The sequence below is a fragment of the Mixophyes fleayi genome, chromosome 2 (assembly GCF_038048845.1).
Source record: "Mixophyes fleayi isolate aMixFle1 chromosome 2, aMixFle1.hap1, whole genome shotgun sequence".
NCBI lineage: Eukaryota > Metazoa > Chordata > Amphibia > Anura > Limnodynastidae > Mixophyes > Mixophyes fleayi.
The window spans coordinates 263,423,324-263,545,219 of NC_134403.1; the positions used below are offsets into that span (position 1 = coordinate 263,423,324).

At 39.5% G+C, this 121,896-nt stretch overlaps 1 protein-coding gene across 9 annotated transcripts; it reads left to right on the forward strand.

The window, feature by feature from the left end:
• The first annotated feature begins 34,068 nt into the window (after positions 1-34,068).
• NFASC (neurofascin) lies at positions 34,069-121,691 on the forward strand. 9 transcript variants are annotated; one of them, XM_075196096.1, is made up of 31 exons: positions 34,071-34,650; positions 67,354-67,479; positions 69,204-69,221; positions 70,653-70,758; positions 71,676-71,872; positions 72,822-72,944; positions 73,679-73,849; positions 77,804-77,915; positions 80,557-80,741; positions 81,187-81,318; positions 86,456-86,596; positions 87,039-87,150; positions 87,390-87,556; positions 91,462-91,609; positions 93,152-93,276; positions 95,421-95,465; positions 95,841-95,942; positions 96,272-96,469; positions 96,701-96,771; positions 97,749-97,971; positions 99,933-100,048; positions 100,298-100,502; positions 100,864-100,986; positions 101,918-102,091; positions 102,537-102,551; positions 107,299-107,487; positions 109,093-109,209; positions 113,165-113,317; positions 115,507-115,638; positions 116,184-116,253; positions 119,254-121,691. In XM_075196096.1, exons 1-31 carry the CDS (start codon positions 34,644-34,646, stop codon positions 119,483-119,485), a joined length of 4,035 nt encoding a protein of 1,344 aa, XP_075052197.1. In that variant the 5' UTR covers positions 34,071-34,643; the 3' UTR covers positions 119,486-121,691. The 9 variants fall into 9 exon arrangements, with proteins under 9 accessions (XP_075052194.1, XP_075052197.1, XP_075052190.1 ...); XM_075196093.1 differs by lacking the exons at positions 102,537-102,551; positions 107,299-107,487; positions 109,093-109,209; positions 113,165-113,317; positions 119,254-121,691 and adding an exon at positions 117,121-117,813 and having other exon boundaries at positions 34,069-34,650; XM_075196089.1 differs by lacking the exons at positions 102,537-102,551; positions 107,299-107,487; positions 109,093-109,209; positions 113,165-113,317 and having other exon boundaries at positions 34,072-34,650.
• Positions 121,692-121,896: the final 205 nt, after the last annotated feature.

Genomic DNA, 121,896 nt, shown 5'->3' on the forward strand with positions numbered 1-121,896 from the left:
CATCGTGACAAGTTAGCTGATTCCTATCCGCTGCCCCTGTGCACTGCAGTCTCTTCTCAGCTCTCCTGTGTTTCCTTGAGACTGCTGCTCTCATTGCCATCCGCTACTCTCCGTGATCAACAGCTCCTGGTCTACTCTGCTCTCCCGTGTTCCATCGCTACTGACACCTATTGGTTGCTACTGGTTACCTCCGTGTACCGCAGAGCCCTGCTGCTGCTGACCGCGCTATCACCCATCTACTGCTGATCCGCTCTCCACGCCTTCACGTGTCCCGCTGGTCTCTACCCTCCTGTCAGCATTGGATTTATATCTCATCAACTACTCCTCTGCTGGATCATCTCCATTCTCCTGGGTCCTCCTTGAGTCCAGTTCCACGTGTTACTGATTCCTGTGGATTCGTGTCCCTGTTGGTCTCTTATCTGTGCGCTGCACCTACTAGACCGCTGCCTCATCTATCCTGGGACTTTTCATCCAGCCGGCCTCCCGCCGCTCAGGTATCGCTGCACTCCTATCTGACTGCCTGCTTCTGAACCACGGTATGCATACTTCTCATTGACTGTGCTGGTGTATTGCATATCTTGCTGGACTGTGTTGGTTCTCCTCTGGAGTCTGCTATCCGCTGAGTCTATTGCCATCATTGACTGTGTTAACTTGTGCTGGACTACTTCAAGAGACTTTCTATATTTGCAGACCTGTTCAGTCATTTATATATATTGTGCATGTTACTGTGGATCGTGTATAAGGTGCCTGTGTATATCCTGTGTTGCAGTCTCTCCCCGTGCACCTCCTCACATATATATTCAGTGGTACAACTTGCTAGTAGCAGACCACTGATCCCTGTTTCCAGTATCACCTGTTCCAGTATCCTCTCACATAGCAGTGGTACAACTTGCTATCGCAGACCACTGACTCCCCGGATACCTCCACTTGGATTCCATTCCTTCACTCAGACAGCGGTACCACTTGCTATCCGCAGACCGCTGACTCTCATCACCTCCTCGTTTCTGTTGGACATTCCTCCTCACTATAGCAGTGGTACAACTTGCTATCGCAGACCACTGACTACCTTCACGTGTCCTTGTCCTACAGTTCCTCGTGTACTATTACCTCCATATTACCAGTGCTGCTAGTCATAGACTTTCCTGAGCATCTCATCATCTGCTGTTTCCTGTTCCGCGATCACCCAGCTACCAGAGTACCCTATTACCATCTACATTGCTCTGGTAAGCCTACCACCTGGTGATCCCTGGGTAAAGACTCCTAGTGCCCGTGACAGTAAGATCAGGCCATGACAGACCCAGATACGGAACCTACAGCCAAAGAGATGCTGCAGCATCTGGTCAGCCGTGTGGAGCAACAGGATGCCCGCCAACAGCTGTTACTTCAGTGTTATCAATCGTTAACCTCCCAAGGAACATCTGGACAGACTGTGACAGCTACTACTGAGGCTCCTGTGCTTTCCTCCGTTTCCCCAGTGCCATCCCAGGTGTCTACAGCTTCTACGCTTCACCTGCCTACTCCGTCAAAGTACGATGGGGACCCCAAAACTTGTAGGGGTTTCCTTAACCAATGTTCAGTCCATTTTGAGCTCCAACCTCAAAATTTTTCTACCCATCGTTCCAGAGTGGCCTATCTTATCTCTTTGTTTTCTGGACAAGCCCTGGCTTGGGCCTCCCCTCTGTGGGAAAGAAACGACCCAATATTGCAAGATAGTGCCAAATTCATTTCTACATTCCGAAGTGTGTTCGATGAACCAGGTCGTGTGACCTCCGCTGCTTCCAGCATCCTCCGTCTGCGACAAGGATCTCATACAGTAGGACAGTACGTCATTCAATTTAGGATCTTAGCCTCTGAACTTCAGTGGAACACTGAAGCCCTAGTTGCCGCCTTCTGGCAGGGGCTCTCCGATAAAATTAAAGATGCACTGACTACCCAGGAGCTTCCTTCGTCACTTGAAGATCTGATCTCTCTTTGCCATCGTGTTGATATGAGATTTCGTGAAAGAGAGGCTGAGAAAACAACTTCTGCTAAAGCACCTCTTCGTTCTAACCCTCAATTTCGTCCAGTTTCACCCTCTGTGATTCCCATGGAGATAGGACGTTCCAAATTATCTTCAGAGGAGAGGAAACGAAGAGTAAAGAATAGACTCTGTATCTATTGTGCTGATTCCACTCATATGCTCAGCTCTTGCCCTAAGAGATCGGGAAATGCCAGGCCCTAACTAGTTCTGGAGAGGTGAAGTTAGGGTCCCTGGAGTCCTCTCCATCTTCCATGAAATCTAAAGTCTGCGCCTTTGATGTTACAATTTCCTGTGCTACCAAAACCTTTGAGTCACAGGCATTGATTGATTCCGGAGCAGCAGGAAATTTTATTTCCAAATCATTAGTAAATCAATGGTCCCTACCAGTGATTACCTTAAAAACACCCATTACTGTGACGGCTATAGATGGATCACGTCTCATCAACGGTCTCATCACCCAGAGTACGTCTCCAGTAACCCTTCTGATGGGTGCCCTGCATCATGAAGAAATATCGTTTTTTAATCCTCCCTGTTACGACTAGTCCAATTGTCTTAGGCCTTCCATGGCTTCAGTGTCACTCTCCCCAGATTGACTGGTGCACCCCTCAAGTCACGTCTTGGGGGTCTGAATGTCACCATCGTTGCCTTTCCCAAGTCATTCCTCTCAAAGTACAGCAATCTTCCATCTCATCTACCTCACCGGGACTCCCTCCTCAATATGCTTCATTTACTGATGTTTTTGATAAAGCTCAGTCTGAACGTCTTCCTCCTCATCGTTCTTGGGATTGTCCGATCGATCTTCTACCTGGCAAGACTCCCCCCAGGGGCCGGGTCTATCCACTCTCGTTACCTGAAACTCAAGCTACATCTGAGTATATACAGGAGAACCTCCAGCGTGGGTTTATTCGACCTTCCACCTCTCCCGCTGGAGCTGGGTTCTTCTTCGTTAAAAAGAAGGATGGATCTTTACGCCCTTGCATAGATTTTCGTGGACTCAATGCCATTACTATCAAGAATCGGTATCCCATTCCGCTGATCACTGAGCTATTCGATCGCATCAAGGGAGCCCGTATCTTTACTAAGTTGGATCTTCGTGGTGCCTACAATTTAATCAGAATCCGTTCCGGTGACGAATGGAAGACAGCGTTTAACACCAGAGACGGGCATTACGAATATCTGGTAATGCCTTTCGGGCTGTGTAATGCCCCCGCTGTTTTTCAAGGTTTCATCAATGAGATCTTCCGGGACTTATTATATGTATGTGTCGTCGTCTACCTGGACGACATATTGATCTTTTCACAGGACCTGCCTTCTCACCACCAACATGTGGCAGAAGTCCTTTCCAGGCTACGGAAAAATTCATTGTTTTGTAAATTAGAAAAATGTTCATTCGAATTACCCCAGATTCCATTCCTGGGGTATATAGTTTCCGGAGTTGGCCTGAAGATGGATCCAGACAAGGTGAATGCTGTACTACATTGGCCCCAGCCAACTACTCTTCGTGCTATCCAGCGTTTTTTAGGTTTTGCCAATTACTATAGACGCTTCATTCAAGACTTTTCTTCCATTGCATCTCCTATTGTGGCCCTGACTAGGAAGGGGGCTAATCCTAAGCAATGGTCACCTGAGGCTCTTCAAGCCTTTCAAACACTAAAAGAGTCCTTCTCTTCGGCTCCAATCCTTCGACAGCCTGATGTGACACTCCCCTTCTTCCTGGAAGTAGATGCCTCTAATGTGGGCTTAGGAGCTATTCTCTCTCAACGCTCGGAACAGCAAAAATTCCATCCTTGTGCCTTCTATTCTCGGGGCCTCCTGCCCGCGGAGAAGAATTATACTATCGGGGACAAGGAGTTACTAGCTATCAAAGCTGCATTAGAGGAATGGAGATACTTATTGGAGGGAGCTCGCCATCCGGTGACGATCTTCACGGATCATAAGAACTTGTCATATCTCCAGTCTGCCCAATGCTTGAACCCTCGTCAAGCAAGATGGTCTCTTTTCTTTTCCCGTTTTGAATTAATAATAACCTTCAAATCAGCTGCCAAGAACAAAAAAGCTGACGCTTTATCTAGAGCTTTTGTTACGTCCTCTGATATAGAAGAGGTTTCCAACCATACCATTCTAGACCCCAAATGTATCTCACTGGCTGCTTCATCCACCAAAACGCTACCATTTGGGAAGACCCTCGTGCCTTCTACTCTAAGGAGGAAAATCCTTTCGTGGTTCCATGCCTCTCGTTTTTCTGGACACGCCGGTGAACACAAGACCTTTGAGATCCTCTCTCGAAGTTACTGGTGGCCCTCAATGAGGAGAGACGTCAAAGAGTTCATTGCTTCCTGTGAGCTATGTTCCCAGTTCAAATCCTCCCGCAGAACTCCAGCAGGGTTGCTGCGACCACTACCCGTTCCGTCCAAACCGTGGACCCATATTAGTATGGATTTTGTTACTGACTTACCACCTAGTAAGAATCATAACACTATTTGGGTGGTGGTGGACAGATTTTCGAAGATGGCTCATTTCATTCCTCTATCTGGTTTACCTTCCTCGTCTACTCTGGCTGAACATTTCATTAAAGAGATCTTCCGTATCCATGGATGTCCTTCTGAGATTGTGTCGGATAGAGGAGTACAATTCGTTTCCAGATTCTGGCGAGCCCTTTGTAAAACCTTGGGCATACGATTAGCACTCTCATCTTCTTACCATCCGCAATCTAACGGACAAACTGAACGTGTCAATCAAGATCTTGAGACTTTTATAAGGATGTTCTCTTCAGCCAATCAAGACAACTGGGTAGAGTTGCTTCCTTGGGCTGAATTCGCCCATAACAACATGTACCATGAGTCATCATCCAAAACTCCATTTTTTGTGGTCTACGGTCACCATCCGTCTTTTCCGGAATTTCCTGCCCTCCCGCCCACCCAAGTTCCTGCGGTGGAGACTGCTTGTCAGACCTTTAAAAATATCTGGTCTCAGGTCAAAACCTGTTTAAAGAAGACATCTATTAAATATATATCTTTCGCAGATAAGAAGAGGCGGGCTATTCCACCACTAAAAATTGGAGATCGTGTCTGGTTATCTACTAAAAACATTCGTTTGAAGGTTCCATCTATGAAATTCGCGCCTCGTTTTATTGGTCCATATAGGATCATTCAAGTAATCAATCCAGTATGTGTGAAACTTCTTCTTCCTAAGAATCTTCGGATTTCTAATGCCTTCCATGTGTCTTTACTCAAACCTCTTATTATCAACCGTTTCTCAAATCCTCCCTCAGCTCCGCAGCCAGTTCAAGTTCATCAGGAGGAGGATTTTGAGATTACTGAGGTACTAGACGCAAAAATTTCGCGAGGAGTCCTCCGTTTCCTCGTTCATTGGAAGGGCTTTGGTCCTGAGGAGCGCTCTTGGATCAAAGCTGAAGATCTTAATGCTCCTGCCCTTTTGAAGAAGTTCTACTCCAAAAATCCGGACAAGCCCGGTTCCAGGCGTTCTGTGCCCACCTTTAAAAGGGGGGGTACTGTCACTCACCGGACCGTGAGTGCCTCTTCCCGGACATTTAGGAACCGTGGCCGTCCTCCATCCTGAGGGTCTGCGCATGCGCAGCCCTTTCCTATACTTCAGTGTATGTCCCTTTAACTCAATTGGCAGATCAGGCAACACTCCCTATATTAAGCACCTGTGGTCAATACCACGTTGCCTGATCTTGGAGTCTCATTCCCTATGAGTCTCTGAAGGTGTTCCTGTATTCCTCGTGTTTTCAGCGCTGCTGATTCCTGTGGTTTCCAAACCACTTCTACCTCTGTGGTTTCCAAACCACTTCTACTACTGTGGTTCCCATACCACTTCTACCATCAACTGTATCATCGTGACTGTTTGCTGATTCCTATCCGCTGCCTCCGTACACTACAGTCTTCCAAACCACTTCAACGCTATTATATTTCATTGTGACTGTTTGCTGGTTCCTACCCGCTGCCTCCGTGCACTCCAGCCTTTACTTCACATCCACTCACCTGTTCCTCATCAAGTCTGTGAGCTGATTCCTATCCGCTGCCTCCGTGCACTACAGCCTCCAGCCTGCAACTCGCCTGTGTTCATCATCGTGACTGTTAGCTGATTTCTATCCGCTGCCTCCGTGCACTACAGCCTCCAGCTTGCAACTCGCCTGTGTTCATCATCGTGACTGTTAGCTGATTCCTATCCGCTGTCTCTGTGCACTACAGCCTCCAGCTTGCAACTCGCCTGTGTTCATCATCGTGACAAGTTAGCTGATTCCTATCCGCTGCCCCTGTGCACTGCAGTCTCTTCTCAGCTCTCCTGTGTTTCCTTGAGACTGCTGCTCTCATTGCCATCCGCTACTCTCCGTGATCAACAGCTCCTGGTCTACTCTGCTCTCCCGTGTTCCATCGCTACTGACACCTATTGGTTGCTACTGGTTACCTCCGTGTACCGCAGAGCCCTGCTGCTGCTGACCGCGCTATCACCCATCTACTGCTGATCCGCTCTCCACGCCTTCACGTGTCCCGCTGGTCTCTACCCTCCTGTCAGCATTGGATTTATATCTCATCAACTACTCCTCTGCTGGATCATCTCCATTCTCCTGGGTCCTCCTTGAGTCCAGTTCCACGTGTTACTGATTCCTGTGGATTCGTGTCCCTGTTGGTCTCTTATCTGTGCGCTGCACCTACTAGACCGCTGCCTCATCTATCCTGGGACTTTTCATCCAGCCGGCCTCCCGCCGCTCAGGTATCGCTGCACTCCTATCTGACTGCCTGCTTCTGAACCACGGTATGCATACTTCTCATTGACTGTGCTGGTGTATTGCATATCTTGCTGGACTGTGTTGGTTCTCCTCTGGAGTCTGCTATCCGCTGAGTCTATTGCCATCATTGACTGTGTTAACTTGTGCTGGACTACTTCAAGAGACTTTCTATATTTGCAGACCTGTTCAGTCATTTATATATATTGTGCATGTTACTGTGGATCGTGTATAAGGTGCCTGTGTATATCCTGTGTTGCAGTCTCTCCCCGTGCACCTCCTCACATATATATTCAGTGGTACAACTTGCTAGTAGCAGACCACTGATCCCTGTTTCCAGTATCACCTGTTCCAGTATCCTCTCACATAGCAGTGGTACAACTTGCTATCGCAGACCACTGACTCCCCGGATACCTCCACTTGGATTCCATTCCTTCACTCAGACAGCGGTACCACTTGCTATCCGCAGACCGCTGACTCTCATCACCTCCTCGTTTCTGTTGGACATTCCTCCTCACTATAGCAGTGGTACAACTTGCTATCGCAGACCACTGACTACCTTCACGTGTCCTTGTCCTACAGTTCCTCATGTACTATTACCTCCATATTACCAGTGCTGCTAGTCATAGACTTTCCTGAGCATCTCATCATCTGCTGTTTCCTGTTCCGCGATCACCCAGCTACCAGAGTACCCTATTACCATCTACATTGCTCTGGTAAGCCTACCACCTGGTGATCCCTGGGTAAAGACTCCTAGTGCCCGTGACAGATACCATATAATGTGAATTAGATCCCTCCATTATATACATGGAACACGAATCTTGGCAGCATTCCTAGTTCAGGTATAAGACCATAAGTAGTAGATCCATATTTGGCTATAAGATCAGAATATATATGTTATAGAGGATTTGCTGCTTTCCTTATTTACTTCTTTCCGTTCCTAGTGTGGCTCACTTTATACACATTTATTACAACAATTGTAACGAATGACAGTTGATAAGTGGCAATACGCAACACACAGTACACGGACCTGCATGCTAGGGATTTATATCTAGCTTCGTACAGCTGTACTATACAACGCATTATTAGGCTGCAACTACACATTACAGAGGGGTGTATATATTAGCGGTGAGACATATATTCAGTCACCATACATATGAAGTGACACTCACTTAAATGATCATTGCTGCCCCCAATAATTTGTGACAAAGAGACTTATGAGGTGTAATCAGCTTTTCTACATAATTTTTAAATTTTTATTCTGTTGGTTATATTTCGCTGTTATTTTTAGATATTTTAGAATTTACAATACCGGTTAAGTTTTATTTATTCTTAAGATTCCCCAACATTCTTGGATAATATGTTTATGTGGAGTGATTACTGCATCCTACCAAAACCACTTTTCTTTCTCTTTGTTTCATTCTAGGGTATATGCAAATTGTCATTGTAAAAACTGAGGCAGCAGACTTTGTGAAAAATAATATTTGTGTCATTCTCAAAACTTTTGGCCATGACGGTAATATTCCGCTGCCCTTCTACTCACCTTAGGGTAGGAATGGTGTGGGCTTGCTTGTCCAAACAGCAGGTACTCAGGTACTACTTATTGTGTTCATCTGTGCTTTTTTTCCACTCCACTGAGAGTGCCTCCATCTCGCTATCCAAATATATGCTTAAAAAGTCACATTAGTAAAGAACCACCCTGCTGAGGCTATACATGGAACTGCAAGTATTATTTGTAAAGTTTTCATTTAATTTCCTACAATAAAACTAGTTTCAATTATACACAAAAGATTTATGCTGTAATATATCTGAGAATAAACCTTTGTATGATGCTGGCTATGAAAGGAGCAGACCCCCTGGAGAGACGACCCCATCCTTTGGATTCCTTAGATTGAATCAGCCTATGATCTGTTTACCCTGAACCCACCCAACGTCTGGACCTATAGAAGCAAGCTACGTCATCTCTATTGTTCACAATGAAACACTGACTGTATATATAATAGCTGCATCCCCCACCAGCCTCAGTCAACTCTGACACAGTATTCTAACAGATATACTGTCCACCGGGTCCCGGGGGTGCGCAGCGAGCGCATGCGATAGCATTGGTATGTACTTATCTTTTGGTATTGGCTGTACTGTACTTTATTACAATATAATAATGTATTGAATTATTGACTATTTACATCTGCTAAAATAAATAACTTTGTGCTTTGGAAACACATACAATTGATTGGGCAATGCTTATTTGAAAACGATAAAATTACTTTAATAATTTGGGGGCTCGTGAGTTTAGGAGTTACGTTATCGGCAGGTATGCAACGCTCACGGTATTCGGTTCCTCAACAAAGGGTGGATTGACAGACGCGTCGCATAACAGGAAAGAACGCAATGTGTTTAAGACCTGTGGTTCACTGTGTGTTGCGAAACCAAATGTCCGTTGTTGCATAGACTGAAGGAACGCTAGTAAGAATCTAGGGACAAGAAAGAAAATGTTTTCTTTTTATTGTCATTTTACGTTTTAACTGTATTGCATTGCATAGCGTATGTGTATTTCCGGCTGTGCGTACGCGAACTTCCGGTAGATTTGCCACGTGGTTAAACAATCGCTTTGATAGTTATACATGCATAGTATAAATCACTTGTGAAAACCTCTGGGACATTATTACTATTGTTGGGAATTCTTTTATTTTCTGCGCAGAAAAGGTGTATGTCGTGTGATTTGTTGACTTTAAATACACTTAGGTTTTATCTATTGTAAAATAGTGTCAGTTGCTGTTTGACGAGGCAGGTGCCCAACTGGTGTACGGTATACAAGGCAGGTATACCGGGGGGCGGAAACTGAAGAAGTTTTTCGTGACGTGCACCCAAGGGTAATCGCATCGTTTACTGATAATTAGTATCTGTAAGCGTTGCGATTGCACCGCACGGCACGGATATTTCTGGGACCCTATATTGTGGCAGGATATTGTTATATTCCTGGGACCCTATATGGTGGCAGAATCCGTAATTGTGACTTGGGAGCAACGGGGAGGAATTACGTGGTAAGGCTGGTAATTGATTTTACTGGATGCTGCAGAGCGTAATAAACTCAACAGATTTTGTTGGAGAGTCAGGGGTAATCGAGGAGCTGATAACCCCTTAGCCCACATTGATATTTCTGTATTAGGGGTCTTTTTCTAAGACAAGAGGAAGCGAGTGGATGCGGCTTGTAGCAAATACGTCCACAGGCCAGTAAAATATCTCTAGCGATAGATTGCGGGTGACAAAGTGTTGAGAGTAGTGGCAGGATATTGTGATATTTCTGGAACCCTATTTTGTGGCAGGATATTGTGATATTTCTGGGACCCTATTGTTCAACATGGGTGCTAAGCATACGCTAGAGATGGCCAATATACTGCCTAAAGAAGGCCTTATTGATTCAGCGAGATTTCTCATGTGTAAGAAATATGGTGCATACGCAACTGTGTATTTTGACACGTGGGTCAAGATGACCAAAGATTCTGATAGGCCTTTCCCAACAATAGGGAGTTTTAATGCAGAGGTACTAAATAACGTAAAAGATAAAGTACGGTTGATTAAGTCAACGAAAGTGAGAAATGCACATAATGATTGTTTAAAGTCGTGGCAAATGGAAGGTAACATGTGGCAGAGCAGCGAATGCACAGCGGAAGTAAGTGTGGTGAAAAGCACGCGCACAGCGGAAATGAGCGTACTGGAAGTGTGCATTTTGGAAGTGTGGGTTGCGAAGCGTGGCGAACTCAGCACAAACACGCCCCCGATAAATTCGGTCGGGGCGGATAGTACAGCCAATACCAAAAATGTGAAAACTGTAACTAGTAACTTGTATGTTGTTTTAAGTAATGTTAAAAGTAATGTTTCAGGACAAAGAAAAGGAACGATCCCACCAGCAGGGGCAGCGGCTGGAAGTGGTGAGAATAATGTAAAGGTTAACAAAGGGGGAGACATCCATTGTACTGCAGCAGCAATTTCAGCAACTAGTTATAGTGAGTTGGTAGGCTTACATCCTGTCTGCACTACAACAGTTCCCAATGGGAAAGCGGACAGACATAGTGATGTTCCCTTAAAACATGTAGCAAAGCATGAACCATGCACTAGGTCTGAAACATTTTCAATTTTGTCTGATTTCCCTGATCCTAGGAAAGATTTGACCAAATGTCAGCAGTTTATTAGATATTATGGTAATGTGTATGAGCCAACTAATAACGATTGGCGAGTATTATTGAAGACCTGTCTTCCTCTCAATACTGATATACAAAAGTTCATTAAGGATTGTATGTTGGAGGAGGATGAATCCTTAACCGAGGATGATAATCAGGACAATATTAGACAAATAATCACACGGTTGGCCATATATTTTCCAGTGATAGTGGACTGGAGTAAAGTTTTTACTATCAGGCAAGAGGATAGTGAAAATGCAACAGACTATTTTTGCAGGGCTCTGATAGAGATGGTCAAATATACTGGGGTATCAGACATAAAAGATAATGTATATTACAGAGAGGTTGCTGTTAAAGTTCTAATGGATGGCCTCAGGGAAAACTTGAAAAGAAGGGTCCAAACTTCATTACCAAACTGGAGAGGAATCACTGTAAGTGCTCTCAGGGAGTCAGTTATAGGACATGATAAAAGTATAAATGAACAGAAAGAGACACTAAGTGATAGGGTAATGATGGTAAGTATCCCAGCACTAGAGGGACTGCACACCCGACCACCAGCATACAACCCACATAATAAGAAACATAGAATAATCAGGTGTTTCAAGTGTAACGAAGAAGGCCATTTCACAAGAGAATGTAAAAAGGAAAAAACACAGAGTGATAGGTTAATGATGGTGAGTATTCCAGCATTAGAGGGACTGCACACACGACCACAGTGTAATAACACCTGGGTTAAAGAAAAGAAACAACATGAGTTGAGGAAGTGTTTTAGATGCACTAAAATGGGACACCAAGCAAAGGACTGTACAATGACAAGAGCGGAAGCAAAGAGACTTGGCCCATCTAAGGGGGAATCACACAGACACTCACAGAGACGGCGCACACAAGTCTCAGAGACTTCTCAACAGTTTCCTGTGCACCTCATAGCAGCCAATGCCTTGGGGGAGAACCATAGCCAACCCTAGAGGTTAGGTCAGACTTGTAGTCCTACAACCAGGTGGGGTTTAAACTGTGGTAAGTATTCATGTGCAGGGAACAGATTTAAAAGGTAATCTGTGTTGATTTTGTTTGTTTGTTTTATGTTGTCACATGTTTGCTTTCCTAAATCGCTGGCCGATGGAAAAGAATGGAAATGTTTGTTTTGTTTGCTGTTTTAAGATAACTATCTTGTTTTTTCTTCTCACAGATAAGGGTACACAGAAGATATATAAACTTAGTGTTTAAAAGGGGTGAGATAGAGAAATAGAAGAATTACTCTTGAAAGACTAATTAACAATAGACAAATGGAACACTCTTTGTTTTAGGCTGCAGTGTCTCATGATAATTTGTTTGGCTGAGAATCATTATCCAGCAATGAAGTATATACATACTTTGCTCCAAAATATCGATTATGTATCTCAGATGATTCATCAACAGTTAATTTTTACATTTCTCTATTATAAGTTAGGAAAGTCCGTTGAAAAGGTATGTAGTCAATGAGATACCGAGTTCTTAATGAACAAATGACGGACGACACTGGATTGCACTGTTAAGACCCCCTAGTCATTCTTGGGAGGGATCATAGTTAAATGAATACAGCCATTTCCCCATAGAGTCAGAATCCAATCCAGCTGTCATTTTGTTGTAAAAATCTCCCTTTCTGCATGTATGTTTGTATTCAAATCTTTGTATTCCCATCATTCATTGCTTTCTTATTTCTCATTCTTTACACAAACGCTAGTACCTCTCTCTCTTTCTCTCTCTCTCCCTCTCTCTCTCTCTCTCTCTCTCTCTCTCTCCCTCTCTCTCTCTCTGCTCTGGTGGAGATAAAATCAGACACAGTCTCAACAATGGGGCAAAGACATATTTTTATTTTTTTACATAAGACAAGTTCAGAGATACACACACTAGATTAACATGAGTTACAGAAACAGTCAGGGGATTTGTTTTCATGGGTATAGAAACTGCTGATGTTAAGCAGAAAGGTTCTGTTGTGGAAATACGATTCATGTTTTATAGATTGCATATCTGTGTTGTTTTTTTGTTTTATGATTCGTGCCTCCTGTTCAAAAATGTGCCTTTATATGGATGCACAAAGGGTGGATAGGAGATTGCTGGAAGTTAGGCATCCAGATATGCATCTCTGTATAGAACATTGGAGTAGGATTTTTACCACAAGATACGACATAATGTGAAACCCTAGAAAATGTAGAATTTTCATGTTTTATATTTTGAAGAAAGTGTTATAGAAATAGACCCCTTTGCCTTTCCCACTTAGTCAAGTAGCTGAATGTGAGGTACTGAGAATGACATGTGAGTTGGCAGAGGGAAAATCGATTGATATACATTGGTCTTCAGTATTTTTCTAGTCTAGGGGGCGATGTTGAGGTGACTGAAAAATCGTTTTATAGCAATACCAGCACATGACACTACATAGAGGACTTTATACAGTGACACAGTTACCAACTGAAGTAGCTGCTAGTAAGGTCCACACTTACACACACGACCATACATGGCTGTCACACCAGGGTGAACATAGCTGTCAAATAGACAGCAGGGTTTTATGTGACAGCTAACAAATCTATGTTTTGTTTTGTTTTTCGTTGTATTGTTTTAGTTTTAAAAGGTGAACACACACACACAAACATACACACATACACATATTGGTTAATATATGAAAATTTGTGTTACCTGAGGAATAAACTGTCTGGAAGGTGAAGAGGTGTGGTGAGGAGTCTGGCGGACTCTGGAAAGATGGACAAGGTAGACCAATAGAGCCATCCCATATCCCTCCTGCTGATGGGTTTTCCTCCAGGTAAAACAAATACACGTCATCCAATTACCACCATGCAGGATCCTCAAGTATACACAGGTGTACCAATGAAAAATATCTGGGTAAAGGTGTATTGAAATGTGTCTAATGTAATACTGTGTCATACTCAAAGCTTTTGTTATTCAATGTGATAGTCCTAGAGTTATAATAGATGATAGGGGTATTCATGTTATTGATAATAGGGGTATAATGTATGAGTAGTGGCAACAAATCACATACTTTCAATTAGCCATAAACCAGTGTGAACATAGAGTAGTGGTACTCGGTAGAACGAATTGAATAGAATAAGAGTTGGAACTTGATTGAAGTGACTGATAGCTTCGGCCACTAGTCCTTTCCCGCTACCAAAAGATCACTCCTGAGCAGACTCCTAACCTGTTCTTGACCCCTCGTGAGATGAGATTGTAACTGGGAGGCTAGGTTAGACCTTGAGAGAAGGTAAATAGTGAGACAGCTACCAAGAACGTCCAAAACACTGTTTCCTGAAAAGTCACACTAACTGTCAGGATGTTGGATCGGGAGAGTAAGTTGTGGAGCAGAAATTTCTTAGGCTCAGGTTATTTGACAGACAGGTACCAGGTGTAGGCTACCAGCATCACGGCTTCAAGGGTAGCAGAGACACACTGGTGCCCATCCCACCCACTGCAGAGGGGCCAACACTCAGAGAAGGGTCCAAGGGCACTCATGAGTCTGTTCTGGAAGGCCTCGAATGCAGTTAGTAGCACCTGAGCCAAAGGCTAAGATTGTTGTCCAGCATGAAGTTGTAGTTTTTCCTGTTTTGTGTTCTCTCATCTCATTCTCTTCTCAGGACGGTTAATTCTTTTGATTATTAGCAGGTGACAGAGGCTGGTTCAGGTAATGATAAGGAGGTATTGGGGATGAAGGAGAAGTTAGTAGCATAGTCGGTCCAGCCAATTACTCTATTCAATTCAGGGGTAAAGGAAAATTTGGAAACCTCGGAGCTTGGAGAAAGTGCGAGGGGCTATTGTCTGAGTAGTATTACGTCCGTAAGTACGGCGACCCCATGGTTAAAAAAGAGGTACACTCAGCGATGCCAGTCCAGTAATATTCGGACTTGAGCAGGCATCCTTGAGAATGCTTATCATTCTTGGGAGGGTAAGGTTTTAGACCAAACAAAGTGCTGGGCGTGCTAACACGTGCCTCAGTGATTATATCAAGTAGGATTAGTTCTCTTTCCACTAAAAATTCTTGAGGTACCCGAACTATAGTTGGGAGGTCACTATGGGAAAAAGTAGGACACCTAGGTCCCTTAGTCTGAAGTCTCCCAATGCTTTGCAAACCGATCACTGTTAAATCCGAGTATTGGGAGACTGGGAAGAATGAACAGACAATAGCCCGCCCACAAGTGTTGATGAAAAGAACTGATGACATTATTAGAATTGTGTATATTAACACAAGCTGAAGGAGATTGTATATGACATTATTGATAGACATAGGATGATGCTATTGATGAACATGAAGTGTTTAAATGTATTCTGAGCTTAAAGACATGCGTTGGACAGAAGAACCTGTTAAACTTGAAGAACTGTAGTAGAGAATTCTGTAAAGCTGATACATGTTCTATTGTACCTTTCCAAATAATGTATTAAGTGTTTTATTGCACCCTTGAAGGGCATACAAATGGTTATCTCCAAGCTCCAGAAATGTACGGTCTATAGTAAAAGAAGAAGTCGTTTAGAGGATTAAGACTTTCTCTTATGATAACTTGTTTAGATCTACAAAAAGCGTGGTCATACACCAAGGGGGATTTGTATTACATAACAATGAAACATGGTACTGAGATCCTGCATATAACATCTTTAAGGTGAGGTTAGGTCAGGTTTATTGCACTATCAAAAGGGTGGACTGTCGAAGTCGTATAATTGGATGAACGAAAGTATATTGGTTTAATATTGTTTTGCCGTGTAATTGCGATCCGTACGCCAAGTAACACGTGGTGTGGTGCGATCGCACGGTAAAATACGCACGCACACACTCGCATTACAACATTTAGTTATTTATATAATTCGTATTCATATTGATTTCGTCACACTGTAATTTATGAGCAGATAATATTTGGTTTATTAATAGTATATATATATATATATAAATATATATATAATGATTATATGTACATTTTAGTGTTATTAAAGGTTTAGGTTATAGGAAAGGTGTCATGCCTGATATCATATTGATCCCCTAATCATCAGCAGCTGTCCGGTGCAGTTGGCGAAGAGATCGCACATTGCATACTTTAGTTATTAATATTAGAGAATAAACCTTTGTATGATGCTGGCTATGAAAGGAGCAGACCCCCTGGAGAGACGACCCCCTCCTTTGGATTCCTTAGATTGAATCAGCCTATGATCTGTTTACCCTGAACCCACCCAACGTCTGGACCTATAGAAGCAAGCTACGTCATCTCTATTGTTCACAATGAAACACTGACTGTATATATAATAGCTGCATCCCCCACCAGCCTCAGTCAACTCTGACACAGTATTCTAACAGATATACTGTCCACCGGGTCCCAGGGGTGCGCAGCGAGCGCATGCGATAGCATTGGTATGTACTTATCTTTTGTTATTGGCTGTACTGTACTTTATTACAATATAATAATGTATTGAATTATTGACTATTTACATCTGCTAAAATAAATAACTTTGTGATTTGGAAACACATACAATTGATTGGGCAATGCTTATTTGAAAACGATAAAATTACTTTAATAATAGTAATTGGGAACAACCAAATAAATAGTGGTTCTGAAATACTTTCAACCGTCTTCAGGGAGTTGTACTAGAAAAAGTATATGAAATGATTTGATTACTTGCCATAAATGTGTTCAAGGACAATATAACTATTTGCTTCCAGGGTTCTACAAAGGACATGAGGACATCTTTAGACCTTGGAAAAAAACACTTTTGTCTTAAGGTACGCTACATGGCCAAAGGTATGTGGAAATCCAAACATCACATCCGTTTGTGCTTGTTGAACATCTTAATCCAAAACCATGGACATTAAAATGGAATTGGTCCACAATTTCCTGAAATAACACACTCCATTCTAATGGGGAGGTTTTCCATAAGATTTTAGACCATGGTCTGAGGGGATTTGCATCCATTCACCCACAAGAGCATTAGTGAGGTCTGCACTGATGTTGGGCGATAAGACCTTGCTCGCAGTCAATTCATCACAAAGATGATGGGTTGAGGTCAGAGCTCTTTCCATGCCAGTCAAGTTCTTCAATACCAAATTTGGGTATGCGTAACGTTTTCTATAAAAGAATGCGCTAACTAAAGATACATTGTCAGTTGGCATCAAGACCCTAAGCATGCTGCTTTGCTTAGAATTTGGGCTGTATCATTTCTTTTAAATAAAGAAAAGATAAATTTTATTGTAAATCTGCTCATCTCAATTATTATTTATGAGAAGATTAGAGAAATCTTATTTACCCCTCTGTATTATTTGAATCCTGAAAAACTAGTAGCACAGTATATAATCATGCCATTATCAGGTTACAATGTAGTAAAGCCTCGCTCCGATGGCACCCCTTTGGATCTGCCCCTGGGCCCGGGCCCTGGTACTTTATACTTGCTTTTTGTCTTGTGTGTTATTAACCTGTTTTTTTTACTGTTTAGAGTGATTTTTACTTGTAAGTCCAATCAGTGTTATTTGTGTGTAATGTGAGTAATTATTTGGGTGGCTTTTTTTGTCTGTGTTGGGGCGGGTTATGAAGAGGTAAAGGAGAGGGTGCTAGCAGTCAGAGTGGATAGAAGGAAAATAGGGATGTAAGCCAGAAAGAGGCAAAGGATTCACAGGAGGGTTCAGAGGAAGCAGGGATTGAAGAGGATAACCAGGCGACCAAAACGAAGTCTGGCTGCAATATTAGATATTATCTTGAGGAGAACTGTGCTCTCATTCATAGCATAGTACCATTTTCTTTTGCAGGTTACACTATTTTCATTCTGTCAATAGGTACACCCTTCTCAACCTATGAGGCTTAATCCACTAGACCCATCTATCTAGATAGTCTTTGATGTCTTTATCTAGCTAAGGACTTGGTGAAAATATCCATACTTATGTTCGCTATTGTAGGATCATATTCATCTACAAAATGGTTCTGCATAAATTGTATTGCTAAAGTACTGTTTCTGACACTTCCAGGTCCCATCACCACCAGTCTGTATTGCATCATTTCTGTAAAGTGGTTTCCCTCCCAGTAGCAGAAGTACCATTGGCGCAGCAGTGCGGTGCTTCGGGGCCCATTCCTGGTGCTTGTAACTGTAATACCCTACTGTATACTATCATTCAGAAAACCTGTTTTTTACCTGTTTGATTACCTTCCTTGCATATAAGGTTAAAATTGTTTTGAAAAGACTTTTATAGACTTTTGTGATTCTCATCCAGCGTAAGGACACACTTTGTTCCAGCGGGGGAGAATGTAATACCCTGCAGATCACAGGTATATTACTTTATGCAATCATTCTGAAAACTACAGTTCCACAGAGTGCCTCTGGGAATGCAAATTGAATCTGCTATTTTGAAATGGGCAAACTGCAGTGAATGAACTAGAAGATTTCAGAACATTCTTGGGGAAAAGGGGAGGAACCAAAAACGGACTGGCTAGTGTGAGAAGTGTTGTGTGTGACTGCTGGCTGAGCAAATGATGGATCTTCCCACCAATAGCCACTGAATGCTATGGCTGAATTGTCCTGAGGGATGTTTGCAGCCAGCCGAGAAAAAAGCACCTTTACAGTATAGGAAAAGACCTAACTTGCCACTGCCCAGGAGATGTCAGCAGGACTCGTATGAAGACAGATAAGTTTATTTTGCTTTGCTATGTTCAAGTTATTTAGGTGAGACATCAAACTGTGTTATTAAAACCTCTGACCGGGACTGTAATATTGATATTGAGAGGTGTTAAAGAGGTGTTACTGGCTTAAGATAGAGTTTGTTCCAGACACATCTACCATCTAGTATTTAAAGTTAACTGCAAACTGACTGAACCTACCTAAAATGGATGCTGATGAGATAATTGCAGGTTGTTTAACCCTACAGTTGCTGGGAGAGAATTGCTTAGTCCATTAGATGAATTGCTAATTGGACACTGTTCTTTACACTGGAAATCCTTTATTGTGCAGAATTACTGTTGTTTACGAATCTCAGAAGTCACGCATGCATCAAGGTGACTACTGATTTCAACTTGTACTAGTAAATAATCTTCATGTGTCGGCTGACACTTCACTTAAACCTGTGGTTTATAATTTACTGCCTTGAGTTCTGTATATTATAAAGTAAACTACAAAGCATCTAACCTAAACAATTTGGATTAATCCTAGAAAGCATATAACCTGAACAAATTGGATTAATCCTTGTTGATTTGAAAAAATCCAGATGACGGTTTCAAATCATGAGATTTTATGTACTGTTTGGCCTTAAGTAAATCTGATTGTTTCCAAACTGCACATTAAATCATCAAAAAATGTTCTGTATTGCAAAATCACACTTTATTAAACTTACCATCTGAATTTTAATTCCGAGTCCTTTTAATAGCAGCTCAGCTAGTCTTACAGGGAAAAGAAGAGAGGATAGCTTCTGTTATGCTGAGGGAGATATTTCTAACGGACTGAGCAAAACAAGTTTTAAAACAGTGGAGTGTTATTGGCAAGGGACAGATTGGGTCCTGAAAGCCACTTGGAATTTTAAAGTGCTTTGTTTAGTAAGGTCCAGAAATGGCAAGGCCCTTTTTTTGTTTTGTTTTTCCACAAAACAGTGTCTGTCAATAACCCAGTGTTAAATGGCTGATGCTGTCAGAGTAGTTTCTGTAGTTGGACGTTTTCCAGGACGAAGGAAAGATATGAATAAATGGGGGCAACCAAAGTGACAATACCCCAAAAAGTGACATTACTTTTAAAGCTAAGCACATCTGGCAGAAAATACAAACATCACTTTGAAGCATACTTGCCAACTCTCACAGAATGTCCGGGAGACTCGGGAATTCCAGGTAGGTTTCCTGGACTCCTGGGGGAGTATGGCAGCCTCCCACATCTGCCCACTTCCTAGTGAAGTGGGCAGAATTAGAGCCACAATGCCAAGATTCTTAGGGAATTGCAGCATTTGGCCCCGCCCCGTTGTAAAATGACGCTTTGCATCATTATGTCACAGGTGAATGGCAAAATGGCATGATTTTCGTAGTCCTGCCCCTGAAATGCCCACCTCCCCCAGGCAACTACCGGACGCCAACTTGATAAAGTAGGCAAGTCCTTCTTGCTATCACTTTAGGATCACACCTTTATTAATTACAAACTAACTTTGAGGGCATAGTCTGATTGTCTTTATTATATGTCTCATTAACATACATGCTCTGCTGACTGAGCTATTCTGGCAGCTGGACAGTGCCTTGCCTTTATTCGGTGTTCTAGATCAGTTCCAGTGATCTTCTGATCCTCCAGCATGCCTTAGCTCCACCCCTTGACCTCCTATAAAAGCCTGGCCAGTTCCTGTCTCCAGTGCCTGATTATTGTGCTCTGTGCCTGTGATCTAGCTCCTGCTCCTGTTGCTGTTCCTGTCTACCCGCAACTACTACACATGTACCGACCTCGGCTTGCCCTCCACTATGCTTCTGCCTCAACCTTTGGACCTCTATGCCTCTCTGTGTACTGAACCCGGCTTGTTTGACATTTCTTCCATCTCATCTCCTGTTAGCCAGCCTTCCTTCCTGCCACTGGGCTCCTATTCAGTCTCCGGACCGTGACAGAATAATAAGGCCCAAAAATGGATCCCGGCGGGAGTAGCTGCGCTAAATACTCTGAAAAACCAAGTAGAGGAGTTGCAAGATTTTGCCTGCATTTCTCAGAACAAGATCAGAGAACTAGAAGTTCTGCAGGAACAAATAGCTCAATTTCAGAAAGTATTAAAAGATTATGTCGCCACTGCTGCACAAGTTTCCCATCCACCATTGCCTACAAAATTCAGTGGCGATCGTCATTTATACAGAGGCTTCTTAAACCAGTGCAACATTTATTTTCACATGCTACCTACACACTTCAAAGATGATATGATGAAGATCTTCTTCATAATCAATCTCCTGATAGGGGAAGCCCTAGCCTGGGTTTCTCCTTACATTGAGCAAGACAGTGCTATTCTGAAAGATCTGGAATCTTTTACGTCCGCTATGGGGCAAGTCTTTAATGATCCTAACTGATGTGCCACCGCTGAAGCTAAACTCCATAGACTGCGACAAGGAAGATGCTCGGTGGCTGAGTATACCACTGAATTCCAATGCTTGGTTGCAGACACTACATGGAATGATTCTGCAAAACAAAGTAAGTTCAGTCGCGGCCTTTCTGAGCAAGTAAAGGATGAACTGGCCAGAGTAGACACCCCTGATGATCTGGATGATTTTATCCAGCTGTGCATTTGTATTTATCAAAGGTTAAGTGAGAGGAAAAATGAAAGATTAAGAGCCTTCGGTATGAGCAGTAATTTGCATCAGTTTAATAGATCTACAGTGTTCAAAGCTGCACTATCAGACAATCCAAGCGTCTCTCCCGAACCAACGAAAATTGATGTAATTAGGAAACCACTCAGTTTTAATGAGAAACAGAGACGTCGGGAGGAGAATCTTTGTTTATATTGTGGTGATCAAGGACATTATGCCTTCACTTGCCCAAATAAGATTCGCCAGACCATCGCTATGACTGACTTTAAGCAAATGGACTCTAAAGAGTCTAGTCAATCCAGTTCCATCTCGCAATCACTTAATCCCTTGGCTCATGAAAATGGAGATCCTCTGCCGCAACAATCACATTTTGTTCTCCCAATAACGCTTTCATCCGGGTCTCTTGTAATTTGCAGTCTGGCTATGCTTGACTCGGTTGCTGGTGGCAATTTCATGGATATCACCTTTACACAGGAAAACTGGATTGAATCAAAGAGTACACAAGCTCCTGTAAATCTGGAGACTGTAGATGGATCCCCTTTGTCTTCTGGGCCAGTAACTCACGAAACAATCCAGCTACAAATGACTATTGAACCAGGGCATCAGGAGGCTATAAGCTTTCATTTGATTGCTTCACCTAAATTTCCCATAATAATGGGAATCCCCTGGTTGTCTACCCATAATCCTTCTGTCAACAGGGATACTCGCACTTTATCCTTTCCTTCTGAGCACTGCAAACTAAACTGCCCATCTAGAACTGTGGTATCTGTAGACCAGCAGGTCACCGAAGTTCCTTCTAAAGATTTGAAATTGCCTCCGCAATACAGTGAATTCTCAGATGTCTGTGATAAAAAGAATGCAGATATATTACCTCCTCATCGCCCTTATGACTGTCCCATTGAGCTGTTAACAGGATCATCCATAGCTTTTGGGCGACTTTATTCTCTATCTGAACCGGAGTTAAAATTCCTTCGGGAACTTCTGGATGAAAACCTAAACAAAGGCTTCATTCGCCATTCTACCTCTCCTGCTGGTGCTGCCTTATTCTTCGTTGAAAAGAAAGATTCTACCTAACGTCCCTGTATTGATTATAGGGAACTCAATAATATTACAGTCACGAATCGTAATCCACTCCCCTTAATTCCTGAATTGTTGGAGAGGCTACAGAAGGCAAAGATCTTTACAAAGCTTGATTTGCGTGGGGCATACAATCTTGATCGTATTCGATCCGGGGATGGGTGGAAAACCTCCTTCCGGACAAGATATGGACATTTTGAATCTTTGTTCATGCCTTTTGGTCTATGTAATGCCCCTGAAACTTTTCAGCATTTCATCAATGATGTCTTAAGAGACTTATTAGATCAATTTGTTGTTGCCTATCTGGATGACATTCTTATATTCTCTGATAATCTGGAGGAACATGTCTGTACTGTATTCGAAAGACTTCGGAGGAACCAATTGTATATCAAATTGGAAAAGTGTGAATTTGAACAAGCCAAGATTCAATTCTTAGGATACATAATTTCCCCTGATGGTCTGAGCATGGATCCCAGTAAGATCGATGCAGTCATTAACTGGCCTGTACCTAACAACGAAAAACAAGTACAACAGTTTATTGGTTTTGCCAATTTTTACCGAAAATTCATAAGAAACTTTTCTGGAATCGTTTCTCCTATTACACAACTTACAAAGAAGGGCGTTCCTTTTGAATGGTCACCTGAAGCTTATTAAAGTAATTCTATCGTTTTCAAATAAGCATTGCATAGGCGATTGTATTGTGTTTCTAACGCACAAAGTGATTTATATTAGCAGATGTAAAAAGTTAACAGTTCAATATTTAATTATAATAAAATCAACAGTACAACAGTACAGTACAGCCAATACCAAAAGATACATACATATCGCTGTGCTTGCATGCACTTCGCTGCGCTCCCACGGGTACCGGTGGACAGTAGTTCACCCTTGAATACTGTGGTCATACTAGTCTAGAGCTAGTGGGAGCGCAGCTATGATATATACATTCAGTGTTACAGAGAGAACAATGCAGATGACGTGTCTTGCTTCTATAGGTCCAGACTTCAGGTGGGTCCAGGGTAAACAGGTCATAGGCTAGTTCAAACAACCCCCTCAAAGGCTGAGGTCAACATTCCAGATGATTCTCCCGCCCAGAAACCAGTTACAACTAGTCCATTAGCATTTTACAGTTTGATATCAATCTGACCATTTATTGCCTAACATCATATGCAACATGTGATCTCTTCGGCGATGGAACCGGACAGCTGCTGATGAATAGGGGAATAAAATAATATTAGACATGACACATTTCCTATAACCTGAACCTTAAATAACACTGAAGTGTACATATAATCATAATATATAAACTAATAATAAACTAATACTATCTGCTCATTAATCACTGTATAACGGAACCAATATGAATATGGATTATATAAATAGCTAAATGTTGTAATGCGAGTGTGTACGTGCGTATTTTACCGTGCGATCGCAGTATGCCATGTGTAGCGTGGCATACTGAGTGCAATTGACCAATAAAACAATATTAACCAATATACTTTCGTTCATCCAATTATACGACTTCGACAAGCTCAAGAAGCCTTTACCCAACTTAAGACTCTTTTCACATCAGCACCAATCCTGATACATCCATATCCTGAACTACCCTTTATTGTCGAAGTTGATGCCTCTGATACTGCAGTGGGACCAATTCTTTCTCAACGTGTCGGCGAGAAGATGTTGTTGTGTCCTTGTTCTTATTTTTCTCACCAGATGACATCAACTGAGAAAAACTATGATATTGGGAGCAAGGAATTACTGGCCATTAAGTGTGCTTTCTCAAAATGGAGACACCTTCTTGAGGGTTCTATCCACCCGGTGACAGTCCTTACTGATCACAGAAATCTCAAATTTTTACGCACTGCTAAACAATTGTCTCCTAGACAGGCCAGATGGACTTTATTCTTCTCTCGCTTTAACTTCATAATTTCTTACCGACCCGGATCCAGAAATGGCAAAGCAGATGCACTCTCAAGAATGTTCTCCGAGCCGTATCTAGAAGAAGATTCTGGAAAGACTATTCTACCTAAGCACAACTTCTTAGTGGCAACTGTTCCTACGGATTTACTCTCTCTTTTGAAGAAAGGTTATGACACTGATCCTTTCTTCAGAAGTCCTTTTTCAGATGTGAATTTAACTTTTAATAATGGCTACTGGACTCAGCTTCATCGCCTTTATGTGCCCGAATCAGTACGGATTGAAGTATTAAAATTAGTCCATGATTCAAACCTGCTGGACATTTAGGAGTATACAGGACTCAGGAATTATTGACACGTTCCTTTTGGTGGCCAAAGTGTAAAAGCGATGTTAAAAAATATGTTTCATCGTGTCTGACATGCGCCCGAAATACGACTCCTGGCTCCTCACCACTAGGTTTGCTACAAACTCTTCCCATTCCATCTCGTCCCTGAAGCTCTATCTAAAGAGATTTCATAGTTGATCTACCTCCTTCGAAAGGGATGACAACAATTCTGGTGGTAGTGGACCGTCTAACTAAGATGGCTCATTTTATTCCTGCTAGAGGAGTACCCACTGCTGAACAGACTGCAGAGCTTCTAATTCAGGAAATATTTAGGCTTCATGGCATCCCTGATTACATAGTCTCTGATCGAGGTGTTCAGTTCACTTCTAAGCTCTGGAAAAGTTTTTGCACCGCTTTGGGAATAAAAATTAATCTGTCCTCGGCTTTCCACCCACAGTCTAATGGACAGACTGAAAGGACTAATCAGACACTTGAACAATATTTGAGATGTTTTATTAGTTACCTTCAAGATGATTGGATGAATTTTCTACCCACTGCTGAATTTTCTTACAATAACTCTGAACACAGTTCAATTTCCCAGACACCTTTCTTTGCCAACTTTGGACTCCATCCAACGTTTATTCCAAATCTCCCAGTTTCCACATCAATTCCAACGGTGACTGATAGACAAGACAAGAAGTTCAAAAAAGAAGTTCAAAAAAGGCTTATTGAAAATTTGAGAGAAGCCCATGAACATTAGAGACAAGCTGCCAACAGACACCGTAGAGCTGTACCCAATTTTCATGTTGGAGACAAGCTCTGGCTATCCACTAAAAACCTTAAACAGCGAATACCCTCACCAAAATTGGGTCAAAAGTTTATTGGGCCATTCAAAATTCTATCCCAAATTGGTCAAGTTGCCTTCCACTTAGATCTTCCTGCCTCTATGAAAATACATCCGTATTCAATACTTCCCTGCTCAAACCCTTTTGAGACAACCCTTTCCCTGGCCGGATTTCAGCCCCACCACCACCAGTCATGGTGGAAGGAGAAGAAGAATTTATTGTTGAAGAGATCCTGGACTCCAGAATGCACAGAAATAGATTACAATATTTGGTAAAATGGAGGGGATATGGTCCAGAACAAAATTCGTGGGAGCCTGCAGAAAATTTCCATGCGCCCAGATTCACCGGACTGTTTCACCAGAGACATCCTGGTAAGCCAGCTCATGAGATGTCCAGAGGGCGTACTGGAAGGAGGGGAGTACTGTCAGGATCCAAACCCAGGGCTTCTGCCTCCGTGGACTGCTGTTTTGCTGACTGAGCTATTCTGGCTGCTGGACAGTTTCTTGCCTTTATTCGGTGTTCTAGATCAGTTCCAGTGATCTCCTGATCTTCCAGCATGCCTTAGCTCCACCCCTTGACTTCCTATAAAAGCCTGGCCAGTTCCTGTCTCCAGTGCCTGATTATTGTGCTCTGTGCCTGTGATCTAGCTCCTGCTCCTGTTGCTGTTCCTGTCTACCCGCATCTACTACACGTGTACTGACCTCGGCTTGCCCTCCACTACACTTCTGCCTCAACTTTTGGACCTCTACGCCTCTCTATGTACAGAACCTGGCTTGCTTGACATTTCTTCCATCTAATATCCTGTTAGCCAGCCTTCCTCCCTTCCACTGGGCTCCTATCCAGTCTCCAGACCGTGACAATTTGATTGCCTTTATTATCTAACTCGTCACTGTGTGTGGTCCTGGAGTTGCAAGCATATGTAATGCACCTCCTCACATGCACTCTTCCCTGCTCTGGCTAGTTCTGGGGGTGTGGGCTTCAGTGAACAGAGGATCTCCGCATATGCAGGTTTTAAAGTAATGTCTGTCTGCCCCACCTTTCCCTATAATATTACTTATTTGTGGTCCAACCCTGGGACTTCTCCATTTGTTGAATTTAGCAGAATGCTGGCATTCCCATAGAAGGTGCAATTTTGCACCTGTGCAAAACCATGTTGTGCTGCAGGGGGTGGGCAACTGGCATTTAAAATGTGCAGATAGAGTTATAGTTGGGAAGGGGGTTCATCCTAGCTCAACTCTAAATCACATTCTATAAATTAAGCTCCCCAGAATTCATGTATTGCAAGCAATATTTTCCCTCTAGGCAAAAAACATTTGGTTTTGCACCCCTTGCATTGTAACAAGGTTTGCTTTGGCGCAAATTTTGCACCCTTTACTTGAATTTCCTCCTAACTCTATGTGAGCTCCATAGCCTCTTACCTCTGCGGCTCACCTTCGTCACTGCTCAACTCACAACATAATAGAAGAGAGCCGGTGCATCGCTACTATTGAATGCTGGCTGCCAACTGAAATAGCATCTAGCATGTACCCAACAAATTATAAGCAATGATGATGATTTATTTATTATTGTGGGAAAACCCTTTAAATTAACAACATTTTATTATGCTTCCAAACAAGATGTGAATTTAGGAGATTAGTGAAATTTGTTAGTTTCATGGGTAGGTTGAATAGACAAATTTAAAATAAACTGTGAAAAAATATTATGTTTAGGAAGCTGATTACTATTCCATTGATTTTTTTTCTAAAGCTTAAAAGAACTAAAATAATTATCGCACAAAAACATATATTTTTAATAAATGAAGTAAAGGAGTTCCAAGCATATTGTAATGCCATGTTTATCTCTAAAATTAAGTAATAGATGAACGATTCTATACAGCCCTTTTGGGTGTTATTTAGACATGATCACATTTGTGCTCTAAACATATGTAGAAAAACACCCACATCTAAAAAGTCTACTTATGTATAAGTATACTTACCTCCCATGATAGTGTAGTGATGTGGTTTGACAGAGTTGGTAGTAACTGCTAAAGTTGCATCACACTACCTGTACACAACACAACAAAGTATTTAAATGTTATATACACAAGAGAATAGTGTCTAATCAGTCATTGATAAAGTCGTTGGGCCTGAGTAATTAAGGAAATTAAGGGAAAAAAAGGAGTAAATGTTCTCTGGGACAAACCATGTTACAATGCAAGGGGTGCAAATTAGTTATTATTTTGCACAAAAAACTTAAATACTCACTGTTTTTTCATCTAGCACACAAACACTTGATAGCTTTATTATTACACTGAAATTTATAGTTGATATAGGACATGCCCTATCCCAATGATAAATCTGTCTCCACATTTTAAATTTACCTCCCCCTCCAGTGCGACATGGTTTTGCTCAGTTGCAAAGTTACTCCTTTTTTATGCTTTGCTATCCTCAAAGACTCACGCTCATTATCTCCATATAAAATGTAATTAAAAACAAACACCTTCACATCTTTCATTTTTCCCATTTAAAATCAAGTTGGAATCTTCCTGCCGTAGTCCAAAAGAAAGGAGGCTGTGACGCAACATAATATAGCCACAACGCTACTGATTTCAGTACTAACAGCTGGAGGGGTCAATACACAATCAGAAGTGGCTAGACAGTACTATTGATAGTCATCACCATCATTACATATTGTTGTACGAGCCCTGCCATACATGCAAGAGATACGCCTGATGCATCCATGTCTTATCGTGTTGCAATTCTGTGAACACGTTCTTACTGTTGTCGAAGTCAGCAAATTAGATAAAGTCATTTCAATTAATATCGAGCAAACTTGATTGTCTTTGTCTGAAATTATGCGTAGAGCACGCTACGGCGTGGAAGGGCGTATCCAGCCGCAACACGTGGCAATAACAGTTTTTACACTTTTGTATACATTCACACAAACACACACAATTGTAAATAGTACACATTAATCGTAGTTGCAACACATAGTTGTTTATGTCGAAATATAGTAGTGTTTATGTGTAATATTATAAGTTATATGCATATTAGTGATACATATGGTTCAGGTTAAAGGAAATGTGTCATGTCTGATATCATATTAATCCCCTTTACATCAGCAGCTGTCCGGTGCATTTCGGCAAAGAGATCGCACATTGCATACTCTAGTTATTGATGTTAGGGAATAAACCTTTAATATGATGCTGACTATAAAATGCTAATAGACTAGTTGTAACTGGAGTCTTGGCGGGAAGAAAGGAGCACATCCCCTGGAGAGATGACCCCCACCTTTGGATTCTTTAGTTTGAACTAGCCTATGATCTGCAACCCCCTGGAACTTCCTGAAGCCTTGACCAATAGAAGAAAGCCATACAATCTGCATTGTTTTACTGTATTTCTGTTTGCATATAAGCAGTAGCTTTCATCTAGTGTTCAGTCACATTGACCACAGACTTCAGACCTGAATGACTGTTCACTGGATCCAGAGCGCCTGCGATAAGTAACGGCTGTACTTCTTATTATTTTGCCTGAATTATTCTGCTACTTTTTGAGAATAAATATTTGTGCGTTGGAAACACAAATCGAGACTCGACAATCGTTATTGGATAGCGACAAAACGAGCATAACACTGTACTCAGTCGATGTTTGCCTGCTTGTGCCCGCTCCCGTTCCACTTATTCGGGTATATGGAAGTCAATGATTGTGAAACAAATATGATAAACATGCTATTGGAAATGCTAGGCAGCTTTATTCCATATCTTTATATTAATAACTGGATAAAGGGACTAAGCGGTTAAAAGATCTTTACAGAAATTGCAAATAAATATGTTTTGACTGGGGATCAGTTTAAAATTGCAAAACCGTATTTCTTAAATATGTGCAAATGACACAATATGGGAGGAATTCAATTGGCCACGAGGTGCCACAATGTGTCTCCGGAACATTCCGCAGAGACACATTAGGTCGGAGTTTTTAATAAAATCTCTGCTCATTTTTCCTTGTGTCCCATAGAGATGTGAGGAGAGAATGAGCTGAAATTTGTAACTGTATTGGCCGGCAATGTGTGCCTCCAAACATCGGCACCTCGCCATCAAATGAATTTCATCTCCTATATCTGGTCATTTAAGAATAACTCTCCCATTCTACTACACTGATAAATATTTCTTTACTGTAAACAGCTTCTCAAAAGTATTTGTGACATGTGTATAGTTTATGAGGCGTAGTCATCACTCTGATACAACTACGCATTAAACCTATATATGAACAGACAACATATAACTAAACACACAATATATTTACTGTGTATCATTGTCAGGGCCACCAAGAAGAACCCTTATGTCCTGATGCGACCACCTCTTGCGGCTAATGCTAACTTATGAATACCACAAATTAGCCTGGAAAGCTGATATAGGAATGCCTCTTGAAGAAAAGCATGGGATATCATACACACAAGAGGAGCAATAAGCTCATTCGGTATAGTAATAAAAGAAAACTCATGTAAAATACTTGGTGTTACCTAATACCTGAACGACTTTATCAAATGTACCCGTAAACTTCAAATCAATGCTGGAGACAATGTGGCCAATTAGGCAGTTTACAGGACTATCCTCTAACCTGACTCTCCTAAATGTACTACTATGCGCACCTTAAGACCAAATCAACAAACACATAGTTAAAATTACGATGGACATATGGGGCCTGGTTCATAATGGAACGTAAGTCTATTTACATGGCATATTTTGCATATTTTCCCTCTGCGCATGCATGAAACTGAGTCATATCCCAAGACCGCAATTAATGCTCACATGTAAATAACCCTTCTGACTACCTGCAATTTCAAGGGCGGAACGTGAAGGGGAAAGGGCGCATGCACGTAGGCAACGTACTGTAAGGGCGTGCCAAGGTCGTCGAGCACACGCACCAGCATCTGATTCAAGCTTTGGGCATCTCTAAGGTACATGTTTTTCAGTCGTATCCTATGCACTAGTTACAGGGCAGGTGTTAGTGCTGATTGATAATGATAATGGACATATATGCCTGTCACAACATATGTTTGCAATTAAGAGCAACTGTAAAAAGACATTTTATATATAGTACGCATTGAGAACATCTCAATAAATTTGGTGGGAATTTTTTCCTATTTTTTTTCCCATGTCTTTTTCTTAATGATTTCTTAAGGATGATATTAATAGGTGACAATATATATTTTTTTTAATTTCTGTGCGTTCTGCTGTGACTTTATATTGCACATATGTATTGTTCGTATCCTGCAGTGTGTTGCGTCTGACTCAATACGGCAAGTGCCGTATATGCAGAGCGTACTTACACCTGTTGTCATGGGCACTAGGAGTCTTGCCCAGGAATTCACCAGATGACTGGGCTTACCAGAGCGGTGAAGTTAACACAACGTTCCTTATGGTAGCAGGGTGACTAGCGGAACATATATCACAGCAGATGGAGAGAGGATGCCAATAGAGAATAGGAAAGTCAGTGACTTGCAACTATCTTGGTCAATGAGTCAGCAACTAGCTGCTGTTGTAGAAAGGCAGATTTGAACACGGAGATCAGGATGGACGTGAGCAGATGCAGGAAGGTAGCAGGGAAGTCAGTGGTCTGCGTACAGCAAGTTGTACCACTGCTTATGGTGAGAAGACTTGTCCAGGTGCAGGTAGGTAGCGGGGAAGTCAGTGGTTTGCGTACAGCAAGTTGTACCACTGCTTACTAGGTGAGGATGTGTACAGGTGCCGATGAGTGGAGGCATACAAAGGGTAATAGAATGAAGACACTGAGAGCACAGAGGAACTTGATCCCAACAGATATGCAGTGTATCCAGCAAAGTCTATAACGGTATGTGTGGCGCTGCTGGGTAGAGAGACTTGCTCAGCACAGATATGCAGCGTAACAATAACAGTCTATAGCGGGTAAGGATTCTGCTGCCGAGAGGAGAAGCTAGTCCTAGCGGATATGCATAGTAAACGTGGAAAGTCAATAACAAATAGGCATACCGCTATTCAGTAGAACAGTCTGTCCACAGGAAGATGCAGGGACTGCAGAGACGTTGAACGGCAGCAACGGGTATAGGAACCACAGGTGAGTAAAAGCGTTAATCATAGACCAGCTGAGGACACAGGAAGGAAGCAGGAGACTGTGGCAGGTATGGAAGCCAGCGATGAGTAGCACAGGGAATCCACAGGAGACTGAAGACACTAGTAGAACTCAGGAGACTGTAGCGGGTATGGAAACCAGCGATGAGTAGCACAGGGAATCCACAGGAAACTGAAGACACTAGTAGAACACAGGAGACTGTAGCAGGTATGGAAACCAGCGATGAGTAGCACAGGGAATCCACAGGAAACTGAAGACACTAGTAGAGCACAGGAGACTGTAGCGGGTATGGAAACCAGCGATGAGTAACACCGGGAATCAGCAGGAAACTGAAGACACTAGTAGAACACAGGAGACACCTTCAGAGACTCACAGGGAATGAGACTCAAGATCAGGCAATGAGGTAATGAGCACAGGTGCCTTAAATAGGGAGAGTTGCCTGATCAACCAATTAGATTAAAAGCAAAGGTCACAAGAGTTCTTGGGTGCTGCGCATGCGCAGTCCTTCAGGATGGCGGACGGCCGCGGTTCAGGACAGGTGCCGGCAGGAAGGCTAGGGAGCCATGCACCAGCGTAGAGGCACTCACGGTCCGGTGAGTGACACCTGTATTCAACAAGAAATGTATCTTCAGATCTGCTTCTTGATGAAAATGGACGTTGATATGCTATAATTACATGCGTTTTAAAAAAATGCACATTACTTTGCGTGCCTTAATGAATCAGACCCCATCCTGTGCAGCTAAACACAAGAGGTCTGATTCATTAAGGAAAGTAAGGCAAAAAGTTAGTAAGCTTCTCATGGACAAACCATGTTACAATGCAAGGGGTACAAATGAGTTTATTATTTTGCATATAAGAAAAATACTGGCTGCTTTTTCATGTAGCACACAAAAATTCGATAGCTTTATTTTTACACTGAAATTTAAAGTTGATCTAGGACATGCCCTACCCCAACTATAACTTTGCTATTACATTTTAACATTTTCTCCCCTCCAATGCCACATGGTTTTGCCAAGGTGCAAAGTTACTCCTTTTTTGCTTTCCTTTCCGTAATCAGGCCCCAGGTCGCACACAACTGGAATAAAATAGACCCACCCTCCAGCGGAGGGCTGCCAAATTTTAGCCCAGGGGCAAGACTTGACTCAGCAGTCTATTAGGAATATCTTAAAGGGAAGGCCCAGCCTGCCCCTGCCACCCTCATGCCAAGAGGTATTAAACTCTATCTGGTTCATAACCAACATGGAATACATAACCAGCTTTTAAAATAAGAAAACTGCATAAAAAAGTCACTCACATTCATATACTCATATTCAATTATACACAACTTGGGTTCCCAGGTACATTTACCACTCCACTCTGATACCAGCCAGCATATATTAAAAAATTAAGGATAATAATTACAAAAAAAGTAAAAAAATAGATAAAATCCTCTACCAACATTCGGATTAGCCCCCGATTCACTCTCTAATTCCTCTCACTTTTTCCGGCTCCTATCATCCCCTATCCCCTAATGTTGCTTCCCAACTCTCATCTCTCAAGCCACCCATCATATCCCCACTAACTCCCTTCTCACCATCACCTATTCAAAATTATATAATATATTCAATAACCTCTTTCCATTGGAAAATAACCTGCTAATCTTAAATGCCACATAAACAGCAACTCAGCTGCATTAAATTAGGCATTTATTGTGGTGTTAATAAACATGACACATTTCCTCATGTACATTAACCAAAACTCTGCCATGTTTTACCTATTAGACATATGTACAAAGGTTTTCTCCTATCATCATACACAATATATCCATGTGTACATGTAATGTTACCTGTTGTTAATACATTAAAAAAAGATTTAAAAAGTAGGAGCAAACACCTGATAGATGCTCTAAGAACTTTGACTTTCTGAGGATCAGATGAACCCTAGAAAAATGATGGTTTAAGAAAGTATGTGCACACAGATTTATGGAATTTATCATAAAGCTTCATAGCTTTTGAACTGTGCTGCACTATTACTGCAATGTACATTTATGCTCATTCAAGAAAATTGAAGGCTGAAGCAAAAATTGTACAAATGAAATAACAGATAACTCTAGGGCACATTTTGAGCAATGCTTTTTAATTGAATGTATTTAGTGTACTCAAGATAGTTTTGCATACTATTACATTACTTGTAATGTTTGCTGTATGAATGTAACTATCTACGCTGCTATCTTTGAAACATAATAGTGCAAGACAAAAAATGCAATATGAGGCTAATGAAAAAATCCTGTGACAAAAAGTAACACAATTAAGAATAATAACAAATATGCTATTTGATACAAAAACATTTTTTACGCTTAAGCAAAGAGCTTTAAAAGGGCAAAATGTAGATTATTTCATAACTACATGATTGGTAATTTGCACCCATTTGGGATTTTGCCTCCTCTAGCCAATGTGATAAAAAATCCATTCACCATGTGGCCTAATTTTCTTTAGGTTATTCTCTTTATTGTTCTGCTTCCATCTATTCACACTCAGCAAATGCACATACATTTACACACATTAGCCAAGCGCGGGCACAGTGACAGGCTATAGGTGGAGAACGCGGGGGCGCGCGTTATTCCACGAGAACGCGCTCTGCTCTGTGCTAGGGACGTGCACGCAGGTCTCTGCCCTAATGCGGTGCACGGAGAGAGACACAGCTCACTGACAGCCTGTCACACAGACATACAAGACATCCTATTCAGCACACTGCTAAGGAAATACTGAGCAAATCTTCAGCATCTAGCCTGGCAGAGGGCGTGAAGGAAGCTTGAACACATACTCCATGCATCACCCGGGCTTGCAGGCACCAGCCTACTCCGGCATCACCCGAACATCTTACATTTTCATGCGCTTTTGACAGCTGTCTCTATACTTACTGTTTGTATATAGTACTTCTTTATATCACATATAAGCCATTCTGCAAAAGCATCTATCTTCCAGGATTTATCCGGCACACAGCTCTTGCCCTCTGCACCACCTATCAGCCCCCATCCTGCAAGCGGAAGCTACTTCATACATCCCTACATCATCTGAGCATCATCTGGTGTAGGGTGAACCGGGAGAGCTGGTACTGCGCAGAGGACAACTGCGGTCAAGTACCTATTTCCCTGGGCCTGCACATCAGCATCGTATCGAAAGAGGAAAAGAGGAGCAGCAGCCAGCCCGGGATATGACAGGTCAGCACTGCGGCTCTAGGGTGCAGAGTGGGAGGGGGCGCCTTATAATACATTGGCCATGTCTATGAGTCTGAAGGTTCCTACTACACATTCTGCGTCCTGTGTGCATCAAATGATATACACACATATTACCTACAGAGCATTGTTTCTAATTCACCTTTTTAACCACAGCAAAATGTACAAAAATATATTCAAATGGGTATCTCGAATAGCTTCATTAATCTCCAGAGCCAGAGCAGCTTTTCTCTGTACCTGCAAATCTCATTGTCACTGTTTTCCTTTCTTTGTGTCAATGCTACCCCTCACCCATGTCTTTCTCTGTCACAGTGTGTCTTTGTGTGTTGCTGACTGAAAACTATTTATTTGTCAGAGACTCACTCATTGTGCTGTCCCTCTTCTTGCAATGACAATGTACATCTCTTATGTGTATTTCGTGCCTGTGTCTATTCTCTATCACCTAACGGGATAGGTTCATAGTCTGATATTATTGTGTCAGACAGCAAAAACCTACCACCACTGTTCTGGCAACTAATGTGTTAAATGCTATTTTTATGTGCCATTTGACATTGAAGAGTTGAAAGCTAAACAGCACTGCCAAGTAACCATGCTAAAGTAATTTATAGTATTTGTATTACTAATTGTTCTATAAGGAAAGTGAAAAAGAGTTCTGGGCTTCTTATATTAAATTGCAGTGTACCCCAACTTTAACCTCCCTGAGTGTACATTAGAGGGATTCATGGATGGTGCTACAGTATTGGGCACAGCTGATTGCTGTTTTATTAGTGTGTTTTATCAGTAAATGTGGATAGCACTGTACAAGTTTTTCATGAAATTATGCATATTTGTTATAAATGTTATGCTATCAATATATGCTCATGGGCCTTACCACATTAAATATTAACCTTAACCTATTGAGATTCTCTGAGAAGCTTGTGGCCATAAACCTTGGAGGGTCAGATTCAGCCTGCAGGTTACAAAATGGACAGTCCTCAACTTGGAAATGGCAGAGTTATGGTTTGCAGTGCTGTTTTCTATCCATACTTGGCTACATAAGTTGTCATGATATCTAGAAATTACTGTTGACTTCAACGTATATTATTAGCTATGGGCCTAAAATTTTAGACTTTGCAAAACATAATCTTGGTAATTGAATCAAACCTTATAACTATGTATTTTGGAATAGATAATGTCACTTACTATTTTTTGTATACAACGCTGCAGGGATATGCCCAGTATTAGCTGCAGGGCCAAAGATAAATCCTGTTATATGGGCCTACCGTAAAGTCGAAAATAACCATATTTTACAATAATTATCATGATGGACTGATTTTGAAAATAATTGTGCAATATTGGAGGGCAATGAAGTCATTTTCTCATGCATCCCTTATTTCAGAAGTGTTATATGTGCCCAGTAAGACTTAGGGCCACTAGAAGATCCTGTGGCACCTTTAATGGCCAGTATTAGATTGTCTACTACACATGTAAGACTGATACAGGGGGGCAGAGAGAAGGTCAGCAATTTAATGTGGAGAATCTAATTCACCATAGCTATCCTAAATATGTAGCCCAAAGACAGAAAATGGATTTCTAGGAATTACTGTATATAGAAGGTTACCTAAAATATGTATGCTAAGTAACATTATTTACATTCTCCAAAATACATCTTGTCATTAAAGGTTACAAATTGAGCAGGAAGTGTGCCCCAGCTGCACCATGGGTATATTACCTCTTGTTTCATTCATGAGGTAGTTCTGAAAGAACATTAATGTCTCTTATCCTGTACCCATATTAACTAATTGTTCTGGGGTCACATGAGCAACACGCAGAAAGCAGGACTGGACCTAGAAGAACAGCCACACAGTTCTGTATATAGGCATGTTCCATGGGCAACAGGCTGCCTCTCATTTCATTCTTTTACCAATTTTCTTTGTATCTTCTACTGCCAGCATAATAATTATAATTTTAAAATTACTGGAAGAATACATTTATGCCTTACACTAGGAATGATGTAGGAGGAAGCAGTCCTGGGGCTTTGTGATTATGAGGAGGATAAGCCTGGGGGTTCATATATATACATACATACTAGGCGCTCAGAAAGTTGGGCATAGGACATGCTTGCTTAGTATTGCCTACAAAGAAAGGGTACGCCTACATCCGGATGCAGATGTTGTACTTGCGCCTCTACACTTGGAGATTCAGACCAGTGGAGGGAAGTGGAGTGCAGATGCAGACCAAGTATAGTGTAAGGGGATGTTTGCATTATTACTGAGGCAGACCCACATGAAGACTTATATATAGGCCTGTCAGTAGCCATGTCATTTGCAGATGCCTGAGGGTTGGTGCAAATAAAGTCTAATGAGATGGCGGTCACCAGCACTAACTAGCAGCTTCTGATTGGCTGTTTGCAAATTCACCTCTAAAGCTGATAGGAGAATTTATCCTTTGATTGTGCATATATGATATGATTTTGTGAGCATAGTTTTCAGATAAGTTTTTGCTACTTTCATTTGCACATAAAAATTAAGATTATACTCACTGTATTATAGAGATTTTTTTATTTAAATCAAACACAATAGAGAGCACATTTTTCGATTGGTTTGTAGTTTATCTGTGTGTAAGTACGCCTGATGTAAACTTGGAGCAGGTGTGACTGGCGCAGAGTATCTTGATATGCTTCCGACTCAGTATATTGACGTAACTGCACTATTTTTATATGCAGATTTTAGAGGTTATATTTTATGCATAGGCATCCATCTCCGCGTGAGCCTGTCAGTGCAAACTCATGCTGGATAAATTTGATATTTGATCACTTAGGGCCTGATCCTGAGTTGGATGCATGTTGGGTGTAGTGTAAGCTAGAAAGCTGCCTGTAAATATAGCATTTTTACCCCCATATACTGAGCAGTAGGCATCTCAAGGTGCATCCAGCACTGCAGCTGCAGCATATATGCCAGGTTTACACCAGGCAAACATACACCCACGTACGCAACCAGGCCATAAGCATAACAAAAGTTTGTTAACATTTGATTTGATAAAAAAAACAACACATTTGCTATTAGGCTTGATATAATACAGCAGATATAATACTCCTTACATGCAAATTAAAGTAGCAAAAAAAATATTTATACACTCACAAAATCCTATTGTATATGCACGAAAACATCTGTCAGTTTCAGATGTGAATTTGCAAACACAAGTGGATAGTTAGTCTGGTGACATTTATCATGATCAACATGTATTTGCATCTGCCCTCTAGCAGGTGCGTCAGATATAGCTCCTGACAGGTGTATGTGTCGCCATGCTGGTCTGACACAGCCACATTTGCGTCAACACGCCACTACTGTACTTGGCCGCCTTCCTCTTTAGGAGGAGATGAATGTTTCACATGGGCGCAAGTCTTGCACCCATATGTGTGTACTCTCTTTGTGGGCATGCTCAGTACACATTTTTGCAATGTATGCTATGCTAATGGGGGTTGGTTCAGTTGAGTAAGAATACTTACTCCATTTCTTGCTTAACTTTCCTTAATGAATCAGGCCCATAATCTTTATCCAGACCTCAAGTTGTTTAGTTTGATTCAATGAGTAGCAATGTGACATTTTCCTACATTCCTTGAGTATTGTATCAGCTGAAATCCAAATAATTGTCAACCTAACAAAGTCATTGAGCTAATTTCTGTTATTCTTTTAATTCTGTAACGTCTGCTATACTGTATCTTTAGAAAAATGTTCTTGTGCTCTTTGGCTTTTTTCACTACATAGAACAAATGTAACCTTTGCCAATACTTTTTCAGAGAATTGGCATTTACTAACATGTAATGTGTACATTGTGCTGTGATCATATCAATTAATATTACTCTAACTGTAAAATTTACATGGAATCAGATAACATACAGCCAGCCCCCGTGGGAGAGTTTATTAGTGCCTTGTGCAGATTTGCTTCCAAAATAATCTCCCTGTATAAACTAAGTCGGATGAAAATGTTTTGTTATTGGCTGAGATCTCACCAACAACAGATAGTAATGGTTATTGGAGACTTGATTTGACATCTTGTTGTTATTGTGTCAAGCAGTACTCTGAGTGGAGGGAAATTTACCTGTAAGGTAAACTCCTTGCCTGTACCGCTCATAAATGTTTCCTTATAGAAAGTTTACATTTGCCTCCTTTTGTTTGTTGACAGTAGTTTGTTGAGTAACAGTGTGTGCCATAGTCTCTTCTGAACATGGCGTGAGTGATGGTCTTGCTGATAATATTTGTTTTCCATTTTACATGTTTTAGACCGATTGTATTTTTTATACTCCTGTTTACATAGAGTATGAAGTTGTTTGTACTCCCAAAAATTGTATTGAATTGTGGAGTACTATATTGTAAAATTGTATCTTATCAATTGGAATCTTTGGGAATCTTCTACTTACTCTTTCATTCTAGTCTTTTGCAGTTACTTATTAACCATTTACAGGTGATACTAAGGCCATTTTTGTGGTTATTTGAATTGAAATCTACCTCCATAGCCTCTCTTGTATTAAATTATTTAACTCTCTGGTTGTTTGGTATGTATGTTGGGCAGCGTGGTGGTTGTATTGCTGTCTCGCCAAGCTGGGAATATTATAGATATGACAGCTGCACGTTTATCATATATGGGTAAAGTATATGCAGGGCGCTACAAATAGTAACTATAGTTGGAACATATATAAAATATATAAACTCAAACTGGTGTTAACCCCCCTTAACTGATGTCAATTGAAATAATGAAATTCCAATATCACACCATTGTCTCACACTTACTGAATCTTCTGGCTTTTCTTTCTTCAATCCTTTCACTAGCAAAGAAATTTCTCACGTCTGAAACATCTTTTACGTTCAAATGTTTCACACACACACACAAGACTCCAATCTTTTATCAATTTAGAGAGCAGCTAAAGTCACTATTTGACAATAATATATATTAAAGTCTGTGTATTACTAAGCTGAATAATATACATGAGATAACTGGTGTTTTGCACTGTGTGGGTAGGTAGATTTGTACACAGGGCATGGTAGTGAGCTCACATTAACTCAGTTTCAGCATTTTGATCCCTATCAGATCCCATTAGGACACTGTCCTAAAGATACTGGATAAGCTTTAGCTGTTTGTGGTGGTGTTGGGGAGATAATACTGTTTAACAGAGCTGTAGTTAAATATCAGGTTAACGCTGGACAATGTATTTTACTTTCATGATTCATATCTGAAAAATTCAATTTTGGGGTTTAGTGTACCTTTTTCTAGCCCGTATAACAAGTATCATTTTACACTCATTTGTTTTAAATTGCTGATATGTGGGGGAGGATGCAGCCATGAAGCTCGTTGGCGATGGGGAGGATAGGCCTAGGAGGGCAAACAAGTACAGTTTGGGATTGTTATGAAGTCACTGCCTTATGTATATACCAAGTTTAAACCCACTGGGAGTTTATTGATATTTTGACCTCATAGGGCCTGATGCAGAGTTGGTGGCAAGTTCGGCGTAATTTACACTCAGATGAAAAAATTGCGGATTTACACCCATATGCTGAGCCGTACGCATCTTAGGATCATTGCACCAGTACAGATTTATGCCAGGCACACATCACAGGCACTTACATCCCATTGGCACCCATGTTTTTATCTATTTGTCTTATGTGCAACAAACTCATTCACTATTAGGCATCAATAAAGCATAAAAGCTTCTCTAATACTGTAGGAACAATTCCCTAACTCCTGTGCAGAAATCAAAGTTTTGTTCAAACAAGAACACAGAAGCATAATATATGCCTGAGCAACGAAGGAAGCACCTGTCCGCGTGCACCAGTTCATGTTAGCGGTGCAGTTGCCAACAGCCAATTACAAGCGGTTTGTTAGTGCCTGGAGGCCATCATCATCCGCTATCTGCACCTGCCCCTGACCATCCACAAATAATATTTTCAGTCGAATATTCCTAGTCTGCATCCATTCACAATTGCCTAAACACACCCTTTATGTACTGGGACTGTCTCAGACTCCCCCATCCCACCTCTCCAAGTTCAGACTGACATAAGTGGCAGAATCACACAAATCTTCATGAGTGGTCACAGAGTGATTTCACACAAGATGAGCTCTACAAACTGGCATAGTACTCACTCTGGCTGTGCCCCACAATCCTGACCTATAGATGTTTTACTTATTTAAAGATTTAACCATTTGACATTTTCCTGCATTCCAGTTGGTTATTGGATTTTTCAGAAATCCAATGAATTCTGAACTTAAAATTTTTTGCTGATCTCTGTGTTTATTTTTTAACTTCTGTTATACATTATCTTTTGAAAATTGTTCTTGTCTTTTTAATAATGGTTTCTGTACTCTTTGGCATTGAAAAGCTTTTCTCTACTGTAAGAATTGCTCTTTAATCTTACACATGGCCTGTTGCTTGTATCACTATTTCCCATGTCTTGCTTCCACTACAGCTGACCCAGTCTTCAGATATAATAAACACAATACATTTAACTTTGTTCAACCCATTTTTTGGTATTATTATAACTTGATAGTGAAACGGCAAACAGGCACAGTAAGTCCAGTTATGATAAATGTGTTGCACAAGCATATAGTGCACTATGGGGTGGATGAGATTATTTTTACAGTGAATTAAATAATCACGGTATGCAAATGTCATTTTTTGTATGTGTTCCTTAAAACTAGGGATATACTGAGAAGCAGAAATAATGTAAGATGATTAGAATAACATGAATCAGATCAGAACATTAAAACGTTAACAGCTGCACAGCGTATTTCAGCTCAGCAAACTCCACTGTATGCAGGTGTAGGTAAGTCTGATGTAGGAGGGGCTAGGTGAACATGTAGCCAATCCGTGCACCTAAATGTTAACAACAGCAGAATGCGTCTCAGTGGTCATTCCTCTCGACCAATCTGCTTATAGTCACTACTGGTTGGGAAAACATTGCTGATAAAATCAGGAAGAAGTGTTTAGAATCCCACAGTATGTCTGCACCTTTTAATTCAGAAGTCAATAGACCTTTAATAATGTGACAACATTGTCAGTACTCTGGTATTTTCATTTCAGACAGGCTTTCATATATGATATTCAGTGTTAAACTATAAGACTTTTCTCTTTTTGCTACCAGCTACTCATTCCATTCTCATCTAAACTTCACATTGAACCCTCTTTCCTTCATCCCATTATTTCCTGTGACATTCCATGTACTCTTATCCTCATTTCTTCTACATCTCCTACATCTTTCCACTCCCACCACCCATTTCTCAAAGCCCTTTTGTCACTTTTTAGGAATCATTATTTCCTGTTGTCAGTTTAGAGACTATGCATAAATCTCTCTTACTAATTTAGATTGCTGAGTACAATTCCATCCCCATTGCGAAAGAAGCTATAAGAAAACATGGTCAGAACTGCTAAATAAGATAACCTTAGGGTGATCTGGGCCAGAGAAATATAACCATGGGTTGCAAAATAGAACCGGGGAGATGATTTAAAAGTAACAGTTTGCCTATTCTTTTAAAAATTTGAACAACACAAACTGCAGATAGCAAGGTAAAATACCAAAATAGTCATACATTTGTATTATTTATATACAAAATAACTTTGATGTTGCCAATTAGGCCAGGGAATAATCTAAAATAAGCTCATCTATTGTCTGGCTAGAGGGATTGCTGCCAGAGGCATGTACCATTTTTTGATGGGATTATAATAAGATATTTACTGAACTGTAGATCACTAGGGAGTATGAAAGTATTGCAATCTGAGGATTAGGAGAATTAGTTTTGCCCATCACACACCATCCTTCTATACCAAGCGGCCAGTGTTGGATTGTATTTCAGAACTGTATAGTAATGATATAATAGCTATAATAACAGTTGACCTAGAAGCAGTGTATATATTTACAGTGGTTGAGTGAATCCAATCTGATTAATTCAGTTTTTAATGAGTGCTAATTGTGCATGTCTTTATACTATATAAATATACTGTATATATGTATACCCAATTATATTTATTTATACCATTTCACAAGATGCATGCAGCTCCATTCTGAGGGAAAAAAGTGAAAAAGAAAATTATAATTCCTTGCGAAAGATCTCACACACATGTGACAACCAATCACCATAAAGGGAGTTCATGACATCATAAGTCACGTGTATCCCCATGAATACACACTGTACATGTTTGTTATCACTACCATCTGACTAGCAACTTTTCATCTCTGCATGCATTTGCAGTCTTGTCTCTCACATCTCCGTTTAATATGCCTTGCAAGCAAAAACAAAACAAAAATATTTTCAAAAGTATTAAAGTGATAGTTAATAGTGTACAATATCACCCCACGTCACTGATATAGGACTGATTAGAACACAGATGAAATGTAAGCAGCCAATGTACCTGTGCCTTAAACTTAGTCAATACTAGACTGTGGCCACAGGAACTCTGGTCTGTTAAATGTGTGTTTCAAATGAGCAAATAAGGCCTGTACTTTAAAGCAGATGAGACAGATATTAGTACAAGTAATTGTTATAAACTGATGTAATCTGTTTCTATGGGACAGTTCAGAGAGGTTACAACAGTGTCCTCCTTGTGCATGTGATACATAGACTTGAATGTGGAACAGTATAACATCATACATCTGGAGGCGTAATAAGGTGGGATAGGACTGTAACTCTGAATATGGTAGATGACTGTGTGGGAGGCTCAGCTAGAATGCTTGTGGATAGTTTTTCAATGCAAAGAAGTGTGAACTATTAAATATGTATGTGCAGGGGGAGTGTAATTTGTGTATCTCTGTTTTATGATGACAGCTGCGGTTTCTGTGCAAGGCCTAAGTAAAAATCACTGTGTTGTCATTACTGAAAAGCTGTAGGCAGATTGAAAAATATGAATCAAACACAGAGTGTTGTGTGCTATTTGAGCCTGGTAGGTTTCCCTATCAGTGAGATACTTAACTGGCAGGACAGGATTAATCTCTGTAACTTTCACACTCACTTGCTCTCCATTCAATATGGCTCCATATTCTTGGTCATCTGTACATCCAGCTCCTCCTCTACATCTGCTCCGTCCCTCTCACTGTATCCTTTACCCCTCTATTCCATAGATTTCTTCCCATTAGTTTCCTTGTCCTCCAAGTACCCCCTGCTGTCTCTCCTTCTGTCACACTGTCAGCTTCCTCCACAACATCACATATTGATACCCTTCTGGCACACATTTCTTTCAATATGGTGGTATGTACGTCTAATCTTCCATTATAGGATGTCCTGACAGCTACAGTACACAAACTCTAGCAGCTAGATGTGATTGGTTTGCAGCGTAGATCAACATTATAGCCATAAATCCCTGAAAATAATAACATTAGTTTCTAAAAATGCCAAGTGAGAAAATGAGTTTGAATGGGATGGATCTATGGAATAGTCTAACAGCAGATGTGGAGAGTGAATTAGATTTTAAATGTAAAAATAAAACAGATACCTCTGGTGACTGAGTCGATTTGGATCTCTACTCCCTCAAAAGAAGGATATTCTGAATATGAAGAAGGATCAGGGCTCAAGACACTTTACAAGCATGTAAGATGATATGACCTACCCACAAGCAATGTTGCAGAGAATGTTTTTATTTTATAAATAAAAATATATTAATTTAAAGTCCATATTTTGTAAAATAATAATGATAACTTATTTTCCTCACAAAATAATGAATAACTTGAACTTGATAACCAATCTACAAACCATTTTATGTGTAAACAATTAATGTACTTAAAAAAAAAAATATGGGTGAATAGTAATAAGTAAGGGTCACTGACCACATTGCACAAACTTAGTTGCTCAGTATTATGGGTAGTTAAAGGACAGATGTCCAGCAGGGGACAGCTGGAGCCTCATTGTCTAGTGACATTACATGGTCCAGACAAAGGAGCTTCCAGCCCCTGGACAACAGCTGACTATAATCTTTGTGCAGAGGCATAAACCTGCTGTTTTTATCTTCAGCTGTGACATCTGTGAATAAGGAAGCAAGTTAGGAGTTACATGATAAAAATCACACCTGTCAGAGGAAGATGGACAGGTGCGACTATTTTGCATCTTAAAAAAGTTTGAGGGACAGCACATAACTATTTCGGTTGCAGGATTTAGGAAATGTCAGATATCGATAAGAGAGTAATCTAAAGGTATATATGTCACTGTCTGCATAAACACATGCCTCTAATAATGATACATCTAGGGCCTGATTCATTAAGGATCTTAACTTAAGAAACTTCTCTTTTAAGTCTCCTGGACAAAACCATGTTACAATGCAAGGGGTGCAAATTAGTATTCTGTTTTGCACATAAGTTAAATACTGACTGTTTTTTCATGTAGCGCACAAATACTTGATAGGTTATTTGTACACTGAAATTTAAAGTTGATATTTGTGTGCTACATGAAAAAACAGTCAGTATTTAACTTATGTGCAAAACAGAATACTAATTTGCACCCCTTGCATTGTAACATGGTTTTGTCCAGGAGACTTAAAAGAGAAGTTTCTTAAGTTAAGATCCTTAATGAATCAGGCCCCTAGACATAATAAAGTTACTAAAATATCCAGATCACTGGGATCAGTCTGGAAGTAGAGTAACTAAACAAGTAATATATTCAGGACAAATGGTAGTTTTAGTGTCTCCTGGATAATTAACAAACTGAAATGTTGTGCTAAAAAAAAACACATACCACTGTTATGTTGTACCATGGTATTATGTAAACGTCATAGTAATATGAACATATACTTAAGAGCCAAATTATGTTGAAAAAAACATGTCAAACAGTAAAGTCTCATGAGTTCAATTCCCACCCATGGCCTTATCTGTGTGGAGTTTATATGTTTTCCCTGTGTTTGCGTGGGTTTCCTCCGGGTGCTCCGGTTTCCTCCCACACTCCCAAAAAATACTGGTAGGTTAATTGGCTGCTATCAAAATTGACCCTAATCTGTGTGTGTGTCTGTCTGTCTGAGTCTGAGTGTGTGTCAATATTAGGGAATTTAGACTGTAAGCTCCAATGGGGCAGGGACTGATGTGAATGGGTTCTCTGTACAGCGCTGCGGAATTAGTGGCGCTATATAAATAAATGATGATGATGTACGTCTTTGACCTATCGCATGTGGTATCCATTTAACTTTGTATTTGTTGCAGTGATACGGCATAAATATGCTTTGCTACAGATACAATTCTTTCTTGTTTCGTTGTATTTTACAATCAGCCAATATTGGTGCACATAATGGCAGTAAATTATTTTTGTTGGTAAAACAGCTTTAAAATGCCATATTTTAATATTTTCTGCCCATGTGACTATCACCATCAGCACCTGTATAGATACATTGCCACTACCCAGATGTCCCAGCCATATGTAATGGTAGAAAAGACTAGTGTTTTCTGTCTTTGGCAGATGCTGGGTTATGATAAAAGAACAGTAATGGGAGGCAGGGGTGAGAGATGAGCAGCAGAAGGAATAGTCACCAGGCTGGTACCCAGCACCTTCTGACACTGTCTGCATTAAGAATTCCTCCACTTATTGAGAAATGCTGAGGAGATTGATGTTGGTATGGAGCAGCAATACATAATTTGCCACAAACAGTGCACCAGTTATCGTACTGTAACATGTAGAGCTCATTGACTGGACAATCATATAAGTGCAGCAATTAACGAGACTGTTACAATGCAGGACATAAAAGCAGGTGTGTTATGATGAATTAACACTTTGCAAGTCAATGATACATTGCAAATTACCTCAGTATCTTGACAGCTTGTTCCAGAAAAGCATAATCTGTAATATTATTGCTATTCATATTTTAACTGTGTCCTCTTCCACTGCCATAGCATGCAAATGTGTGTGAGGAGACATATTCAACAGGCATTCTAGCGGCTAAAAAATAATGATGGCTGCTGTCACTGTAGATTCAAGGGATCGAGTAGGAAAATCCTTAGTTGATATTAGTTGAATATTTTTTAGATCAGTGGTAGGCAACCTGATACACTTCAAGGGCTGCATGTTGTGGCCTTTTAACCTTTAAAATGTCATCCTTAATCTCAGGTATAAATAAAAAAAAATATGTTTAATAAAGAGGGGCACCTGTCTGTAATAACATATCAGCAGGCATCAAGCTATCATAAATAAATATGACATCAAAGCAGAAAGGTTCTAGGGACCGCAGGTGAAGGCCACATGTCACTGTTCTAGATAGTAGTGTGTTTTTTATGTGGCAAGGAATGGTGCTCTTTAATGATTATATTGTATACTATCTAAAATTCACATTTTTATCCTCATCAGCGCCTCACTAACATTATAAATCTACTTGTCATATGTAGTAAGTACTTTTCTCCCTCCAGCTGCAACAAATGCCTCATTAAATATCTCAATTACTATTTGACCCAGAAAGCCATTATACATAGCACAAAACTAGATTTGTTGAGCTTTTCAGCCAGAGGTAATAAATTGGATAAACAGTTGATACACTGATTAATACAAAGTGACACATTATTTGCATTATACATTTCACAACAGTTTTAGGATATAAGACACATCTGCGAAGCTTGATAAACAACTCTCACATCTGCTATAAAGAATAAATAACATTTGCAAAATAATTAGCTCTGTAACATGTTAGATTTCTGTATACGATGTTCCACAATGATGAAAAACTTGTTTTTATAAAACCACATAAAGCCCTTCTTTGTGTGCACTATATTCTTGGTAGGGACGTTCTTTCTACATGAAGCACATTTATAGTACTGAACAAATAGTTTCTCAAGTCATCTGTATCCCATCAGACGCTACCAATGTAAAAGGGATACAAGGAGATTGTTGTGCAATATATTTAATAAATGCTGTGTTTTTTTCAGGACTTTCAGTGCAGTTTTCTATGTGAATAGTTCAAAACATTGCACTGTACATTTATTTTTGGTACTTCATTTTTCAAGGTGCAATTTCATTTATTCAATGTAAGTGATTAGCTGAATTAATTTGTTGTTATTATTAATTTGTTTTGAACTTTCAAATGTTTTCACCTTGTTTTGACAAATGAAGAGGGTCAAATTGACCTTCCCACTTTCAACATATCATGATACCAGGACACCCACAGGCTCTATACTCCAGTAATGCTGACAGCTGTTTGACTCAGAAGAGAGCGGACCGGGGGAATGGAATGAACGGAAAGTGCTGCTGATAACAAATTTCTCATTTACCCAAGACTTCAACAGCTGTGCATTTGGTGGGGTTTCATTTCAAGCTGAATTTAAGTTTGGGGGGGGGGGGGGGGGTGGTAATTGGGGAATGAGGACATGTGACTCACGTGATTAGAGTAAAAAGTGGGGCGTGTGGATGGTTTTCCCTCAAACCATCCACTGTTTGTGGCACAGTAGTTTTAAAGCAGGGAGGTGTAGTAGGGTTGTATGGAGGGCTGGAGTTTGAAGTATTGAGGGTGAGGATAATGGATTACAGCATATGGCTGCCCACTTGGATTATTTTACAAATTCTAATTTTTGTTGTGAAAATTTGTAAAATAATTACATTATTTTGGCGTTCACATCAGATCATCATCAGTGCACATTCTTAAAGCCACTAATGTGTACAGGACGTGGGTCAGCGGCATCTATGTCCAGCCACAAGTTGCTGTTATATTGGAACTGCTACAATGTTTCTCATTTTGTTACATTACATTTCAAAGCTATTCATAATTAGGATATTATTGCTTTGTATTAGGCCCAACACGCAGCCTACAATAATGAGACATGTATCTATGTTCCTAAGACCTCCGGCTCATGTTGAAAAAAAAACGTTAAAGCGTAGACAAAAACTTGTCTTCACTTTTGACAGAGCATCCAAACTTGCTTGCAGGAGAGTGTATTATGTAGGTAATGAGCGGTTCCATCGAATAAAATCTATATTTTACAGAGTGTTATAGATTGTGAGGTAATGGTGAAATTGACACAACACAACATGAAGCAAGATGAACAATTGCCAGAGATCGTGTGTGTACGGGTCTATTCACTTACAGGCATAATTTACTAAGCCTTGTTGATGTGCATTAAACGCACATTGAGAGCTTAATGTTAATGCTGCATGTGTCAGGCAAACTTGTTCAAAGCATCGTCCACAACCATCATTTAAGTGACATTGGTTTTAGGATGGATTGTTTCTTACTGTTAACTATTTTAGATAAATATAGGTAATAGTTATTTTTTTATACATTTGTTGGAGTGGTAGGCACTACACAAAGCCTGGAAGAGTCTGCAGTGCATTACAGATCAATCATGGACAAGATCCAGCATATTTCCTGTAATGGGCTGGTAAAGGTTGCTGACTCATTCTTGTCCCAAATCCTAGCTTGTCGCCCATTTTACAGCATTTAGAATATGCTGCTAGAACAGGCTAAAAATAAGTTGCGAAATAATGGAAGGAAACAAGCCAACTAAAGACTGTCAGCAGAGTCAGCATACTTTATAAAACGAATCATTAGCTTGCAACATTTATTTTATTATTAAGGATTGTATGCTGTATATGTATGTTTGTATGAAAGCGTATGTTATTCCTGGTGCAACCCAAATACTGAAGATCGCATATCAAAAGGAAAGGTGGCTGGTTCAGGTGGAGATGCATCCCTAGGCTGAGTCCCTGGTATTTTCTTTTAATATTAGGGGCCCGATTCATTAAGACATTCAAAACGGACGTGCAGACAATACCCTGCAGGATTCGTCTAATACATATGTGGAATAAAAAGTAGTTCCAATAGAACGCACAGAAACAAATTATTCTATTAATGTCACCTGTTAATAATAGTCTTTAATTCCAAAAATGTAAAACGAAGCTGGTGCAAGTGATACCACGCATACTTTTTAGGTGGCTAAAGCCTGAATCGGACACTGCTGTGTGCGCTCAAGCGCGGCACGCCCTTACTGTACATTGACTGCATGCATACGCACATTTCTCTCTCCGTTCCGCCAATGAAATCATAGCCTATAGTAATGGTATTCTGTGCTTGAGGATGAAGAGGATGTTGCTGGGTTCACTGGCCTATGGTCAGAGCAGTTTTACGCGAAACATGGCACATATAGGCATTTTAGTTCCTTAATTAATTGGGCCCCAGGTGTCATACATTGGAGACTGATAATGCTGCTGCCTAACAATAGCCACCTGCACTTTCCCCCACCAATTGTTATCAGGCGTTACTCACATCTCTTACATTGTAAGCTCATTTGGGCAAGGCCATTTTTACCTTCTGTTTGTGTCATTGTATGTAAGTTGTGTCATATCGTGATCCTTCAATGTACAGCACTGCGTAATATTTCAACAAGATAAAAAGATAATAATAATATTGACCTTCAATTTTCAGGATTAGGGCAAAGGACATTGGGCAGTCCACAGAAGTCTACTGGTTTATAGACTTTGTTGATTAAATTGCAATGTCCTATGTATTGGAAATTCTTTATACAAATTGGTGGATTAAAGTATGAGCTATACTAACATCACTACAAGTTTAATGTGGTATGTCATGGTCATGGTTGGTCTACATTTAGGTGTCTGCTTCCATTTTTATAAGATGGAGTTACTATTGACAAGTCAGTGGCATGTCTTCAAGGAGTATTCTTGGTAATGGTATATTTTACTCCAAGAGGATACACATATATGGTTGTACAGCTACCTGGGTTTACATATGAAAGCTTGGCAGAGGTCAATACCAGTATTATATTTGGACTTGCAAATAAAAAAATATAATTAAAAAGCAAGGATCTGTAGGTGATTAAATGGGGGGTATTCAATTGTTTCTTTTAACGCGCTAAAACCAAAAAAAACGAGCGCTCTAAAAAAACTTCATATTATACGGTAATTTTGCACGCGTAAACAGTTAATATGGTACTTACTCGCTGCCAGCGGGCTGAATTTCAGCTCGCTGCTCAGGGAGCTGCGAGATGAAATTTAGCGAGTAATTACCGTATTAACGGTAATATTTTTAGAGCGCTCGTTTTTTTTTGGTTTTAGCGCGTTAAAAGAAACAATTGAATACCCCCCAATGAGGTAAAAAGCATCAGGGACAGTCAGTAGACCAAGATATAAATGAATATTAGGGACACAATTCCAGTACATGAAACCTGTGAAGAAATGGATCTGTAGTAGACACAGAAGTTCATTGTTCAAATCCCTGCATAGCCTTATAGTGAAAAACTGATAAATTGTTTTGCTCTTTTAATTTTTGACACATACTAAACCTTTACTGTAAACAAAGCACGGTGCATGCAGCATGGATGCTAAGTGGTTAGCACTTCTGCCTTACATCACTGGGGTCATGAGTTCAATTCCCAACTATGGTCTTATCTGAGAGGAGTTTGTATGTTCTCCCCGTGTTTATATGGGTTTCCTCTGGGTGCTCTGGTTTCCTCCCACAGTCCAAAAACATACTGGTAGGTTAATTGGTTGCTAACACATTGACCCTAGTCTATGTGTCTGTCTGTGTGTGTATGTTAGGGTATTTAGACTGTAAGCCCCAATGGGGCAGGGACTGATGTGAGTGAACTCTCTGTACAGGGCTGCGGAATTAGTGGCGCTATATAAATAAATGATGATGAATAAGTTAAGAACTCTGCATTTTCACTTAATCCTTCATAATTATGCAATTTACCAGAGCCGTAACTTAATATTTTAGCGCCCAAGGCGAGAAGGAGAACTGCCACTCCCTAGCTTTGAATTTTAACCAAATGGACCTAAAATATTCATAAACTGTGCCCCCCTTCAGCACTGCGCCCTGAGTAGTCGCCCCTCTCACACAGTCCTAGTTACAGCCCTGCAATTTACAAATTGCGCACACGCGGCCTCTCTCTTATTCCGCTCACCAAAGTACACTGCTGTGCTGAGTCGTTTCTTGAGAGTGTACAGTAGGCATGTACAACGGTACATAACCCAGAGGATTTGCAGTGCGCATCGAGTACACTTTGTAAATGAGGACCATTGTATTTATACCTTGTTTTATCTATACTGCCCCCCCCCCCCCCAAAAAAAGTAATATTAGTGCCGACTGGCCAAGCAAGTGGCATAGTGTGTACTCTTGAATGTTTGTACAAATTAGCAACTTGACTGTCGTTTTCCTCCACTATTGACTTACATAAGTCCTTTATGTACATTTCACTGAGGTTCAAAAAATGCTCCACAGACAAACGTGTAAATGTATTAGTAAGAGGTCTCCCAAACACTATATGATACAATACATATACTCTTTTTGCAGCATTACAGTGCAATTGAGTTTTGGTTCTTTATGGTTAGTGTGAGTTATTCAACCAATCAGAGCTTAAACCTTCAGCATGCAAGATGGTCTGCAAGTTCTATATGTTAGAAAGCAGATATGTACTTTAAGGCAACAGAAGGGTTAATTGTATAGCAAAGAAGAAAAGACCTTTTGTAAAAATAGAATATGAGATGGAAGCTTTGTCCTTTCAATTGAAGGAGAGGCAAATAAAATAAAAGCTCCTTTGTATCAAAGGAGTATGGCTCCGCTCTATAAATATTTTAAAGTCTTCGTCCCATTGACCCTCTGTAAAAGCTTCTAGGCAGTGCTAATGACTGTTTTTTTATGCATCTGGTTTGTTCACTAGATATCACACACAAAGTCAAGCACTATTCCTACTTTAACTACACTTGGATCAGCTGAATCATGAAGATAAATGTTATGTGTCTGTCTCGTTATCATTACACTGAAGCACATTAATGTTAATTGTTATTTAAGCTCAAGAGAATCACAGTGCACGTTGTATATATGAAATATATGCACAGCTATACGTCACATATTTATAATATGAGGTAATTTCCGTCTCCTGCTTTGACATTCTGTATATTCTCCTGGGAAATTTGGTGTTTGTTGCCACAGAGACCAAATTTGAGCTGGTTCCTTCAGAAGGGACAGAGACACACTAGCGGGACACAGTCTATTGATTCATCTGTGACAGGTGCATACATCCAGAAAACTGCAAATTAATCTTTACCCATCGGGGCCCATCATCTCTCTCCAAGCTTTACATGGACCGACACAGAGGAACATAGGAAATGGCAGCACCATGTACACACATATATTAATATCAGACCATGAAATGACTAATAAAGCCTTAACTGCATAGACTATCTACTCCCACACTGCAGCCAGAAATCCATATGGATGAGGCTGAGCTGCCTGCAGGGAGCGGGCAATGTTCTGCGCTCATCTGCATATTAACTGGTCCTCTTGCTGATCTCCTACAAACAGGCTGGCTGGCTTTGCTCCATCTACACAGAAACACTCCAGGGAAAATTCAGACCCGTGTGTGATGTTTCTTTTTTTCCTGGAAGGACCAGGCAAGAATATAAGTAACCAGAACACAGACCATAGAGGTTAAAGGGTAAATGAACTAATTTTCTGCTGAAAACAAAAAGAAACACAAGAAAGATATTGTTTAGGGCAGGCATGGGGTCATTGCTATGTAAATGGTATTTTAATGAGAACATCAACATATCTGCCAGACATTTGCACATGCTGCATTGGGAAACTGGGGAAGAGGTTAAACATTTGTGTGTAGGATGCAGAAACACGATACTGTGTAGAGACTGAGCCTGTATTTTTGTGCATGCAAATGAAATCTATAACAACAGCACTAAATATGAAAACTTCCATGGGGTCATAGTGTACAAGTGTAACCATGAATTTGCATTTTCTATAGCATAATAGCTAGCAAAATGTAATTATTCGTATTTGCTCCAGAATTGCTTTTGCCCTATTCAAGTTTTTATAATTTGTCCCATCCGATTCCTGCCAGCCTGATATTTACAGATGTGTGAGGACACAGATTAGAAGGCATTCTTGTAATATGAAAAAGAAATATGGTCCTTGGCCAGGGGAATATTACAGATAGATATGATAAATATTTAAAGTTTATATTTTTAAAGCAAAACTAAATACAAAACTTGTATTTTAAAATGTAATATAAAAGCCATTTATTCATATAACTGAAAATAAAAAAATAGGTATTTTAAACTGAAGTCATTTCTAGTCTTTGGTAGCCAGTGACTTGCCTGCTTGATCTCAGCCAAGTGCGATATATGAACAGTTACATTAAATCGCTGTTATTTCTGTGCACACAGAATCTTAGCTGTAAAACAATACTAATTAATATTCTATTTTGCTGTGTGCATGCTGCATGTGTGTATGTGATGCTTCGCACTTGGAAGGTACATGAGGGCCCTAACAAACTTTGCTATGTAGCCTCAAATATCCATTTACTCCCCTGTACTGCAGTAATTGTTATGTAGTAGTTAGTAAGCAGACACAGGGCACTGTGTAGACCTAGGTGAGCAATATTCAGAAGCTGGCCTTTATGCTCTTCTTAGACCTGCACACCTGCTACAACACCACAAAATGGACTTGCTGTCTACATACTCGTACTAACTATTCATGATTCATGACATCTGGTTATATATATTATATTTTACTGGTTTTAACCCGTGGAATGGTTTGTCCATGGATTTGTGTTTTTTAGGCAGATTATACAGTGTACAATGTGTATAGTCCATGCTCAGCAGAAATATCATCCTTTAGAGACACAAGAGCTGCATTTATATTGATACAACACAGTGCCAACCAGAACATCTCATTTCAGCTGTTGTGCCAAGCTCGGAGTAAAAGCTGGGTATACATTAAGTTTTGGTTTTGAATGATGACACATTATAATCTGATTGTTTTAATCAGATATTAAGTAAAACATATATATTGCATCATACACATTACAAGTTTAACATAACAGAGCAGTTAGACATTTTCAGTGCAATGTAGGGCAGCTGTAGGATCTTAAATACACATCCAGTCCTCCTAATCTTATAGGTAGATATTTTCCACCTAATCAGAAAATTAATTGATTTGGCCATCTACATTTGATTGTATTGTATCCATACACGTCAATTCATTTATAATCTAATGTAAAACCACGTAAATGATCAGTCTGTTATGTGTGTGGCCAACATAAGTGTGCTTTTATAGTCACACCCAGATAGGGGTGTTTTTCTTTGGTTTGCAGAGGAATTAAACTCTAAGGGGGTAATTCGGTTCAGCCAGGAATAGCGCAACGATAATAGTATTACCATTAATACTGTCATTTTATAATAGGGTGCAGGCCTTGTTACTTTTGCGAGTAATGCAGCCAATTGAATTCCCCCTAAGAAGAAAAAAAATATATTTCAGGCAGGTGATTCTTCTTCTGAACTCCCTTGTGGTGAGTGCCAGGTGCCTGCAATATGAATATTACTCATTACACAAACTTGAATAGGGAAAAGGACTCACTCTCCTGTTTTATGTCACTGTGTACCTGAACTGAGCAAGGAGCAAATAAATAAAGCCAGAGAATTGTCTGAGGAGATCAGACAGAAGATTGTAGCCAAGCATGGACAAAGCTACAAAACAATCTCCAGAGACCTTGTTGTTCCCGTTTCCACCATACGTAATGTTTTTAGGAAGTTTAAGGCCAATGGCAAGAGAAAACTTGATCGATGAGCTGCCAAACGTATTCAAGCTGACTTACAGACCCAAAATACAACAGTTTCAACTTGCACCATCCCTCACCAACTCAATGAAAGTTGGTTATATGGTAGGATGGCCCTTCTGCTGAGAGAGAGACCTAAGAAAGAATGATTGTAGTTTGCCAAACACATCTGAACACTCCAAATTCCTTCTGGGAGAATGTCCTGTGGAGCGATGGTACCAAAGTAGAACTTTTTGGCAAAACATCCCATTCCTGTGTTTACAGAAAGCAAAATCCAAGAAAAGAACACCTTTCCTACACTAAAACATATAGGAGGTTCAGTGATGTTTTGGGGTTGTTGTGTTTTGTCTGCCACTGGGTGTCTTGAACGTGTACATGGCATAATGAAATCTGGAGATTACCAGGCCATTTTGGTTCTCCACCTAAGCACACACTTCAAAAAGCAACCAGAAACCGTTCAAAGCAAGACAATAGACTGTTCTGAAGTGGCCAGCAATCAGTCCAGATCTAAATACCATAGAATACTTGTGGATACATCTAAAACAGCAGATGGGAGAAGGCATCCTTTAAATTTGGGAGAACAAGTGCAGTTTACACAAGAGAAATGGAACAAACTGCCAGTAGACCGATGCAGGAAGCTCATCCATTGCTGTTGATGGCATTTATTTTGACTGAAGAGCTATGCTACCAAATAATAAGTCTAGGGTATCAATAGTTTAGTAAATGCTTTATAAATATCTTTATTTTCTGATTTAAAAGGATATATACTATTAAATTCAGAATAGGAAAACAAAGGTTCTGTAATATCAGCATAGAAAGAATTGTGGAGACTATTATATGTTTAGATAGTAAATTGTAAGTTATTTGAAAAAATGTTCAAGGGTGCCAATATATTTGGCTACGACTGTGTCTATTTCTTCTAATTCATAATCATATTTTAGCATTTAGATACAGGCAAGAGTATAATTGTGAATATATAGCTATGCTTAGCAAATCCCCAATCTAGCCAAATCCAGCCATCATCCATTCCAAAAAATATACTGTTGCATAAAATCATATGCAACAGGCCAAAATAGCCACATCATATCACATTGGAAAAACAGCCTTAGCACTGTACCTTGCTATTTTCAGGATAATGACCCTCAGTGTGGCAGACATGCCTGGGGTTGTGTTACTAGAATGTGAGCTCTCCTTGAATGTCAGATCAACTCTGATTACTCCGAAAGCTATCTAGAAGTTGGTCATTGTATATTATATAATACTTTTTATCCTCTTGCCTGTTTACACATCACTTTTAATAACAATAAACAACCAGGCCACAAAGGTATTTAATGCAGAAAATGTTGTTTCCTCTCACTACATATGTTATTATACTAACCACCCTGGTAATATCCCGGGTTCATATACCCAGAATATTGCCGGGGTGGCAATCTGAAAGTGGTATTAGAGAATTGTTATTGCCCCCTCTTTCTCTGCTCCAGGTCATATTTTCAGACCTCCTGAATTATCTACAATGGATATAAATTTTCTTGACCTTTAATTGTTTCAAAAGAGAATACAGTTGATTTAACTACATGACAGTGAGATATATAATTCTGGTTTGGTATCATAATTTGTAAACATATGCCTGTAAATGTTACAGGATATTACAAGTTGTCATCTTGTATTTTATATTTAGGGGTAAATTAATCAAGCTGTAGGTTTAAAAACTGGAGTTGTTGCCTTTAGCAACCAATCAAATTCATTTATTTACTACATTCTATAAAATGTTAGCTACAATCTGATTGGTTGCTATAGGCAACATCTCCACTTTTTCAAACCGGCAGCTTAATAAATTTACCCTTTAGGGTCCCTTGAGAATAAACTACAAAGTCATTTTTGTGCAAAATAAGATTTTGATAAAAACATCCTCACTCATTAGTGCACAGTCATGCAACTGCAGTCCAGGCATGTTAGCAGTCTTTCAGGTTCAGCCATTTATAATCTGTATCATGGGAATACAGGTTCAAAAATATCTTTCTAGTGGTAATTATGCAAGGTCTCTTAGTGCATTAATTCCCAATTCAATAGCATCTCAGTTTATATTTCTCATAATTTTTTTTTTATAGTTTGTAGTGGTGTAATTAGGATTTCTGTGATTTTGACTATTATGTGCATGAAATGCAAATAGTATCATTATAAGATTGACAGTGGCACAATGCAAGTGAAGAATGCATTCAGTGTCTTTTAGATGATCATTTAGTAGAATAAATAATGTGTTCATCAATGTCTACTCTTTGTAACTTTCTCATTATAGTCATTTGAGCACCGCTGGTATAGAGCAGGTTTTGGACCTGTAGTGACTTGTTAGGACTTTCCCACTTAGCAATCAATTTTACTAAGTAGCTTATCTTACAAATAACAGTACTTTAGAAGGAGTCTCTACTCTGGGACACCAGCACTTGCTGAATTTTCTAGGGGGTCGGCATTTAAAATAAATAGTCGGAAGCTCTCTCCATTTCCTTTGGCACTGCTTGGCTCTCTCCATAGCATAAAAATTTCCGACACAAGAGCTATAAGATTTTTAACTAAAGCCACTTTGTGGGGTCTCTCGTGTAGAGTTGCAGATGTCCTGTCTATATGTCAGTGTCGGGACCACAGAAAATACAGCAAATGCCACCAAAGTTTAGTTGTTGGTAAGGCAAGTTATTTAGTAAAATTGATAGTCAAAGTAGAAAAGAACCAACAAGCCACTGTCCAATACCACTGGTGCTCAACTGTTCTGGGTCCACATGTTTCAGTAAGTAATTGTTCTGGGGTAGCAGAAAACATTATAAAGAGGTAATTCTCAATATCATTAGATTACATATCTGACAATCTGGGAACCTCAAAACAGATTCTGAGAGCCCACTTGGTTTCCCAACCCCAAGGTTGGGATGTTCTGAACTATGCCACTGCTAGATTGTAGAATCATAAGATAAAGCTTTAGCACATGGCTTTGTTGTGTTCTGTCTGTACTAATGATAACCTATTGTACAGTAAATATTATATTGTCTTTAGAATGATAACTAGCAAATGACTTTACTTTACTTTCTCATCTAGAAATGTAAGTAACTCTGTAAACAGTTTGAACCTGTAACCACGGTGATATTCAGGCATAGCATAGGTAATTGTGTCATGAGTAAAGGACACATTTAGCACACTTACATTGTATACTCGTTTACAGGAAACTACTATATTAATTGAGCGTTAAACCCAGGCCCCATGAATTGAATAATGTTGTCTTCTTGTCAGTAGCAGTATACTGTGGCACTTATCTATGTAGCACAGCAGATCAGTGAACTCCAGGGAAGTGTGGGTAACATTCCATTCCATTGATGGCCACATCGTGGGCTGCTGAGAACATTTCCCAAACCCACTGAAATACAGACAGCTCAATGAAGTTAAACTTGTCCATTGTGTGAAAGGCCAGAGCTGTTGGGTGGATGGGGAGGAGCACCAAACAGCGCAGGGTAAACACAGGATCACACTCTAGAAATATCACACATCATATGTTAATTTTCGTGATGCAGCCCATATTTAATTAAGGTTTTTTTTGTTAGATCGTGTCGACGACTATCTGTTTTGCATTCTTCAGTTGCAGGGTGTCATGTTCTTTCAATTTGGTATCGGCATCTGTGATAATTATCTGCAATATAGAGGTGCACATTCATCATCACATTCACATCACTGTGTTTGTTTACAGATCTCTAACAAGGGAAGACCTACATTGTCTTGTTTGTAGGATGCAATATACTGCTATTTATGAAGTTGTAGCCATCACTTAAGTATAATAAGGAAACAACAGAAGAATGTTGACAGAATGACATCAAGGTTGAACAAACATTCCCATCTGGAAAAATACAGATTTTCAGCATTTTGATCTTCTGATTTAATTCTAATATATAAATAAATCAATATATATATTATGGTTATTTAAGAGAAAAAATGGTTTCATGATAGGATATGGGTCACTTTGGGGCCAGATGTGTAGGGATAAATTAGGGATATCTTATACACATACAATAGGATATTCTAATAGCCATTATTTAACCAAGAAACAATTACCCCTAAGACAGACATTAGCACTAATGCTGTATAGTAAAATGTATATACAGCATTACTACAAGTGCCCATATCCATGACCTTGTCATGCTCACTGCTGTGCTATGGGATTTATATCACACAAGATCATAGAAAACAACTATTCTTGCCTGCTTCCCATTACATCTTGTACAAATGCAATTTATGGGTAACTTACATTTAAGACTGCAATGTACAATTAAGATGTGTTTCTATACAATATAGTCATTATCGGCGACGCTGAATCTGTCTACAGTAGGACTGTTGGACCCAACCGCAATACATCCGGCATCAAACAACACAAATGTTAACCCCAAACCTCCCCCCACCCCCCAAACAAACCATATTAACCCTAGTGCTGCCGGCGGATGTTTATGTTTCCTCCTGTTTTTTCTGTCAATCCTTATTACATCCGCTTGTATAAATATGATATATGGTATATTGTCTTTTTGTACATCATTAATACATGTTTCTTTACTTACCAACCCCTTACTGGTGTTTCATGTGCAGTAGTTACTATTTTGGTGTCAGCATGAAACTGTAAGGGGTAGGTAGTTATTTAGTGGATGTCAAAGTGCTCATACAGGGCTGTGATAAGCATGCTGTAAATTAGGTATGTAACCACACAGCACTTCTCAGAGGCCAAGGAACACTAATCCTGAATTTTATGATTGTCAATTCCATTTACAGTATTTTGTGTGTACTTCACAGATGATGATTAGTCCTATTTGCCTTCCAGGCTAAACTGCAATCAGTAAGGCTTAATCTGAATCTTAAGTGGAGTCAGAGCAATTTCTAATTTAGTCGATATTGGCCTAAAAAAATGAATTGCCATATGTGGGATCAGCTTGACAGAATAGTGCATATTCAAATTATAGGAGCAAGAAATGCACATAAATAATTTCTGGGCTAAGCATCTCTTTAAAAGTAAAGTGTGGGTCTTGCTGTAATTAATTCTATAAATTGCCCCCCTTGCTTTTCCCTCTTGTACCTCTTTGGTACAATTCAGACTTCACCCTGGGCCACAATCCCAATGCATTCCACCTTTGGTCATAAACCGGTCTTAGATTCCTTAATCGGCTAGTGGCAAGTGGAATATTTCCCTCATTCTCAGATCTCTTCAAATTGGGGACTTCTTACCTCCTCCACCAGAATCTCTACAAGTCTTCTCTCCTCCTTTGAGTAATATTGCCCCAGTTGCTTCTCATCCAAATGCCTTATTTCTTCTCTCTATCATTCAATTGTTACTTTGAATGTCCCCATGAAAAAGGACACAGTTTAAGGGATTTGTGTGAGGCCCTGAATGATGCAGACTGGTCAGGCATATGGAAGATATCCAAATCTTCTATCAGTGTTAGAGTTAAATAAAACGCTGAGAAACTTCCCTACTGCTGGTACCTGTTTCCAACCAGGCTTCATAAACTTTAACTTTATCCTTAGCATCTCTCCCCTCTGCTTGAAAAAGGGGGTTCAATTTTTCATTCTTGGTGGTCCTGCCAAATTATACAGAGATTCTGGTCAGAGATTTTGATTATTGTTACCCTAACCGCTAAAGACCTTACTTTTTTTTTTAAACTTTTTTTTTAAAATTTTGTCACACCAAAAACATAGATATGCGACAGTTACCCAAGAGGGCAGAATCAAGTTACATTGTGAATTGTAAATCAAAGTATAAAGAACAAGCCCACTTGGAGCTATTACAAAACATGAGTAAGTAGAAGAATTTCACAACATTAATTCAATGAAAAACCTTAAAGGGATGCTGGGGAGTGTGGTGTTGTATACAGTAGTGAAGGCAGGGGTAAGATGGGAAAGAGGAAAGGTGGAGGGGGAAGTTTGAGACCAGGCCTGTGGTCACCGGCGGCCAGAGAGAGAACCAAATAGGACACTATATGGTAATGAACCCAGACAGAACTGTATACAGGAAAAGGGAATTCTGAATTTGATCAGATGGTGAATTGGGACCTAAGTGACCATTGTAGATGAACCGGTCTCCCCAGAGAGAATTCGGAGAATTTATGAATCTTCTTATTGAGGTACTCTGAAATTTTCTCCATGGATGCTAGATACCAGATTTTATTTAGAAGTTGCTGTCTGGAAGGAGGATTAGGGTTTTTCCAGTGTTTCGCGACCAGGCATCTGCCCGTGTTGAGGATCTGAACAGACAGTTTCTCTGAATGTTTGTCTAGGACCTCTATGGGGGAGCCAAGAAGAAAGGACCATGGGCACTTTGAGACGTGAACTGTAGTAATGGTGCTAATCAAAGCAGCCACATCATCTCAGAAGGAGGGCTATTTGTGGGCAGGATCACCAGATGTGGATGAAGGATATAAGTGGGAAGTGGACCCGTACGTTTTCTTTAGCCGGGTAGGAACCAGGTACCAGCGGTAATAGATCTTGTTAATGGGAAATGTCCAGCATGTTAAACTAATGTCCAAATAAATTGAGTGAGAAACTTGCGCTTGAAGGCAGTCCCGGGTATGACAACTGTTCGGGAAAATGTCCAGTTCAATCCAAGTGTGATGTAAATGATAAGCGGGTATTCCTAGCAGTGGATGGTAAAGTGTCCGATAGGGGTATCAGCAGAGTAGTGGTAGTCTGTAACTCCAAGTGTAGTGGCGGCGTGCACGCCAACCGTGGAGCGCACGCTTCCTGGATGTCCAAAATCGGATGTGCACAAACTGGAAGTGGCTGGTAATTGACCAACGCGTTTTGTCACCTAGGTGACTTTCTCAAGGCAGTGACGAAGTCCCGAGGCGCCGAGGACCCCGCCTCGAACAGTTGTCATACCTGGGACTGCCTTCAAGCGCAAGTATCTCACTCAATTTATTTGGACATTAGTTTAACATGCTGGACATTTCCCATTTCTTAGGATTGCCATTCTGATCCCCCTCTGGATCGCATCATCCCATCTGCTATCAGTACACCACTGTATAAATCAATGGTCACGGTTCTTTGTGTTTGTACATTGGTTCTTTTCATGACATGTGTGTTTTTTGCATTTAATGTGTTTTTTTATATATTATTGTTGTCAACCCATGATTTTACAAATCTTTGATAAAGACTATTTCCCTCACATATTAGGGTACTTAATTATTTAAGTTCAAGCGCAGAATATTCTGTATCTATATTTATACTTACATTTGCGTAGAGTATTTTAAGTGAATTATCTCTGCATAAGCCCAGAAACGGACATTACGCCAATGAACGTAATTTCTTGCAATTCATGTCTGAACGCTAATGTTATTTACTATTGCCTATGACTTAAGCGGAACTGGGCAGGGAAGGGACGGGCTAACATAGACCACGTAAGGGCATTCTGACACAGATGCTGCCAATTTAAGTTCTATGTTTCTTGCAAGTACGCGTGGTTTCATCAGTATAATTTGCACACACTACCGGTCAGGTGTAAATGCTGACTGATAGTGATAACTGACATATAGGGGTAAATGTATCAAGCTGAGAGTTTTTCGGCGGGTTTGAAAAACCAATCAGATTCTAGCTATCATTTGTTTAGTGCATTCTACAAAATAATAGCTAGAATCTGATTGGTTGCTATAGGCAACATCTCCACTTTTCAAACCCGCCGGAAAACTCTCACCTTGATACATTTTCCCCATAGTTGTAAATTTATCAAGCTGTGAGTATTCCGGTGGGTTTGAAAAATGGAGATGTTGCCTATAGCAGCCAATAAGATTCTAGCTATCATTTTGTAGAATGTACTAAATAAATGATAAATAGAATCTGATTGGTTGCTATAGGCAACATGTCCACTTTTCAAACTCGCCGTAAACTCGCAGCTTGATAAATTAACCCCTAATCTTTTAACTGAAAATTACATGTATTTGTGTCAGTAGCTATTACAGAACAACTGTATGCAATTAAGAGAGACTATAAAAACACATTGTATGTCCGGTACTCATTGAAAGCATCTTTATTTAATTATTGTTAAAAAATTATTATTGTTAAAAAATTATATTAAAAAAGTAAATAAATATTTCTGTAAACGATTATACTGTTTGGTTTCTCCTTTATTTTATGTAAGAAAGTATGCCTTCTGTTTTGACCTATTATTTTACATACACATGTGCGTATACTGCAGTCTGTTCAGTGTATCTCCGTACGATAAGTACCATTTCGGCAGATTGTACTTACACCCAGATTCAAATCGAAACGTATCTTGAGAGATGCTTGGATCTGAGTATGGTCGGAACCATTAACAAGTTCCGTGCTTTTTTTTTAAAAACATAACTTACGTGCAAGTTGTTATATATGCACATAATGGTACAAAATAAACAACATTATCAGTTTGTTATGATCTTTTATTGTACACTGCTGAAACAATAAAAATATTTGGGGGGGGATGTCACAGATTAGTGACTTCCTTAAACACATAAAACCCACACACTTTTACCACCAGATTTCCAAAATCAGTCATTATAATTTTCAACTATGAGTGTTGGTGGTTTGTCCTGTTTTTTCCCCCACTTGTTTAAATTTTACTAAGGCCTATTATTATATATGCACAATATGAGGAGCACTGGTCTGCTTGGATGTGTAATTGTGAGGGCCTCAGCAGGCTGCTCCAGATACAGTTCCCCAGCCTGTGGGAAATGCATGCATGCAAGTCTTGTACTAAAACCTAAAATGACATTGACACACACAAGTTTTGTTTAAAAGTAAGGACTGCTCCATTTATTCTGCAAAGTTGCTCACTGGGCACTTTCTGTTATTACATACATAATATAGAACATAAATGATACACAGGTGTTTGATGTGGGAATAGACAAAAAGACAGGAGAAGGGAGAGCTTACAATCTATTGGGGAGGGCCAAGGCTGTGACAAGAGTGGGGGGTCGTAGAGTAAGAATTTAGATAGAGGCAGGTTGTACCAGTCAGAGTGGAATTAGGCGGGAGACCGGCAAGTTATCTTGAACAGGTGGGTTTTTAAGGAGCGTTTAAACTGTTGAGGCTGGTGGAGAATCTGATTAGGCTAAAATGAATGTATTAAATAGCCAGTTATCATTTTAACATGTATGAGTTAATGATTCTTACATAGAATATTAAAATGTGTTTTCATGCCGTTCTGTAAAATGCACAGAGTAATGACATTTATCTCTCTAGTATGGAATTGGATACGTCATAATGAAAAAGAGCTATTTATTTGTAGGATCAAATTTTTTAGTTTAAATGAAAGTTACTTATGCCTCACTGCATTCACATGGCATGGCATTTGTGCTGTTGATTTATAGTGTTGCAGGTTACTAACCACTATACAATCTATGTTAACATAAATGGTTTCTGTAACACCATAATTTTTAAGTTAGATGACAGAGGAGCATTGATGGGTAGACTGCGGGGGTGGCGAATAATATCACCAAGCTGTTTTTCATTAAAATTAGACTTTCTGCCTTTTAATCAGAGTTAAATTTATAGCTGTGGTTTATTGCCACATTCCATGATCAACACATTAGCAATGTCTCTAGAGTCATTTGGATCATTTTATTACAATTCTTTTTCTACCTTCACCAAGGTTTGATATGTGAAAGAAAAGCAGCAATTTAGAAATGTCTGCAGTATAATCTATAGAATGTATCTTTCTTTGTGATATTCTAACTTATAAACTATTGCCACCAAGAATATATAAACAGTATGGTGCTGTCTGAAACAGCTAGATTTCCCATGATGGTGCTTTAGATAAGTAGCGATCAGTATATTATATAATTGTTCGGTGTAATTAAAACCTTTACAATACTACAGTAGACTAACCTGATTTCCAAGAACTTGGGAATTAGTTAGGTATAAAGTAAATATTTCTGAACCAAACAGCAATAATTAAACATAGGGGGCCTGGTTCAGTAAATAACGCAAAGTGAACGCAATATGTGTTTTTTTAAATCGAACGGAAATTGCACGCAAGTACACCCATATTCAATTACAAGCAGGTCTGCAGAAATGTTTTAGTTGAATATGGGTGTAAGTATGCTCTGCAAATACGGTACTTGTCGTATGCAGACAGAACACACTGCTGGATACGCACAATGCATGTGTATATAAAGTGCCATCAGACTGGACAGATAAGCAAAAAATATTAATAAATACCTTAACACCTGCTAATAATATAATCATTCATAAAAATAAACTGAAAAAAATGTCTTATTTTACACAAAATATGTATATCAGGATGTTTTTAATGCCTACTATACATAAAATGCATTTTTACAGTTGCTTTTATTTTCCAACACATGTTCTGGCATATGCATACACGGCCGTCATCGCTTTCTGTTGAGCTTACATCTGCCTTGTAGCTGATGCAAGTGATACAGCTAAAAATCATGTACCTCAGTGATGCCCAGAGCTTGAATCGGACTGATGTGTGTGCGCTTGGCTTTGGCACGCTCATACTGTATTATTATTATTATTATTACCATTTATTTATATAGCGCCACTGATTCCGCAGCTCTGTACAGAGAATTCACTCACATCAGTCCCTGCCCCATTGGGGCTTACAGTCTAAATTCCATAACACACACAGACAGACAGAGACACACGGAGACAGACAGACACACACAGACAGACACAGACACAGACAGACTAGGGTCAATTTGTTAGCAGCCAATTAACCTACTAGTATGTTTTTGGAGTGTGGGAGGAAACCGGAGCACCCGGAGAAAATCCACGCAAACACAGGGAGAACATACAAACTCCACACAGATAAGGCCATGGTCGGGAATTGAACTCATGGCCCCAGTGCTGTAAGGCAGAAGTGGTAACCACTTAGCCTGTACATAGCCTATGTGCATACCCTTCCCTATGCTGCCCTTCAAGTTGTAGGCTGCCGGAAGTGTAGTCTGCGTTCGAAGAGGAATTTCATGCACATGCGTTCACTGGCATTTAGTCTGTTCCTGAGCATGCTCAGGGAAAATTTTATGCACAATACAGCAAGAATCGGGCCCAAGTAGTTTAAATAATAATACATTAGTAAATGTTGGTTTGTGGTAACTGGTGCTGGTGACAGATTATTTCGAGTGGATTCCTGTGCATTTACTGACGAGACACTGTTTATATATATGCTTAATTTGCTAAAGTGGCATTTCAGAGGCAGAGAAGTCACATGACATATCAGTTGGGGACTTTAAGGTTGTCAGGTAATTGCCACTTTCTACCTGGCTATTACTGCCTATGACATCTTGCATGTGGGACAAAGCTCTGGACAGTGACTGATAGCCACAACATAGACAGATGGATTTCCAGGTCTGTAGCATAATAGCACTCACCAGAGAGGGCTGGGGAGGTGGTGTGAAGTGTGCAGCAGCTGGGTCTTCAGGCAGATGGACAGAGAGCAGAGCCTGAGGCTGTATGTTAAACTTGTGCAAATGAGAGGGGAGCGGAGCAATAGAGAGTGTGGTGGATGAGTGTGGGAGCGCATGATATCGTGGCAGACACTTAACTTCTGTTCTCAATATGCAAATACATGTTTGTTAGTAAAAATCTAAGACTAAATAGTATTATAATTGAAATGCTTTTATTCAGCCAATTAACACTATGAAGCTGTGAAATATAGAGGATGTATGTAAATAAAAAAAGAGATATTCTATTTTGTTTGCACCTTAACATATAGATTCCCAGATAAATATATAAACACATATAAAAAATATTGTATGTATTGCATTAGTTCTGTGCAAAGCATTTTACAGCTACACGGCTCCGGCTGATGTATTGTACAGCCATCCAGTTGGTTTCTTTATATAGGGCAAATATAAAATGTTATCTAATTGAATATCATTACAATCTGGTTTATGAAATTTTGCCACTCCTGTGTTTAACATTAACTGTTGTGTTTTGTAACAAAATCGATACTTCAGGCTAAAATGTTTAATTCCTATGTGATTTGCTATTTGCCTGCTTTTGTATGCTGCCAAAGAATATGCTGACACTATATAAATAAATGCGAAAGATCATCATCATCATCATCATTATCATCATCTATTTATTTATATAGCCAAAGTGTTTGAAGCTGACGGAGCATTTTGAAAACTGCAAAACACTTTGTCACACTGATTCTCTTGTTCTCCTTCTGCTGTAGGACGGTCAAGCACAGCACACTCACACTGCGCCCTGAGGAACAGAATGAAGTCTCACCCTGGCTTATGGCTATCTTATATCCTTTTCCTTCTTAAGCTGGTTTGCACCATTGATGTACCTCTGGACTGTAAGTTAAATGGAGAAAGATTGTTTATAAATATTGATAATAATAATTTATTACCTTCTTGTCTTCATTTTAGTGTCTAGAATGAAAGACCGTAGCTGATTCATCATATCAATATAAGTAATTATGTGACAATTGTAATCAGCTATCTATAATCACAGACATTTGTGTTTATGGATCTATGGACAATGTTTTACCTGAGCTGCTTGTGCAGCCATGTATGTTGTGCAGATGGTAACATTACAGGCTGTAACAACAAGCTGTGACCCTTAGCATCCACCACTGCTCCCATACAATACCTCAAGGACCCAGTGACGCTTGGGGCCTTTTGACCACAATGGCCTAGTGATCTTGCACAATGACACTCAGAACTGTCCTGCATTGCAGGTGGTAGTTAAGAAGAATCAGAGCAGCTGCTGCTCTCTAGTGACACATTATACATACCAGCCTCCCCCTCATAACCAGAGAAGGCAGAATCACATCAGGCCAGACATTGCACATAGCCATGAATACTCTATTTGAGCACATCGTTGAGTTTAATCCTCTTCTATCTTAGACATTAATGCATTTGGCATCTTTTTATTGATCCTTATCCATGAGCCTTAACCGAGTTGATTTCAGCCATAGAGGAATGCCATAATTTACCCACGGCTAATTTAGAAGCCTGAAAAGTAAATGAGGTCAGACTGCTGGTGAGGCCAGGTGCAGGTGCAGTATATTTATATTTAGGAGGCTTCACAGAGGGAGTGACAAGTTAACCAGGAAATAAATGCACACCTCTTTTCTCTTTCCTGAAATTTCAAAACTGTATAGAGTGAATACAAATCTTGATTTTTGGTTTCAATTTCAATATAAGCCTACAATGCTGGGCAAATGACGCAGCAGTGGAGGACAGTCTGTATGGACTGCTTATGGAATGTAAACTTTGAAGAAAGTCCAGCCTTTAGATACAATTTAATAGAGGGTGTGTCTGTACAACTAAAGATGCCTAGTAGGGCATTTATTTGTTAAAAAATGACCCATGGGGCCTACTTCAATTCAATATAGATTTACACAGAGGGATGGAACAGTTTGAGAGCAGAGCGGGCGTCTTGGCTGCAGCAGGGAGTATTGAAGGGAGGGGAGATATTGACCTGGCATTGATGGTCTCCCTCATCTCCTGCCCTGTAGTGTCCGCTCCCACTGCACCCATTGCATTTTCTGACACCAACACATAGTTCAATATAAACTGAACGTCACCTGCTTGATATTGGTAACCATCTTTGCTTTGTTAATAGCAATTTGATTCTGGTATATCATGTGAACAAGTGGTGGAAGTGGTCTGGTATGTGGTGGTATGCCAAACCGCCACTTCTCTTACTTCCTTCATTGTAACACTATCAGATGCCATTACATTTATCATACCGCCACTTCTAACTGTCCACTTCAACCACTGATCTGATCTATGTGAATTTGATATTATAACTTTGTGTCTTTTTATGTTTGTATGTAAAATAATATATTTGTAAATAAAGTGAGGTTGTTGTGATTAAATTTATTGTTTATATGTATTTTATATATGTGTCTATTGTTGTTTTGTGTAATAAACCCTCACCCTCAAAAATTGTCAGTTGTAACCTTTAGGAGAAAGTTTTACATTTACACACGTTTTGTATTTTATTTCATTTTTTTGTTGACTAACCTTGTCTCTTCTTCAACCTCCCATTTGCACTCATGGAAACTAACAGCAAATATTCAACGAGACCGTAAGTTTCATTCTGGAGATCTGTTTGCTTCTAGCTTACATTGGCAAAATTGACAAAATGAATAGGCCACAATCTTTGTCCCTTTTCAAGCACCTAATTTTTCTTTTGCTTGTGTTTCAGCTTGTTACATTTTAAACAAAAAAACCCCCAGGAAACTGAAAAATGAGCACAAATCAAAATCAAAACAATTTATCAATTGTATATATTATTTAACAATAATATATTGCTGGGCAGCTGAGGTATGTTCAGCTGACTCAATAATACTGTCCCGTAAGGGTTAACTTAGCGCTTTGTTTACCCAGTCTCAGGGGATATAAACTGAAAGCTAAGACATGTGCAAATATTAGGACTTATTTGCTAATATTGCATGCAGGTGCATAAGCTTCACAGAATCAAAGCAACCAATTAACAATATGTTTTTATCAGGCTGCTGCGGGTTAGGCAATGAAAGTATGTGTCTGATTGGTTGATTTTATTTACTGCATGGAAACTAACAGCAAATATTCAGGTTAGGGCCTAACCGTTAGGCAATGAAAGTATGTGTCTGACCCAGCCCATGGTAGCCCACTATGGGACCTGCTTGGAGGGTAGATGCCCCCCTGCCCACCAGCTCCTGTATGTGAGCTCCTAAACGGTCAACCTAAACGGTTCAGAGGAGAACTGATCATATCTGATAAAAGCTGTCCAGATTTACCTAAGTCTGAAGTCCTCTGAGTCAGGAAGGAGGGGAGGTTCATGATTTCACTCTTGCAAAAAAGTGGTGGTATGGAGCAAAGAAAAAAATGATCAATAGGAAGAAGCAACCTATATGTTTTGCTGTGCAGATTGCTAGTGCTGCAGTCTGTGGTTCAGTTACACTCTTCTAAAGAAAATGCTTGAGGCACACTGATTGCCGACTGGTTTTTCTGTTTGATAATGGCCATTTTTTATGACCTAGACAAGTTCATCCCATTTTACTGACTCTTATCTCAGTAGTTGCCCTGGGGAAAATAGTCCACTTCAACAGGAGTCAGGCCCTCTTTATGCTCATAGACACAGCCATGCTGACAAGCCACCTATACAGAAAACCATAGCCCACATTGGATTGGCTACATATGTGCAACATTACATTTACAGACACATGAATGGTTGTGTTTGAAAGGATTCCATTAACTTTTGGTTCAAATCTCCAGACTAATCTTTATAACCAAATATAAGGAAGGTGAGGTATATATAATAGTTTTGAGAAGCACAGAGACATACAGTATGAGAAAAAGAAGCTGCCACCTTATACTAGTCATATTTGTGCATTATACAGCTGTCTGCTTGTTTGGTAATGTGTGTGTTAGCAATTGCGGGAGCCCTTTGACTGCTTGGCAGCTGCATGATCCCAGAAGGCGTTGGAGATATGTACTCGTGGAAGACCTAACTGAATCTATGTTCTTTCTGCAGTACTTCAACCTCCAACCATTAACAAGCAATCTGTGAAGAATTATATTGTTGATCCACGGGATAACATTATCATTGAGTGTGAGGCTCAGGGAAACCCACATCCCACGTAAGTATAATGTGAATGGAATAGGAACCACTACTGCCCTCTGTGTGTGTTTTCCTGTTTTAGATTAAGTCTACTGTAACATTAGCCTGACAAAATGGAAATAGAGGTGAAACAAATATTTTGGTGCAGAATTGTGTGAACTGTACAATCCTGCCTATTGTTGTTGCTCAAAACATCTCTGATTATTCATAAAATCATTCAGATGTTGATCACTGCACGCTGTCATATTTCTTTGCAGCTTTGGCTTAAGTCAAGACTTGGGTCAATAAAAGTACTTTGTGAGCAGCAATGTATTAAACAGATTACTTTTTTATACTTTATCTATTTGCAAATTACACAATAAAATATATCATCAGAGCAAATCTTCTCTATTATTATATAATGGGGCAGGGAAAGATGTGAATGATTACATATTCTATGTACAGTGCTGTGTAATATTATTATTATTATTATTATTATTAATATTTATTTATAAGGCGCCACAAGGCATCCGCAGCGCCGTACAGAGACAAACAAAATCACAATACAATGGGAGACAGCACAGTACAGTAAACACAGCAACTCAGTACGCTCAATGCACAGCTAGAGAGGGCGGGGAAGGGGAGGGAGGATCCGCAAATGACGGGGCCCAAGAAGGAGGGCGCGGAAGACAGGGAGACCCCCAGGGGGGAGGAGGGAGCGAGAGTGGACGTGGGGTGGAGGACCCTCGAGGAGGAGGGCTAAGTAGCTGGAGAGCAGAGTTAGAAGTGGTGGAAACAGGAGGAGAGATGGCCCTGCTCAGAGGAGCGTACAATCTAATTTTGTAATATTGTCATATTACAATCTAATATGATTGGTGCTATATAAACAGTAGTAATAATAATCTCTCTAAAGTCCTATTTCATATTGCTATTAACATGATGGTTTTATTCCTCTAGATTTACATGGACACGGAATGGGAAATTTTATAATGTGGCCAAAGATCCAAAAGTTTCATTCCGCAGGAGGTCCGGAACCCTCGTCATAGACATTTACGGGGGTGGGCGGCCTGAGGACTACGAAGGAGAATATCAGTGCTTTGCTCGTAACCGGCATGGGACAGCCCTTTCCAATAAGATCTTGCTGCAAGTCTCCAGTAAGTTCCCAGGGAGCAGTAACACAGTGGACTCATAGCACAGATGGATGGCAAAAGCAGTAAAACAATTACAGGAATCCATTTACACCAAATCTATTAATAGACATACATGATCTGACAAAATAAACTGTAAAAGATTTCCAGTGGCAGGATTGTCTTCTGAAACCCATGAGTATTGTTCAGGGATATATGATGAAGCAAACCGAGGCAGCTGTATCAGGCCAGTTACCCAATGACCACATACCCATTTCCTCTTGTGCCTACGGCCAGGTTTGGCCTCATGATTTATGTACTCGTGTTCATTGAACCACAGGTGTAACCATGCTCAGGCAGCAAGGAAATTTGTCTAATTTACAGTGTACGTTGCTTGTAAACAAATGGTCATGTAGGAGATTAGAAGCAGGAGAATGGCCTCGTCCCCTGTCCCCCCATCCACCATACAAATAAAACTGCTCTAAAAATAATAAAAAATAAAAAGAACTTCAATTTACTTTGAAATAATCCTTTTTGTATTGCAGCTGTATTCAACAGTGACATTAATGGATAAAACTAGGGTTAAAAGGTTTAATACTGCTTGTTTAACAGATCTTCTGTTTGATAATGTGGGAGAACAGGAGTCTTTATGTTGGGATCGGAGGCCAGTTATATTTCCTCAGGCTTACAGCTTGCAGTGCATGGAATGAACACAGAAATGTTTTGTTGTGTTAACTATGCCTAGGCAATATAACATTGGAGTGAAATATATAGTGAAGTGGAATGTTTATTTAAATGTCAAGGCTAGAAGTTGTCAGAAGATACTATTGTTATCATTGAGAATATTTAGAGCTACTTAGGGATTTATTCACTTTTGTATCCCTCCAGTGAAAGCACATAGAAATGTCATCTTACGCTGTAATATCGCTCAGTCTACTTCACTTACCATGAACCTCTACCTGTCTTCCTTCTACAGGATCCCCACTGTGGCCTAAGGAAAAGCTGGACCCTGTTGTCGTAAGTGAGGGGGCTTCCCTCACTCTGCAATGCAACCCTCCCCCTAGTCTCCCTCCTCCGGTCATATTCTGGATGAGCAGCTGTAAGTGGGAGATACGGGTGGGCTGATGTGATCTGCATACAATACAGCATAGTCTCACTCAGTATCCATGTGTATGTGTTTTAAATATATATCTGTTGGAATACATGTTTACATGTTTTTGTTAAGATGTATCTTGAAAAGAAAGAAAACGTATTTACAAGAAATTGGGCATATTAATATAACACTATCAGGTATAGGACTCACCAGCCAGCTATTCCTTCCACATATTTCCCTGGCTAATATTGTGTAGGGTGAGGACAATGCCATGGTGCGGTTAGCTGTACTCTACACAGTGAAGTCTGTGCACAGGAAATAAACAACATCAGACTCTTTTTGAAGATTGGGACTGTACTTATAATATATAAATATATATATATATATATATATATATATATATATATATATATATATATATGTCCACCGGTAAGAGAGATACTTGGTTTTTCAAGCCTTCTTTCTCTAATTCTGGTATGTCTGACACTGGGTGGGTGTGAGGGGTGAGATTAAGCAGGGGTTCTGTGGGGAAATTGAAAGAGCAGATAAAAGGTGAGGGATATAGCAGTGGTGGACCTACCTTGGCCTCAGGAGGTGCAGCCTCTATGGTTCCTGGAGGTGATGGCGGCCTGGCAATGTACATTGAAGGTGCACACACTTCCCCTACTCTGATTTAGTAAATCGCTCTTTCTCTCTCTCTCTCTCTCTCTCTCTCTCTCTCTCTCTCTCTCTCTCTGTAGCCATGGAGCCAATTACACAGAACAGACGAGTGTCTCAGGGTCTGAATGGGGATCTCTACTTCTCTAATGTCCTACGTGAGGATGCACTGACCGATTACAGCTGCAATGCTCGCTCCCATTTCACGCACACCATCCAGCAGAAGAATGCCTATACTCTCAAAGTGCTGACCAGTAAGTGGCTCCTCATTCGCTGTGGTGTAAGCAGGCTTTGGCTTAATATATACAGTTACATCTTCTGTTTCTCAGGTTTTACAGGTGCATGTAAAGCATCAGCAAACTGAATCCTTTGTACCAAGGTTTCTAACTGTTACAGTGCAGTCCTATTTACTCATGCATGGTATTTACCCATCAGTAGACAGGACTGAACACAGGTACCAGCAGAAAGTACAAGTGTACCTGACTGTAGTTTAAGAGCTACTGGTAGACTTTGTCTGAAGAGTCCCTCAGCAAAAGCCATTAGATTATGACATTTTTTCATTGTAATTGTTTCTTTATTAGGCATATAGTGTATTAATACACATGCAGTTTATATCCACTCCACATTTTTCTGTAACTGTTAATAGATCATATAGGTTTACATTATTGTGCACAGTGTAGCTGAGTCTCTGATTATTTGTATTTATTAGGTTAGTGGAAGCTACCATATTGCTCCTCTGCAAAAAGACTAAAATAAATCTCACCAATACACTCCAATTGTGTTTTTAATGGTGACATTATTATGTACCTGTCATGTGCACGCAGTGGAGTTTATGGCCTGTAGCAGTATTTTGAAAAACACAACCTATCAATTTACTTAGGAACCAGTGACATCCTCCAGGGACGTCATGGCTCCCTCTAGTGTGTGTGGATGTTAGGTGCATTGTAACATGAACATGTTAGAATACTAGATTGGATTTAGAAAACAGTATATTATATGAACAAAACACTCGCTGTAACTAGTAAAAAAAGGTCTACAAAACAGACAATCATTCTGTAAAGCAAGTCATAATTGAATAGAAGTCTGCTAATCCCACACTGCTAGCAGCTTGATTATGTTTTACATTTTGCATCTGTCTGTTGGTCTCAAAGCCATTTTATGAAGAATCAATGTTTCAATGGACTAACAAAGTCAAATTGTACTGCACCTTAGAATATGTTTTATAAACACAAGACACAGTAGTAATAAATTTCATGTCACAGAAAATCCTGCAGAAATGCTTCCTCCTGCTGCTGTTCTTTGTTGTTTTTTTCCCAATTATTTTGTTTATTTTGCCAATTATCAGATGTTTGCTAGAAATGTAATAACTCCTGGTCATTAGCTCTCGCAGATCCCTTAAACTTTCTTTGTTGCCTCCTGAAGCATATTAATGCAGTTGTCTCGCTGTCTGGATGCTGCTGCCTCTGTGTACTTTTCTGCTATTTTTGTAGCCATTTCATTTTGTCTATTTCCATTCTTCTCTTTTACAAAAACCTTTTATTCATCAACCATTTCTCAGTTTTTTGTGTCACTTCTTTTAGTTAAGTTCTTTTACAATAGGTAAAACATCCTCTATATAGGATTATATATGAATATCCTCTATTTAATATTGAACCCTTGCACATTTTAACGTATCTATGAAAATATAGTGGCAAATTTATTATTGAAGTTAACATGGCGTTGCTATAACTTTGGTGCAGTTCACATAGAAAAATATGTGTGACATTCCTGAAAAGATTATTATTTTAAAAATGCTTACTTGCATTTTGAAGAATCCCATACCTATCTGCACTCTATCACATCCAATTATATATACTTTCTGTATCGTGCATGGTTCCAGCACACTCAGGTCTTTTAATTCTGCATCTCTTACCTAGCCTTTGTTTCTTATTTGAGACTTTATTATTTACATTTTTTCCTACTCATCTTTTCTACTTCACTTCATCCTCTACGATGTTTCACTTTCTCATCTTCCACTGCAAGTATGTACCTCTGGGGCTCTCACCATGTCTTGTTTATTCCAGAGAGTTCCCGTAATGACTCTGCAATACATTCCACTGTGAACCTCACTATAATGTACCATGGTGAGTCCTTGGGGTCCTTAGACCTCCATCCAATCTCACCTTCTAGCTAACCACTCTCACTCTATTCATAACAATGCCTGAAGGCTGAGAAACTCTGGCCTTGAAGCTGCTCAGAAACATGAAATGCAAGCCCTTGTAAAGAGCTAGTTTTATTGATTGGTAATTACTAAATATATAATACACTTATACTGGACAGTTCTCAGTCCCATAAATAAGTACACAGAAAGACAGACACATGCATGACTAGTGAAAGTTAATTCACAATCAGCTGTCACTTATATGTCAATAGACTAAAAATAATAGTTATTAATGTAGAATTTTGAAAAAAGGAAAACTAACCTCATAAGTCTTCATCTACTTAAGACCTTACAAAAACATTGAAATTAGGGCTGCATATAAATCATTTTATTTTGTCATCCCAAGATACTCCCCACTTTGTCAGTGCTGTTATAGCCATTATATGTATGCTGAGCTTCACTTGCCCCTTATCTTTTCCTTGCTTTAATTACTGTGTCGCTGTTGCTTTATTTGGCTTTGTAACCAAGGCTGGCTTTGCACTTTTGACTTCTGGTCTTCACACTTTTAAGCTTCATGTGACCATTGCTTTTTAGGCAGCAGGATATTTTACTTACATCAATGGGTCTCAGTGAAATCATCGTCTGAGATACCTTTTATAGTTTTATGAAGTGTATATGTTTAACTGACATCCACTAGGTTCACAACATACAACTGAGCCTATCCCTGGAAAACATACCCAGAAGCAACTTGATATGTATTCTCTTTGTGATGATAATAAGTGCTCATACAAATAATGGTATCCTTCATCATGAGAAACGCAACCTTTCTGGGCTTGGGACACTCTGAACAGTAGCGGTAATGAAGAACTTATCTTGAGAGTCATTGACAGAAGCACCAGCTGGACAAGGATTAATTAGTGCTTTTCTCGAGCACCAAAACATGAACTACCATGATTTTTGAGTGAAAAATGCACTTGAACACTCATAGAAACCTATACTTATTTGGTTATTCACCTATTGATGGGAGTACTGGCACCTAATAAAACAGCCCTGAATGTTCTAAAATATGCTCTAGCCAGCAAGGCTTGCAAACAATAAATAATTCATCAGATGTTAATGCAGAACATCACTTTTTTGTTGATACAATAATTTGAAATCTCCAGTAGCAAAAAAGGGACTAGCCTGGGACAACAAGGACACATTCAAGTCCATTCACCTTGGCGGTTAATACTGACTATTTTCGAGCAAGAGTGCTACACTACCACAACAAGAGTTTTTGCATTTATCTTTTTATTTCTAGTTTTTATTACATAGTTTTTTTCATCTTAATCATCACTCTGTTTAATTATAAAGCCATCAATGTATCCGATAAAAATGAATAGTCTCTGAAGACAAGGCAAATAAAGTGAGGAACACTGAGCTGCGGGCTTGAGAGGCTCATACTATAAACCTACTGATGGGTTCTCACTAATTAACAAGTAATTGACTAACTCTGTGCTCCAGACCGATTGGGGGTCCCATGGGGGTTGTACACAGATCCTTAAACAGAGAGCAGGTGCCTGAAGTAATAGATTGAATCTCACTAAAGAGATGTAAAACGAATGATTTCCAATGGGATATGGCACTAAAGCAGCAATTTATTGTAGTAAATTGTAGAGATAAACATTTGTCTTTGTTTTGATCACGTGAAAAATATAACACTTCTGTTTTTACAGCCCTCCTCCTCTTATAACCTACATAGTATTGTGTAAGGATTAGCAGATGCCAAAATGTTATTAGTTAAATTATTGCTAATAAATGGCCTCAGTAATGCACATAACACGGAAAATGCAATTATTGTTCAATCTTTGGCAACAACAGTAGTGGATATGGCCCCCTCCTTTATGATTAGGCTTCATTTTTGGAGATCTTGAAATTGCTGCTTTAGAGAAATACCAGATGTAATTACTATGTTTAATTAACTTACTTACAGGGTACCTATAGATTTGTGTGATGGTCTGCATGGTCCAAGTTCACTCTGATATAACTTATCTGATAATGGTAAATTAATAAAATTTTTCGTTCTCAGCCCGGGAGGTACCTGAAAGAACTCCAACATTTTTGCTGCCTACAGGGACTTCTAGCACCAAACTGGTGTTGCGTGATGAAGATCTGCTTCTAGAGTGTATCGCCTCCGGGGTGTAAGTATTGTAGCGTTTCTATAATACCTCTATTCAGTGCTACTGTCGTCAGCGCCAGTCCTGGAATCTCCAGTGCCCCCCTGCACTGAGATGACGCATAGGCTTATTCTGATACCTGCTCTGTTTAGACCGGAGACTCGGAGCATAATGGGGGTGATCGCTAGCACCGAAAAATATATTTTATTGGTGCCAACTCTCGCGCTTACCAAGCTTACCGAATTCCGCCAGTCCTGGCTATCCCAAGATTATTACTATACAAAGTGTGTCAGCATTTTATGTATCCTCTTCTGTAAATTAGAAGGAAGTCATTAAGCATTTCCCGCACCATATGCTTTTATACAGGTTATGGAAATCTGAGGTGATATCTAAGATCCATAATAGTTTAGAGTTGTACCTTCATTATTCCTATTAAAACACAAGTTGTCCTAATGAATGCTAAAGTGATGACATCAGAACTGAGAAATTATTTACAGGATTTCATAAATACATTGACATTACTTTTGTATTATATTATGTATCACATTAAGTAAGTGTGTTCATGGAGGGAAATGTGTTCACGGAGGAGGAAGCAGATCACAAATCTGTCTCCAGGGAAATATAGTTATGTCTTTTCAAAGGCAAACCTCAGTTCCTATTCCAGAGCAAGAGCGAAAGGCACTCATCATTTACATTAATGTACAGTCATGGTCAAAAGTTTTGAGAATGAAACAAATATTATTTTTCACAAAGTCTGCAGTCTCAGTTTTTATGATGGCAATTTGCATATATTCCAGAAAGTCATAAAAAGTGATCAGATGAATTGCAATTAATTTCAAAGCCCCTCTTTGCCATGTCAATAAACTTTATCCCAAAATCAACATTTCCACTGCATTTCAGGCCTGCCACAAAAGGACCAGCTGACAACAGGTCAGTAATTCTCTCGTTAACACATGTGACAGTGTTGACGAGGACAAGGCTGGAGATCACTCTATCATGCTAATTGAGTTAGAATAATAGACTGGAAGCTATAAAAGGAGGGTGGTGCTTGAAATCATTGTTTTTCCTCTGTTAACCATGGTTACCTGCAAGGAAACACGTGCAGTCATCATTGCTTTGCACAAAGAGTGCTTCACAGGAAAGAATATTGCTGCTAGTAAGATTGCACCTAAATCAACCATTTATCGGATCATCAAGAACTTCAAGAAGAGAAGTTCAATAGTTGTGAAGAAGGCTTCAGGGTGCCCAAGAACGTCCAGCAAGCGCCAGGACCATCTCCTAAAGTTGATTCAGCTGCGGGATCTGGGCACCACCAGTGCAGAGCTTGCTCAGGAATGGCAGCAGGCAGGTGTGAGTGCATCTGTACGCACAGTGAGGCGAAGACTTTTGGAGGATGGCCTGGTGTCAAGAAGGCCAGCAAAGAAGCCACTTCTCTCCTGAAAAAACATCAGAACAGACCGATATTCTGCAAAAGGTACAGAGATTGGACTGCTGAGGACTGGGGTAAAGTAATTTTGTCAGGTGAATCCCCATTCAGATTGTTTGGGGCATCTGGAAAATGCTTGTTCAGAGAAGGAAAGGTAAGCGCTACCATCAGTCCTGTGTCATGCCAACAGTAGAGCATCCTGAGATCATTCATGTGTGGGATTGCTTCTCAGCCAAGGGAGTAGGCTCACTCACAATTTTGCCTAAGAACACAGCCATGAATAAATAAAGGTACCAACACATCCTCCAAGAGCAACTTCTTCCAACCATCCAAGAACAGTTTGGTGAGGAACAATGCCTTTTCCAGCATGATGGAGCACCTTGCCATAAAGCAAAAGTGATAACTAAGTGGCTCGGGGATCAAAACATCGAAATTTTGGGTCTATGGCCAGGAAACTCCCCAGACCTTAATCCCAGAACTTGTGGTCAATCCTCAAGAGGCGGGTGGACAAACAAAAACCCACAAACTCTGACAAACTCCAAGCATTGATTAGGCAAAAATGGGCGGCCATCAGTCAGTATGTAGCCCAGAAGTTGATTGACAACATGCCGGGGCGAATTGCAGTGGTCTTCAAAAAGAAGGGTCAACACTGCAAATATTGACTCTTTGCATAAACTTAATGTTATTGTCATTAAATACTTTTGACACGTATGAAATGCTTGTAATTTTACTTCAGTATACCATAACAATGTCTGACAGAGAAGTCTAAAACCACTGAAGCAGCAATCTTTGTGCAAACCAATACTTGTGTCATTCTCAATACTTTTGTCCATGACTGTATGTGCACTGCAAGTCCCAGCCATTGTTGATATTGAAAGGGGCTATAATATAGGGAGTACATTTTTCTATTACTCATTGTGAACTAAGATCTACAATATGGAGGCATTACATATCTCAGGAGGAGATTCAATTCAGTGTTATGCGTCCCAGGAACGTCCACGGAAGCACATTGTGCCAATGTTATGGCAGGAATCTCCGCTCATTTTTCCTCGCACCCCTCGGAGGTGGGCAGGAAAATTAGCGGAGATTCTTACAGTAATGGCTGGCAGTGTGCACAGCTGGTAATCGCGGCACATCGCCAGCAATTGAATCCTCCCCTTAAATTCATTATTCATTACTAGGAACAGTAGGGTCTACATTTGTTTCCACTTCCAATGATTCTGTGCTTGTGTTCTACAGACCAACTCCTGAAATAATGTGGTACAAGAAGGGAGGGGAGCTACCTAGTCAGAAACTGAAGTTTGAGAATTTCAACAAGACTCTTCGCATTGCACCCGTGTCTGAGGAAGACAGTGGAGAGTATTTTTGCCAGGCATCAAACCGGATGGGCAGCATCAGACACACAATCTCTGTTCGGGTGAAGGGTAGGAACTGCAGTGATAAACTACTTTGGGCTTTTTTAACGAGACTATTATATAGTTTCTGCAGTAATTTGACAGTTTAGTTGCACTTGATGTGTTCCTTTCATGCAAAGATATCTGAGCTAAATACACATCCACTCACACATAAACCAAATAATGCAATTTCATTTAAGAGCCATCTATTGATAAATCCCAATTGGATAAAATGGATAATGCATAATTAATCTACAATCTGAGCTTTCACTGTTAGAGAACAGCTTCTCTCACACTATACCATGCAGTGCCTATACTGAGAGCAACGTGAACCATACACACAGCGAGCATGAACGATACACTGATTTCACCAGTCCTACTATTGCTCAACACAAAAAAATCTTCTCCAGTGTAGATGTAGAAGACAGGCATAAGAATTTAATATCCATTTCTCACATTTGTTTTGTTATGTCAGCGGCTCCTTATTGGCTAGATGAACCCAAGAACCTGATATTAGCCCCAGGAGAAAATGGTCGATTGGTTTGTCGTGCCAATGGCAACCCTAAACCCACCATTCAGTGGCTGATGAATGGAGAAGCCATCCCAGGTATGGATACACAGATAGAAGTAGAGAGGAATGGTCTGGGCAGCCGTTTTCTATATCTTTATGTTGTGCAGTATTGTACATGGGGAGATTACATAAAAACAAACACTGATCACAACTTGGTTCAGAGATTACAAATTTGTAAATTTTATAAAGGATAATTTTATTCCTTTGTTGCTACATGCCCACCGTCTGAGATGTGTTTTTTAACACTAATAAAAATGCTGAAAAAAATCTATACGTTTTCCATACATATTTAATATGCATTGTTACTGCCGTTTTAGCGATGATTGTACGTTTTCAAATGGTTTGAAACATGGCAAATGTGGGGGAAAGGAGTGTTTGTAAAAACACAATGTCAATGCAAGTAAAGAAACAAATGGGTGTGGACTCAGTAATTTATTGTTGCATCCATGTACATACATTTTATATGTGTTAAAAATAAATGTAAATGCATAATTCAGACACCAGTGGGTATGTACCCTTTCAGTGAATAATAGGTCATAGAGATAATATTTACATATTGCTTTCCTCTTCAGACTCAAGCCAAAGAGCTAAGTAGATAACTAAATATGATTCTAGGGAAATGAATCCTCAGTAAATATACCCACCGATTGTTTACCTAATGTGTAGAACATGGATATGACTATTTGTACTAGCTATTGAAACCAGTTTGGTGTTTTAATGGTTAGGGGTAGACGGTGGGAGGCTGCATCATAGTTGGACGTATTTTCAGAATATATTAATCAAGATTACATTATTGATATATTGGAAGATTCAAGGGTTTCAATCTTCCAATATATCAGTATTATTTTTTAAATTGGTTGGGATATGCATACAAGGCACTTGCTTAATGTTCACTGTAGTAACAAGGAAATTAATGTATATATAATTTAGGAAAGTTTTTTCCAGTAAACTAATTTAGTGTTAAGAAATCTTAATTTAGAATAGCTTGATGTACATATATCAAGAAGAATAACAAATGGAGGGGTGTGGTAGGGTAACCCGGCACTTACAAATCCGACACACGCCACACTGACCAAAAAATCACAATGAGTATAACAGCGATAATATAATGATTTAGACTAACAATGTAACTGACAGCGTAAAAAGTTTTTTCTTTTAAAGTGGAGATGGGTGGACCCACACCCTGAATAATGTAATCCAGGCTGTGGGTCCACCCATTGCCACTTTAAAACTGCAGTTATCATGATGTCCATTAAAAATGACGTCATTTTTTTATTGTATGGGTTTTTCAAAGTCGCATTTTACATTTGAAGGGGATTTTAGCTGCCGGAAATACTAGTTGTCAGTTACATGGTTACTCGATATCATTATATTATCGCTGTTATACTCATCGTGATTTTTTGGTCATTGTGGTGTGTGACGGGTTTTTAAGTTCCGATTACACGACTACCAACGAAATGGAGAGTTAACTTTTGTTTACAATTGAAATCTGATTCTCTGGACCCATCTACAGGCCCATTTCTCTTCATAATGTAGACTTCAAGCTTTACACTATGCTCATCACCAAGTGAAGCTCATTTTACCTAAACTAATACACCCCGACCAAGTAGGATTTGTCCGGGCAGAGTGGCTTGAGACAACACAACCAAAATAATTGACCTGATACACTTTGTCTCGTGTTTAAACCACATTCAATTTTACTGTCAACTGATGCTGAGAAGGCCTTTGACTGGGTTGACAGGGATTTTATGTTGAGGATGTTGGACCACTTGGGTTTGGGTCCTGTAGGTCTCCATAGGAATCGGGAATTATATACAAACCCTATTGCCAGGATCAAGATTAACAGGAATTTGTCTGACCCAGTTGAGATTACTAATTGCACCAGACAAGGCTGCCCATTCTCACCAGTAATTTTCATATTATGTACGGAGGCGCTCACAAGTTCTATTAGAGCTAACCCAGACATTTCCGGATTGTGAGTGGGTGAGAAACTTTATAAACTAGCTCTGTTTGCCGATGATCTCCTGGCTGTCATACCAACCTCATTGAATCAATCCCTAATTTGTTATCTAAATTCCAGATATTTGGTAATCTTTCCAATTTTAAGATTAATTATACAAAATCAGTCGCACTTAATATTTCTGCCCCTGTGGTTGTTGTTGAGGGTCTGAGACACACCTTTGCATTTGCATGACATCCCACCTGGATAAAGTATTTAGGAGTCATTATCAACAAGGATGTGTCCCGGATTTCTGCAGAGAACTTTCTAGCCATTACTAATTACATGCGCAAATATTTTTTGGCACACTAAAAGCTTTTCTTGGTTTGAAAGAATCAATATTATTAAAATTGGCCTTCTCCCGAGAGTTATCTACCTCCTACACACCCTTCCTATACACATCCCAATTAACTGGCTTCTGATGTACACCGGGCAAAACGTGACTTTCTTTGGATGAATAGGAAGCCACGATTTAAACATGACACCCTTTATAGGCGAAAACATCTAGGTGGCCTGCATTTGCCCATTTTACTAAATACTATGACGCAGTTTTGCTGAATCAAATCTTGGACTGGACAAGGGGTAGTGGCTGTAAGCAGTGGTTAGCTATGGGGGAATTTATGCTTAAAGCTTCTTCCTCGATCTCCCTGTGGCTATACACCCTTCCCACCATACGTCATACACCAATAACTCCTACGTTGACGTGATGGGCAGACTTCAGATATTGGAACGCGTATCTTCCTTTATCTCATCCCGTACCCCACTGTTTGCTAACCCTGCCTTCTCTTTGGGAACCTCAGCTAAGGCCTTTAACCATTGGGCACAAGCAGGGATTCTCTGTGCCAGCTAGCTATTGGGAGAGGGGGCGTCCTTTCATTTGAATATATCCAGACTAAATGGAACTTACCCAACGCTGAGATCTGGAAATACCTACAGCTGAAGCATTTCCTCATAATGCCAGACATGCCAAAATGGCAGGAAGGGAACTTACCCTGTTTGAAACATTATGTACAATCTCCAAGCATCCTAAACATACCCTTTCGACCAATTACAGACTCCTAATTGAAACCCATTCTGTTCACTGCCTAAGTTTGCCAAAGATTGGAAACGGGATCTGGGAAAAATGTATCCCGGAGTATCCAATTTATGTTGGACATGTAATTTGGAATCGGAGAACCCCCTACACATTTGGTGGGAATGTTCCAAAATTCGCTAATTTTGGGATGAACATCTATCGAGAAATCATATTAACAGAGATTCCGGATTGCCAAAGTTTCTGGATACTTAACATAATAATCATATCCATAGTTCAATATAAGAAATCCTTACTATGACATCTTCACAACTCAGCGAAGGCTGTGATAATGGTCCACTGGAAGTCCCCTTCATCATTGTCCATAAAGGGGTGGTTTGTGAGGCTAGACTATTACATGACTATGACTGATTTGATTCTATCTTCTGTAGACAAATTTCATGACTACTGTGCCATATGGTACGATTAGCTCAAGTTCAAAGACACTAGGTTTGCCCTTTTAAACAATCAAACCTAAAAAGCCATATTACTCACTGTGTTTTAAACTACAGATATGCCTTGGTACCAACTCCTGACTCCCCCACCCTTCATTTATCTTCTTAAATACTCCTCTGTTTAAGTTACTACTTCAGTTATAGCTAAAATTAATCATCAAGACTGAGCAGAAATCTGGACTGTCTTTATTACATTTGTCAGTTTTGTGTGGAGTTTTTGTACATTGATCGAAGTATGCCTTGAACTACACTAAGGGGTATATTTACCAAACTGCGGGTTTGAAAAAGTGGAGATGTTGCCTGTAGTAACCAATCAGATTCTAGCTATCATTTTGTAGAATGCACTAAACAAATGAGAACTAGAATCTGATTGGTTGCTATAGGCAACATCTCCACTTTTTCAAACCCGCAGTTTAGTAAATATACCCCTAAAAGTGCACATCAGAGCATGTGGACAAATTAAGTCTTTTTGCGGGAAGAAAAGTGTTGTGCACTGCTGTTCTATTTTATAGTTGCACATGAAGTTATATATGCTATGCAAGCTAATGGCCAGTATACTACATTAGGTTTAACAAAAAAATAAAGATTTTAGTTGTATGATAAATATTTAGATTTTCAGCTATAAAGCTATACAAAGCCAACAGTTATTACTAGCAGTTGTAGGTGTAGCCTAATAATCTACCTGCACATCTATCAGTACAATAAAACACATGTGTATAATAATAATCCTGATAGCTAGAGCTTAATCTGGCCACATATAGGCTGCTCCTGCCACTCAGCCCAAGCAATAGACAAAATGATCAATGCCAATTTGGCTCTAGATGTGGCTGGATGACTACTGGAAGATGATTGTAGACACAGGAGTTCATCCAACCAGATTTACCAAACATGCCCTCAAAAATGTAATCAATTTCAGATGGATTATAAAAAGCCATCGCACTAGCCGCCCAAAACTCAATATGTGTCACTAGCTTTACAGCAGTCTAAATGACTTTGGCACTTATCTATGAGGAATCAATATCAGTGTGATTCATATAGGCTCCTTGCAGCAACAGAAACGCCCTCTGGTGTCTAAATTATGAAACTAACATAGGAAAGCCGATTTTAATTGAACTGTCCAAGATTCTAAGAGAAATCACAGATCAAATCAGATGACACAAAAGTGATGATCCTTCTTTAATTCATATGGTTATTGCCTTGTAGACTAGAAAAACATAACATAAGCCTTTTGGACATTGGAACTTGTTTTAAAACTTTTCCATTGAAAACACTGGGCTGACAAGACTTTGTATTTAATCTCTCAGTATTGTGTTACCCCACCCCTCCCCCCCAGCACCAAATGGTTAATATGTTGGTAGAACATATATTGAGACTTCATCCTATAAGGTATCTCATCTTGCCTTCCATGCCTATGAGAGTGGGTTAATTTTTGAACAGGTTTATATTTGCTCATAATTAAAAAGAACATGTTATCCCAACACAATATTTGAATTTTTACCCTTAGCTTGATTATCAGCTTTCATCATTGATATGCGGTATCACACCGTGCTGAATGGTGTGATATTTCTGAAACTTACACTGAAGAAATGTTATTTATGTTGGTCGGATGCACATAAACATCTTCTGTTCCTTTATTTTATATAACAGCATCTCCAAACCCCAATTTTGAGGTTGCTGGTGACACCATCATCTTCCGAGAAGTGCAGAGTGGTAACAGTGCAGTGTTTCAGTGCAACGCGTCCAATGCCCATGGCTATCTGCTGGCTAATGCCTTCATCAGCATCCTTGGTAAAACTACCCAGAGAAGAGATTCTTTATCATCATCATCAATTTTACACTATACTTATTTTATACTAAATGACATATTTTTATATCACTGTGTTAATGTATCGTCTTTGACTCTTTTCCTCTTCTTATATCTATCTCACCTCCGTACCTACCTCTCTATAGATCTATATAGGTTTCTTCCTTTTAATTAATTAGTTATTCACTTTTATTTTGTTTAGTTTCCATATCTCTATATTCTTTCATTTTGTGCTTCTTCCAATGTTCTGCACTTCCTTCATTTCTCCCGCTCCCATTTTCTTCCTTGTAATATGTCTATTGTTTATCTCCTGCAAAGTGTGTATATTGAAGAGAAAATCATTCTTCAAAGGAAAATAGCTATACCATTTACCTGTTTTCTACTTGCGTCTTATTTTTCTACTCTTGATCTTGTTTGTTACCGCAGATGTTGCCTCACGGGTGCTTGGTCCTCGGAATCAACTAATAAGAGTGATCGAATACAACAGGACTCAACTGGATTGCCCATTCTTTGGCTCTCCTATTCCTACACTTCGCTGGTAAGGACTGATTTTGCTTGCATGCATCCAGTATATAGGTTATCTGTATATATATTTTCAGTCTTTCTGCTTTTCACAGTAATTTGTTGCTGTCTTTTTATAGTTTTGTTTTATTACTGTAGTTACTGCTGTTCAGTGACAATTGGGGGTTGAATGCAGTCCCTTTCTTGTATTCCTATGCGGTCAGGTACAATATATATAACAATGTTTTTTGAATTCCTGTTCATTTGCATGTGCAGGTTTAAGAATGGGCAGGGCAGTAACTTGGATGGAGGAAATTACAGAGTGCATGAGAACGGCACCCTGGAGATCAACGTTGTGCGGAAGGAAGATCAAGGAAAATACACCTGTGTTGCTACCAACATCCTTGGCAATGCTGAAAATACTGTGCGTCTAGAAGTCAAAGGTAAATGGGCAACAGAATAGAAAGCCGTCACGCATATAATTATTACTGTCTCTGTACCCTAACACCAGTCATTTACAACATTGATCTGTTAAATTGTATCTTGCTTTTTCATCCACAAATGAATACACTAGTCATTTAATTGATTTACCTGTATTTTGTCTCATGTGTGTTAATTTTTTTTCTCAGTTATTTCTCCTCTTTAACTTCTTCACTCTCTTTCTCTCTCAAACTTGAATTTCTTACATTTTTTTCTATAGCAATCATGTCCTAAAACTTACTATGCCTACTCCTCTATTTTCATGTTACTTCTAATAAAAACCATATACTGTGCAAACCCTATAAAGAGGATGTCCACCTTTGGACACCAGTTCATCCTAAACAGTGACTACCAGAGTCCTTTACTGGGAACTCTAACGTTATATTATAGGGTCTCCTCTTACTGGCTGTCATATGACAAATTGCTGATCTTGGGTATGTGGCACTGTAGAGAGTGAGTTTGAGCTATGAAAGAAGGAAGTATTGCATTCAGTAGAATGTGGAACTACTCTGGTATTTGTCATTTGCTAGCTAAGGTTTCAGCTACATCTCATTGGACTGGAGCTGACTGTAAGTGCTTTGTCTCTTACACATTATATAGTACAGAACACTTATAATTTAAAAATTTCCCACACCCTAAATCAGTGATCAGATTTATGGAGCACAGGAAGGAGACACCCTAAACCGTAATGTAATGTGTCCCAATGGACCTAGGGCCTGATTCATTAAGGATCTTAAATTAAGAAGTTTCTTATTTAAGTCTCCTGGACAAAACCATGTTACAATGCAAGGGGTGCAAATTAGTTTTCTGTTTGAGTTAAATACTGAATGTTTTTTCATGTAGCACACAAATATCAACTTTAAATTTCAGTGTACAAATAAGCTATCAAGTATTTGTGTGCTACATGACATGTTCATTAACCTACCAAAATCATCCATGATACCAGCTCAGAGGAGCGCTTTTTAGGTCTCGATATTGACACCAAGTGCCATATGGTATTCATCCAGGAGGACAAAGTCCGATCGGGTCAGTCCAAGACCAGGTACCTCTTGAAGAGACGATAAGTCTCTCTACTTCGATGTATGAAGTTGTTGGACACCATGATCTCAGTCTTTGAGGCAGTACCCTATGCACAATTTCACTCGTGGTCATTCCAGTGGGAATTTCTGCACAAATGGTCAAAATCCATTCTTCATTTGAACAAACAGTTGCTCAAACTGTTCACACCTGTCCACCAGTCCCTCAATTGGTGGCTAAATTGGTTGCACCTTTTCAAGGGTCGCTCCTTCCAGACATAGGAATGGACGCTGGTGACCACGACCGCCAGCTTGTCAGAATGGGAAGGGTTCATCATAACTGTCCGATTTCTGGGGCTGTGGGACCCACATGAGGCGTTGCTCCTCATCAATGTGCTGGAGCTTCGGGCGATTTTCAATATGCGTGTCTAGGCACCAAGCTTTCTGCGGGGAAAACTGTTGAGAACCCAGTTAGACAATGCAACAGCGGTAGCATACCTGAACCATCAGGGTGGCGCCCGCAGTGCCAGGGCCATGAAAGAAACATCCAGGATAATGTTGTGGGCGGACCATCATATTCCTGCAATCTCGGCTGTCTTCATCCCAGGGGTAAAAACTGGGATGTCGATTATCTCAGCGACAACAAGGTCCATCCAATAGAATAGTCCCTGCACAGGAAGGTGTTCAACCTTCTAGTTCATTGTTGAGGTCATCCATAAATAGGTCTGATGGCATTCTCATTTATATCATGCAAAATCCCGGGATCCAGACGCAGGATTCGTGGATGCCATTGTGATAGCGTGGCGGTTACACCTGGTCTACCTATTTCCTCCACATCCTATGCTGCCAAGGGTACTCAGGAATTTGAAGAGGGAATGGGTGAATGCCATCCTTGTGGCCCTAGTTTGACCTCACTGAGCATGGTACTTGGCTCTTATCAGGATGGCAATTGAGCCTCTGCTCAGATTGCCTCTCTGCCCAGGCTTGCTCACACAGAGCCCTCTTCGATGGCACACATTAAGTCAGGTGGCTTTGTCGGCATGGATACTGAAACCGTGATTCTCTAGATCCAGGGGTTATCTGCTTCTGTGGTGTAAACCATGACTAAAGCCAGGAAGTTTTTCGCTGCTGAAAATTACTATCGGGTCTAGAAGGCATATGTTCCTTGTGTGAGGGAAATTGTTCCCACACCTCTTATTTCAACCTATTCAGGTTGCTCTCCTTCCTTGACAAGGTCTTGCGATTATCTTCCTTGAAGTTGCAGGTTTCAGCGCTGTCAGTTTTCTTCCAGTGCAAGTTGGCCATCTAGCCACAGGTTCACACCCTTTTAGGGGGTGCTTCATGTTCTACCCCCGTTTGTACACCTGGTGGAGATATGAGATCTGAGTTTGGGTCTTAAAGCTTTGGTTAAAGAACCATTTGAACCATTAGAATCTGTGGTGTCTTCAGCACGCCGAGTGTCTGGGATGGTTGGCATTGTCTTGTGTTTCCCCCTTCCTAGTTTTTCATTCGGACTGGGCAGTGCTTTCCACCATGCCCTCCTTTATTCCAAAAGTTGTCTATCATTTTCATTTGAACCAGGAGTTTGTGGTTCCTGGCTTCTCTCCAAGTTCACGGTCTTCGGATCCATCCTTGTTATTACTGGACATGGTCCGGGCCCTACAGTGTTATGTAGACCGTACTGCAAAACTTCTCAAAAAAGCTTTTCCGCAAGGTTTTGTGTGCAGCCAGTTCAGAGCAATCTCTCCCTTAGGGGCAACTTTGGTATTTCCCCTTTATCTAGCAGTTTCGCCCCAATAGAACGTAAGAAGAAATAGTATTTTTGTGCTCATCGTAAAATCCCTTTCTCGTAGTCCATTGGGAGACACTGCGTGCCCACCCTTGCTCTGTGTTATATGCTGGATTGATTGTGGTTGTTTGTTGTGGTTAAAAAAAATTTAGGCCTTCCTCTTATGCATAAACTGGCTACTCCTTCCTCTGGGAGGCGTATAGTAGGGGTGGAGCTACACACACAAGTTTATATTTAAGTGCCTTGACTGCTTGGACCCCCTACTATACCCCTATGTCTAGCAGTGTCCCCCAATGGACTATGAGAAAGGGATTTACGGTGAGTTCAAAAATCCTGTTTTTTTTAGAAATCAGAAATAGTTAATAAAAACATCAAAAAACTAGACAGTACTTTGATATTAGAACCAATTTATCAAGGTAAATATCAGCTGCAGGAAAAATATTTTGCATAGTAAAAAGATAAAACAGTAGATCAGCCCCATATGCACAAATATCAAGTTTCACAATTCTGATTCCTACGAACTATCCTGTCTCATTTAAGATCTCTGATAATTGTGAACCAGGGGTTCGTTATACTGTACATATCATCCACTGTCACTGAGAAATCACCTACCGGTATACAATGATAAAACTGATCAACAAGTTACATCTGACCCCAACAAAATTACATAAAATTTGGCCTTGACTTTCTAAGTATTGTTGACATAATTGTAATATGGTGGGGGAAATTTTTATATAGTTTGGACTTGTAATCCAGAACCTTTGGAGCGAAGCATTTACTGTAGCCAACAAAGTATATATATATCTGCAAAACTGTCAATGGTGTAGTTCATATCATCACATTAAAACATAACTGATATCTTACCAGTGCTTTGAAGATTTTAGAATGCAGCATGTTCTACTTTTTGTTTCTGTTACCGTGTGTCGGCGTATGTTATTCCATTCATCTGAAAGGAGTTCTGCCTAACACATGAAAAATATGCCTTATTCCCCATGTTACGGGGATATCCAAGTGTAAATTTTAAACTGAGATGGCTGCTGTTAAAACTATATTTATTCCTTAGAGCCTACCCGCATTATTAAGGGTCCTGAGATTCAGACAGCGAGACGAGGCTCTACTGTGCGCCTGGATTGTCGCGTGAGGAGTGACGTTTCACTCAGACTGATCGTCACTTGGATGAAGGATGATGCTCAATTGTACATAAGTAGCAGGTGAATGTTTGTAAAATAATAAAACACGCCTTGGCAAGGATATCGGTGATAGATTTAACAATTTAAACCTCACTTTCTGCCATGACCCTTAGCTTCTGTGCTTTATGGCAGCCTCTGTATCTTTTTTTTTATTTATTTTTGTTACCTGCTGTCTTTTATAAAATGGTGCCCGAGAAAAGGTACGTTGTCTCATGGGAAAAATGGCCCTGGGCAGCAGACACAAAACTGAAAAAGAATAATAGGCGGCACTTGGAAATCAGATATCTAGATTGGCCAAAACAAAAGTCTAAGATAGGTAAAAATCTAGGGCCTGATTCATTAAGGATCTTAAATGAAGAGATCTTATTTCAGTCTCCTGGACAAAACCATGTTACAATGCATGGGGTGAAAATTAGTTTTCTGTTTTGCACATAAGTTAACTGACTGTTTTTTCATGTAGCACACAAATACTTGATAGCTTATTTGTACACTGAAATGTAAAGTTGATATGTGTGTGCTACATGAAAAAACAGTCAGTATTTAACTTATGTGCAAAACAGAAAACTAGTTTGCACCCCTTGCATTGTAACATGGTTTTGTCCAGCAGACTGAAATAAGATACCTCTTCATTTAAGTTCCTTAATGAATCAGGCCCCTAGTTTGGAAATTGTTATCGACACTATAAAATGTATTATAAGAACTATTAAAACCAAATTCAACATATATACTCTAATACTTGTTGGATCTTAGAACTTAGGTCTCAACACTAATTTAACAGGTTTTAAACATCACATATATCATTAAATCCATATTATTAGTGATATGAAGCAAATAGGGGCCAATGTCCCAACAATGTAATGATGTCTGCACTTTCCCCCAAAGCCTTTTTAGGTAATGTTATAGCATGGCACACCAATGGCAATTTCTCTCTTTAAATCATCCAATGTGAATAGAACAATAATAATATATATTTAGTAATAATTCCAAAGATTCACAGAGAAGGACAGTCTTTAGCTAGCATACTTGCAATCATGTATTTTCCCCGGGAGTTCTGTATAATATTCCCCTCAGTCTTTAAGTGCTATCCCAGAACCAATATATAGTCACAAAATATTAGATTGTGGTCAAAGAGTCCCGTTCATGCCCGCATATACGTAACGCGTTTCGTTGTAAATGTAAAATCCTCTTCAGATCAATCAACTTTAGTGATTACTGTTTAATCCTAGCTCTTGTTCTACTCACATTGACGATTCTATGAAATACTGTCATAATTGCTCTTCATATCATGTCTGATATCAAGACATGTTTATATCTTGTTACAATTAGTGTTGTGGCCTAAGCTCTGATATAATTCTGATATATCAGGCTTTTTTTTATTTTGTGTCATGTAAGAGCCTCTTGATACAGCTGCTAGATTCAGTCTATATATTCTTGAGTTGCCAGTAATGGGGTTGGTTTTTGGCGCTTCCTCTTCATGAGACTGACATTTATACAGATACTCAAACTTTCAAAATTATATTTAGAGAATTTACAGATTTATTTTATAGCTCTCTTTACTTACAGAATGAAGAAAGAGGACGACGCCCTCACAATATTCGGGGTAGCAGAGAAGGACCAGGGAACATACACCTGTGTGGCCAAAACAGAGTTAGATCAGGACTTTGCCAAAGCCTATCTCACCATCCTGGGTAAGTACATTTCAAATCATTTTCATTGGTCTCCGATTACACAGCAAACGCCAGAGGTCTGTATTTTTTTTAGACAATGGTCCTATTATACATACCAGAAACAGTTTAAAAAGATAAAAGTAGCATCTATATCAGATATTATGAAGAATTTTGTCAGAAATGGAATTAATTGTGCTTGCACCATCAGTATTCATACACATGTGTTTAGACCTTAGCATAGCCGCCCCACCCAATATCCGGCATTATTTATTTAACACCCAGTATTGGCTCCAAATTACTTCCAAAACAGTCAACTACCCCAATATTTTTCAATAGCACCAGTGCCACCACATGTCATATTTACTTTGAATCCTGCATATGTGTTCCTTATTTCCACACTCACTGCAGTTTATAGATGCATGTCTGCCAACATGTCCCCAGATGTGTACTTGTCCCCAGATTTGTACTTGTCCCCAGATTTGTACTTTGGATATTCAATAATTTGTGAAAAACAACAGGTCTAATGATGTTGATTTTAATGTATGACATTTCCTACGGGTGACTTTCCTACTAATTGTGATGCATCTCAAAGGTAGGAAAACAGTCAAATTTATTTATGCAAAGGGCGCAAAAAGGTTGAGGTATTTTCTATCTAAAGAGGCGTTTATATTAAATTGGGTGGGGCTTGCAGAGCTTTCCCTTAGCTAATAAGTACATGTATGCCGAGAAAGAGGTTTTCAGTTTACAATATTACAGTAGAGATCTGACCGGTATTATTTGAAAGCTTACTGATATTTAAGTCTTGCTGAATCCCAAAGCCAAAATTGAAGGAAGGACTCACTTGCTTGGGTCCTCATCTACGATGTCATTGTGTACACGACACACATTTCATAACCAATCCAGATGCCTTATTACCAGTGGAGACATCAGGAATCATCGGAGCATGAAAATGAGTGGTTTGTCATACCCAAGCCTTGCACCTTATTACTTGTTCTTTGACACTGACTGAATGAGACATTAACTAAATTATTTTAATGAGTTTGCGGATATATTTAGTTTTCACTGTTTCAGAATTTTCACTGTTTCAGCATTTGAACAATGAACTCTAATTGATTTGAATATGTTTTTTATTGTAATTTGTAATACCAGTAAATATAAAATGTATTTTAAATCAAGAGTGATTGTCTGAGAGCGCATTGTGGGTATTTCTGCTTTTATGCTTGGTAAGCACCTATTTTATTTATTAATTACTATAGTATGATAAATTCCTAAGTCTGCAAGAAACAAGCTTTTGTGAATGTATTGCAAATTTTCACTTGTATATTTACAAAATAATCATTATGGGCCCGATTCATTAAGGAAAGTGAAGCAGAAAAAATAAGTAACCTTGAACCTTGGCAGAACCATGTTGCAATGCAAGGGGTGCAAATTAGTTTATTATTTTGCACATAAGGAACATACTGGCTGCTTTTTCATGTAGCACACAAATACTTGATAACTTTATTTTTACACTGAAATTTGATCTAGGACATGCCCTACCCCAATTATAAATCTGTCCCCACATTTTAAATTTACCTCCCCTCCAAAGCAACATGGTTTTGCCCAGGTGCAAAGTTACTCTTTTTTTTTTTTGCTTTGCTGTCCTTAATGAATCAGGCACTACATGTTTTTATGTTCTAAATTTAAACCCTTATGAATCGCGTATCCATAGACAACAGTTTTAGCCAACATAATCCATGAATCCATATTTCCCATATTAGGTGTTTCTAACACTATAACAATTCTTACCGCAAGTAACATATGTGTTCAGGTCCAAGGGATCTGGACACTGATTTACAGTGTATCAAAACCATGAAGCCCTAAAAAGAAAGAAACCCTCACAGCTTAATTTGTAAAAGCTGTTTGGTTTTGATACATTTGCATGTTAGCCCAGACATTCTGCAAAAGGGTATGATTAGAACCCATTAAAGGGGTCTTTGCCCAAAGCCTTCTAATTAATTAAAGATGTTCTGAGCTGGAAAATCCAGTTACTTACGGTAAGTTTTTTGTTTTTTTACCAGTGTTTAACAGTGATTAACAATGACCAAAAACTGGCTGTGGCGCAGCGATGATTTCTAACATACCATTAACCCTGTAACCTGTAACATCTCCCCGTTCCTTTGCAGAAACTTCCTCTTCACCTACTAGCCGACTGACATCAGTACAAAGAGGTAACCAATCCCACTAATATTCCAATCCTGTTAGCTGCAACATTAGTACTCACTGTGTTGTTTCCAACATTGTGGAACATACTGGTTACTGCACAGTGGAGGCTTGTGTGTGACTCACAACATAACAATATCTACATCTCAGGTCCTTGATATGTAAGAGGGTTTGGTGTAGGCCACAGAGATACTGGAATAGCAGAGTTGAATATGACCAGACATTATGGTCGGTTCTGTACTTGGTAAAACAGACTCAAATCCTGAATGTCATCCATAAGGTCAGATTCTGAAGTGGTGCAGCAGATGGAAGCCCTGATTTATTATATGACATTTTAGGATGCTATTTATCATAAAGTCTAATTTTATACCTTCTGTCTGTAGATAAACCAGATCCTCCCATGGACTTGGAGCTAACCGACCTTGCAGATAGAAGTATCCGTCTCACCTGGATTCCAGGGGACGATAACAACAGTCCAATAACAGGTGAATGACCCCTCTGCATTGTCTGCAAATTGTTTATCTAGTAAAGGCTTGTTTACAATTGTTGTTGTGCACAATCCCATAATGCAACAGTCTGAATGAGCCGTTCTATGTCACAAGGTCTTCCCTGCTCTCATGCCATCTATCGTTGTATTTTTTTTTCCAATTACTTGCACCAGAGTCTGCTATAGAACTGTCTTTATCTCTTCAAGCTGTGATTTCTATGTTCTCTATATTTAAATATTTTGTTCCATTCTCCTCATACTCTCGCTCTCTCCCTCATTACTATATTCTTTTCAGACTGGTTGAGTTATTTTTTTTTCACCCATCAGGTTTCATTATACAGTTTGAGGAGGACCGTTATCAGTCAGGCACCTGGCACAACATGGTCACTGTCCCTGGTAATGTGAACTCTGCTCTACTTCGTCTCTCTCCATATGTCAACTACCAGTTTCGAGTACTGGCACTGAATGATCTTGGAAGCAGCATGCCCAGCCCATCATCTGAGCGATACCAGACCAATGGGGCACGTGAGTGACCATCTCTTCAGACTCATAGATATATAGGTCTTGGTGAACATTTGCTAAGCTGTAATAATGTATGCTGGGAGCAAGGCAGGTCCTACCCTTCTTGTCAAGCTTGGTTCCAAACTGGTCTCCTCTATAATCTGTCCTGAGCATTAGGGAAGTGTCATTATATTGCTGTAGTCAGCAGCCTTGTGATTCCTTATTGTACTGATTCAGACTGGTGTCCACTTTCAGCCCCAGAGGTTAGTCCTAGTGATGTCCGTGGAGTGGGGACTCGCAAAGACAACATGGAGATTACATGGACAGTAAGTATCGGTTAGAGTTTCTATGAATTTCTCTCTATATTTATCCTTTCAAAATATTCATTGTAGCCAATTACTGTTTGCCTTTATTGTTGTATGTCCTCAAAGCTAGATTAAGCAAAATGGCTGTTGTAGATTGTTTTGTGATGTGTTTATTTAACAAGGATATCAATTATATAAAGTGTTTTCTGTTTACATATCAGACAATCCCTGATAAACTACAACAGTCTTCATCTAAAGCAATCGTTTCTAGGATCCTTGTTGTGGTCCCTTTTCCCCTTGAAGCTGTATGATATTTATCTACCTCTGTTAAAATGGCAGATTCCAAGAGCCGCCATGGCACCCCGTAGTTATTGGGGTGCTGGAGGAGAGTGGGGGAGGGTCTCACATGCCCAAAATAACCATTGTGTTCAGGTGTTTTAGTTGCCCTCCTTTCTTATACCAGCTTCAGGGCAGAACACTACACAGCCATTGGGATTGGCACAGAAGGGGTTATATTCAAAAGGGTCCAGAATGCATATAGACATGGTGGTCATGCATGAAAAAAGTATGTGGCCCACCAGTGGCGGTTTTAATTCTCCTCTCTATGTAAGGATTGAGAATACACTATGCATCACACTCATTAAACACTCCCAGGGGTGTTATTGAGAATACTAAATAACAGGAAATATAAGAATAATGTTGAGGCTGTTTGTGTGGTGCTTTTAAAATGGGCTGGAATATACCAACTTCTTTCCTAAACAGGGTAATATATCACACAAAACATTATTATTGTCTGCTGGACACTAGATGAATAAGTTTACAAAAGTCAGTTACAGCGTAAAAGCTGGTCACTGCTCCTGTTATAATAAAATGTATAGAAGGAGTGTTCTCAATCTCTCTCTATATCCTAGTACTATGCGTATGTAGAGACGCAATAAGGGTGCATATTAGGATCTACACTTTTTTTTTTTTACATTCTTTGTCTTTTCAATCCACAGCCGCTGAACTCCACACAGGCATATGGGCCAAACCTACGATATAATGTTAAGTGGCGCCAGCGTCACACAGGAGAGGCATGGAGCAATGTTACTGTTTGGACCAACAGGCATGTAGTGTGGAACACTCCTGTGTACACCCCTTATGAAATAAGAGTGCAGGCAGAAAACGAGTTTGGCAGAGCACCAGAACCAAACACTGTGATTGGATACTCTGGAGAGGACTGTGAGTAACAGGTTTTGAAACTATAAGCAAGCATCGCTGTTTAAGCGAACCTATGTTAGAAATTAACTTAAAGGAGTTTTTTTCATGTTTTGTCATTATTTCAATTAATTAGACACTACTTAAACACAATTGTCCTAATGCTGAGTTGGATGTATATCCATTTGCGTAGCTGCAAAATCTGAAAATTTTCAGTGTGTATGCCCACAACGAAAAGACACATCCATATGCACATACGCAGATTTGCTCGCATCTGAAACTTACCCTCCTTGTGACCGGAGAGGCGGAACAGATGAGAGAAGGGATGGCCTAATGTAGGCTGGGTACAGAAAGGATGTGTTTGTAGTAATTGCAAACATATACAGACACACACAGAGACACATGTAAGCTTGTCAGTAGGCATAACATTTGCTGATGATGATGGTTGCCAGCAAAAACTGCTTCTGATTGCCTGATTGATCATATATTATGTGATTTTGTAGGCATATAAGGAATATTATATATGTTACATGATAGAGTGTTCTTGTATTTTAAATCAAACCTAATAGGAAATGCATATTCTGCTGATGCAGAGCTGGATGCAGCTTACGATGCGTACACCTGAGCATATCAGTGTAAGCATTACATACAGCTTTCTAGAGCGTAATTTTTGATTGTATATGTGACCAACTAAGCATCAGCTCCAATATACTTAGAACTTAAAATGACTCTGCCTGCAAGCTACAAAGACATGTGTACGCAGAACCTTATCCAAGATGAGACTTGATGGGAGACTTCCCTCCCTGTCCATAACCCAATCATCCAGTAGGCAACTTAAACACCTGCCTAGTGCCCAGTGGGCACTTTGGGGGCCAGATTACTCTTATGTTTTACATTTTTATTTTTTTACAAACCAGAGAGAAGGAGACCTCAACCAGTATCTTGCCTTGGGCCCCATGTGGTCTTAATCTGTCTCTATATCTATCTTTATCTAATCACAGTACTGCCTGGTCTGCACCAATTATATTTAATCATGCAGTAAAATAGATATATGATTAATGATAATGAGCTTGCATTCTATATCCTAGTACTATTTGCAAGGAACAGGTACTTATACATAGTTCAACAAAGCTATGACACTTTGTGCTTATCCCCTGCAAAAGCTGTTACAGGAAATGTAATTAATTCACGCTATTACAGAAACATTAAAATCAGCATCTAGCATTGCGCCATCTGTTTATGAATTTGTTGCCAATGAATTGGGTAACTTACTCATACAAATATTTATTTGCTTTAATGCTTTTTGGAAAGCGGCTTTATGAAGGTTTTAAAAAAATAGTTTGGGATGCTAGAAGAAGTGGACATCAGAGTGTTTGCTTCCTATGATGAATTAAAGAAAGTCATATTGTTTTTCTCATCATCGTTCTCATAATTATTATTGTTATGATTACGGATAAATCCATAAAAATGATGACTGTCTTTTGAATGCCGATTGCAGTGAACAGCTGTAATGAATTCTTTTAGGATTCTCACTAGAAATCAGTAAAACTGCAGTTGAATTTTTAGCAGTAATAAAAAATGAAGGTCATAAAAACTTGGTTCCCTACTGGCACTGCAATAATGCGAACAGAAACAATGAAATGATTGTGAGTGATCCTGTTACTTAAAATTCCAGGTTTTATTTTCCTCTAGTTAATGGAGTACTTTCCGTAAAAATGGTATATGTCAGCATTTTGCTATAAATTTGTCACTAAAAAATATTTTCATAGTTTGTTAATCCTGGAGCTGTCTTCACATAGTACTGGAACCAGAAGTCATGTGAAATAAAGTTAAAGTATAGTATTTGCTTGTGAAGGGCACAGTCATATAAAGTCAGTGAAGAATTTTGAATCAAACAGGACATAGCAGGATGCGAGGATTAGATTAAACAGCGCAGTGTAAAGATCGAATATGTAGTTTTGCTTAAAGCTTTCCTTTGCCCTCAGATCCTAAGGCAGCACCAACTGATATTAAATTGAGGGTCATGAACAGCACTGCCATCTCCCTTCAATGGACCCGTGTGGCCCCTGCTTCTATTCAAGGGAACCTCCTGGAATACAGAGTGAGCAGTACCTCCAGCTCCTGATTAACTGCCCACTGATACCTAATTAATATGGGGAGAGGGGACAATATAATTTTTACCAGCATGTTAAACTGAGCACCAATGCAACTAATCAGTGAACTGACTACCGTTCTAACCTGAAAGATTAAAAAAACTCAAGATATTAACTCTGGATGAGGACCTATAAAATCTACCCCTTACTAATATATAAAAGCAAGCTGTAAAATGACTGGGTTGTGTATCTCAAAGGCATATTACTGGAGGGAAAGTAGTTTGCTGAAGGGCCTCTGGGTCTCCCGAAAAAAGCAGCAGCAAAGTTTTATCGGGGATCGTGTTCGAGGGGTCGTGTCATTCCTGATACCTTACAGCAACTACAAATTATACTTGGTGGCAGTGAATGGCCGAGGAGATGGCCCGAAGAGTGACATTAAAGAGTTCACCACACCAGAGGGAGGTAGGTGCTCCCTCTTCAATCTTGGAGCATTTACAGCAGTTGACACACATATTTGAGAATGTTGTTATGTTATCAAAAGGATCTGGATATAGAACAACCAGAGCTGGGATACAGCTGAAAAATGTTCTACAAGAAAACTGTGTCAAACTATGTGAGGTTATACAGGATATGTAAAGAGCCAATTCTTGGTTGTAAAAATGTTTTACTGTCATCTCACTTCACTATATAGATGCTCTGTCTGGGTATGCATATACATACATTTTACATGGACCGTGTTTATTCAGTTTTTTTAATATATTTAATACTACTGGTACTTTAATACCATTTTTTTGTGACCCTCACACACTTTCCTCTTTCCTAGCACCCAGTCAGCCTAAAAACTTTAGAGTCAGTGAACCAAACCAGGAAGTCATAATCGTAGAGTGGAGTGCTCCAGAACATCCCAATGGAAACCTAACTGGGTACAACCTGTACTACTATGCATGTGAGTCGTGAGCCTCTTCTATGTTATTGATCTGCTCAACACTTTCAGTGGTTGTGTCCATCTTCCACTCTTGGTGGTTGTGGTATAAAACTGATGGAAGGGTTATTTTGGGTCCAATGTGTAAAGACTGGTCTCCAACCAACCATGTGTGTATAACAGACACATTGATGGAAGCCTAAAGAGTCCTGCTTGTGTGGTGAATTAGGTGCAAATCTATTGTAGTTGAAGGATGGAGTAGTATATTTTGTAACTGATCCAGCTGTTCATCTGCTCACATTGAATGGAGTAGGTTTAAAACAGGATGAAGATAGTATTTTAAAGACGAAGGGTTAGATTTACTAAGCTGCGGGTTTGAAAAAGTGGGGATGTTGCCTATAGCAACCAATCAGATTCTAGCTTTCATCTATTTAGTACCTTCTACAAAATGATAACTAGAATCTGATTGGTTGCTATAGGCAACATCCCCACTTTTTCAAACCCGCAGCTTAGTAAATCTAGCCCGAAGGCTTCAATGTTGGGAAATGTGTTAATGGATCAATATCACTGATAATATATAGCTCATAATAAGCCATGGAGGTTTAACATTTAGTAAGTAGTAAAAGAGAATAATAAAGTGACTTTTAGTGTGGAGAGCATGTGTAGGTAATTAGAGATAAGATCAGAATGTAGTTATGACTACAGGTATGGAAGTAACATACAAAGGTTTGCATTTTACATTGGTGGAAGTGATCTCAGACACTGACAGAGAAGAGAAGCATATGTAAAAGCATCAGTCTTAAGCTGTTAAACTGATGGTGCCAGTACTCATCATGACTTGATATAATGGAAGACGTTTTGTTACATTATTGTGTAATGATCAATTAATCTTTATAATAAAAACAAAAGGGAAACTCAAGACATCTTTATAGTGTTACTCATATTTCCCAAACAGTCAATGGGAGCAGAAAGTCAAAACCTGTGACCGAGACACTGTCCCCAAACCAGACAAAGTACACTGTGAAAAGGACAGACCCGGTGTCACGTTATCACTTCACCCTGAATGCAAGGACTCAGGTTGGATCTAGTAAACCGGTCACAGCTGAAACCCCCCTCAAGCAGGATGAAGGTGAGAAACATGACCTGTTACAAGTTTCCTTATAACATTCATAATGGAAAATCACAGATTCAATTTAAGGTATATTTTTCATGTTAATCATGTGAAACGTCTATTAGTAGATGAGCATCTGCTCATTCACAAACTATTTAATGTAACATATTTAATTTGTACTTTTTTTGCCACAAGTAAGATCTACCTGTTGTGCTCAACTTACTGTCACTATGTACTTAATAAACTAATACCCCCCACTGGAGCAATATTTCTCAATTTCAAGATGTGTACCAGGATGGCACCCATTGAGTCAGTGAGGTCATAAGACATCTAGCTAAATCTGATGTGGCTTGGTGGTTTCCTTTATCACAGTCTCTCTATTCTCTGGGTTTTTATGTTCCACTCTCTTTCTCTCTCTCTTGTCTTATTCTTCCCTACTCTTGGCTTTCTGTGAGGTCTGCAGTTCCCCCCACTTCAGGTAAAGTATTAACCCATGAAGGTAACGTGCCTGGGGGCTTCATGCATGCTTATTAGCTTTCAGCATCGTTATATGTCTTTCAAAGCAACCAGAGTTTCCGGGAATGTACCTGCAAAAATCATTCTTTGTGGTAACAGCCCTTCTTCCTGGGCTTTATTAAACTAAAAGCTTTTATTCTATACTTAGAAGACGTTAATGAAATGATCATCATCTGCCTTTCTTCTATGAGTGCAGACAGGATTCAGTGACCCACACCATTGCAGCTAACCGAAGAGCATAGGAAAAATCCAATCGTTTCTTGTTTGAAATACCACCCATTTAACTCGTCAGATTTTAAAAAGAAGTCTTAGCTCTAAACAATTCATATGCTACAAAAATTTGAACAGATCCTCAACAGTAAATCCAAGATGTTATAACATGGATTAGTTTGTTTCTAGTTGTGAAAACAGCTGATATAAAATTACTGCATAGTAGAGTATTTCTCTTTTTAGAGGTAAACTGACCCAGACTCAAGAATGTAATAATAGCAGGACCCAGAGGCACTAGGTGCCCAGCAAGACACTGACCCCTAGGGCTAATAACACATAGGAACTTTGTGCCCGTATTCAAGAGCTGAAGGAGAAGGAGGGAGCAGGGTGATGGCCTCGGACAGGCCCCCGCCTGACAGAAGTACCTGCTGCTTGCACCCGTTGTCCGCACAAAGATGATGCATCCAATCAGTGTAGGAGAATATTTGAAAATCTAGACCAGGCTGTAGTCAATCAGTTTATAAGAACATCATGCATGTAAAGAGGCGTGTTCCTCCAGCACTGGTATTGCCCTGACTAAAGACAGTAAAGCAACAGGGCCATTCAGACACAGCTCACATACTATCCAAATCTATATATATATATATATATATATATATATATATATATCCTTGGAAAACATGTGATATGCGCTGAATATGCTGGACTGCATTATAATGAATTGGCTATTGAAATAAGTAGGAGAAGCTCCACTGTTAAGTTAATAGATATATAAAGTTTGCCCCCTCTAAAACCTTTATCAGCAGCAGCACTGTACAGCCTGGGGGACTAAGAGTGCAGCCCCCCTGGTAATGTGGAAACCAGCACCAGGCTAGACAGATCAAACTATAGGCAAATCTGTAGTGCGGGGTCCTCCTGTTATTGAGTGTATCAGCACCAGCTAGGTTAGCATAGGATTGGAGCCTCTATAGGGGCAGGCTGCAAAAAAATGTGTGCCTTTCCCCTCCCAAAAACTACCAGCCCATCACTGAAAGCACTGGGACCTTTACTGGCACTCCTGGACTGTGGGTACTGGGGCTATGGAAAAAATTGGAACCCCTGTAGTAACAACGTTTTGTCACCCTAAGCTAAAAAAATAAACAAATTTTAAGGATGAAGTTCAATAAAGTCAAACACTGCCCGATACCCACCACTTTATCACACCACCATTATCCAGTGGTAATTCTTGCCGCTATTAATCCAATGACATTCTTGCATTTTCAATCTACAGGGTAATGTCTTTAATTTAAAATCTAAAAAAAAGCCAAACTAGATATTTTCTTTTAATCCAATGAAAAATGTCCTTAATTTGTAATTCAAATTAGAAAGCCAAAGTAGATTTCTGCTTATGGAAATGGGATAAATTCTAAATATGTAATCCAAAAGGCTAATTCAAGATAGACTTTCAGGGCCCTGATACAGAATGAGAGTGAGCTCAATAATCCTAGAGTCACTTATCCAGTCATAATCTGTTTCCCATGCTAGTTGTGATGTGATTGGCTGGCAGTGAAGGGAAAGTACTAGGAACTCCCTGCATTGATCAAACATCAATAGAGATGAATTGAATCTCAACTTATGTGAGGGTGGTGGCAATTACCAGTGCTGTGCAGCTCTGTAACCTCCATTCAGTTCCATAGGCCATTCATTTCAATCTAGTTTCATGTAATGCAACCATTGAAATTAATGGACTATAGGAATTAATTTTGTGTATATAAATCAATCTGAAATATACAGCTCATCTCTGGTTAAACCATTTATGTAAACTCCTAGATGGTTTGTACACAATGCATTTCCATAGACATGAAACTTGGACTTCTTCAAGTGTGTTACTATGCACCAAAATGAAACAAGCAGAATTCAAAAACCTGCACCTCAATGCAACTGCACACAGATGCAAGTGCAAATACAAATGAGTATGGTTGCATTGAATAAAATTCTATTTTAACATGCGGTCATATGCATTGTACTTGCGTTAAAAACACAATCCAGGAGCACAATTTAAATGCCACTGGGTAACTGATCCTAAACAGTAATATTGTTAATTGAACTAACTTAAAATTATTTCTATAGTGTCACCCTGTCCCACGTGGCTGAACTGACTACAGTAGAAAGTGATCTCATAGGCAAGGATAATGGCACGGGTCCCATTGAGGGGACTCCCAAAGTTCTGTCAGTAAGGAGGTACAATGTTTACATCTAAGCCCAAAATGTAAACCAGATCTGATTGTCTTAAGCACTATAATATAGAATAAATATATTTTAGTTTATTGGTCCTTCCGTATGGTATTATGCTTAAGTAGTACTTAACTGAATTTGCCTGTGAGTTAAAATGAGAATTTAAAGCATGAGTAATATCTACATAGTTTTACTTTGTCTCTTTTACACCTACATACATGACATGTACTGCATGTTTACATGGGAATATAATATATGCTATATATATGCTGGGTTTGCTTGATGGGTGACATACTTAATGTATACTTAGTATTGAATGCATGGCCGTTTTGGAACTAGTTTGGTCGTACAGCTGCGTAGAATTAAATTTAAATACATTCTGCATGGCTGCTATGTGCAAGAGAAAATGTGTCATGCTAGTCAATATCGAAGACTGACAGCGAATGAGAGAAAGTGTCAGATCTGAACTACCGCTGCTGTCTACGTAACATTATGGGGCTCATTTAGTAGGAGATACATACATTTTATTTGCATAAGTTTCGTATTCCCTTATTGCTCATGTGCACCAAGACTGCACACGCATACATCTGTGTATAGATTTTTGTGTATTGTTGACTTGCTGCCTCTTACGTTTAGAGATTGGGAACAGTGGAGGGCAGGGGCAGGCCAGCCTAAGTTGAGTACAGTAAGAGTGTGCTCATGTAATTGCTCCACATAATAAGACATGGGCGCATCCCCAGAAATGCCTTTAGGAGGTGCTTTTCTTTTGGATACTGTGCAATGATATGCAGGGATAATGATGACTGTCAGAAGCACTATCTAGCTAGCCCCAACCAGCGTATTGATCCCTCCAGCTTATCGTACTTAAACCGCTTGTCACGGCTATTTTATATCAAGCCACAGCCGTCTATTTGCATTACTCAATTGGCATATCCATTTGGACAACTGCATGAAAGAAGATTCCCTTTTGATTTCTGAAGGGGTAATCTACACATGTGGATGTGTTTGTATATTATTAGACTTCATACGGAAAATGAGACGTTCAAGACACCGTTCTTTCCTGTATATGACAGTCATTTACATTACTATATTGTGTGCAAATAGAGTAATGCGACTTTAGCACTTGATAATAACACTCTCCGCTCTACGCCATCACTGAGCGTAAGTACATGTTACACCTGGCATAGTGTGGCACAAATAATGCTTTAGAGTGGACGCTTTTTTTCCTGTTTACGTTCAGAGTGCAAATATGTCCATATCTAAGTGAGCCCTATATGACAAAAAGGGATAGGATGTGTTGCAGTAATAAGAGCATTGTGTGTGGCAGTGATGTGTAAATAATCACCTTAGCTGTTTGTTCTGCGCTTTGTTGCTCCACTATCTTGCATGCTGGCTTTATTCGTCGTACATGATGCCATAGGCCAGATACCGTCTCATGGTCAAGCAGCATGGCTGACATGTCAGTTTTATTATTTTTCATTCAAATTCCTTTCTCTACCTGCTTACAGAGTATTTTTGCATCTTGTTCATGTCTCAGTGTTATGTGGTAAACAAAAGCAAGATTTTCCGAGCACCGCTATTTCCAGTAATAACTTTTGTGTTGTCTTTTATCTTAGAATGGCTGGAATACAATATCTGGGTCTTTGCGTCATCCAGCTTTGAGTAACATATTTTGTATTTGCAGCTGTAGTAACGTACAGGACTTTAGCCTGTACTTTATAACTACCCATGGAAATGTCTTTATACACAGTCCTGATGGTATTTAAACATGTAACCAGAGGCGACAAGTGATACATGTGGTGGTAATAGGAAAGTTGGAAACAATTGGATAAATTAAGGACATCATGTATATTTACTACAAGCCCTTCGTTATACAGGTGTAGCACGTACTGACATAAAGCTACACAGCATGATAATGCCATGTACAAAAGTGTTGCCTCTGATTGGAGCAGTATGATTGTCACAGGAGACATGATATGGACATTGAAATAACCTGTTATTTGGGATACTTTTCATCTATATCTTGTATAGTAATAATAATAAAGTCTCCGCAACGTCCTATTGTTCTTTATCATAGTCCCAAATGGTCACAAATACTAAATGACAGATATGTAAGCAATTCCCAATGTGCATATAAAACACAATATAAATGTGTAATATTCATTCGTACCTGTGTTTCTGAGAGGTAAAATATAAACATCAAGATCTGTGATATTATCGCTTGTATTGTAGAAGACTTGCATCTCTCTGCTCTCTTTTCAGTCTATTTCTCACCTTGTTCTCAGTTCCTCCTACATCTCCAGCACCTGTCACAGATGTGCCCACAGAAATCCCAACTGTTCCCCCATCCACTCCCAGTGACACCACTACTGTCCTCATTACAACTAGTACAGCCAGACCCACTGCAAAAACCATCCTTGCCACCACTGGTTCTGACAGCTGGCAGACAACTGTGACTAGCATCCATGAAATAGGTACTGGACGTCAAAAGGGGTCCAATTTATTGTCACCATTAAAGAACGACAGTATAGAGCATTTGTCTAGTATAGTGTCTTAGACAAAGCCAAAATAGAGCAATAAGGCCCAATAAAAAGATAATTACTATGATTATTTAAAGTAAATATGTGCACTGGTATTGACCATTAAAGTGGACCTTTTAATGCAACACAAATCCATATTGGGTTCTATGAAATATTGACAAATGTTTAGTTGATTGCATATTAAGAACAAAAATGAACATATAAAATTACATTTTATTGTATTATTCAAAGCTACAGAGGTAGGGCTCATCACTCTTTTTTATTTTCTAGAATAAGATTGCAAATGGGTGGCAGGAGAAAGATTTATTTCTAAACAATTAAAACATTACAAACTACCATTTCTGAAGCAGGTCCACTTTAAGCCGCAGGTGGAGGGGATTTTATTAATCTGGTGGGAAGCGTTTGGAAAACACTCCATTTATGGCTATTCCACTCCTTAAATAAGTGTTATTCCTCAGCAGGCATTGTCATGTGTTGTAGGCAGTATCATCAAAAATATTTGATCATAGTTTTTTGCAACTAACCTAAAACTTCATAAAGCTCATGAGTGCATTTGTCCACCATAATATTTGTGTTGACACTCATTAACATTCCAAGAAGATCATTACATTCGTTAAATACAAGACTCTTAATTGGAGGCCTGTTAAATCAAAATAAATTTGAATTAAAGCCATTGCCACTTATTTTAAAGGACCATCAAACCTAAAATGCAAGCTATGTTGTATAAAAGAGGTACTAACAAATATATATGTACCACACGGTGGTAGTCGGTTTCACGACCACGAAAATGCCGACAACGAAGATACCTACAAAAAAAAGCCAAGGACTAGCACACCGACTGGGATATAATAAAGACTTATCTACATACAGACACATGACCTTTACGAACACAGCGCCATACCGACAGGTAGTAACTACGAACACAGTGCTTGCCGGCAGATGAGTTACACGTCACTTTATAGAGCGGCATACATAAATCTGAATTTAAAGCGGCAATGTCAGGACCCCGCAAATACACACTTTAATGTAAAGTGTGTATTTGCAGGGTCCTCTATGTGTGCTCCACATGCCTTGACAGAACTTGATATGTGTGGTGTTGCATCTGCAATTTCTGAGCAGTTGGGCTCAAGCTGATGTCTGCTATCAGCTATTTTTGCCAAAGGTTGATAAAAGAGACTGCAGCATCCTTCAATGATGTTACAGCCTGAAAATCCGCTAAATGTAGGAAAACACCCCCCTCCCCCTGCCATGATCACAGCCTAGACTAAGACATCTTCAGTCCTAGTAAGCTCCTGAAACTTTTACTGATGACTGATATATTGGTAAATGTTATTAGTAGCTCTTTTATATATGCTAGTTGTATTTTAGACATTGTGATGCTTTATATGAGGTGAAGATTGTGTAGAAGTATTTATACTGAGATCACTAGGATGTCATAGCCATTTAGAATTCATTGTCATGTGTAGGACCCCCTTCATACCAGGACTTTTCCCCATGCAAAATACTGTTGGTTCTAACTTGTTGTAATCACTTTCCCAGCCACAACTGAACAATCTGTTTGGAACATCACAATTTTGCCCAACAGCCACTGGGCAAACATCACCTGGATGCATAACTTAGGGCCGGGCTCTGAGTTTGTGGTTGAGTATATTGACAGTAAGCATCACTTCTGCATGTGGAGTTTGTGTAGCCTGAATGGATCTGCTAAAAACCACCCACAATCAGCCTTCGCTACACCGTGCATACACATAACAGAGGAAGGCACTTCAGGAGCTGGTTCTTACTACCTTAGAGTTATTTCACTAGTCAATCGATAATGACTACTATGGATTATAGTTAACCAAATTTGTTGGTGTCTCTATATAATATTACTTTTATTACCATTTTTTATCTTGCAGATCTAACTATTAGACACATTTTTTGAACAAAAAATGTCAGAGGACAGGGCCAGCGATGATAAGGCTTCTAGTAAAGATTAGGCCATATCATACTTTATGGGGCATATTCAATTGTTGGTGTTACTGGCCAAAGTAACGTGTCGCGCGCACTATTACCATCATTACGGTAATAGTGCACGTAAAAACCGGTACCTTTCACGCTGGATTTCAGCTCGCGGCTCAGGCAGCTGCGAGCTGAAATCCGGCTTAGTATTACCGTAATAACGGTAATACTTTTTACGCTGCGGAAAACGGGATCAATTGAATATGCCCCTATGAGCGTCCCAATTGCTGACGATGTCTTGCGTGAAAATCACATGTTGTGATGTCCGGTTGCGCACATTGCCAGTCATTACATTAGGAATCTCCGCTCATTTTTCTGTGCACCTCTAAGGGTGCGAGGAAAAATGAGCAGAGATTCCTGTCATAACATCGGCGTGATGTGTCGCCGAGGACATTCTGGAGATACAACGCGCTGAATTGACTGTCCCCCTTTGTTGCAATATTTATTCCTATGCCAGGGCCATAAGATACCAACCTCTTATCTTATTAAATTGGAGTAATAAAAAGAACATCACCTTTTGTTTCATTCCAGTAACTTGCAGTACTAAAGAACTACCCAGACACTTCCACTAAGAGATGATTTTACTTCAGAATAAAATGAATAACACAACTCCTGGAGTGCCTGTATTCCGCTACATTTGCTTGTAATATAGGCCAAGTTAAATGCATAGACATGCATGGGAATTCTCATTATTTTACTTTGAGAATCAACCTATTTGTGACAGAACTTAAAGAGCTGGACAATACCTCCAAGTCAGTGTCGTACCATTCAGGTTATATTGAAATCCAGATCATGTACCTTGTAGGGCGCACGCAATTAATATTTTCATTGGATCCAGTATCAGAATGTTTTGAAAGTTCCCATGTATGACTATGTGTATGAGTTTATAAAACATGTTAGTATTTTTGTTTATACATGTATTTATATAAGGTGGCTAGACACTTATGGAAAATGTACATGCTTGGAAGCACTTTTTTTCATGCAGCTGTCCATCCGTCATTGATATTGTATTAAAGGGAAGTTCTTGTCACCTCATATATTAAAATACATTTGATTGCAATTGCTATGCGTTGCGCTACATATGCTTTGCTTTCATGTTCAGTAGTCATACTTCATGTCTTAAGCTTAATATATTATCTATTTCTACTATCCACCAGGCAGGTCCACATTGCAGCATTAAAGGGTGGAAAAATCGGTTTGAACAGGAAGAATGTTTGGAGAAATGAAATACAAGCTATTTTGTACATATGTTAAACAGTTATGTAAAAGTTCTGTGTGTTTATTTGTGTTATTTGCTCACATTGGTTGTGCAGAGTGTGCAGAGCAGTGATGTACTGTGCTAGTCATATGGTTATATTGGGTACTGCAGCACAGTTTTGGTGGAATCTCTAGTGTCTACGTGGTATGCTATTAGCTGCATACTGTACAGTGCTCTGTTTTGCAATACACTTCTATACTGGAATATAGGGGTGAAAAACCCCAATGGCAATAAAAATAGGCAGTAAGATAAAAGTAGTATGACAAATAGTATGCCAAACAAAAAAACAGTGCCAGAACCAATGGATATATCAATATCTACTAAAAACGTAATTGAGAAAATATATTCTGATAAGAAACATAGATCATATGGGTGTGAGTTCAGAAAGTGATCATAAGCACTGCATTGAGTCATAGCACTTTTTGGTATGACCACTTTTTGAAAGCAGGCCCATATAATCTATGTATCTATCAGAATCTATATTTTTCAATTAGGTTTTTAGTAGATATTGACATACTCATTGCTTGTAGCGCTGTGGTTTGTTTGTGTGTTTGTGTACTAGTACACTCTTCTATTATTTGGGGATTTGTACATAATATTTTACATGCAATGGGCCTGATTTAGAGATGAAGGTAAGTCCGTTTGCATCACGTAAACAATGCACTTGTCCACAACTTATGGGTATATTTTGCATTGAGTTTATATTAGAATTGCAGCCCTTTCACTTGGAGAGTTGTATCAATAAACGTTCACCAGTAAATTCAGTACAGTTAGGCAGTGGAGACACCGGTCTACAGATGCATCCGATTTTGACTTACATGTATCATTAACATGCCCCTTTAATAATGCATATGTTTGCATGTCTCATAGGTGTCATTTTATGTGTGGATGACAACGGATGCATCTTTACAATGGCCATATCTATACGCTATATTCCAAGTTGCTAGTACCATAAGTTACAGCCGTAGACATATAATTGTACACACATATTATTGTGTGTATGCAACAGTCACATTTTTACATCCTAAATCAGGCCCAATGTGTACCTTTAAGTGTGTACAGTGTTTGGCTACACATCTACACTAATATTGTGATTACGCCAAAGATGAATTATGTAGACTTTATTTTTTCCAATAGTGAATATCTTATAACTGAGAAATTACAGGGTAGTGACACAAGTTTAAAGCTCCAACTCAAAGGTCTATGATTTTCGAAACATCCACAGTTTGCTTTGATTCAAATAAAACTCCACCCCAGGGGCAACTAATCAAGTAACAAAGCAAACGTTTTCAGTAGAAGAACAAAGTCGAATTATCAATGGCTCCATGTTTCATTTCCCCATCCCTCCAGCCAAGGTCTGACCTCTCACTGGCCATGGCATCAGTCTGAATTGATTGTCATCTTTTTCTAATAGCCCTTCACGAAGAAAGCATATCTACCAATGCTTTACAATACTAGACAGGAGTGATGAGGTTACCTTCTACGTATATATGTAAACAATTAACAGTAGCCTTTAAACATGAATAGTACTGTTGATTTAATAGGAGAGGGTGGGCCAATGGAACACATTGAGGGAGTGCTCGATGATGCATTTCACTGTCCATCGTAAATGGCCTGCAATGTTTTTAAAATAAGCTATTTTTTAATAAACAAGATAGTTCAGCTGGGTACATCAAACTAGTGTCGGTGAGACTACAAATAGTCTAAGGTTATTTAGTGGAACCAGTCTCCCGTAAGTCTGATAAAGTTTGTTGGTTGTGGCTCTGAAGTCTCAGGAGTATTTGAAGTTTAGGATTATATGTTTTTGAACTAGGGTAAAGCACTAAAACACTGGATACAAAGATGCTGAGTAATATTTGATATAGTTAACACCGGACAATTCTCTTCATTGGAAATTTTTAACTTAGAAAAGTCGTCTTGTATACACAATAGTTTTTTTGTACAAAGCAATAATTTATTGTGCACTAAATCTAATTGTATGTTGCTATGGTCTTGTTGTTGGTGCCTAGGAGTGTGGTATAAAGAGTAACATTCATATAGTTGCAGCATGTGCGCTTGGAATGCAATATGGCAATTGTTTAGGATTTGTTTTCCATATATAGTTTTGAATATATATATTGGATGCTGTATTTGCATATATAGCCAGCATGTGTTTCATTTTATGCAGTGTATGCAATGTAATAGGATCAGACCAATTAAAGGAAATATGTGTACAAATACATTTATGATTAGAGCTATCATGTATATGGATGTGGGTCTTCAGTTCATTTGCATGAAACGTATGCTCTGGCCCCCCAAAGCATCCCATACTCTCAAGTCAGCCGACGTTCATCCTCAGCTCTTTCCTATCAGGTAATAACATGAACAGAACTGTTCCCGTTAAGGCTCATCCCACCTCAATTCAGCTGTCTGACCTGGTCCCTGGGATGACCTACAGAGTACGGGTTTATTCCCGGGAGCGCCAAACAGTCACAAGCCCGTATGTGACGTTCGAGACCAGCTCAGGTGAGGGCTTTGTGTTCCTTGAGTAAAAACAGAGATATAGTATCTCTGGTCTTCAAACCTACATATACTTCATATGGAAAACAAAACTTGATAGATTCTATTTTAGAATGAAAGTAAGCAGGGTCCTTCAACAGTCATCTTTCTTCTTGTGTAAATTGTTACATCTACATAATTCTTCGGTAGTTTTAGCAATACTCACACATCTGTAACAGATTTTCTTATAGTTTAAAATGCACACACATTTTCTGGCTGAACAGCACTTGCAGACAATATACATTATGGGTTATCTTCCAGAATCTCACAGTTTGGTTCTTGCAAAGTGTCCTCTTCATCTTTTTGTAATACTCTTGGCAGATAAATATTTATACAATTTTAAATCAACTTGTAGCTAAGCTCCCTAAGGGGGTTATGTTTCATTAAATCGTCTGTTCCTACCTGAGGGAGATATTAGATGTATACTGTAAAATATTACGATTAGATAAAGAAGGGTGGTCTCAAGTTAAAGATGGAAGCACAGGGTTCCCAGATGTTACAGAAGGAAATTGAGTTCCTCCAAAGATAGGTCATGTATTTAATGTGGTAAACATGCCAAATTCTGTTCAAAACTGTTTGAAAGGTTGGGTAAATAGAAGATCTCCAGGTGGCTAAAAGATAGCAGCCTAGACAATATGACAAATAAGTTTGTTCCAAGAGCAAGTAGCAATAGGAATGAGGAGGGGGGGGGGGGAAACATTCGGGGGGTTTGGCACTTCAGAATGGGTGATATCAAAAATGAATTTCCTAATATCACTCCAGAATTTATATAATTTATAGCAATCTCACAATATGTGTATAAATAATCCAAGTGGTGAACAGTCCCTCCAACATCTATCTGAGGTGCATGGATATAATTTGTGCATTCTGGTAAGGACATAGTACCATCAATATAATAACTTACATGTTTTTTTGTTTTTTTTCCATTGTAACACAAATTGAACTGCTGGGAACATTGTCCCATATATTCATCCACTCATCATCATCATCATCATCTAGAACATCATCTAGATCAGTTTCTCACTTTGTATACTGAGGATATTTAACAGAAAGAATTTGGCCTCTGGAGGTCGGATTAGTGAGGCAAAGTAATACAAATGCTGTTAAAGGCCTACCCTTTAAACTTGTGGAGAGGAAAAAGTGCCTAATTTAATGTATTGATAGAAACAAGTTATAAAGAGGACAATTCTCTTTTGGATCTCGGAAAATGGGAGAAGAGAATTGAGAAGCATCAAATCATTGTGAAATCTTATGTTACTCTTCCTTTGAGAAGTTAGGAAGCTGTGAGTTTCTACCAGTGGAAAATAGAGGGTCGTACTAGATTGAATTATGGGGGAATGAGAAGGAACTAGGGAATAGAGTATATTAAAATAGTCCAATATTGATACAGTAAGAATATAGGATAGCTTTTTTACACAGAAGGAAGATGTTGGTGGGGTGGTTTTGGTTTTCAGTGTCATATATATCTATATATATGTGTGTGTGTGTGTGTGTGTGTGTGTGTGTGTAACACAGTATCTATATATTAGCTATTAGCTAATGGATGTCTTACTTTCTCTTTCTGTAAAGAGATGTTTCAACGATTATGCTATTATGTGTGTATCGTACATGATAATAACATTATTCATTAATATTATTGTTCTCATGTTTTGTGGGTGTTGTAATCATAGTCATGTTATATGCAAAATGTGGTCTTGTTCAGCAATATACAAGTAGTCGTTTCAGTGCTCCATTGTTCCGTCACTGTAGTTTAAGTACTGTTCTCTTCTACTTTCCTCTCTTCAATATTTAACTAGAGGTTTCCTATATCTGGTCCACCACAGCCCTCACCACAACAAAACAGTGGATGTCATGATCTCTTCACATGAGCTACAGAGAATCTGCCTGATTGCCTCAAACCTAGCTACTGTCTAGCCCATAAAGACATCCTAAAAAGAATGTGTTGCCAGGGTTGCTTGAAAGACAAGACTGTCTGGTGATCAGTCTTCCACAACCTGTGATATACAGAGTTTCATCATTCTGTTGATACTACTAAATCTATTGCCTTCCTGTATATGTGGATATTGTGTTCCTTGTTGTACATGTGATCAGTGTTTCCTATATTCATGTGAGTTACAGTGCTCCTTTATGACTAGTCTTCTGCTCACTTCTGGCAGCTTACACAAAGAACCAGGTGGACATTGCCACCCAGGGCTGGTTCATTGGACTCATGTGTGCCGTGGCTCTGCTGGTGCTCATCTTATTGATTGTCTGCTTCATCAAGAGGAGCCGAGGAGGCAAATATCCAGGTGAGGGGCAAATACCCCTGAGATGGAGCATGTTCTATTTAAGAGGAAAATATACTCTTTATTTTCATATTATTTATACATTTATAGAAAAACCATATAGGCATACCTCATTCCTTATATATTTGCATATTTACATCTTATAAAATGAAATGCCCTCCGTATACATTGTGACCATTCAGTGGCCAAATTAAAAAGAAAATTCATAGCTTGGCTTATTTGTATTTACAAAACACAGATTTTGAGTTAAGTACATCAGATGGAAATTACTCAGCTTTTAGCACTATTGCTAAACTAAATATAAAGTTGAATTTGATGTTAGGACAACTAAAGCTTCATTAAACATTGAAATGAATATCCAATACATGCAGCTAGTCTAGTGAGCATATACAGAACAATCCATAGTATGAAAGCACACAGGGTTCTTGGACCATATTTACATACTGATGTGTTAGAAAACATAGAAGGATGGAAGTCTCACAAACAAAACGGGGGCTAGAAATTAAGAGTAACTGAATTGACTGTTTTATTTATTTTGTCCCCTTCAGTACGAGAGAAAAAGGAAGTGGCTCTGGGAACCGAAGATCAGAAAGATGAGGATGGTTCATTTGACTACAGGTAAGAAAATAATAATTTGCAGGATGATGTACAACTAACCTAGTCATATAATTTGTATATATAATCTATTGATTTAATATTAGCATATCTATAAATACACACACAGAGCATCACACCTACTGTCAAATATTCACACACAACTTATATTATTGTACACATACTCTGCACATAACTACATTTTGCTTGTTTTCCACATATACAAATTGTTTAATAAAATGTGCCAGTATTTCTTAGTATCTCAATGTCACACCTATTCAGTGCGGAACACACAGGGTCACAGCGTCACACACAGAACAGTCCACAGCAGCTGTCTCAGAACGGACTGTGCATGTAACGTCTGTGTCTATGTTTCCCTATCGCTACCCAGGATGGAGCACAGGTGAGGCACGTCACTGCCTACGTGTCACCCTCTGTGCTTTGTGTGTGACAGCCACCTCCCTGTAGTCCTGATAGTACTTCCTCAAATAACCTATAGAGTGTATGGGCAAAAAGCTAAGACTAGCTGTGGCACTTGGTGCATCTCTATCTGTTCTTCATCATAAGATACCAATAGCAAAATATTAGCTATAGTAAAGCTTGTTAACAAGCTAGATTCAACATCCTAAGCTCTGCTACCTGTAACATGATATCACAGAACATACATTCCTTATAAGCCACATTGCTATGTGCAACCCTGCATTAGATTCTCTGAAGCAGATCAGTGTCAGTATATATGTGCATCTATAGCAACATGGTGTCTTTCTATTATTACAGTGTGTGTTTCTCTCTCCCTCCTCATATATGTCCCACCTTTCTCAACTCCTTTCACTCATGGCCCTGTCTTTTCCTTCCCTAAACCATTCTCATGTCTCCATTTGTTCCACGAAGGTTTTTCGGAAGGTAGGATAAAAGCCTTTTTTTCTTTTAGGAATCAAAGCTGCTATTTTCAAAATAAAATAATAACCACATTAAACCTGGCGATTCCAACAGCTTGTAGCATAAGGACGGGTGGGGACACAAGAGCATTAATCTAATTAACCTGCTTGATTCTGCTGATGGAACCCAGTTAGGTGTTTGTGCATTTGTATTTAAAAAGTAAACTGGTGTATATAATAAAGATCATTCATGAAAGTGCAGAGCCACAGGCCCCCAGCACAAGTTACATTTTATGCTGCTATGTACCTATTTTTGTCCAGATGCGTTTGTTTATTCAGGGAAGCACATTGATTTGCAGGTAAATATGGTGTTGTCTGTAGGGGTGCAGCGTTTTGTATCTAGAAATTGGAGGAGTTGGGCAGATGTTGAACCACACTTTACACACATATGCAAAACCAGCATTTCATGTTATGGGACAAGGTATTTAAATGAGTTTCAAGGAATGGAGATGGTACATTTATGGGGTTCTTCGCTGGTTTTGAGCCTTCTTCTCTCAGAATAGTCTTTTTACCCAGAGGTGATGGAGACCAGAGAGTAAATGTATCAAGCTGCAAGTTTTTTGGTGTGTTTCAAAAGTGGAGATGTTGCCTATAGCAACTAATCAGATTCTAGTTATTACTTATTTAGTACATTCTACAAAATGACAGCTAGAGTCTGATTGATTAACATAGGCAACATCTCCACTTTTCAAACCTGCCAGAAACTCACAGCTTGATACATTTACCCGTAGGCCTTGCCCTATACTTCCATACTTATATGTATAAGCGCAATTTTTTAAATGTTACTCTGAATTTATTTAAAACATAAATGAGATTAAGGGGAGTATTGTAGTAGAGAAACAGAAACCTTGAATTGGATGAAGGGGATGGTCCTAAAGCAGGCCTAGCCAACCTGTGGCTCTCCAGGTGTGTGAAACTACAAGTCCCATCATACCTTGACAACTATATACTATCTGCTGGCAAAGCATGATGGGGCTTGTAGTTTCACAACTCCTGGAGAGCCCCAGGTTGGCCAGGCTTGTCTTAAAGTGTTATGTGGCTCGATTTTGAAATTACATTTTTATTCTTGAAATCATGCACATTTCCAGCCAGACTCACAAAGGGAGCATTTACCTAAGTCACTGATACCCTTCTCATCCTGCAAGAAGGGTACAATTTTATTGTGTTTTACATTCTACACACTACACAATGATAGAAAATAACAGCATAATGGTATTGTGCATATATTGCCAGGTGCTGGCATTATCTGTTTAGTAAATTAGGTTTGTTATAACACACCAGGGGTATGCTGCACAGTACTGTAATATAGGCATGCTTTAGAGGAGTTCTGAAAGATTTGCTGCTGACTAACACTCTCGCCAAGAGGTGATAGACATCAGGAAGTCGCACATTACGCCAGTCCTGCCAGCAGGCCAGCACTTCAGTTCTTTAATTACCGAGACTGCCAAAGTCTGCATTGTCTTATTTTTCTATATGATAAAATAAATACGTACATCAGCACTCAGCAAAATATTTGCATTTAAATACAATATGCTATCTCAGCACTGTGGACCAGCTGCCATTAATCCAAAGCACAGGGCGTTGGGCAATCTTCCTGGATCCTTTAACACCCAGAGGTCCAGCGGAAATATTAACTATGCTTCTAATCCTATAAGAGTATTCATTCTAACACTTTCCCTGTAAATGAACATATTGCAGTATTGAAGTGAGAAGTAGGCTTGTTCATTAAGTTATTTTACTCAGTGGTGATGCAGGAGATTCTGTCAGTAAAAGGTTTAAAGAGCTAGAAACTTTAACCCCTTCAATCAGCTGTCTCTAGATCCATTGAGTTAACAAGTCATTAGGTTCTACATTTTAAGCAAGTTATTCTTCTAGCACCCCCGATATCTTATGTGTTCTGTTAAACAGTGTTTCATACTGCTCTATGTTACTTTTCAGGGTGTTTCATGTATTTTAACCTTAGCCAGTAATACAAACCAAATCTTACTGATCACAAAGTGCCTTTTGCTTCTCTTCCCTCTGTCCGGTGGGAGCCAACACCTGCATCTACTACTCTGTAAGTAATTACTTTGTCTATTTGTTTTAGTGATGAAGACAACAAACCACTGCAGGGCAGCCAGACTTCCATAGACGGTACCATAAAGCAGCAGGAGAGCGATGACAGTCTGGTGGATTATGGAGAAGGAGGAGAAGGACAGTTTAATGAGGATGGATCTTTTATAGGGCAGTATACCGTAAAGAAAGACAAGGATGAGACAGAGGGTAATGAAAGTTCAGAAGCCACTTCGCCAGTGAACGCTATCTATTCTCTGGCATAGAACATTGCCACCTCCCATCCCGTCTCCTTTACTACCACCTCCATATCTTTGCCTCTCTAAACTGTCCTAGGAGCACAGATACCATTCTCACCCTACAAGATTTTAACGGGAATCATCCCTATTACCACCTGCAATTGAAAAAGTAACCAAGAGGCATGGAAGTGTGGACAGCTATCCCCTCCTACAGCTGCTACAACCCCTGTCAAGCTACACACAGTATTAGCTGCTGGGAAACCCCCTCAGCCTTGCCTTGCAATCTATTGACTGCAGTTCCATTCAGTTCCACAGGAGGATGACAGTGACTTAATAATCACTACTGTTTGTTCAGCGTGTATAAGAGTTTCTCTAGGAACAGAGGGGTTACCTTCCTTCTCCCTAAGGCCATAGAATTGCCCAGGAGAACACAATTTTTGTTGGAATGAAAAGGATCATTTTTACTTTGCAATATGACATTAAAGCAATTGGTTGGTTGGCTAAAAAAAAAAATCTGTAACTAATACCTATCAAGCAAAGAGGCTATGGTAACTTTTAATTTTCCCCTTCCTCCTATTTTTAATGTGAATGTTTTTGTTGTGCTCCAGGGTGTACTGTAATATAGACCATGTGACAAATAGGGCAATAAGGCACTCTGGATATGTGTTGCTTCATTACCATTCCCCTCAGGACAGTTTCCAATCCACTGCTATGACTGTTTATAGGAAGCCTGGCACTGCCATTGGACAAGTCCAAGCATCACGGAGTCCTTGTCCTTTGATTGTAGCTGCTTTCTTTACATATTCCCACTGTGTCCAAGGGCCAACTCCTGCCATTAACCCATTCGCTGCCAGAAGGATATGAGGACCTACACAGTTAACCCTACCAGAGGGTGCTGAGCATCACAGTAACGATACTAAGGACGCAAAATGTCCCCATCATAAACGTCCACGCTTACACTTTGTGCCACTAACAATCTATGCAGAAAATATGTTTGTTCCTGTCCTTTCTTCTTTCAGATCACCCTGTTTTTCGCCTACCTTTATTTTGGAAAACAGGGATTGGCATCAGAATGGGGTTGGATGGAGCCAGTACTGACAATGTACAAGTAAAGAAGACCTGGCAGCACCCTTAATAAGTGTAAATGATTGTGAATGAGAGCTGAGATGTTGAGAATACATTATGACATATCTGTGTATGAAGGAGCATTGCTGCTGTTTGTGACTGTATGTGCACCACAGAGTGTAAGTGTGATGCTGGCACTGCTGCTGTACATGTCTACATAGGAGTTTGTAGTTGTCTGTGTGGTACGGCACTCTTGCTGTACATGTATGTATGTGAATTTAATTGCTGAAGTGCAAGAAAAATAGGAGTGATAAATGTGCTACACCTGCTGAACCTAATAATGCCTTTGGTGTGTGAGGAGGATGGAACTTCCACTGCCTGTGCTGTACCTGTGTATACATATCAGGTTTGGCAGAGTGTGTACATATTAAGGGGAGCTGGCACTGCCTTAGTATATCTGAAGCGTTGCCAAATCTGGCCTTAACAATAACCACAATTCACAAATACCCACCATCGCCCCACATCTTGTGTAGTCACACAAAGATGCCCCAACCTCTATATTTACATAACACACACTCTGCCTTGTGTCTCCTTTTGCACTAAAGATTCCTTCATATCTTTTGTTTCAGTATGCCTTGTAAATATTAACTTATATCTATGTTTAATTATCACTCAGAAAAACACTAATATATTTATATCTTCACTGTACATTAACCGCAAGTATACTGCTGGATTCTATTATAAGGATTTGGTTAGCCCATATTGGTCTTTGGTACTGAAAGGGTTAATTGTATAACAAACCATAAATAAAGAAATGCTCTGCTTTGTATGGAGATCCATCTATGTACTTAGCGCTTTCCCTTGCCAGAGTTGTGTATTATTAGAAATAACACTCTTGTAAGAGGTTGGTTAACTCCTTAGATGCTGAAGAGTCCTGCAAATCAAAAGGGACCCCCCTGCCTCATAAAGTATAAGGTATCAGTGTTTTGTTTTTTTTTCTTCGCAAAAGAAGCTCCTGTTGAATTCTCATTTATGTTTCTTTGTTTGGAGCGAGCAGAGAACTGCATGAGCGTCACTAATAAGTTTATATCCGTCTGTTGTCTGTTCCTCGTTCTGTCTTTTTTAATCACTGTAAAACATAAAGAAATAAATTCCTTTTTTCTTTTTACTGCTTTATTTTTTGTGTGAGAGAAAAATACTCAATAGGCTTTATGTATAACTACTGCAGGCTATATGTGACATAACGCAGAGGCGGAACTAGCGAGTTGTGGACCAAGATGCTTAGCCCCCACCCCACATGCAAAAACAAAAAAACGTATAGTATCTTTTTGTTTTGCTGACTTCAAATTTGAAGTATAAGAAATGTAAATATA

Excerpts from the sequence above, each read along its gene's own strand:
- NFASC (XM_075196096.1), top strand. Across the intron at positions 72,945-73,678 it reads CATATTCTGGATGAGCAGCT|CCATGGAGCCAATTACACAG; the intron begins GTAAGTGGGAGA and ends CTCTCTCTGTAG. Across the intron at positions 109,210-113,164 it reads TGTGGTTGAGTATATTGACA|GTAATAACATGAACAGAACT; the intron begins GTAAGCATCACT and ends CTTTCCTATCAG.